At 38.1% G+C, this 144,179-nt stretch overlaps 1 protein-coding gene across 2 annotated transcripts; it reads right to left on the reverse strand.

The window, feature by feature from the left end:
- Positions 1 to 4,591: 4,591 nt before the first annotated feature.
- LOC127417049 (protein phosphatase 1 regulatory subunit 37-like) lies at positions 4,592 to 86,365 on the reverse strand. Of its 2 annotated transcripts, XM_051656740.1 has the most exons (14): positions 85,613 to 86,365; positions 84,583 to 85,395; positions 44,956 to 45,053; positions 24,941 to 24,986; positions 24,271 to 24,371; positions 15,111 to 15,230; positions 14,829 to 14,979; positions 12,822 to 12,977; positions 12,532 to 12,644; positions 11,705 to 11,846; positions 11,257 to 11,423; positions 8,731 to 10,399; positions 5,749 to 5,850; positions 4,592 to 5,598 (listed from the first exon to the last, which is right to left on the reverse strand). In XM_051656740.1, the coding sequence occupies exons 2-13, from the start codon at positions 85,298 to 85,300 to the stop codon at positions 5,762 to 5,764; spliced, it is 3,570 nt and encodes a 1,189-aa protein (XP_051512700.1). In that variant the 5' UTR covers positions 85,301 to 85,395; positions 85,613 to 86,365; the 3' UTR covers positions 4,592 to 5,598; positions 5,749 to 5,761. The 2 variants fall into 2 exon arrangements, with proteins under 2 accessions (XP_051512700.1, XP_051512699.1); XM_051656739.1 differs by having other exon boundaries at positions 84,583 to 86,365.
- Positions 86,366 to 144,179: the final 57,814 nt, after the last annotated feature.

The following is a 144,179-nucleotide window of genomic DNA, read 5'->3' on the forward strand; positions in this document are numbered from 1 at the left end:
CTGAAACATTAAGGAGCCAAATGGCTGTTTTTAGTCGCCAAATCACAGAATTGCTTGATTTAGATTGCGGTTCAGAAACAAGAAAGCCGAAGGAAGACACCTGATAACCCATTAATCAGAGGCTTAATAAACTGAATATATAGTTGAGAATATAAGTTTGCATTCCCTTTTGTCTCAAATGTTCACACCTCTTTCATAAGTTATACAAATCTAAGAAATAAAGCATTTAATTTAATACTGCTCTTCAGAATCTATATTACAGATATTTACATAAAGTAGGCCTATAGTATGCATATAGTAGTGTGTTGCCTTCTTGAGCATCAATGAATGTTTGCACCTTGTGTAATAGTTGTGTACAAGTCCCTCAACTGTCCTAAGTGTCAAAAGCTGATCTCATATATATATATATATATATATATATATATATATATATATATATATATATACATACACAGTTTGCTCAAAAGTTTACATATCCTTGAAGAATTGGTAATATATGTACCATTTGTAAAGAAAATATGAGTGAGCAGGCAAAATACATTTATTTCTTATGGGATTCATATTCAACTGTAGGTTATAACAGAATGGCACAATCATAAAACAAAACATGGCAACAAAGAAAAAAAATGAAATGACCCCTGTTCAAAAGTCGGCATACCCTTAGTTCTTAATACTGTGTATTGCCCCCTTTAGCATCAATGACAGCGTGCAGTCTTTTGGAATAGTTGTCTATGAGGCCCCAAATTCTTGCAGGTGGTATAGCTGCCCATTCGTCTTGGCAAAATGCCTCCAGGTCATGCAAAGTCTTTGGTCGTCTTGCATGAACCGCACGTTTGAGATCTCCCCAGAGTAGCTTGATGATATTAAGGTCAGGAGACTGTGATGGCCACTCCAGAACCTGTAACCTGGGGGGTCAACTTGGCCTTGTGCTTAGGGTCATTGTCGTGCTGGAAAGTCCAAGAGCGTCCCATGCGCAGCTTTCGTGCAGAAGAATGCAAATTGTCTGCCAGTATTTTCTGATAACATGCTGCATTCTTCTTGCCATCAATTTTCACAAGATTCCCCGTGCCTTTAGAGCTCACACACCCCCAAAACAGCAGTGAGCCACCACCATGCTTCACAGTGGGGATGGTATTCTTTTCACTATAGGCCTTGTTTACCCCTCTCCAAACATAGTGCTTATGGTTGTGACCATAAAGCTCTATGTTGGTCTCGTCACTCCAAATTACAGTGTGCCAGAAGCTGTGAGGCATGTCAAGGTGTTGTCGGGCATATTGTAAGCAGGCTTTTTTGTGGCATTGGCACAGTAAAGGCTTCTTTCTGGCAACTTGACCGTGCAGCTAATTTAGTATCGTCGTATTGTGCTCCTTGAAACAACCACGTCTTTTTCCAGAGCAGCCTGCATTTTTCCTGAGGTTACCTGTGGGTTTTTCTTTGTATCCCGAACAATTCTTCTGGCAGTTGTGGCTGAAATCTTTCTTGGTCTACCTGACCTTGGCTTGGTATTAAGAGATCCCCGAATTTTCCACTTCTTAATAAGTGATTGTACAGTACTGACCGGCATTTTCAAGATTTGGATATCTTTTTATATCCTTTTCCATCTTTATAAAGTTCCATTACCTTGTTACGCAGGTCTTTTGACAGTTCTTTTCTGCTCCCCACGGCTCAGTATCTAGCCTGCTCAATGCATCCACGTGAGAGCTAACAAATTCATTGACTATTTATACACAGACACTAATTGCAATTTAAAAAGCCACAGGTGTGGGAAATTAACCTTTAATTGCCATTTAAACCTGTGCGTGTCACCTTGTGTGTCTGTAACAAGGCCAAACATTCAAGGGTATGTAAACTTTTGATAAAGGCCATTTGGGTGATTTCTGTTATCATTAGGATTTAAACAGGAGCCAAACAACTATGTGATAATAAATGGCTTCATATGATCACTATCCTTAAATAAAAGACCATTTTTTTTTGCATGATCAGTCATATTTTCAAAATCAATGCCAAAATTTTACAATTTCTGCCGGGGTTTGCAAACTTTTGAGCACAACTGTATATATATTGCATATATAATTTAAATTGTTTTAAAATATTGCCTTAGTCTTTCTTAACTGTTACTGGATGGACCAGACACAGAGACTACAAAAGTGCAAATTGAAAGAAGTTCCAGATGCAGTTTATTGTGCTACTCCAATCCCAATCAATAATTACCAGAAGTATAAAAGTGGTACACAATCCGGGACTTTTAATTATAAAGAAGCCTGAAATACACATAGGACTCTTATTTTGAAATGTCTGCACTCCCAGATGTGAACACACTGATGGCTGATTCACTGAGAAAGTGAATATGATTCAAACTGCTAACCTAAGCTCCAAAATTCAAACCCTCATTTGTTCACGACACTCACGCTGGGTTTGTTGTTGCATGCAGTGCAGCGAGCTCGTCAGAAACAGAATGAATGAAAAGTGGCACAAGACACACTGGTGGTGCGTTCTCTATACATGTATTCAATAACTTACAAGATTATATCTGATGAAACCTCATATGAACGCACACAACCCGACTGTTGCCAATGGCGACTAGATGTTAAATTATTGTCGCAATCAATTATTTTTGGGCGCATCTGCTACCATTTTAGTCGCAGTCTGGAGCCCTGTCCAGTCTTCAAAGACAAAGGACAACTGGCTCTAACAAGGACAGAAAGAGATGTGGAAGGCCCAGATACAACTAAACAACAGGATAAGTACATCAGAGTCTCTAGTTTGAGAAATAGATGCCTCACATGTCCTCAGCTGGTGTTCTATCTGCTCAACACCAGTTTCATATACAACAGTAAAGAGAAGACTCAGGGGTGCAGGCCTTATGGGAAGAATTGCAAAAAACCACTTTTGAAACAGAAAAACAAAAAGGTTAGAGTGGGCAAAGAAACACAGACATTGGACAACAAATAATTGGAAAAGAGTGTTATGGATCTTAACCCCATTGAGCTTTTGTGGGATCAGCTAGACCGTAAGGTGCATGAGAAGTGCCCGACAAGACAGCCACATCTATGGCAAGTGCTACAGGAAGCGTGGGGTGAAATGTCACCTGAGTATCTGGACAAACTGACAGCTAGAATGTCAAGGATCTGCAAAGCTGTCATTGCTGCACATGGAGGGTTTTTTGATGAGAACTCTTTGAAGTAGTTTAAGAAGTTCTGAATTTTTTTTTTCAAATTGTAATAGTAATTGTTCACGTTATTAATGTCCTGACTATACACTGTGATCAGTTGAATGCCACTTTGGTGAATAAAAGTACCAATTTCTTTCCATAAGAGCAAAATCTGTACATTATTCCAAACTTTTGGCCGCCAGTGTACATAAAGGCACGCAAGTACAAATACATGTATACTTCTACTATACATACATACATACACACACAAACACACACACGCGCATATATATATATATATATATATATTACAAAAGCATAAAACTAATTCATAAGTGATAATTTTTTTTTAATAATTTCTTCATCCTAAATTGTATAACAAATCAATGTGTAAATGCTACACACATTCTAAACAGGTACACTATTTATCTAGAAACATTTGCCAGACATGCTATTTTTGTCATTACATGCATTTATTTGAGAGGGAAAAAGCCATACACATCTCTTTGTATTTACCAGTACATTTTGATTAATTTAACAGGTAATTTTAAAAATGACTAAAAATAAAGCTTGGGTTGGGGGCAGCACGTAAGTGTTGATTTTAAGGTTAAAGACAATCTGGATGTAGAAACAAAGTTTCTCTGGAGCTTGATGAAGCCTGGCAGATAGAGGTCTCTTTTCAAAGTCAGAGTCAACATCCACCAGACATTTAAAAGACAGAAAGAGAAAGAGAGAAAAAGCACCAACCATAGACCCTGGAATGGTGGTAAGTACATTTATCAGGTCAAGCTTTCCTTTGATGTCACAACCTTTCCATTTGTCTTAAAAATCACATCTTAGGTTGGTGACTTGGTCTTTCTCTCGAGGTAAAGTTTAGTCTCTAGTGTCCCCAGCGGCAGTAGCTTCACAAGTGTAGTGTTTTCTTCATAAAGTCTTGTGGTCCAGCACTCCTACTGCCTTCAAACGCACTCTTGATTTACATAAGGTACTTTCCCCAGAGCTCCATCCCCATTAATATAAATTAACAGAGTCCCGCCCTTTCTCCCAACCCCCCACCAATCAAAATAGGAAAAACTTTAAACTTAATATTTGCTCTTTATAGAATCTGAAAATATACACCAAAGGGGGTAATCCCACAAAAACAGCTTAAAAAAGATGAAGAACATAAGGTGAAGAAAAAAAAAAAAAAAAAAAAAAAAAAAAAATCACACAATAGAGGTTGTTTTAAAATAAATACAAACTGATTCAGCAAAGCAGCCAGAATAAAGAGCTGAAAAAAAAAAAAAAAAAAAGTTTAAAGGCAAACGTGTCATGTCCTGTCTTCAGCTGAGTAAGTATGGTGAAAAAGAGGGTTATACCGATGGAGGACAGCATGAGTTTTTGTGTTTGTGTGCAAGAGAGAGAGTGAAGTTTAAATTTCACTCATTTTAAACTTTCATGTTGTGTTTCTTCAGCAAAGGATGAAGCAGTCTGTGACATCCGAAACATCTTGTTGATTCAGATGGCTCACTCAAGATCAACAATTTTCCAGCCAAGGCAGATGTCAATTGTTCCACTTCCAGATATTCACACAGGTTTCAAAATGCTTTCGAGTCTTCAGAAGTGCTGGTTCATGGAGGGAACTTGGTGAGATCAGAGAGTGGGAGTGGAAGCCAATATGTTTTGACAGATCAGAGTCTCACCCGGTGCTCAAAACACAAACAACAATTCCTGAGCAAGACACAAGCAGCAGGAACAAATGAAAAGTGGATGCGTGCCACTTTGGTAGAAGTCTTTTTTTGTTGTTAATGAGACACTAATAATCTGTGTTGAACACACATTCACATGCAACAGCACACACACACTCAAACTAAATAAGTCCTGTCTGATCAGCCAGGTCTGAGAGCCAATACCGATGAAATGTCCCACACAAGTTCAACTTGTTGCAGTAGTTTCAGCAGGTCAGTCTTTCTACTGCATTATGACTTCCAGTCCATTTGAGGGCAGCAGTGAGCGATGTGCCACAGTCAAAAGCATAATGGGATGGAACTGAAGAATGTCAGCAGTGAGCGAGTGTGTGTGTGTGTTTCTCTGCATGTGTGTCTTTGGTAATTGCGTGTTTCCAAAGAACACCATCACTGAATGAACGTAGTGACAGGGGAAATGACAGCTTTAATGTCTCATTATTACATAAACATTGAGAGTTTCAACTTGATTTTGTACCACAATGCACAAATGAGATATTCCTAATTTGAGGAGAATGGCAATCTTTTTTCAATCATGTTAGGGGTGTAGATATGAGGGAGGGTAAGTTGTCTGTACTGTAATTAGTCAGTACAAAGTCTTGGAAAATTTTGGGAAATGACACAATAAGGACAGACATAAAGAGAATGGGGCCCAAGGACTTTGAGCAAATTCCAGGTGGTGAGAACAAACTGGTCCTTCTATTTTCACTGTATGTGTGGACCCTGAGAAAAAAAACAGAGGGGTTAACTGAGCCTAATGGATTTACTTATTAAAAAAAAAAAAAAGTAATTTTATTGTTCTAAAAAAAATATCCTTCACAGCTTTAGAATTCTACATATTGTTTGCTCTACAAAGGCACAAAGAATCACTACCTTGGTTACAGCATTAGGGTGCATCTCTGCTGGTGTCCAGACTGGCATCAAGAAGTAGCTCCTCTAAATCCTGCCCACAGCTCAGCTCTGCTGTCACGTTCACTAACATGCACACATGACAATTAACACACCTTTTCATCACACTGTATCATAATCTGCATGTTAAAATGTTCACAGGCCTTTATGTGATTCCAATAAGTACAACTCTGAATTTTCAAACAAAACAAAATGTTCGCATCCGTACATCTCTGTGATGTGCGCTCATGAGAGGGATGACATAAACTCGTTGGTAAGGTCACGTGTCACGTGGAGGAGGAGTCAGGAAGCGCATCACATTGTTTTTTTTAATTATTATTTGGAAATGATTTTTTATTTTATTTTATATTGTTTTGGACTGTTTTGGTTTGTGAACGGCGCTTGGTCAATGGTCTGTGCAAGTTTCTCTTGTAAACAATGACGCGCTTCCTGCCTCCTCCACGTGACGCGTGACCTTACCAGCGAGCTCACGCCATCCCTCTCATGAGCGCACGTCACAGAGATATACGGAAGCGAACATTTGTAATTATTTTGTAGTACATTTATAGTTATATTTGTAGTAAGTATATAAATATTGTTTTGTTTCTCAAAATAATCAATCGTTTGCATTCAGAAGAACTTTATTTGTCGACTGGAGTCGTGTGGATTATTTTGATGCACCCTAAATATGCATTTTGGACCGTCAAAAAATGGAGTACATCCACTTGCATTGTTTAAAGGAGGAGGCCTGAAATGAAATCCTAAAAGTCTTAAATTCTGTTTTGATGAAGAAAGAAAATCAGATACATCTTGGATGGCCTGAGGGTGAGTAAATTATCAGCAAATTGTCATTTTTGGGTGAACTATTCCTTTAAGGCTCCTTTAGGCTTGAAATCGGTGTATGCATTTACATGCACTGTATAAGCGGCGTACTCTTTACTCTATGCATGAGGCCCCTTCAGTAAGCAGCTTTCTCCATAGCATCGTAACTTCCCTGCGACGCTTATGTAAATAACAAACTTGGCATCCGAAGAAGACTGCTATATTATTCTCTGTTGCTTCACTTCATTTACAGGTATTACAGAGTTGTTGCTGTTAGTTTCCTAAAACTTTATATCGTGACCTGCAGGGGAATTGCGCTGCAATAGTGGGGTTTCCCTATTACATAAAACTTTGGGATTCAAAAGTGCATATACAAACTTGAGCCAATATTTTACACTGGCGTATATAAATGGGTATGGTTTAGAGTCTATGTGCTATTCCCACTGTACTCCCAGAAAAACTGAATACTTTCCACTGTTTTCACTTGTTATTGGGCTCAATCCTATGATATTTGTTATCCGGACTGTTCACGCACATGCGCACTCCTCAAAAACCTGTAACAACACCGCTTATGCATTTACATGGCCACAATAAACCACGTTTTCTGGGAGGAACCCAGGTGTGTTAAACCACTTTCTCTTAATCCCTTAAATGGCGTAATGTAATATCTGCATTCTTGTTTACATGTTCATGTATCAGTACGCTGCTTTCTGCAAAAATTGGAATAAACAATTTTCTTAAGAGCATGTAAACGTGCTCATTAATAGTGGCCAATTACATTAAGAGCACTTTAAGCTCTTTGAATTGCTCACTTTCCCCTGCGGATCCAGCGAGAGCAGTAATATCCTGACCGCTTACAGTTTACACAGCCCAGTTTGCCTTCTTTGAGTGTCACGGACTGTTCATCACGCACCACTTGTGAGTCAAAGGGACACAGTTTTGATCCAAACTGATATGTGAGCGCTTCACACACTGATCTATAATATAGAACCAGATTGCTGATGACGTCATAACATTGAAGCCACTGCGCCGCCATATTTGTATGCCCAAACATTAGAGTGTGCCTACTGGCTTAATAGATAATCTTCTAATTTCAATGAGTAAACAGCCATTCAGTCACCGATTTTATATCTGGAATCTGCCTGTACAGCCTAACAGTGCAAACTTCCTTCACATGTAATTGTTTATTTATTATAAATCAGGAATTTTCCTGCTTCTTTGAAGCCTGAGCAAGTTATGCAGATCTATATTCGACAGTAGCTCTAACTAACTTCAGTAGTGAACAGATCAGCTGAATGTAAACAAGTTCACTGAAACTAAGGTATTGCATACGTATTGCAAACATCAAAGTATTCGTTCTAAGTTACTTTTGTGTAATTTTCTTCATTAAAAATTACCTTTTTCTCACAGTGACTTGCTTAAAAAAAGCGGTTTCTCGCTCACACTCTCTCTCTTTTTAACTCACAAATGGCAGGCATGCAGAGAGGGAGGGAGACAAACAAAATAAAGATGGTTAGAATGAAACTGATGCGCTAGGTTTAGATGTTTTTTAAATGGCAAATACACAAACAGAATGTATATGTATGTTTGACTATTGCCAACTTTCAGACATTTTAAAAGTCCTGGCCATACTTTTAGGTCCGAAAAAGAGGATGTCGGGCGAAAAGGAAGTGTTGTCATCCTATAAAAAGCAGACTTAGCAACTCTGAGGCACACCAATACGGCCGCTCAACACTTCCGGTGGCTTCACCTCCTGCTTGCAGTTTACCGTTGCGTTTGCTATCCAGTTCTATATTATAGATCAGTGACTGCGCAAGTTTTGTGAGGTTCGCAAATTAAATCTTTGAAAGATAATCAATAATTTAGTTTAAATGAGATATTTGCATATCTACCTTTTAACACAATGGCTAGTAACAACAAAACTGTGATTGATTGTTTACATTCTCAGACAGCTCCTTCACATGGCTTCCAAAAATCAGGAAAATCTTTCAGCCGAGTTCTATCATTTTAAAAGAGCAAATATTGGCCAGTTTACCAGCTTCAACAATACATTGGTCAATCAATACCCAATATGCATTTTATAAGTGAAATGGAATATGTAGTAACCATCTAACAGTGCAACTGTTGGAGCAGACGATAACTCACCATGCTCCATAACGTAGCTAGCTGGTTTGGGTCCCTCTGGTTCGAGCAGGTGAAAGGCAAATTCTGGCTTCAGCCCATTTGGCAGTGCTGCCACTGTGGTCACAGTGAGAAGCCCTTCTGCTTCTTCTGAATAGCTTTCCTCATGAAATCCCGTCGACGACTCCACTTTTTCTGGAGTAATACAGCCTTCTGCCTCTAGGGGGACATGACTATCAGTGACGTCTAGTGAAGCCTGAACATGAGCAGTCTGTTGCTGCTCTTTGGATTGCACTTGTTTGTCTTTGCTCCTGCCCTGCTGAACATCTGCTACAGATGTGGATTCAGCCTCTGGGTTTAGCGTCTCCTCCCAGGATTGTTCTGAAACCGATGGCTCTGTTTGAGAGGGACCAAATTCCTGCACATTGTGCTCACTACTTGTTTCCCATTCCTGCTCAGCACAAGAGGATGATGCATGGTCCTGCTCGTGCAGTCTTTGTGTGTTTGTATCTATAGTTATTTGTTGTCCTAAGTGAGACTGATTTTCAAGGACAGAGTCTGTTTGGCTTTCTAAAAGCTGCTGTTCCACTGAAGTTTTCATTGTAGCCTGTTTCTCTGAGCTCACAATCTGAGATTCCTGTGTGCTTTCTGATACTGAAGCTTGCTCCTCAGAGAGAACCTTATCAGAATGAGTGTGTTCTTGCACATTGTCCTGCTTATCCACAGGAAATGAAGGCATCAACGTCCCATCGTTGTGGCTGAGTGGCTCAGTGGGGGCCTGCCCTGGTGTTGTTGCTGCATCTAGTTCATGTGAGGTTAATGTAGTGAGCTTAGACTCTGCTGGTTGTGTCTGTGCTGGCTGTGGTGACTCAGGTTTGCCCATATCTGACTGCGTTGGTGACGGCTGTTTTTCAGAGCACTGCTGGACCGTTGTTGGTGTCTCTGTTTCATTAAGGCCAGTAGAAGAATTGGTTGATTTCTGCTCCGGCAGTTGTGAAGGTGCTTTTGAAGGTTCTTGAGGGGCCGTTTTATTAGTTTGGCTCTCTGCTGCCTTCTCATGGATGCATACAGACAATGCAGTCAGCTGTTGCTTCTCTGGAGGGCTCTCCACTCGTGTCACCATAAATATCTTGTGTCCTCTGCCAGGGCTGGACACGGAGAAGCACCGGCCAGGGGATGGTGGTGTTCCGGGTGCAATGATGGCATCGGTCACTGCAATCCCCGAAATAGCTGGAGATGCAGGGGGAGGGGGGATAGGGGGTGTGGTCTTACAGGCAATTGGAGATGCATTTACAGCAGAAGCTGAGGGAGGAATCGGCATCGGAGGCGTTGTCCTTGCAGAAGCATTTACCTCCTCGGTTACATCCTCATCCTCTGTGTCCGAGTCAGAGTCGTCTTGCACTGATGTTATTTGATCTTTGATCTCTTGGTTCTCAGATAACTCCTCACTGCCCTCCTCCAATACATCTTTCTGGCTAGAAGCAGTTTCATCCTCTCGCTTCTCAGCAGATGCAGAAGGGTCCTCATCTTCATCATCTTGAGCTAGATCCTCTGTGGCGATTTCTGCCATAGAGGCTGAATGCCTCATCTTCTGCTCTGTCTCTTCCTTCTCTTTGGCTGAAATGAAGTTCCTCTTGCAGCCATTCTGAATGTCTGCCAGCAGGGCGCGCTGTGTCTCAATAAAGATCTTCACCTGAGAGAAAGACAGCAATTATGTAATATGAAAGGCCTATAGCAAAGATGCTGGGCCAAAGCAATAAGAGTAAGTAACTTTATATTTAGGCTGGGCAATAAAGACAAAAAAAAAAAATTAATATATTTCACTCTTCTGACAATATTCAATATCTCAAAATGTATGTATTTGCTCTGAAACTGCTAAAAAAGGGTGATTTATTTATTTGTATTTTTTTTTCCAGAGGAACCATCCGTTCAACCAAATGTAGCCAATTGTAGGCATTTAGGTTTAAAATAGTTAATGTAATAAAACACAGTAAAAAATAATCAAGGCGTCTTTTCCACACAGTTTTTCACTAAATAAACACAAGAATGACATTTCATAAATTTCATTTATATGCACCATTGTACCAATATATAGTAATTACCAGCTATATTTACCTAAATATATTTTTACTAAAACAATGTAATTTGTGAAATATGCCTAATGGAGACTTACAGTACCTAAACATTTTTAAGTGATGACATACAAATCATTTAAAACAGACAGTTTGAACTGATTCACGGAAATTATTTAAACTTTCCAAATCTACTGTGGTTTAAATCTCAAATGAAAAACTAAACTTTAAATCTGAAATGCTATTAAAAAATCTGTCTTGACACTCTCATACTCGCAAAAAGAAAGCATTTAGGAAACTAGTCTAATAAAAACACAATCTTTAAGGAACTTAATGGCTAAACAAAAAGCAATACCCAGAAAAATCATTGTTGAAAATGTAAAATTCATCAAATATATTGTGAATACTCAATATATGGCCAAGCCCTACTTTACATTATGTGAAATCTCTTTTCTTCTCTCCTTTAACCAACTCTCACCGTCTCTTTTTTGGGTTCTCGGTCCAGGTCGAGTCGGAGCAGAGATGTGTTCACCTTAAAGGCAAGCGAGAGAGCCATGAGGCCCCCGGTCTTGATTTCATTCTCCCGCAAGTCTAGGCGGAGAAGCCTTGGACTGTCAGCGATGAACTCCGCTATAGCGACCGCACCTATCACACACACACACATCATGTACATGCTAATACACACTACAAAAGTCGGGCTCTAAAATTCAAGGTCACCCATGTTAGACTCTAGACCCAAATTCATAAGATTTTTTTCTGATCTACAATGGCTGCATCTGAAAGCTAAGGCCTTGCTGCCTCACTGCCCAGTCAGTCGATGACTTCACATGCAGCATTTTGTGGATGAAGGCACCTCCTAAAGACTCCGCTAACATCATGTCTAATTTCTCTGGTTTGCAGACACAAATGTGTCTTCTAGACCTCACCTTCACATGAAAGTTTGGTGGAAGCCAGACCCAGCCTGAGGATGGAGCGGTTTGCTATTAGTCCATCTTTTAGTTTGTGGACTCCCTCATTCCCCACTGCGTTATGTCCCAGGTTCAGTGTCTCCAGGCTCTGAGTGAATGGCTACATCAACAGAGAGACAAACAGATCAGTAAAAATTGAGGAAGGTGGATATGAAAAAAAAAAAAAAAACATATAGAGGGATTGGTAGTGGAACAGTGGGTAAGAAAAAGTGGATTCACACCTTCTTAAAGGAATAGTTCATCCAAATATGAAAATTCTCTCATCATTACCCTCTTGTTGTTACAAACACTTGCGACTTACTTTCTTCCATGGAACACAAAAGGAGCTGTTAGGCAGTATGTTATGTTATGTTTCAGACACCATTCACTTGCATTTTATTTTTATTCACACACAATAAAAGTGAATGGTGACTGAGGCTGTCATGCTTCCTAAGATCTACTCTTGTGTTTCACAGAATAAAGAAAGTCATATATGTTTGGAACAACACGAAGGGGTGAGAAAATTATGACAGAATTTTGCCTGTCAGTGTGTGAATGCATCTGATAATGAACGTGCAGTCTTTATATCACACATTATATCACTTCATTTTACTTCCACTTTATCATTCCAGGAGGTTGACAACACTTCAACGATGGTTTTATTGTCTATTAAACTTGAGAACACTGCATTGTCATCGGTTAAAAATAGGTTGAAACAAACTAATCTGTACTGTCAGATTGGTTGCATTTGAGTTCAAGTGAGTGAAACCTTGGATATGTGATCTATTGTAGGTCTGTGTATTTACCAAAGCTGCAGCTAGGTAACCCATGCCATTGTGTGTGAGCTGGTTGTTCCAAAGCACCAGAGTGACCAGGCCCTTCCTCTGTTCCTTGAGACCCTCACAAACATACGCCAACCCTGTGGAACACACACACACAACAAACACACAGACACATCACGTCATTCAGGGTAACAATAGTAAAGTAGACAGGAATTATTGAGGGAAAAATAAAACATGTGGAGGGAGAGACAGATAGAATTTACAAAAGAGAAAGATATAGCGGTACAACTGGTTGAAAGAAATAGAGTTGTGACCTGAGTCTAGTATGTGATTGTTTCTCAGGTCCAGAATCTGGATGTTGTAGTTGAACTTCAGCAGGTTCCCCAGCTGTGCTGAATCCTGCAGACCATTGAGCTTATTATCGGCCAAATACAGCTCTCTGAGGTTCATGTTCATCTTCAATGCCGTGGCTGCACACATAAGACAAGTTTATTTGATTAATTCACATTCAATTGTGGGAAAAGTTTGTGAACCACTGAGATTTGCTGAAGGAGTTTCAGTGTATTCCACTCCTCTTCTAAAAAGTGGCATTGCACGATTAATCACATCAGATCACAAGAACATCACAAGAAGTTACAAAACCTAAATCTGATTCCATATCAAACATCCATTTTTTTTGTATTTGAAATTTACTGTATCTAAAATATCTATCAATACTTTATCTTGGATGAAAATTTTCAAGCTAAGCTTGTCGCGTTGCATTTTGAGGTTTATACATGAAGGATACATGCAATTCCATCTTAAAGGAATAGTTCACCCAAAAATGAAAATTCTCTCATCATTTACTCACCCTAATGCCATTCCAGATGTGTATGACTTTTATTTTTTTTCATCTGCTGGACACAAACGACGATTTTTTTGAAGAATATCTCAGCTCTATTCGTATACTCAATGCAAGTGAATGGTGACCAGAACTTTAAAGTTTTAAAAAGCATTTTAAGGCAGCATAAAAGTCATGCATGAGACTCCAGTGGTTAAATCTATATTTTAAGAAGTGATATGACAGGTGTGGGTGTGAAACAGATCAATGTTTAAAGTCTATATTTTTTTACTATAAATCTACTTCCAAACAGCCCTCCTATGCATGTTTACGAAGGTTTTTATTCTTCTGTTTTTTCGTGCATATCTCTCCTTACTGGACTGTTGTGCAAATATGATTCATTTACTCTTTCCTTTGTTTTATCTCTCCTTTTTTTTTTTCTCCTCCCTGCCCAGTAGGTGGCGATATGCACGAAGAATGAGAATCGCTAAAAAATAAAAGAAGAACTAGGTCCTCTCATGAACACACACATCGGAGGGCTGGTGAAATTGTAGATTTATAATAAAAACTACTTAAATATTGATCTGTTTCTCAGCCACACCTATCATATCGCTTCTGAAGACATGGATTTAACAACTGAAGTCGTATGAATTACTTTTATGCTGCATTTATGTGCTTTTTGGAGCTTCAAAGTTCTGACCACCATTCACTTGCACTGAATGGACCAACACAGCGGAGATATTTTTCTAAAAATATCTGTTTGTGCTCTGCAGAAGAAAGTCGTATGCATCTAGGATGGCATTTTGAATGAAAATTTTTGGGTAAACTATCCCTTTAAATTTTGACCAAAATGAGAGCTCTTTGAAAACTGAGACTGCTGCTTGGTCTGCTGCCGCAAACTGCTTGGAACAGCCTATGCGGCAAGTGTGTGCCTTGGTTTTTTTGTCAAGTTAAAACTGAGGTTACTTGACATGGGTTCTTAAAAATATGACGCTCCACTGCATGATGCTGTCATCTGCTGAGAGATGCAGAGCAACAGTCAAAGATGTCCATCTAGCATATGTTTACATTTAAACAATGATAAACCAGCATTGATGGATGCTCAGGTTTTCAGGACAGTTTCCTCATTTTGTTTACATTGATACATATTTAATTTGTTTGATACATTTTTCAATAATTCAATATGTAATTTTTTTTTTTAAACATTTGAATATTTTATTTGGTCAGTTACAGTTTGACACATCTATGTCATTTTGTACATTATCCACTACAATATGTCTTATTTTGTTGACTAAAATTGTCATTTTAGTCAGAGTAAAATTGACTAAAATGAATGAACATGACATGATAAAATACTGATTACATTTAAAAGGCATTGTTGTCAAAAGATTACATTTATGCTTAAAATACAAAACTATGTAAAACTTAACACTGGTTCTGTGTGAACGGCCCCTAATTGGGCAACTCGGTAAGTTGAGTCACAACTGCACTCCAGTCTTACCCAGTAGCATGAGTGGTCGTCCTGAGAGGCCGGTGTTCTCCAGGTGCAGGATAGTTAGACTACCACTGATCCGCAGAGCTCTGGCCACAAATGGAGCCGAATGGTCCAACAGCGGGGTGTTACGGGCTTCCAGGTACTGCAGAGAACTTGTCTGCACATCCACATGCAGATGGATGGAGAGCAGTTAAGACAACAGAATGTTTTGCTTGTGACCACCCAACTAAAAAAAAAAAGTGTAAAACGATAGTACGGGTGACAGCTCAACAAAAGCCGAATCCTCACCTTCCTCATCATGTGGGCGGCAGCCTGCCAGCCCCGGGTGCCGATGTGCTTGTTGAAGGAGATATTGAGATGAGTGGCAGATTCATAGTACTCAATCATATCAAACAAAGCTGATGCTCCCTAAGAAGTGAGAGAGAGAGAAAGAGACATCCGTTATTATTTAAGCCTTTTCTGCATTGTTTATGGCATTTCACACAAAAGAGTGAATCAATAGCAGTCTCTGTTTCCTGTTTAGATCCCAAAGGCATGTCAGCAAAACATGACACACACACCGGCAACTTGAATTACCATGACAACAACCTGCTGCACCTGTTCAGAGACTGCTGAAGGGTAAAACTTCCCTCCTTTGAACACACACACACACACACACCTTTTCGGTTTCAAATTCTGTTGTCACTCTGCTGCTCTGTAGTAAAACAAATTTACATGAGCTTATTTCCCCTTAAAAAAAGTTGCGGTACCATGGGAATACCATGGCAATTTAACATACCATGATACTAAATGATCATGTTCATTGTCATGTTACTTCAAGGAGTACCATGACATTACCAAGGTACGTAACCAAAGACCATGGTATTCTCTTGGTACATGTTCAAAAATAAATAAATAAAAAATGGTATTGTCATGATTCAAAAGAATGGTACTGCCATGGCAATTTTACATGGGGAATCTTTCTTGGTTCAAACACCAAACGGTGTCCCATCTGATGTGCTATGGTGCTGATAATTAGCATGCATGTTTGTGCATGAGCATGTCTATGTATATATGTGTCTCAAGAGAAAATATGGTTTCGTTTCCAACAATTTACACTAGAGATTTACACTATCCTCAGATGCAGCATGAGTAATGCCCTATTCACACAGTGACCTCAGACAAGCCGAGACAAAACACCCTAAATATTCCTTTCATGACGCAATGAGTTGAGGGAGAGAAGACAGACAAGCTGTCAGAGTAGGGCTGTCACGATTATGAAACTTGGTTGATGATTAATTGTCAAACAAATACTTGTGATTATGATGATTAATTGGCTGTTTTAGGGCTGTGATTTTTAATTGTCTCATTAAGGGCTTTCACGGTTAATTGTCATATAAATTGTCATATTTTTTAAGGTGTACTTATTTTCTGAATGTGTGCTTCATACACCTTAAGAAGTCCTTTTTACATATTTAACTTCAAATATATAAATACAAAAATTAAATAGGAATAAACTATGATTTCCTTTTAAGGCTTTAAAAATTTATGAATGACATGAAAAATAATGTTTTAAATATCAAGATTTATAAATACTTAAAAATATGTCTCTTTTTGGTCAACTTTAGTTTTGGTCAATTTGACATTTTCACTTGTTTTTTGAACTCATATATTTTATAATTTTTTTTAATAAAAAATATAATGTAATTTGTTTAATATATTTTATTATATTTATATTATATTTTTATTATATAATGCAATAGTAAAATATTTATTTCCTAATTTCTTCAATTTCATACATTATTTTACTGCTCTGATTAAACTCACGAGCCCTTATTTGTCATGAAGCAAAACCTTTGAGATTTCGTTTTATCATTTTATCACTCCACAATAACAGAGTAAGCTTGCGTCTCCTCTTTGACACTGTGCGTCATAAACACAGTGTGTATGAACCAGGAACATCTTTCATTTCTTGACTAAAAGACACACAAATGCGCCGTTCATGGCATTTATACCATATCTTTGCTTAAAAATTCCCTTATTTGGGCATTAAAAAGTGATTGGAATTTGAATTCCCAATAATCGCGGTTGTCTCAAATAACCACAGATCAAATAACCACGATCAGACGGTTATTTAATAATCGCAACAGGCTTAAGTCATAGCAACTAAAAAAAAAAATAATTCAGAATTTGTTTTTATATGTACATTTAATGGCACTACATTTGGAAACATTATCATAATTTTTTCATAAATGTTAGACCTTAATGAACTTTTTCAAACAAGTTATAAATTATTCATGCTTTGTGATTAGTAATGGCTCAGACCGTTCTGTGGTGTTACTGTGACAGGTGATAACTTCACAGAGACCACAAAGCTATTTTAGCTAACTTTGTTATAGAATTATTTTTCCTGAAAAAAACTCTATTAAACTCTACTAAATGTAATTAGATTTTCAGAATATGTGAAATATTTTACAAAAATGATAAGACCTACCAGTTACTTTCAAGTCCCACGCCATATTCTATAACCTTTTTTAAATAAAAACATTTTTTTTTTTTTTTTTCCAAATGCTCTATTTGATTATGACATGATCAATTGTGTAACATAAGACACTTAATCTACACATGAAACTTAAAAGATTTGGGCTCTGTTTTAAGAGTGCTAGCACTAAGCGCAGAGATATGCCATAAGTCATGAGCGCAAAGTCAGTGGACATGACCATGAGGTCTTGGTATTTTTTGTGCAAGCATGAGCTAAGACTAGGCGCAAGTAGGTTCGGCAAAATTGTGGCATATTTCTATGACAGTGACGCTCCTTTTGTACACATGGAATATGTGGTTCTCACCAGAATTTGGATGTAAGATTCGTTAAATTATAGAGAAGGTAAGTATTATTAACCATTTTCTTCTACTGACACACAAATCATGGCTAGTATTAACAGTGATTATATCAGCAGGCACTTCACTTCTACTGGTCGATTTTGAAAATTTTTATATACAGTGCATCCGGAAAATATTCACAGCGCTTCACTTTTTCCACATTTTATGATACAGCCTTATTCCAAAATGGATTAAATTCATTATTTTCCTCAAAATTCTACAAACAATACCCCATAATGACAATGTGAAAGAAGTTTGTTTGAAATCTTTGCAAATTTATTAAAAAGAAAAAAAAGAAAAAAAAAAGAAAAAAATCAGAGCCCAGACTTGAACCTGATTGAACATCTCTGGAGAGATCTGAAAATGGCTGTGCACCGACGCTCCCCATCCAACCTGATGGAGCTTGAGAGGTCCTGCAAAGAAGAATGGGAGAAACTGCCCAAAAATAGGTGTGCCAAGCTTGTAGCATCATACTCAAAAAGAATTGAGGCTGTAATTGGTGCCAAATGTGCTTCAACAAAGTACTGAGCAAAGGCTGTTTTTTTATTTTTAATAAATTTGCCAACATGTCAAACAAACTTCTTTCACATTGTCATTATGGGGTATTGTTTGTAGAATTTTGAGGAAAATAATGAATTTAATCCATTTTGGAATAAGGCTGTAACATAACAAAATGTGGAAAAAGTGAAGCGCTGTGAATACTTTCCGGATGCACTGCATGTAAACTTCTGATTTCAACTGTAAATATACAGTACTGTGCAAAGGTCTTAGGCACATAAGATGTTTCACAAAAGCATTCCTCAAGATGGTTATTTATATCTTCAGCTTCAGTGTGTCAATAGGAAATATAAATGTTATACTCACAAATACTACTTTTGTAAATAGAAAAGATTAGAACAGAAGAACAGGGAGCCCTGCAATAGATGTCATGGCCCCCACAAAGCCCCCCCCCACTGAACATCGTGTCAGTCTGAGATTACATAAAGAGACAGAAGCAATTGAGACAGCCTAAACATATAGAAGAACTGTGGAGAATTCTCCAAGAAGCTTGGAACATCCTATCTGCCAACAACCAAGAAAAACTGTGTCCAGGTGTACCTAGGAGATTTGCTGTTTTAAAAGCAAAGGTGGTCACAACGAATATTGATTTAGCTTTTTTTTTTATGTTTACTGGACTTTGTGACATTAAATGATAAATGAAAACTATTTGTCATTATTTTTGAAGACATCCTCACTATGCAACATTTTTCACAAATGCCTAAAACTTTTGCACAGTACTGTACACTGTCAAATATATATCTATATATATATATATATATATATATATATATATATATATATATATATATATACAGTATAATGTATACATTTTATGTTGCAGCCTTATGCTAAAATGCTAAAAAAAAAAAAAAAATAATTAATATCAATCAACACTCCATACCCTGTAATGACAAAGCAAAACCCAGATTTTTGATAACTCTGCACATTTATATATTTAGTGAAATACCACACTGACATAAGTATTCAGACCCTTTGCTATAACACTTGAAATTTAGCTCAGGTGCGTCCCATTTTTCTGGATCATCTTTGAGATGTTTCTACACTTTGACTGGAATCCACCTGTGGCAAATTCAATTATTTGGACATGATTTGGAAAGGCACACACCTGTCTATATAAGGTTTCACAGCTGAAAATGCATATCGGAACAAAAACCAAGCCATGTGGTCAAAGGAACTGCCTGCAGAGCTCAGAGACAGGATTGTGTCGAGGCACGGATCTAGGGAAGGCTACAAAAAACATTTCAGCTGCATTGAAGGTTTCCAAGAGCACAGTGGCCTGCATAATTCTTAAATGGAAAAAGTCTGGAACAACCAAGAATCTTCCTAGAGATGGCCGCCCAGCCAAACTGAGCAATCGGGGGAGAAGGGCCTTGGTAAGAGGGCTGACCAAGAACCCGATGGTCACTCTGGATGAGCTCCAGAGATCATGTGTGGAGATGGGAGAAACTTGCAGAAGGACAACCATCACTGCAACACTCCACCGATCTGGGCTTTATGGCAAAGTGGCCAGACGGAAGCCTCTCCTCATTGCAAGACACACGAATGCCCGCTTGGAATTTGCAAAAAAAAGCACCTAAAGACTTAAAAAGACCTAAAGAATCAAGATTCTCTGGTCTGATGAAACGAAGATTGAACTGTTTGGCCACAATTCCAAATGTGATGTCTGGAGAAAACCAGGCATCGCTCATCACCTGCGCAATACCATCCTAACGGTGAAGCATGGTGGTGGTCGCATCATGCTGTGGGGGTGTTTTTCAGCAGCAGGGACTGGGGGTCATGGCTGAAGGAAAGCTGGATGCAGCAAAATATAGAGATATCCTTAATGAAAATCTGGTCTGGAGTGCTCAGGACCTCAGACTGGGATGAAGGTTCACCTTCCAACAGGACAATGACCCTAAGCACACAGCCAAGACAATGCATGAGTGGACTTGAACCTAACTGAACATCTCTGGAAAGACCTGAAAATGGATGTCCACCGATGGTCCCCATCCAAATCCAGGTGTGCAAAGCCTGTCGCATAATACCCAAAAAGACCTGAGGCTGTAATCGCTGCCAAAGGTGCTTCAACTAAGTACTGAGTTAAGGGTCTGAATACTTATGTCAATGTGATATTTCAGTTTTTATTTTTAATAAATTTGCAAAGTTATCAAAAGTCTGTTTTTTGCTTTGTCATTATGGGGTACGGAGTGTAGATTGATGTGAATTATTTTTTGGGGGTTTGGTAATTGTATTATTTTTGTTTAATTATAAATGTGGAGTTGCTCGGACATGGTTTACAACACTGGTTTACAAATCATGCACAGACCCACATACACTTCAGGAGCACTGCCACATTGAATGATGATGACAGCAGCTAAGCTCCACAGAGTTTAATTAGTCCAAGCTCAACTGAAGAAGCCCAACTTATGGATCCTCCCAAAACACACACCTTCACACACCCTGCAAACACAAAGTTTGCATACAATGATTCTCACAAGGGATACTGTAAATGGCTCAATGTTGTTAAGGACTAAATAAAAAAAGAACAAATACTTTCATACAGAGAGTTTATAGGATAAGAAGATTAGGAGTGCTACAGAAGTATGGCCGAGTGCTTACAAGGACAAGAAATCAACATGCTGATTAAAATGCTGAGTATTTAAAGAGGTGCAGCAGGGGAAACGAAAAACTAAAAAAAAAAAAAAAAATGTCAGAGCCAAACAGAGGTCCAACAACACCTAACATTAAAATACATCAACTAGTGTTGCAAATGTGGGCAGTCACATGTTAATGTGCTGACAGTACATATAATAACCATGCAGATTTCAAAATTAGTTATTTTCCATGAATGTGTGGTTGGACTGGAGATAAAGATTTGCATTTTGAAAAATAAGATTATGTCTATGAAGCACATTGAACTCTTATTTTACAGTATAAGAGCAAAGAAAATACAGTTTTCCATGACACATCCCCATTAAGTTGTTGTGTTAAGGCGTGTATGTGTGTGTGGGAGACGCTAAGAGATACGTCCTACTTATGACTTAAAAATTAGCCCCACTTGCTCCTACTGCAGAGATGCTGCTATATATATATATATATATATATATATATATATATATATATATATATATATATATATATATATATATATATATACACACACACAGTTGTGCTCAAAAGTTTGCATGCCCTGGCAGAAATTGTGAAATTTTGGAATTGATTTTGTAAACATGACTGATCATGCAAAAAAAAACTGTCTTTTATTTAAGGATAGTGATCATATGAAGCCATTTATTATCAAATAGATGTCTGGCTCCTTTTTAAATCATAATGGTAACAGAAATCACCCAAATTACCCTGATCAAAAGTTTACATACCCTTGAATGTTTGGTCTTGTTACAGACACACATGGTGACACACACAGGTTTAAATGGCAATTAAAGGTTAATTTCCCACACCTGTCGCTTTTTAAATTGCAATTAGTGTCTGTGTATAAATAGTCAATGAGTTTGTTAGCTCTCACGTGGATGCACTGAGCAGGCTAGATACTGAGTCATGGGGAGCAGAAAAGAACTGTCAAAAGACCTACATAACAAGGTAATGGAACTTTATAAAGATGGAAAAGGATATAAAAAGATATCCAAAGCCTTGAAAATGCCAGTCAGTACTGTTCAATCACTTATTAAGAAGTGGAAAATTCTCAGATCTCTTGACACCAAGCCAAGGTCAGGTAGACCAAGAAAGATTTCAGCCACAACTGCCAGAAGAATTGTTCAGGATACAAAGAAAAACCCACAGGTAACCTCAGGAGAAATACAGGCTGCTCTGGAAAAAGACGGTGTGGTTGTTTCAAGGAGCACAATCGTGTGGCAGCAGTGCAGTGCAAAAAATCATGCAGATACAGGTTAGGCGCTTCAGTTAATGTTCAAATCAACCATCAGTTGGGATTTGGACCGTGGGATGATTGTTGGTGCCAGATGGGCTAGTTTGAGTATTTCTGTAACTGCTGATCTCCTGGAATTTTCACACACAAGAGTCTCTGGAATTTACTCTGAATGGTGCCAAAAAAAATAAAAAACATCCAGTGAGCGGCAGTTCTGCGGATGGAAACACCTTGTTGATGAGAGAGGTCAACAGAGAATGGCCAGACTGGTTTGAACTGACAAAGTCTATGGTAACTCAGAGAACTGCTCTGTACAATTGTGGTGAGAAGAATAATATCTCTGAATGCTATTTTGAGATACGGGTTGGCTCTCTTATGGCAGCATGAGGGGGACCTACACAATATTAGGCAGGTGGTTTTAATGTTGTGGCTGATCGGTGTATATATATAAAGTAGTGCAGTTCTTTTAATTATAAAGAAGCCCGAAATACACATGGGACTCCTATTTTGAAATGTCTGCGCTCCCAGTTGTGAACACACTGACGGATGATTAGCTGAGATAGTGACTCTGATTCAAACTGCTAACCTGAGCTCCTGAGTTCACACCCTCAGTTCTTTTCGGGTTATTCATGAAAAAGACCCGGTTCAAAAGAGTCATTTGGTCATGACTCTCTTGCACTGGGTTTATTGTTGCATGCGGTGCAGCAAGCTCATCATCACAACAGAACAGGTGAAAAGTGGCACGAGACACACTGGTGTGCACTCTAAAGATGTATTCAATAACTCAAAAGATGATATCTGACGAAATCACATATGAATGCAGACTGTCACCTGACTGGAACCCTGGAATGTGACCTGCTCTCTGAAGGTGATTCATTTGGACACAAGCTGGTATAAGAAATGCATTAAGCGCACCTGAGTTCAGAAAACAGCGTTCACATCACCCAAACGAACCGAACTTTGATGTCATTTGAACTCGGGTGTGTACCAAAAGTGCTAGTGTGAAAGTGTTCTTAAACTAAGCCTGAATCAAGAAAAGTTAAGATTGAAAGCTTTTTATTATTATTATTATTATTATTACTTTAAAGACATATGCAAAACAGCTCCTTTCCTTTAAAATTTAGCTAAAAGTACTGTTCTTAAAAGTGCTAAATGATCAGCTAAAATGACTAAAAATCAACCCATCAAATGTAAATATTAATAATTCCTCTTGCTGAAAATATGGAATTATGTTAGATACATATGCTGCTTACACACTGTCACTTATTACATACATTTAAAATATTTTAAATACAAAATGGCATTTTTCTACAATAATACCGTCTCTGATTATATCTAAATATTTTAAAAAATACATATTTAATGGAAGTGCATGCTCATCCAGTTAAATACTAATAATTTAGTGATGAAATCAAATTAGACATGATATTTGACATTTTGATTATATTCCCCCATAGCATTATTATACATAATATTCAGCATTGTATACAGTATAGTAGATTAATATAGCACTGTCATTAAACCTCTTTAATTTTCTCTCATGCAGTCAGAACTGATCACTCTAGTGCTTCAAACAGACATTAGATTCCTCGCACTGTCGTTACGCACAGTAGGCTTAGGACGTTGCGCGTATTGGATAAAACAGACGCTAAAATCATAATAACGTTAAAAATCACATCATCACATTTTAGAACCACGATGTATTGTGCCATGAAAAACTTTTATACAGGCCTAGACTAAAAACAGCCTTTAGTAATCTATTAGAAACAGGCTCAATTTGTGTTTCCAGAGCTCCTATCTGTGTTTATATTGGGCAAACACAAACCATATCACAAGAGCACAAGCGCAATGCCTTCCAGTAACAAAGAACATCCTAAATGTACACACACAGGAATGCCTTAAGAAAACCCATAACCATCACTGCTCAGCCACCAATTAGATTCTAATTAGAGCACTGACAAGCATTTTGTAACAGCACTGATAAATAAAATCAGAACTCTGCACGCTACAAAACAGAAGCTCACACAGTTTGAAAGATTCCCCAAATAAAAGTCAGTGACCCTGTGGTCAGAAAGCTAATTCCAGTTCAGGACAAAGCAGGAATTAATTTGATAATGAACTTAAACGGGGTAAACAGGGTGTGACAAAAAACGGATCAGAACTTACGTCCTCGTCCAGGTTGGTCTGTTCCAGATCTACCACTTTAAACTGCACCCTCTTAAAGATCTCCTCCAAAGATTCACATGATTTATAGTCCAGCTTCTCTCCTACAGAAAGACAGAGAGATTGGATTTACATTGAAAAGGTAATCGATATAGTTCTTTACATAATTTTCAGTTACAGTATATTTTAACATTCAGTGAAGTCCAAAAGTCTGAGACCATATTGAAAATTTGGGGATTTGTTAAATTTAAACTTGACAATAAACTGTATTACATTGTTGTATTTGACAAAAATGTAAGATAGAAGACATTTAACTAGTGGTCTCAGATTTTGGACCACACTGTACATCTGTGTGATACATCTAAGCTTTTAAAAGTCAAACACATGGCTATTCTTACAGTGACAACTTTTCTGTTACTTTTTTATTTACAGTAAATGTAAGTCATCTGATGGTGAGATCAGTGGGGAGAACATCATTCACAACAAACAGTTTGTAGGCAAAACTTTGTCTACAGCCACACACCCATTAACTACACAAACTAAAAAAGGATACAAACCAGTCTCAGCAGGTTGAAATCACCAGATGGCCAGTGTATGGGTTTGGGTGTGTGTGTAAGAGAGGTGAATTACAAAAAAAGTTTGTGAGACCGAGATAAAGACAGTTTTAGCTCACCTTTAAGATCTAGGCACTCGTTTCGCTGCGTCAGGTCTTTTAAGTCCTGTAGAAAAGAGTGAAAAGGCAGCATTGTATTGATATTCTTCAAACATTCTAGTAAAGGTTTATTCTAAAACCAAGCTATTTAACACACAGATTTTATTCAGCCAACATAATGGGTCTGTTCCAAAACTTAGTGAGCTGCCTCGCTGTCTACTGCCTACATAGGCAGCTGTCTTCTATGGCAGCATCCTTACTGAAATGATGCCTCATAAGAGACTGATTTGGAACACTCTACATAGGCAGCAGCTCCATCATTCAAATAGCGCTCCTCACGCGCAGCGCACGGGTAACTCGACTCACAACTGATTTCAATACAGGTGACGTTAGGGAAATTACACGATTCTCTAATGAGCATACATACTCACAGCACATGCACATTTTGGGTAAAACAGTTGGTTTTGCATCATATTAATCTGTTATAAATTGATACTTTTCAGTATTGAACGGATAAGTATATTTATAATCAAAATTTCTCTCGCTTTGTCCGCCTTCTTGGATTTATTTTTCAGCCAAGCTCATTACGGTGCATTCTGGGATCACCTACCCGGGAAAGGATACATCCAATGCTACCTTAGAATTTGTACAAAACGAGACCTTATTAGGCAGCATAATTAAGATGACTAGCTTTTGGAACAGCCTTAGCATCAGGAGTGCGCCTATGATATCTTAAAATGCTGCCTCTGGAGGATGCTCACTAGGTTTTGGAACAGACCCAAAGATTCTATTCAAACTTTTTAAAGTACTTAGTCAGCCTTAGGTGTGCTATCTATAAAGATTTTTTTTTTTTACATTTTTTTAAGAAATTTAAGTTCAAAGTTAAAAAAATCTCCCATTGACTTATATTGATAGAAAATTCAGCATTAAAAATGTTAAAATGGAATTGCGATTGGTCTTCTTTCTTACATCTTTAAGCAAGGTATGAGAGGTCATGATAGATTGTGAATATAGTCACGGCTGAAGGGTGTTGTCAGGCACATCACTAAGTGGATACTGAATTGTGATTAGTCTAGTCTTCTTTGCAGATATTTATCAATTTACAGCCTTTACACTGCACAGTGACTATGTGTTGATTCTCGTCTGTAGCTGACAAAACAAGACGCATGCTAAGCGTCATGATAACGGCAAAGCAGCTCTGAGGAGGCATTTCTGCAGAACCAAAGCCTAAAAACTAAACTTACCTAGATTTAAGGAATATTCCAGGTTCAATGCAAGTTAAGCGCAACTGACAGCATTTGTGGCATAACATTGATAACCACCTAAATTTATTTTGACTTGTCCCTCCTTTTCTTTAAAAAAAAAAAGCAAAAATTGAAGTTACAGTGAGGCACTTATAATAAAGTGAATGGGGGCCAATTTTTAAACATTAAAATACTCTAAATTAATTTTTGTGGTAATCAACATTATGCCACAAATGCTGTTGATTGAGCTTCACTTGTATTGAATCCAGAACATTCCTTTAATGCTATTCTTTTGCAGCCTTGCAAGCACGGGTATTTTTAATTTTTATTTTAGGAAAAGCAAATCTAGTTGGATATTTTCCTGCAAAAAAAATCATTAAATTTATGTTTAAGAAGTAGGGATGCACCGATCAATCGGCCACCGAACTAGATAAAATCTGTGATCACAATTGGCTGATCGTGCGAAGATTCAGGGCAGGCTTTTTTATTTTTTATTTTTATTGCAGCACGCACAAAATGGCACACACACTGCTACTCTAATGAATAAGCACTAGCGGCCACTGGAAGGCGAGTTGTTGGCAATTCTAAGTGTTTATGAATTTACACTTTCAGACATGCTGTAATTCAGATGAATATGCCGGTTTGTTTTAAAAAATGTGTATGAATTGTAAGGTGCCAATTTTCAAAAGTCACTGACTTGCTGTACAGTTAGACAGGGATAGGACAAAGATACTGCAAACGAATGTAAAAACAACAATTAAAACATGCAAATACAAATATGAGTATACATGATGTAACGCGAGTCTGGACAATCAGACGGTGTGTGTAGCAATAGGGATAGTTTGAAGGATTATCCGCACTCTGTTTTACTCCCCCAACATGCGCTGTCTCTGTGTCAATCAAACATGCATGCTTTCAATCTCTCATCAGTCACTCATCCCAGCACTATTTTGTGAGAACCCCTGATTTAAATCAGATATATATGTTTGACAATCGTGGAATAAGTTTCCACGCTTATGCCGACGATACCCAACTTTATATTTCTTCAAAACCTGATGAGATTTCACAATTCTCCAAATTAGCAGAGTGTATCAATGAAATAAAAGATTGGATGGCCAGAAATCTCCTTCTACTCAATTCCAACAAAACAAGAGGTACTACTTGTTGGACCAAAAACCTCTAAAAATAAGCCGCTGAAATATAATTTGACTCTCAATGGATGTACTGTTACATCACCTTCAACAGCGAAGAACTTATAATTTGTTATAATTGATACCAATCTGTAGTTTCAAAATCAAATTTCCAATGTTTGTAGAATAGTATTCTTCCACTTAAGAAATATTGCTAAATTACGACACATGCTCTCTGTTGTTGATGCCAAAAAACTAATTCATGCATTCATAACCTCAAGACTAGGTTATTGTAATGCAATACTGGGAGGATGTCCAGCAAGATCAATAAATAAACTTCAATTGGTTCAAAATGCAGCAGCCAGAGTGCTGACGAGAACAAAGAAATATAATCATATTAGCCCCATTTTATCACCGTTACATTAGCTACCTGTTAAATGTAGTATTAATTTTAAAATTCTGTTAACTACGTACAAAGCTTTGAATGGTCTAGCTCCACAGTACTTAAGTGACCTTCTACCACGCTATATGCCATCACGTTCATTACGATCGCAAAATTATGGCCTGTTAATAGTTCCTAGAATATCAAAATCCACAAAAGGAGGTAGATCCTTTTCATATCTGGCTCCTAAACTATGGAATTGTCTCCCTAACACTGTTCGAGATGCAGACACATTCAGTTTAAGTCTAGACTAAAGACTCATCTATTTAGCCAGGCATCCACCTAATTTATCCATCAACTCACAATTAGGCTGCTTTAGTTAGGTCTGCCGGAACCAGAAACAATGATCATGATCTATAACGCTGCAATAAATTGAATGGCATCTATGCTAATATTATTTTATTTGTTTCCCTGTCTCAACCTCGGGACTCCTAACCTGAGGTCACCAGAACCGGCTGGATCCAGCTCCATTCCTGCTTTGTGTTGGACTCCACTGGACTTCGTGTCGCTGTGTGATGATGACTAATAGCAGCCGGTGCCAGCCAAACATCACTTCGGTCTATTACGATGGACTTCAGAGGATGAACTGATGACAACTCCAAACCTAAGACATGGGGTACTTCATATGCCATAGCCTGAACCTTGGACTTAGGATAGACCTCACCGATATTACTGGCCAGGTTGAACTGCGATGAACCTAACTGAACTCTGCCTGCATCACCTCAGTCTAATGATGGACTACACTCTTGAAATGGAATACATAGACTATCAATTAATTGCCAACAAAACCCTTCATCAGACAACTAACAAGGACAACTGCATCTATGTGAACTTCTGCAGTTAATCGAGGATGGACTTCAAAGACATTAGTCATTAATCTTACAGTTCATACAAAATCTTTGTTCTAAACACTGATCCTTAACACTTACTTAGTTTAATAAATTTAAACCATGACTTGCACTATACATAATAATATTGGCATTATATTCGTGATGTTAGCCAGAGGGGAACTGGCCCCCACAGTGAGTCTGGTTTCTCCCAAGGTTATTTTTCTTCATTAACCAACATCTTATGGAGTTTTGTGTTCCTTGCCACAGTCACCTTCGGCTTGATCACTGGGGTTATACATACAATTATTATTTAATGACTTATTTTTAAACACAATTTACAACCGTATTTTATCAAACTACACAATGATGACTAAGACATTACAGATATTACATAGTTTATCTATTAAGTTTTATCTTCTGTTAAAGGAGACCTATTATGCCCCTTTTTACAAGATGTAATATAAGTCTCAGGTGTCCCCAGAATGTGTCTGTGAAGTTTCAGCTCAAAATACCCCACAGATCATTTATTATACCATGTTGTAAATGCCTCTTTTTGGGTGGAATCAAAAACACACTGTTTTCGTGTGTGTCTCTTTAAATGCAAATGAGCTGCTGCTCCCCGCCCCCTTTCCGGAACGGGGCTGTGCCTTTACAGCTCGTGCTTCAGATACTATAGCAACAACAAATCAGAACCAATATGACTGACACTGTAAATACCGGAGTGTTTTTCAGCCATTTAGCAATGATGGATGAGCAACACAAAAATATACTGTAATGACATTAGCTATGCGCTATAACAAGACATGACATTTTAGGGGATACTTACATCTTCAGGATATAAAGCTGGAACATGAACAGTTGGTACTGATCCATGCTTGATAATCAAATATTTAGAAAAGCCTGCTTTATATTGACCCTCATTCACAAAGCAGTTCGGTGTAAAATGATTTGCTCAAACATACACGAATTTTGGTATGTTTTGGGGAACATTTTCTTTAAAAACAAAACTTGTCCACTGCGTCTTCAGTGGCTCTGAGGCCGGGAGTACATGAAGACTCTTATGTTCACTTTTACAGCCTACAACAGAACACGTATGATGCTTATGAAGCTGAGACATTCTTCTTCTCAATGTAGCTGCTCCAGGGCGGAAAAAAATGGCAGACTGTGTGTCGATCACTCAAGGGAGGATCTATGATAATAGGGTGGAGTCCGTCACCAGTCGTGGGAGAGGCCTGCTCTAAAGTGAAGTCACTTTAGAGCGGATACCAAAACCAGTCATTTTAAGACACTGTTTTTGATTAATAGAAATATAAGAATGAGGAGTGGGTGGACTTTTAACATTGTAGGATGGTTGTGTACACACACTGCCGACTCACATTTATGTTCAAACACCATGTAAAAGTGAATTTTGCATAACAGGTCCCCTTTAATGCATGATTTTCTGTAAAGCTGCTTTGAAATGATGTGTGTTGTGAAAGGCGCTATACAAATAAAAATGACTTGACTTGTCACAATACCACTAATAACAGCAATAACAGTTTAACCTTCAATAACGGCAGCACGTCTTCATGCAGTTGCTTAATAATTAGTGATTTGCGTTACAACAAAATGCCAAAGACTGTAAATAAATCGTAGATCCTAATGATTTCTGACAGAAGCGTTTTTGGAGTTTTTAGTGGATATATATCTCTCTTATTTTTTAATGTATCTGCTGTGTGTGATGCTCTCATGGTATTTACTTGTTGCCAGTATGTCACAAAGAAACTATACATCACTGTTTTCAATTCAATTAATGCTAGTATTTCAAAATTAATGTACATTTAATTACATTTTATAGTGTGGGGCATTAAAATATAACTTCAGCATATAACTTGCAAAAGTGTGGCAAAGGGCACTTTTAAAAGAAATATCTGTGATCGGATTGGCCTGCCGATTACGGTGTTGAAAGATTGGTTATCATATCAGCCTCAAATTTCCTGATTGGTGCAGCCACTATTAAGAAGTGTCTACGTGTGTGCTTCTGATGGCAAGTGGATTAAAGGAGACTCAGCCCTACGCTCAGACATGCTGCACACACAAAACTGTAACCAGACAGATAGACACAAGAGTCAATAAATACACAGTTTGTGTGTGTGTTTGTGCCAACAGGCAGAATAACATGGTGTGTGTATTAGCATTATATCATTTCCATGTCTGAGAGAAGAACGAAACAACATTAGGGGCAGCAATATATCTCAGGAACACACTACATACTAACCTGCTGAACACTAGGAACTATGCTAGCGTACAACTTTACTTCATATGTTTGTAAGGCTTGGTAAACACTGTGATGTCTTAGCTATTCAACAGCAGGGGTCATGCTGTCTCAACACTGATCTCTGATCAGCAACGATAACGAGTCAGAATGACTTCGATGCATTCAGAGCCACCACATGACATTTAGCGCTGCCATGCAAAAAGCATCTGACCCTGAGCTTTCTATTGACTTCACTGAGCCTTGCATTTCTGCTGTTGCAGAAGCCACCTGTGGTCATCTTTTACTCAGGAATTGGAGAATCCTCAGTTGGGGTGAGACTTGTATCAGTGTGAAAGGAAATTACTTTTATTTTTATTTTTTATAAATAACAATAAGACCAATTTATTTTAGTCAATCTTTATTTTACAATGTTATTGCTGTGTATATTCTGTTATGAAAGTATATGAAGAATACTCCGTAACAGCAGTAATACTAAACAAACTTATTGTGTACTTATTTTGTAGAACATGTAGTACTTATATTGTCATTATTACTTTAGTAACTAATTATAGTTACTTAAAATAAACCTTTTAGAAATATTGTGAATTAAAAAATGTAATCATTAAAAAAATAATTCATATTCAATAACACTATATCTCGCAATAATATAAAATATTTATTTTATATATATAAAAGACAAGGTGGGACAGTATGAAAAATGCTAATAAAATCAAAAAGGAGTTACTTCTAATAACTAAACATTATATGTTTTACCTTATGAATTTCATTGTTTTTTATGTACAGTAATTTAATATCAGATGATTGCAACACACTCCAAAAAAGTTGGGACAGTCGAGTGTTTACCACTATGAAACATCACCATTTGTTCTGATAACACTTAGGCACTGAAGACACAAGTTTGTTAAGTTTAAAAGTGGAATTTTCCCCCATTCATCCATTATGCATGTCTTCAGCTGCACAACTGTACGGGGTCTTCATTGCCGTATTGTGCGCTTCATAATGCACCATACATTCTCAATTGGAGATGGTCAGGACTGCAGGCAGGCCAATCTAGCACCCACACTCTCTGCTTATTTGGCCAGTATGTGGTTTGATGTTGTCCTTCTGAAAATGCAGGAATGTCCCTGGAAAAGACGGTGCTAGATGGCAGTATATGCTGCTTCAAAATTTTTACATATCTGTCTGCATTAATGGTGCCCTCACAGATGTGCGAGTTACCCATGCCATGGGCACTGACACACCCCTGGCCCATACAGACACTGGCTTTTGGACCTGACGCTGATAAAAGCTTGGATGGTCCTTTTCCTCTTTGGCCAGGAGAACACGATGGCTGTACTTTTCAAAAACTATTTGAAATGTGGACTCTTCAGACCAAAAAACACAGTTCCACTGTTCTACTTTCCATCTAAGATGAGACCGGGCCCAGAGAAGTCGGTAGCACTTCTGGACAGTGTTGATGTAGGACTTCTGCTTTGCATAGTAAAGTCTTAACTTGCATCTGTGGATGCAGCGGCGAGTGGTGTTGACTAACAAAGGTTTACTAAAGTTATCCCAAGCCCATGTTCATGATATCCATTACAGATGAATGATGATTTTTAAGAGGGATCGGAGATCACGTGAATTCAGAAGTGGTTTTCGTCTTGCCCTTTACGCATCGAGATTTGACCAGATTCCTTGAATCTTTTAACTATATTGTGCACTGTAGAAGGTGAAATGCCCAAAAGCCTTCCAATTTGTCTTTGAGGAACATTGTTCTCAAAGTGCTGGATTATTTGATTAAACATCTGTTGGCAAATTGTCAAGTCTCGAATGATCCTTGCTCTTGAAGAACTAGGCTTTTTTTAGAGGCTCATTATACAGTACTATGATATAATTGCCTCACCTGTTCAACGTCTCCTGTTTCACATCGCCTTATTTTAACACGTCAAATTGTTATTAGTCTTAAATTGCCCGTCTCAACTTTTTTGGAGTGTGTTGCAATCATCTGATTTGAAATTATATTAAATAAAAACAATGAAATTCACAAGGTAAAACATGTGTAGTTGTAGTGTTTTCAATTTAGCAAAGGGTGAATATAATTTACAAATCACTACTTTGTTTTTATTATCATTTTTCATAATGTCCCAACTTTTTTGGCATTAGGGTTGTATATAAATATAGTTATTTATCATTATTAGTATAGTAACTGATAATAGTATCTTAATACTATTTTATAAATGTAATAAATGTAACACTGACACACTTTAAAATAAAATATTACCTTAAAATAATATAAAAGTATCTCATAACATAATATCTTAAAAGAATGTAAGATATTTCTTACAATATTTTAGATCTGATTAAAATGTTTACTAAATATTTCATACATTTTATATACTGTATATATTTATAACAACACAATTTGCTTTAAATATTTTAAAGATGATTCGGTTGTGTTGTGGATAAGTAGAAAAAGGTAACAAATGGCATTCGAGAACATACAGACCAGCACTTTTTTCACCTTTTTGGCAATATCATTGACAGGAAGTGGAGGAGAGAGGAAACAATAAGGAGAAGACTAGGGGTTGGCATCGAGAAATGTCATGAACTAGATTCAAACTCGAGTCGCTGGCACACAAGAGCCACCACATCAGAGCATGTGTACTACCCACCACGCCAAGTCATGTAAACACAAGGCTTACTAAAGCACACACAAAATGAAAACTGAATTCTTTAGGGGCTTCAATGAATAGTTAGCCCATAAATTACAAATCTCTCATCAGTTACTCAACCTCATGCTGTCTCAAACTTGTTTTACTTTCTTCTGCAGGACACAAATTAATAATTTTTGAAGGATTTATGAGGAGCTTTTGTCCATCCAATGCAAGTCGATAGGACCTTTCCCACGGCAGGAACTAAACCCCTTTTTACATACTTTTCCCCTTTTCGCACATGAGGAACTACAGTACTTTTTAGCAATTAAGAGGGACTTTAGACTGACTTTTTAGCTCCTACTCCGGGTATGGTACTTCTCCCCACAGCAGAGAGACTGCGTTTTATCACATCTGTACTCTTCACTCTGACTATACAGAAAATAACTGTGAAAATAATAAAAGTGATTTCTGTATTACTACATTGTTTTGTTTTTTTGTGAGATAACAGGCATAAATAAGATGTTTATTGAGAGCGGGTTAATGAAATCTATTAAAAACATAACTGTCATGAAGTCTAATTTACACGAGGAAAGTGTTGTGTGCCTGTTACTACGTGGTTAACTTGCATCAAGGCGTCTTTTTTAAATCAATGAGTGAGAAGTTCTGTACAGTATTTTATGTTAAGTCATAAAAGACTTTATTGTAAAAGATATATGTTGATAAATAGGTCTATAGTGCATTTTGCAATGTTTTCCACTGAGTTCAGCGTGTCCTGCGTGTTTAAAACAGGCTGCGCTTAATCACTCCTCTCACTCCGGCTTCAGGGACACCGTTTGCACGGCTCGCTCACTCAGTTTGAACTGTAACCTGAAGATGCAGGCTGCACCCGAAAACTGGAAAATGCTGAATAAGGAGATAGAATGAAAATAAGTGCTTTTCGAACTGTTCTGAGACCAGTTTCCTTAAGAGTTCCATTCATTCAAAAATGCTGTCAATTAAAGCCATTAGGGTTGCTCAGATACCAAAAATACCAGCCCTGGTACCTCGGTATTGATACTAAATCGATACTATAATAAAAAAATAAAAAGCCTCCAATTTTTTATGAAATTACACAGAAAATTATTAAAACAACTGCATAAAGTCTTACAGATTCAAATTATGCATTTTCCGGTTGTAATTTTTCTGGATTCCATGTTAAATGTTTTAATTAAATGTTATGATAAAATGGTGTTTCATCAAATTGATACATACAGCTTTAATCAAATACAAATATAATAAATTATTATTATTTTTTTTTTTTACAAAAAATTGCAGTTTTATTTTTGGTAAAATAAAATGCTGCACAACAGAGCTTCACAGTAGTAATGAAAAAATTTATGAAAAAAATCTGATTAACTGTGGCACAAGGCTGCTTGCGTTTGTGTATTGCTTACAGATAATAATAATAAAAACATTTAATATTACATAATTGTTATTATGAGTATTATTGCTACTTTTTGAATATTACATTTTTTATACAGTAGTTATATTTTTCTGTCTTCAATTTCATGCATCCATTTGAATAGAGCTTTTATGTTAGCAGGACTTTTATTTTGACAGACCTTTGAGTTCTCCTGTTTTTACGGGTTAGTTATATCAAGCTTCCCATTAATGCTGGGATACTCCCGTCGCATGGAGGACCACAAGTGTCTCGGAAATAGTAATAAAGCATTTCATTAATTAATTAATAATTTTACAATAAAAATGAATTATTAATTATTCTAGGGTCCTAGAAATGTGGTCCTAGGACTGCGGTCCTGAAACTGCAGCCTCTGGTACTGCAGGATCATTCTAATCCTAGATGTCGTTAGCCATAGCTAGCTAGACAGCTAGGTTACTTACCTTAATCCCCACCATGCAATCCTGCGATGGAGAGTTTTCAAAGACACACCAAAACATTTTGCTATCTCCCTGCGCGGGATTCCAAGGGAGATTTGCAGCTGTAACTTGTCTCTTTGTATGTCAAGACAGGGCTGAAACTCTGAGATGTTACCCATTTGGTGAATAAAATGCTCCACCTCATCAAACTTGGCCCAAACAGTGTCCTACAAATGTTTTCCCTAAGCTGAAGCAACGTCATCAGAGCACAGTCATACTCAACTGGATTATTACTGTCGACATAGTCAGCCAAAGAAATTATGGCATTTATTGTGTTATTCCATGTGTTTAAAGTTGTTTCTTCCATTTTAGTTCTCCTATCACCTTCTCCTTTCCACATCTATGACATTCGGCTTGTTACATCCATCCCACCATAGCTAATTTGCATTGTTTTACCTCATTTTACCAGCGCAAGGCCCAAAGTGTCACGGAAAGGTTAAATGGAGAGGCTAAAAGGAGAAGCTAAATGACTAAACAAATCGAATAGCTAATAGGAAAAGGAAAAGCAGCGGGGAAATGGAAATGCAAATCAAAAATGGAATTGCCCTTTTAAATACCTGATTAAAACCTGTTTTTGTAATTCAATTTGTAAATCCAGTTATTTATTTCTCTTTTTAAATTGCATTTTCAAATACATTTTGAAATTCCACTATTTATTTATTAATTCATTCATGTATTTTTAAATGATGTACTTATTGAGTGTTTTATGATGTTTTTGTAAATCTCTATTTAATTTGAACTATTTATTGATGGATTAATATTTTATTTCTAAATACTTTTTATAATTACTCTTTTTATTGCCCATTAAAATATCAAATAATGAATTACTTTTTAATTTAGTCTATTTATTTATAGATTCATACATTAATTTGTAAACAAATTTATTAATGCCTATTTTTATTGTACAATTAGTTATTAATGAAATGCTTTATTACTATTTCCGAGACACTTGTGGTCCTCCATACCATCACAGCTCTCAAGCTGAAATCTCTGAGCTGCACCCGAGGAGTTCATTTAAGTGTTAACAGCCATTTATAATCTAAACACACTGTATGAAAATTAAGCACCAGCAGTGTGTGTTGCGTTTGTGTGAGTGTGTGAGCATTAGGGCTGTCAACTGAGCAGACAAACTAAATTAGAATTTGTTACCTTAAATACTTTCAAAATGTGAATAATATTCAAATGTTAAAGTCAGCTGATTCTTAAACCGATGTTGTTTCCTTAGTCCACAAGAGGGCGCATTGAATACATAAACCATACAGCACTGTTAAATTATTGCAAAGAACCTTCCTGGCTGTTAATAAAGAGCATTTCATTTTCAACTAATGTACATAAAATAAATAAACAAAAAGTCAGTCCATATTCTCAAATGTTAAGTCAAAAGGCGGGGCACGCTTCAATATGCAGTCCACTTGATCTTACACTTGCACTGATGCCACAGTACACTACTCCAGACTCAAGCTTCATAATAACAGAGAAATACCACATTGTTTTTTATTCAGTACAGTTGTATGTAGGTTAGCAATATTTGCAGATAGCAGTGGTATTCGGCTGAACTTGGTGGTGAATCGGCTCATACTATGAGCACAGGCCAGGGGCTGTTCAATCAGACGGAACACAACAGAATAGAACAGAACGTGAGGATCTCAAGACACACATTTCCAAGTTGAACATCTTTCCTGACAAAGCTTTTAAAAAAATAATTGCTTAATTGGAGAAATGCTTATAAGAGAGCAAGACGCAACAGCCAAGTACCTCCACCAACTGTAAGGGGCTGTTCACACTGAATGCTTCTGTAACCATCCATTTGTTTTTCTTTGTAAACGCACGGTAGACGAACATCTTTGTTTCGCTTTGTTTTTATTTATTCAGCGTCTTGTGCTGGAGCGCTGCTTTTAAAAACTTTAAAAAGCATCTTGAGACACCTGCTTTCTGTTGTGCTGTGTCTAGCCTTTTTTAGCGCAAGAATGCAATCGATCTGAAGTCATCGTCAGTGCTTGGCACACATCCAAAATTCGAATGCACAGTTTTAGCATTCGAATGTGCAGTTTTTTCTTAAATTCAATTAATATTTGAATTTCGAATTTTAACTTGACAGCCCTAGTGCGTATGCCTGCGCCTGTGTGTGTGTGTGTGTGTGTGTGGTGTGAATCATCTGACAGAGCAGAGCGGCACCTCTTGTTCAATCTGTAGCGTGCAATGCATGTGACTGTATATTATTTAATTAAATTACATCTTTCTGCTGTTTAAAGATCACACTTGGCCATATCCTTTTATTTTCAAATTGTCACTGATTTCATCTCAAATTTGTCACATCTCATATCATTTTGCTAATGACAGCATACTGTAATATGGTACCGAAATTAGCAACAAGATGATATCGTACCGTTTAATTTTTTTGGGCATCATGGTACTTCGTTTGTACCGGTAAACCGCGCAACCCTATAAGCCATTAACCGAATCGGCAGCTGTCTACCTTTTCGGATGTAGCCACAGCTTGTGTAAAACAGCCCTAACAAAAGTGCAGCTCCGATACCGTCGTCCTCCATCAGTGTTGTTGTTGTTGTTGTTGGTTCTGCTGCTGCTGCTGAATCACGCGTGCAAATAACATCAGAAGAAAAATGGTTGACACTAGATGACGTAACTAAGGTAGTTCTTTTTGTGCGTGTGAATGCATGTGGGAAAAGTTTTGTTGGGTTTCCCGCTCCTCTTAAGAGTCCTCATCTAGAACGTTACTAAGGGAAAAGTACAGGAACTGTGTGTGGGAAAGGGCTAATAGAGTACAAAACTTTTAAACTCCTAAAAGCTGGTCGGAAGTGAAGATTTTTGCTAAATAAGGACTGAAATTTTGATCTGTTTTTCACCCAAAGTGATTGTTTCGCTTCAGAAGACAAATTAAACCACTAGAGTCGTACGGATTACTTTCATGCTGCCTATTTGAAGCTTGAAAGTGTTGTACTTTATGGACCTGCATTCTATGGACAACACACCTTACACATCTTTCAAAATATCATTGTTCGTGTTCTGCAGAAAGGTGGGTGCACACTGTATGATTCTGGCCACGATTCTGCTATCTGAGACAAATTACGGGAATCCTAAAGGATTTCTGTCGTTGCAGGGCAAAATCGGGAATCTTACAACACTCAGTGTGACATGTTCACAGATGGCCGATTAATAGCCTTTGCGATGATCTTCAACCTCCGACGAAGTACTGGCAGTGTCAGAAATTTAGCATCGCAGCTGTATATTGTGACAGCTATTACGACGGCCAGATGAGATAGTCCGCTCCTCTCTCGCACCCCAATTCACTTGGAAAGAAACCTGCTCCGCATCTGCACCATAGCAACATTTGTGCCCAGTTATCACTCTACTCAAGCTCTTTCAATATTTTTTCTTCTTTTTATTATAAAATGTTTTAATAAATAAATAAGCAGAAAATACCTGGAGAAAAGTGTAACACGTCATCAATATGAAAGCATTATTCTCTGAATTAAATAAATACAGAGTCAAGGCTACAAAACGAAAAATAAATAAACGATTGCATTTTCTTAACACGTTTTTTCTTTACATTTATCATGCATTTTCTTTACAACGTTATTTTAATTACTATTTTACTTTTAATACATTTAAATGTCTGTAAACTTCTTTAGTTAAGATTCACATCACTCCAATTTAAATAAATAAATAAATAAATAAAATTAAATAAAATAGTAAGATTGAACAATTTATAGCCTACTGTTAAGTATTTATGGGATGTTTTAACCCAAGTCAGCAAATACAGTTGGATAGAGTTATAGAAATCTATGTCATGTTTGTGCATCACCCATAGGGAGTTTGCAACGTGATATATTATCAGCCTTTATGAATTTTCAAAAATTTGCGTGGCCTATAGGTTACTAATCTAAAAGTGGAGAAAGACGTACTATAACCCACCTTTTTTGTTTTCTCCCATGTGAACGGAGAAGTTTGAATTTATATTATTTTTTTCACTTTTTATTTCCACAATGAATATTTGCTTGCAGTAACTCATTATTACTGTAGGCTTCCTCCCACACTCACGTTCATTCTCAACATCTGTAATTTTCTTTATTTGTGATCAAGCTGTCTTATTACAGGCCTATTTGACAAAATCCATCTTTCTTGTAAATGTGAGCCTATGCTCATGACGAAGTGATATTGGAGCAATGGAAATGCTGATGTCCTGACTTTCAGAGAGAGAAAAAAAATGCTCCTCCATGGTGGGCAAATTTCACGTTCACTGATCGGGACGATTGGGACCACAGTCGGCTACGGTGTATATCGTGCAGTCTGACATAATGTCGCACAGTGTGCCATGGCGATATCAATGCGTTCATATCGTACAGTCTGACAAGCAACAATCGTAAAGGACTATTATAAATCGTACAGTGTGCACCTGCCTGAAGACAGAAATTCATACGAATTTGAGATGGCATAAAGGTGAGTCAATGATGAGAATTATAATTGTTGGGCAAACTATTCTTTTAATTCTGTAGGCATACACTGCAGCTACAGGGCCAGTCTGCTGGTCCAACAGCATAGTTTCTATGATATACAAGAGCACTACCGGTATGTGTTTATGAAATGAAGTGAGGTATACATGACACACTGTTAAGGGATACATATCACACACTGTTGAAAGTATAAATTCCTAAGATGGTCTGTGTGTTTATGTTGGGAAAGTTTTGTGGCACACAGCTGTGAGTGTGCAAAAGACGTGTGTATTTCTGCTGCTGACGGCAATAGATTCAACACAAAACTGTCAAAAGAGCCACTGTGAAGCCACTTCACACCCGCTGTATTTCCTACAGATGCATTTTAAAAATCGCGTGGTGAGTGACTTGTCAACTTCAGGCTGATGGTGTCGACTACGTTAGTTGTAGTCGACTAGTCTGTGCAACCCCTATTAGATGTCCAAGAAAGATTCAACACAATCTCTGAGCAGTCAGACCAGTTTATACTTAATGTGGTAAAATGATCTTAGCTGAAAACCAAGACGTTATAGGTTCGACTCCCACAAGGGCGATCTATGAACTAAATGGCTACATACAAATACCACAAATCTGTGTATATTTTGCTTTGTTTTCCGAGTTATGCCTGAGAAATAATTTTTTACAATTGGACAGGCAGATACAAAAGTCTACCCATATTTTCTGCTGATTTCTTTGGTGCTTTCTATCTGACTCTTCAAAGAGTTTTTCATGTGCTGGTCTATCATTGATTTCAGATTTACACTCCCTTAAAATCATGTTAGGAAACATAAAGAGTCTTTGCTTGCTAAACATGTCAGTCAGATGGTCTCCTTCTGTCTAAGTAAGCAGTTCTTGGCCAGATTAAGGAGGGGGGAAAAGGGGGACCACCTTTTGATATAAAAGTCAGCTTATGCAAGACTAGTTCTTCAGTAAAATTCTTCCCATAAGATTCAGCCGCAAAATATTGAGCTGTTGTTGGTCTTTGCCTTGCCAGAGAGAACTAACTTTAGAAATAGGAGAAAAACCAAACATCTACAAAACCATCCACTGTTCTGTGAACAGATCAGATGCAGTACAGTAGCTTGTCTCGATTATGCTGTGTATCTGTTTAAGGTGTGAACAACACTGGGATTATATACACACCCTCAACATACAAAATCTATAAAGAAAACTGTCTGCTTGCCATCTGTGCAGAGTAAACAGACATAATGTGAGTGTTATTCTTTTTTGCTGCTCTCTTTTCAGTGCATTTCTTTTACAGGCCTGTTTGTGAAGTCATTTTTCCAAGGGTGACTAAGCAGTTAAGAGAGAGAGAAACACAAGAGCAGACTGAGGTGGTGGAAAAACACATCCATACACGCGCACACAGTAATGACTGGCTATTTTCTGCCCTGAGGACTCCCAGTGGAAATTTACTATGATGCACTGCAGATTTAACAGACTTGTGCCTTTCTAAACAACTGCATGTTATTAGGGCAGGGCTATGTATTGAATATTCACAATATATTTGTGATGATTTTACTGGGGATATAAAATTAGACATCATCATGAATATTGGTTTTAATGTGCTTTTTATTTGGCCGTTAGGTTTCCTTCCTTTAGTCACATCATTAATTTTACCATCCTTCCTTTTTTTTTTTTTTTTTATAAATCACAAGTTTGAGAGTGTTAAGACAAAGATGTTTTAATAGCAACTCTGAGTTTGACTTTGTTGCAAAAATGGCATTGGATTTGGAAGTTGGATTCAACTCCGTGAGTCAGTTCAAAATACCTGTCTCAATGAATCTATTCAAAACTCTGATTCAATGATTCATTTTCATCATCACTCAAATATGGCATTTTTATCTATTAAAATGTTTTATTAAAACAATTTATGCAGGTAAATAGTGCTGTTTTTTTTTTTTTTTTACCATGTATTGTCATATTGGTGCATATACTCACAATGGCTTACAGTACTTTGGTTACAATTATGGTTCCTATGACTGAAAAAAATGTAAAAAAAAAAAAAAAAATGAAAACATAAAACACCCTTTGAAGCTATTTCAGAGAAAATGCAAACATATTTAGAGATGTATATATCAAATATTGTCCAAAAGCTGAAAACTATCAAGGTACAGTATGTTATACATACATATAAACAGCAATGGCAATAAATTCTCTGTAATTATTTAATTGTGGCACACTAAAAACTAAACCTGCAGTGAAAGGTAAAGGAATGGAAAAGTAAGGGATGGGAAACAGAAAAGAATAGGACTAGTGAACAGAGGGACAGCAAGAAAGGGGGAGAGAGAGGAGGAGAATGGGAGCAAGTGCTGGTTGGTGAGTGATGGTGGGTGTTAGCTGGCATCTCTGTGCAAACATCAGGCCATGATAACTTGATCGCTCTCTTTCTGTCCTTCTGTTTTCTATGACTCAACTAGGCTGTCCTCTCTCTCTCTCTCTCTCTCTCTCTCTCTCTCTCTCGATCCATCAAGTTCTCGCTAGCATGCGTGAGTGTATCCACCTGTTTTAACACGTTGCCAAGTCTCACACCAACTCTTCAGTGCATTTTTTAAGAGGGACATAACATACGTTTATTGTCATTACTTATAATGTTAATCGGATGCAGTCACATTAAAGAACAAAACAAAACAAAACAAAAACATTCTGCCCCTAAGGATAAAACAGGCTGATGTAAATGTTTTTTCCCACATGAAATGAGTAACATCGCATTGCTGCGTGCACACATGAGAAGTGGGTTTGCTGTTGGGTCCAATTGTTGTTGTTTTTTTATTTTAACTAAGGATTTCATTTTCCATTTAAAAACTGTAATGTTGATGATTACAAAATATAATTGCAATATATGTAGTGGTGCACCGATCAGGAAATTTGAGGCCGATAACAATCTCTGATTTTTTAACCAAGATCGGCCAATACTGATTTTTAAAAAAGTGCCCTTTGCCACACTTTAGCAAGTTATATTGTGCAGTTATATGTTTATGCCCCACACAGTTAAATTACAGTAACACTTTACAAAAAGATTCCATTTGTTAACATTATTTAACAACATTACTGTAGTTAACATGATCTAATGAACTTAATGTTAGTTAAAACATATACTATTACATTTTTTAAATCAAAAGTTGTATTAGTTAACATTAGTCTATGCACTATGAACTAACATGAACTAACATTGAACAATTGTAATTTTATTAACTAACAATTAATAAAGTCTGTAAAAATATATTGTTCATTGTTTGTTCATGATACCTAATGCATTAACTAATGTTAACAAATGGAACCTTTTTATAAACATACCAAAATTACATTAATTGTGAATTGCTAAAATGTATTTGCTTTGAAACAGTTTTGAATAGTTCTGTTGTCAATTTCAAAAGGTCATTTTGACATACAGGTAAGCAGTAAAAACCACGTGTGAGAGCATCACACACAGCAGAGGTACATTCAAAAATAAGAAAAATATATCCATTACAAGCTCTAAAACTGCTCCAGTGAGAAATCATTAATATCTATGATTTGATTACTGTCTTTGGCGTTTTGCTGTAACACAAATCACTAATTATTAAGCAAATGCACGAAGACGCGGTGCCATTTTGGTTAAAATGTAATTGCTGTGATTAGTGGAAATGTGACCTACATTAATCTGATTTAGATTGGGATCCTCACAGAATAGCGCTGAGCTGAGTGACTGATGAGATATTGAGAGCACCTGGAGAGTGTGCATGTTTGATTGACACTGCGAGTGAGCATACTGAAGGGAGTGAAGCTGAAAATGCTCATGATCGCTCAAACAGTCTCCATCGCTCAACACAACATCTGACTATCATGACTCACGTTGCATCACGTATACTCAGATTTGTATATGCATGTTTATTTGTTTAATTCGTTTTTATTCGCTTGCAGTCTCTTCATCCTCTCCGCGCTCACAGTGCAGCGAGTCAGAATTACTACCGTAATGACTCTAGAAAATGGGCAACTTAATATTCATACGTGCAATTCTTACACATTTTAAAAAACAAATCTGCATATTCCTCTGAATAACAGCATGTCTGAAAGTTTACATTTGTGAATACTTAGAATTGCCAACAATTCACCCTCCAGAGGCCACACTGTCATGCATCAAGGGCTGAGAAAGCGCTCATTCTTTAGAGTAGCGGTGTATGTGTGATTCCCTGTGTGCTGTAAAAAAGATCGGCCTTGATTCTAGGCACGATCGGCCGATCACAGACTTAAGACAAGATCGGCTGATTTAGATCGGTGGCCAATCGATCAGTGTGCCCCAAAATATGTGCTATATGAAGCCTTGTTGGTAACTACCAACTAATAGGAAAAAGGCATGTTCAAGTGAGATCCAATTTGTCACTATGTAAATAACTGGTGTCTGGGAATTTTACTTGCAGGGTGTGTGTGTGTGTGTGTATGTGCGTGTGTGTGTAACCCATGATCTATCATGATCTTTTTTGCTGACTCAGTATACATGCAGTTAATCCTATCTCTGAATATACTTCTCTATGTATTCCTCCACAAAACACACAAACCTAAATTTAATGAATAGCTTTTTCAACCATGGGCACAATCCTGCACTGATAACAAGTTTTCATTTAGTGTGATGTAGCCAGAGGGAGCTGAAGCTTAGAGTCAGAATGCACATGACTGGTCAGGTGCCAGAGGTTGTCAATGTTATTGGTTTGATTGACGGTAGACTGGGGATGCTTTCTGATCAGAGTCCAAATACAATCCAGTGTACCAGAACGCAAGAGGCCACATAATGATACAATGGAGACATCCAACTAAAATGCGGCATCAAGCTTTGCCTTGTTCAGTATGTGAACATGTAGAGCATAATGATTCTTGAGGAGGATTTGTCGGTCTTGAACGAATGTTCAAATAATTTTGGGTATGCTTTTGCAGATGTTGTAACTGAATCTAAAGCCAAAAACATACTGTATGCAAGTATGCATATTTTGTGCCAGCTGCACAAATCATCATAATGTCCCTTTCACCAATGCCGAGAACTCAACGAGTATTTGCACTGCATTATGTGCTTTGACACATTTCAGACTGCAATGAGGCTGCAACAAGGTGTGTCCTACCTGTAGCTGTTTGAGCACTTTGGGGATTGGTTTGCAGTTGAGTTTCTGGCATGCTTGTCTGTAGACATTCAGAATTTCCTCCACTGTCACATTCTGGGCTGCAGAGACAAAACAAGGACAAGGTCAAAGGTCATGGAGAGACATATTGCATATGCCACTTTTCTGGTGTCTAATTAGCACATTTCATTACTATCATAGTAATATAATATAATATAATATATATTACTACCATATTTACACTGAAGTCACTTGATGCATCTTCAACCGATTGGAATGCTATCTGATTAGGTATGCACCTCCCATTTACATTTGCCCAAATAAATGTGTCTGAGCAAAAGTGATAAAACTCCAATCTACTATTCCACACTCTATGCAAATATAAATTTTGAAATTTTGCTGCATTTGATGTGGTTCACACACTAAAAAGAAGAGGTGCTTGATTTGCCTGATGAAAAGAGACACTCATCCCTTGTGGGCCACATATACATATATTTACTCTTGGCCAAGTCAGGTTATGTATCTGTCCCAAACCACTTCCTAAGGCCATTTTGAGCGGTCGGATTGAAATCAGATCTCTAAGCCCAAGTGTAAATACTCCCATAATCATAAACTGGATGGATTTGATTCAATCCAAACTGAGGATTCAGTGTGTGTCTATAGTCTCGCACAAGAGATTGTACGAACAATGAAAGGAGTTAAAGAGAGAGAAACTAATCTGTTCTCATGGAGTCTGGCAGGAGATCAGTGCCCAGAGAGAAGTGTGTTTACACCACAATCCTTAAGCTCTCTCAGTAGAGCCTTTGTGAAACATATGAACACACACACACACACACACACACACACACACAGGACTAACCAGTCTAGATCTTCTAAGCACTGTCCTCAGTCAGATGATTCTTCACATATTAAGACTTATTGTTCTAGCAGGGAGCTCAGGATACACACACACACACACACATCACACTTATATGTACAATTCAGGGTGGTCCAAGGCTAGGCTAAAATGCTCTGTGCTTCATATGTATTTAAAGGAATAGTTCACCCAAAAATGAAAAGTCTCTTATTATTCACTTACCCTGATGCCATCCTAGATGTGTATGACTGTCTTTCTTCAGTAGAACTCAAATAAAGATTTTTAGAAGAAGATAGAGCTCTGTCAGGTCCTTATAATGCAAGTAAATGGGTGCCAGCACTTTGACGGACCAAAAGTCACATTTATGCAGCATAAACGTAATCCACACGACCCCAGTCAATCAATAAATGTCTTCTAAAGCAAATCGAAACATTAGTGTTAAAAATAAACCGATCATTAAAACTTAATTAATTTGAAAAAATCACTTCCTGTCAACAGTTGACTGTATCACATAGCTGTTGCGTGACGTAATCAGCGAGGTCACACGAGAATTCAGAAGCGGCGGTTAATTATAACAGAACAACGAAGCGAGTGTTGGGCCATTTCAAACAGCATCAGAGCCCTGGATGGAAGCGCAAATTTAAAGTTAAAAACATTTTAATTATCGACTTGTTTCTTACATAAAACTATCGATTTGCTTCAGAAGACATTCATTGATCTACTGGAGTTGTGTGGATTACTTTTATGCTGCTTAAATGTGACTTTTGGAACGTCAAAGTGCTGGCACCCGTTTACTTCCTTTATAAGGATCTGACAGAGCTCTATATTCTTCTAAAAATCTTCAATTGTGTTCAGCTGAAGAAAGACCATCATATACATCTAGGATGGCATCAGGGTAAGTGAATAATGAGAGAACTATTCCTTTAACTGTGAAATCTGTACTTTTGCAATTCAGTACAATACCACATTTAAAGGAATAGTTCAAGCAAAAATTTAAATGATTAATATGACTTTCTTTGTTCTGCAGAACACACAAAAAAAGATTTTTAGAAGAATATTTCAGCTCTGTAGGTCCATACAATGCTGACTAAAACGTGGAAGCTCCAAAAAGCACATAAAGGAGCATAAAGGTAATCAATATGACTCCAGTGGTTTAATTAATGTTTTCTGAAGAGATCCAATCGGTTTTGGATGAGAACAGGAAAGTGTAATCGAGCTTGAAATCATGATCACCGAGGAGACTGCTGATGTCAAGAGTTTTGTAAAATAGTTACATTTTAGTCTGTTCTCACCCAAAAGAGATTTGATCGCTTCAGAAGAAATGGATTAAACCACTGGAGTCAAATGGATTACTTTCATTCTGCCTTTATGTGCTTTTTGGAGCTTAAACATTTTGGTAACCATTCACTTGCATTGTAAGGACCAATGGATATTCTTCTAAAATCTTAGTTTGTGCTCTGCTGAAGAAAGGAATCATACGCATCTGGGATGGCATGAGTTCAGCTTTAAATATTCGACTAGTAAAAACTACACAAATATTACAATTTAATTTTAATGAAACTGCTTCTCTCACCTAAATCTTGCCATTACAACTTAATGCATTGCTTGGTGCTGTGGACGTTGTTAAAGGAATAGTTCACCCAAAAAAACAAATATTTAAATGATTTAAATTCATTATATTGCATATAATTTTTTTCCTTTTTGTTATTTCAAGTCATTTTTTAATCTACGTTTTTATTAATTCATAGTACATTTTTTTTTCATTAGATAAAAAGTGTTCAAAGGTTAAACTTAAATTCTGAATATCAAGTAATCAATTACTTTTTGTGTGTGTGTGTGTGTTTGAGTACTTGACAACAAAATTACTCAATGCCCATCCCTAATTTAAAGGTGCACTCAGTAAGTTTTTACCCATAGGGGGTATTTACACTTGGTCACTTCATGCGCTTTTTACTGATCGGATTGCTATGCGACTGAATATCACATTTCATTTAGACTTGGCTACATCAATATGTCTTCGCCAATTAGATTTCGTCAGCAATCTGCATCAAATAAATGAAGAAAAAAGCTATGTCTCTCTTACAACATACATCCGTTTAAAAATGTGTAATTATTTATTGCGCAAGGCAAGCCCTATAGAAATACTGCAGCTGTTCCTGTATATTTAGCATTTCCCCAATGCTGACGTAGCACTGTTTGGGCAAAGTAAAGTTAACACGTGTAGCTTGGAGAGCCAGATGCATTTACACTTGGCTGAGTTTCATCTGGAATGCATCTCAAACCACCTCCGGATGGCATGAAGCCTTCACACACGCTATGTCTCCACAGTAACGTGCTCAACAAGCCACGTGATAAGATGCGTGGATTTACGGTCTCAGACGTGGAGGCAACTGAGATTCGTCCTCCGCCACCCGGATTGAGGCGAGTCACTACGCCACCACAAGGACTTAGGGTGCATTGGGAATTGGGCATTCCAAATTGCATTCCAATTTGGGGAGAAAATAAATAAATAAAAATGATGTGCAATCTGTACATATCTGTTAACATCTAAAAAAAATGTGTTTGGAGTTTTAGGACCCTTTAAACTGATAAACTGAGAGACGCAACTTCTCAGAACGTTTACGCGTTTTGACAGTGCGCTGTGATTTTGCATGTGAAAAAGCCACAGATATAACCTTATATTGGTTAACAGATAATTACCTGCACCTATACAGTAACAAATTCTAATATATTTAACAAGACAATAAATGCAATTTTACAGTAAAATATTGTAATACATTTTTTATTTTTTTTAAAGTATGATTTTACAGTAAACTATTATTGTGAAAAACAATAATGGGGCATTCTCAGAATTCCCTGCGTGACCCATCAAATTGAATTACATTTTATGGGAATAACTGTTTCTTCTTATTTTAATATCAGTTTGGAGTGTTCTGTGTTATATTTGCTGTAGTTTAGTTAATGTTTATGGCATTATTTTATTGTTACATGTGTTACCCTGATGTAGTAACACTGTGCACTGTATACATATGTATTGATCGTTGCTCCTGGAAGGGCCTCTCTTGATTAATTTCATGTCATCATGTGCCCTTCTGTTGTCATTATATGGTGATTAACAGTTCCAGAAAGTAATCAGCTTCATTTAATTTAATAAAATGACAGTGGTTACCGTTTTATTTACGATACATTTCTGAAAACCACAGCTGTCAAATTTTTACTATAGTTACTAAAGTTAACAGTTTTCTTTTAAGTGTACTGTAAACCACTTAAAATGTGTACCTTATTTTTTTTTTTACAGTGAATTTCTGGCAACTCCAGCTGCCAGTTTTTTTATTTTATTTTTTTATTTAACAGGATTTTACATACATATCTACATACATAGATATATATATATATATATATATATAAAACAAACTCACCTCATTCAACAAATTTAAATTTTACTTGTCAGAGTTTAAATCGCCTGCTGTAAGCAATTTCCACAGATTTATTTGAGTTGTTGTGAACAGATTATTTGTATGTATTCTTTATGGTGGGGTGTCTGACACAAGAAAAAAAAATTGGATGCCTTGAAATACTTTTGAATTCAGAGTGAGGCTCGCCCTGCGACTCCAAGGACACATTTTACAATGAAGCGCATCATTTTGTGACCGTAATCCGAATAAGCTATGTTGTGCCTATTTGGATCATCTCTTATTATATAACACCTATTTGTTGTGTATTTAACAGTTTTCCTATTGTATGGCTACACTTAGCGTCCATAAGCATCTCTAAGAAATGCACCCACTAACACATTCAGTTGTGATATGATATAACTTTTTTCTTCAGAGTTGTTGCACAATAAGAAAATTAGCAAATAATCTTTTCTTAGATGGTAATGTAACCATCAAAAACTCACAACATGGCATCCCTAGCATTCACATTAATACAAATGTACAGAGAAAAAGTTACGAAAGTTATTAGTTGCCCATTACAGGTGACAAGAATGATAGAGATAGTTGCTGATGCCAAAAAAAAGTTGAGCAGAGTTGAACTTTATGCAAATGAGCAATGATGCAATGAAGCAACTACCAATAGGAATACATCAGATAGTGATTTGGTATTTGATAGTTAAATATTGGAGCAATTAAGAATGCATTCTACACTTTTAACCCTTACTGTAGTTTATAGGATAAATAACTGTAAAATGACCAGTAAATTACTATAATACAATAATACAGTATTTAACTGTAATATGCATTGCATTATGGGTAATTTCGGTGACATTACTCATTAATAGCAGTAAATAACTTTATAAAATTAATACAGTACCAAACTGTAACTAAATACAGCAAATTACTGTAGATGTATATAGGCGCGAAGAATATATAAATCCTGGTAAATACACTATATTGCCAAAAGTATTCGCTCACCCATCCAAATAATTGAATTCAGGTGTTCCAATCACTTCCATGGCCACATGTGTATAAAATGAAGCACCTAGGCATGCAGACTGCTTCTACAAACATTTGTGAAAGAATGGGCTGCTCTCAGGAGCTCAGTGAATTCCAGCGTGGTACTGTGATAGGATGCCACCTGTGCAACAAGTCCAGTCGTGAAATTTCCTCGCTACTAAATATTCCACAGTCAACTGTCAGTGGTATTATAACAAAGTGGAAGCGATTGGGAATGACAGCAACTCAGCCACGAAGTGGTAGGCCACGTAAAATGACAGAGCGGGGTCAGCGGATGCTGAGGCACAAAGTGCACAGAGGTCGCCAACTTTCTGCAGAGTCAATCGCTACAGACCTCCAAAGTTCATGTGGCCTTCAGATTAGCTCAAGAACAGTGCGTAGAGAGCTTCATGGAATGGGTTTCCACGGCCGAGCAGCTGCATCCAAGCCATACATCACCAAGTGCAATGCAAAGCGTCGGATGCAGTGGTGTAAAGCACGCCACCACTGGACTCTAGAGCATTGGAGACGCGTTCTCTGGAGTGACGAATCACGCTTCTCCATCTGGCAATCTGATGGACGAGTCTGGGTTTGGCGGTTGCCAGGAGAACGGTACTTGTCTGACTGCATTGTGCCAACTGTGAAGTTTGGTGGAGGGGGGATTATGGTGTGGGGTTGTTTTTCAGGAGCTGGGCTTGGCCCCTTAGTTCCAGTGAAAGGAACTCTGAATGCTTCAGCATACCAAGAGATTTTGGACAATTCCATGCTCCCAACTTTGTGGGAACAGTTTGGGGATGGCCCCTTCCTGTTCCAACATGACTGCGCACCAGTGCACAAAGCAAGGTCCATAAAGACATGGATGAGCGAGTTTGGTGTGGAAGAACTTGACTGGCCTGCACAGAGTCCTGACCTCAACCCGATAGAGCACCTTTGGGATGAATTAGAGCGAAGACTGCGAGCCAGGCCTTCTCGTCCAACATCAGTGTCTGACCTCACAAATGCGCTTCTGCAAGAATGGTCAAAAATTCCCATAAACACACTCCTAAACCTTGTGGAAAGCCTTCCCAGAAGAGCTGAAGCTGTTATAGCTGCAAAGGGTGGGCCGACGTCATATTAAACCCTATGGATTAAGAATGGGATGTCACTTAAATTCATATGCGTCTAAAGGCAGATGAGCGAATACTTTTGGCAATATAGTGTATTTGCATTAACACGCACATAGGCAGACTCCGTTTGATCTTGGAGCATTTCTAGAGGAAAAATGCACCTTCAGCGTCTGGTGATACGCTCAGTTTATAATGGATGACACACAGAGACAACTGCAGGTAAGTTAAACGATGAAACTTGCCTCTATAATATTCGAAATTCTAATGTTTGGTATTGGTAATAAGATAAACTGTATATTTGTAATGATAATTGTAATCTTCTTGGCTTTGTCTCTTTCTTAGCCTCCCTCCACCCCAGATGGTGGAAGACGAACTTTACTTCAGGTACAACCCCTGACGCCCGGAAAAGCTGTCTGAGGGAAAGATGCAGCTTTGAGCAGAGCAGAGCCCCACTGAATTTGAGTGGAAAACATAAAAGTAAGCAGTAATTAGATGGTAATTCAAGTAAAATGTTTAGAGAGAAAGAAAAGAACTCGAATGTTATTGAAATCTTTGGGGCTGTTCACAGAGGACGCGTACTTGCTTTCCATCTGCGTTATTTTTAAGTAACGGTACGTCTTTAGTCACTGCGTTGCGTCTAGCTGTTTTTGTCTCGCATTGTGAGCTTTTATAAGACGGTGCATCAGCTGAAAGCAGTTCAACGTTTTAAAATGTGTCTCGAGACCCACGTTTTGCTGCTTTTTATTTTTATTGAGAGTTGCATTTTTAAGACGGTGCGTAACGTTGAAAGCGGTTCAACATTTGAGACCCAAGCATTCACTATTGCGTTGCGCTCCATCTTGCTGTTTTGGGCACAAGATCATGTCTTGTGTGAATGGCCACACAGTTAAAGGAGATTTTGGGAAGTATTGGATGTGATGACTTCATGATTTTAACATTAACACTGATCATATATTATTTTCTTTCAGTGTTCACTTGATCCTTGTGGCCCTGCTCTGACTGACGATGACTTCTCCTTCAATCTGTATACATTTTTATCCTTGTTACCTTTTTAATTGCTGTATTTGTTGTGTAATCTTTTACTTAAAGGGATAGTTCACCCAAAAATGAAAATTATCTCATCATTTACTCACCCTTGTGTCATCCTAGATGTTATGACATTCTTTCTTCTGCAGAACACAAATTAAGATTTTTAGAAAAGATATCTCAGCTCTATAGGTCCATACAATGCAAGTGAATGGTGGCCAGAACTTTGAAGGTCCAAAAAGCAGATAAAGGCAGCATATACGTAATCCAGACAGATCTATATTTAAGTAAATTTTACTATAAATCTCCACTTTCACTTCCACATTATTCTTAAGTTTTTTTTGGTGATTGCATTCTTTGTGCGTATCATCACCTATTAAATATTGATCTGTTTCTCACCCACACCTATGATAACGCTTCTGAAGACATGGATTAAACCCCTGGAAATGTCTGGATTACTTTTATGCTGCCTTTATGTGCTTTTTGGAGATTCAAACTTCTGGTCACCATTCACTTGCATTGTGTGGACCTACAGAGCTGAGATATTTTTCTAAAAATCTTTGTATTTGTGTTCTGCAGAAGAAAGTATGTCATACACATGTGGGATGTCACGATGAGGGTGAGTAAAAGATGACAGAATTAAAATTTTTGGGCAACCTATCCCTTTAATGTTTTACTATATAGAATTACTGTATGTCATGATCCAGATCCCCTATACTTATCATGCTCCAATAATAAAAAACAAAAACAAAAAAACAAAAACTAATGGGGGTCTGTGCCTCTCCGGGTGGCTGCCCATGTCGACCATCCCTAAATCCGCCACTGGCAGTGAGGACTCTGAGGAGACGCATGCTTAATCTATTTCTGTGGGGTGATAAAATGACGGAACAAAATCTCAAAGGTTTTTCTTCATGAGAAATAAGGGCTCCAGGGTTTAATCAAAGAGCATTAAAGTAACGTGTGAAAGTGAAGAAATTAGGACATATTTTACTACTGCATAATAAAATATATTAGATTTTATTATATTTATTTCCCTCCCCCAAAAAAAGTTCCAAAAGCAACAGTGTAAATGTACAATTGACCAAACCTAAAGTTGACCAAAAAGAGAGACATATTTAATGTATTTAGAAATATTTTGATATTTAAAACATTATTTTTCATGTCATTCAGAAGTTTTTTATACCCTTAACAGGAAATCATATTTCCCTATTTTATTATTTGATTTATATGTTAGAAGTTAAAGGAATATTACGGGTTCAATACAAGTTAAGCTCAGTTGACAGCATTTGTGGCAAAATATTGATTACCACAAAGATTTATTTTGACTCGTCCCTCATTTAAAAAAAAAAAAAAAAGCAAAAATCGAGGTGACAGTGACGCACTTACAATGGAAGTGAATGGGGGCCAATATTTGAACGTTAAAAGACACACTGTTTCAAAAGTATAGCCACAAGACATAAACAATATGTGCATAAACATGATTTTGAATAGTGATAAAATCGCTTACCACCCTTTCCTGTGTAAAATTATTCATCGTTGCCATGACGAAATAATGTCAACAAACCCTAAAATTACTGTAAAAATTACAATTTACACAATTTAACAGCTTAATTCATTTTTGTGGTAATCAATGTTTTTTTTTTTAATTGAGTTTAACTTGTATTGAACCTGGAACATTCCATTAAATATGTAAAAAATTACATCTTAAAGGTACAGTTCACTCAAAAAGTAAAATTTGCTGATAATTTACTCACCCTCAGGCCATCCAAGATGTATCTGAGTTTCTTTCTTCATCAAAACAGAATTTAAGATTTTTAGGATTTCATTCAGGTCTCCTCCTTTAAACAATGCAAGTGAATGTTTTTTTGACGGTCCAAAATGCATATTTAGGGTGCATCAAAATAATTCACATGACTCCAGTCGACAAATACATTTCTTCTGAACCCAAACGATTGATTAATTTTTAGAAACAAAACAATACTTATACTTTTTAACTACAGATGTTTGCTTCCGTACATCTGTGACGTGCGCTCATGAGAGGGATGACGTAAGCTCGTCGGTAAGGTCACACATAGGAGGAGGCAGGAAGCACATCATTGTTTACAAGAGAAACTTGCACAGACCACAGACCAAGCCCCGTTCACAAACCAAAACAGTCCAAAACAATTTCAAAACAATAACAAAGTACATTCACTTGCATTGTTTAAAGGAGGAGGCCTGAAATGAAATCCTAAAAATCTTAAATTCTGTTTTGATGAAGAAAGAAACACAGATATATCTTGGATGGCCTGAGGGTGAGTAAATTATCAGCAAATTTTCATTTTTGGGTGAATGAAAGCACACATACACCTTAAGAAATATGACAATTTATATGACAATTTATCGTGAAAGCCCTAAGAGAGACAATTAATCATCACAGCCTTAAAATGGACAACTATTCGTCATAATCACAATTATTTGTTTGACAATTATTCGTCGTTCCATAATTGTGACAGGCCTATTTGGAATGTCACATTAACACTATTCTTACTATTTCTGCAGTATACCATAGTGTACAAATTCTGTATATATATAACCCCCAACTTATGCCATTAATTTGCAGTATACAACAGATCAAACTGGAAGCAATAATGTGTACAGTACAATGCAATGTGCTTGACTTGACCTTCCATTTCCTGTGTGATGAATGAACCAAAAGTAATTAAGGGCAGTGTTTTTAACATTTCTTTCTCAACTCATTATTTAATCAGAAGATTTTTTTTTTTTACATAAAACTGGATTTAAAAGTTTTATTTCCAAGATGATAAATAATAATTGTATGATAACACTGTACTGTTTAAAAAGTTTATTGTACAATAATGTAAACAGTTTCACATTCTGTTTTCCAGCAGCCATTTCACCCAGTAGCTCTCGATTGGTTGCCCACTGAAGCTAAGCAGAGTTGAGCCTGGTCAGTACCTGGATGGGAGACCTCGTGGGGAACACTTGCACCCTGTCTACACCGGGCGCGTCCGTTGTCGTGGTGTGACGCAATGGCTTGAGGCTGTCTACACTTGACGTGTTGACACAAATGTTCTAAACCGTTTAATTTGTGTAGTAGCGCCAGTGAGTGCAGCGCAAAATGGGACGGGACACCCGTTTATTGTCGGTGCGACGGACACGCCGCAACGGACACTTCCAGTGTAGACAGCATCATTGATTACAATGTGGTTCGAATGCTTTTGACGCAACGTGACGCGACGCTCGCGTCTGCTGTAGATAGGATGTAAGGTTGCTGTTGGAAGAGGTGTTAGTGAGGCCAGCAGGGAGTGCTCACCCTGCAGTCTGTGTAGGTCCTAATGCCCCAGTACAGTGACACGGACACTAAACTGTAAAAAGCCACCGTCTTTTGGATGATACATTAAACCAAGGACTCTCTGTGGTCATTATACATCCCTCGTAAATCTCGTAAAAAGTGTAGGGGTGTAACCCAAGTGTCCTGGCCAAATTCCACCATTAGCCCTTATCAATCAAGGCCTCCTAATTATCTACATTTATGAATTGCCTCAATCAATCTACTCTCTCCTCTGCATCAATAGCTGGTGTGTGGTGGGCATATTGGCGCACTATGGCTGCCGTCGCATCTTTCAGGTGGATGCTGCACACTGGTAGTGGTTGAGGAGAACACCCTGTTCTCTATGTAAAAGCGCTTTGAGTGTAGTATCAGAAAAGCACTATTTAAAGTGTAACATTCATTCATTCATTCATTCATTCAAGTAGTAATCTAGTATTCAATTCTGAACATAACTACACCATGTGCCAAGAACATAAATAGTAACATAAATGTAACAAGTCCAATTTCCACTGTTCAAAGACAAGCACAAACGAGACATCTCAGAGGTTTGTTTGAGATTAAAAAAAATAAATAAATAAATAAATATATATATATATTTTTTTTTTCACCTAATGCAGTTTCTTAGATGTCTCTGTTATCAGGTAATGATTTCTCTATGTGGGAGATAGAAGACCATGTATTACAGCTACAGAATGAGTCTAGTGCTTCTTGAACAAGCCCCCTGATTGTTCACTCACTATCAGATCTGTGAAGGGTGCCCAGACCTGGCAATGTTAAGTCACAGAAGCTGGGTAACACAGATAAAACATCTCTCGCAAACTCAAGATGAAAATTTAAGTTCTGACCTTTCCAGTACACATAGTACAACTATATTCATAGATTGTCCCAGGAAATAGTCATTAATTAAACTTTGCCTGGTGTTAAAGTGGTTAATATTTAACAGTTAGATTATGCTGTTTTATTAGAAATGTAATGAGCATATGTAATTACAGGGTTAATCAACTCCAGAAGCCAAAGAAGCCACAGTCAAACTAGGGATCTGCACAAATAATCGAATAATTGAGTACTCAGTCCGCACCAAATAGTCGACTATTAAAAAAAAAAAAAAACACTACTTGAATATCGTAAATTGATTCTCCTTTGCACATTTGCCTGCCGTGAGCAGCACTGAATATTTTACTTTCCCTTTGAATGTCTCACCAAAATCTGCAGAATCCAACGAGTCCATCGGGGACAGTGTGGATGTTTTTGCTTGTGCTGGTTGAGAGATGATAGAGTGTGCTTTCAAAGCCACATGTGGCAATACTTATGGCAATATTTTGATTGATATTGAATTCTACTCTATTAGTATCCAGTTCTTGTTAGAGTTATGAAAACAAATGGATGAGGATCAACATTTGTGGCGGAAAGAATATGTAAAGCGGTATGAGAAACCCAAACCTTATTACTCCACTGTGTATGTTCATTAAATCTCTTTACACAGAGCGCATTTTCTAAAAAGCCAACTTTTACCACTTATTTTTCTGAATAAAAACACGTAAAACAATAAAAAATGTAAGCCTTATCGTATACTCAGAGTTCCTTTTAGGGATGTGCAAAAGTAATCGAGTAACCAGTAACTAAAAACTTTACGCAATTTCTTGCCATGAGCAGCGCTGAATTACCGAGATTAATTTCCTATGACTCTCTCACCAAATTTCGCAGTTACAATTGAGTCCACTGGTGGGCGCTGTGAATGTGTGTCATCAAGGTGTTGGATGACAGAAGAAAATATAATGGCGTCTGTGCTTTTTTTTAAGCAAGTGTTTGTCAGTATTGTGATTCTTATTGAATTATACTCTATTAGTATTCGGTTTTGTTGGAGTTAGGGCTGCACAATAATGGTGAAAATGATAATCATGATTATTTTGCTCAATTTTAATCACGATTATTCTGTTATTTGAAAACTTTTTTTTTTTAATTACAGGGCTGCACAATTTGAACAAATAAATAAATTCTGTTGATAATGCTTAGATCGTGATTCTAAAAGAACAAAAAACATAAAATTATATTAAACAGTAGCTCTCATTTTAAACTAGTTAGAACTGCAAACTAGTAAATGATTCCCTTTGACCAAAATTAAGGCATGTTTTGCCCATTCTTTACTGCTAATAGAAACAGTTACTCGGGTGTTTACACTTGCATTCTCTTTTTTGCATCCATTCTTTAAATTTATTATTATTATTATTAAAATTATTATTATATCCCCATACCCTACAGTAATAGATAGGCTAATAGTAATATATTTCTGTAATAATTGAGCTCCACACAACCCCAGTGCCATGGGGTTACTTTATATTTCTTACACACTTGTTATGGCCAAATATATTTGGAATTAGGCAAATGTGCAACTGAGGTAACTGCGTAGCGCTTTAAAATAACCCAGTCAGTGCACGTTAGCGACATTTTTTTTCACCACATCAATCTACACTCTATAATCCTCTATAATAAGATTTTTGAAAACTTGGCAAATTTATTCAAAAGAAAAAACTGAAATATCACATTGACATAAGTATTCAGACTCAGTACTTATTTGAAGCACCTTAGGCAGTGACTACAGCCTCAAATCTTTTGGGTATTATGCAACAAGCTTTGCACACCTGGATTTGGGGATTTTCTGCCATTCTTCTCAGCAGATCCTCTCAAGCTCTGTCAGGTTGGGGACCGTCGGTGGACAGCCATTTTCAGGTCTCTCCAGAGATGTTCGATTGGGTTCAAATCCGGGCTCTGGCTGGGCCACTCAAGGACATTCACAGAGTTGTCCCTAAGCCACTCTTGCATTGTCATGGCTGTGTGCTTAGGGTCATTGTCCTGTTGGAAGGTGATCCTTCGCCCCAGTCTGAGGTCCTGAACGCTCCGGACCAGGTTTTCATTAAGGATATCTCTGTATTTTGCTGCATTCAGCTTTTCTTTAACCCTGACCAGTGCACCTGTCCCTGTAGCTGAAGAACACCCCCATTGCATGATGCTACCACCACCATGCTTCACCGTTGGGATGGTATTGCGCAGGTGATGAGCGTTGCCTGGTTTCCTCCAGACATGACGCTTGGAGTTGAGGCCAAACAGTTCAATCTTTGTTTCATCAGACCTGAGAATCTTGTTTCTCACAGTCTGAGAGTCCATTAGGTGCTTTTTTTGTGTCTTGCACTGAGGAGAGGCTTCCATCTGGCCACTCTGCCATAAAGCCCAGATCGGTGGAGTGTTGCAGTGATGGTCGTCCTTCTGCAACTCAGTTTGGCCAGGCGGCCAGCTCTAGGAAGAGTCCTGGTTGCCACAGGTGGACTCCATTCAAAGTGTAGAAACATCTCAAAGATGATCCAGAAAAATGGGATGCACCTGAGCTAAATTTCAAGTGTCATAGCAAAGGGTCTGAATACTTATGTCAATGTGATTTTTCAGTTTTTCTTTTTAATAATTTTGCAAAGTTATAGAAAATCTGGTTTTTGTTTTGTCATTATGGGATATGGAGTGTAGATTGATGTGAAAAAGATTTTTTTTAAATCATTTTAGCATAAGGCTGCAACAAAATGTGAAGAAAAATAATTATCTGAATACATTCTGAATGCACTGTATTTTTCAGGACAGGTTCTGTTTAGTTCTATTGCTTGTTCTGCACCTGACCAGCCTGAATGTAGCCCACTACGGCTTATTTGTTTGTGAAATTTTCTTATAGTGAAGGTTCTTCTTATTTTAACTTAGAGCATTTATTGTGTATTAAAGAACTTTATTTTGATAAGAAATTATAATGACTCAAAAACTAGTTTATTTATATACATTACTCTAATGCTGTCAGTATTGGTTACTACGTAAGCTCTGGGTGGCTGCAAATGTTTCTTTTATTTTTTATTTTTATTTTTTTTTTTTATTAATGCACATTTCATTTTTTTCCCCCAAAAGACAAGCATATTTAGTTGAAGTTAGCTTATTTTGAATGCTACTTGTCCAATCAAATTAGACCAGATGGTGAAAACTGGACCAGAACTAAGGCCCTGTTTCCAAAGAGTTTTTAGTGATCCGATCGTGTAGTCAGCCAAGACACATTCTGGTTTCAACCTGGTATTACCATGCTTCTCAAATGTCAACTGTGACCACTTTTGCTTGGATTACAAGGGTAGGTTCTTATGACAACACACAGGTACATCAATCATTATATCAGTCTGTTACTGCATTATAATAAACCACAAAAAAGTCATAAAAGACAAAGAGTGCATGAAAAAGTGTCACACTGTTTCTCCCAGATGCAGCAATATTTTTATCTAAGAACAAATGCAACATTTCAAGCAGAATTCTCCACCATTTTAACATTAACCTGAGCTTCAGATGTGTGTCCGGGACACTTTCAGGATGGATTGCGTTTCACACCTCAAATGCGATGTGGTCACATGGGTTTTTGACTACCTCCGTATGTGGTTTCAGTGATCTGATCACAAAACGTTTTGGACCCCTTGTCCACCTGTATTTAGCACTGACCATATGTAATCAGATCACCAAAAACGCATCTTAATACCAGGTGGAAACGAGGCCTAACTGTTGTATAAATGTCAAATATTAAGTCAATGTCACATATTAAACTTTTTTTTATACTGTATACTTTAATAAAAAAACAGCAGACAAAGGTGAGTCTGCTCATGATTAAAACTGTTAAGAACTAAAAACATTTCAAAAAGATAAAAGAAGCTGATAAAACATTTCCTATCTTTGTGTGGATTTTATGGACATGGGGTCTGGTCAGACTGGGCAGAACTAAGCAGGGCACTGAATGTGCTCCATGTACAGCATGTCCTTGAAAAAACATTAGCTTGGAGAGTGCTTACTAATTCTCAGCGTGGGACGACAATCTCACTAAGAGAGAGAGAGAGAGAGAGAGAGAGAGAGAGACTTTCCAAAATGGGCAAACAATACCATTTTTTTCCTTCTATTTAAACATGTTTACTACTTGGTAGCTGACACTTATAGTTTCACAAATCATATCAGTGCTGGTATGTTGTACAAGATGACATTTGTTTTCCCTAAAAACATTTTAAGTTCCACAACCCTAAAAAAAAAGTGATTGTTTTACCAGCACACCATCACCAGGTAAAGGTTCCTGATCTACATATATGGGCCTGCACGCTAGTATGACTACAACCTGTTTTTTGATACATTTGAAAAGGCACAGGTTAGTGATATGGACCACAATTCTCAGTACCTCCTTCTCTTTACAGTAGGTAGTAGACTTGCCACAATATCATAATTTTCACACAAGTGCTGTGTTCACGTTCAAACCGACTTACCGTATTAACGATGGTTGGACGCTAAGTGATACAATGGAATAATTTTCATTAAGCCATAGCCTACACAATAATGCAAGGCAGCTTGATTTCAAACTTTGAACTTTACTTTTGTATTTATTTTAACTAAAAATTAAAAATGAAACTGAAAAAATTAAGTGCAATTAAAATGTGTGTTGCTCAACTTTTTGAAAGATGACTTTTCAACAGTTGTGAAGGGCAGCACAACATCTCTTTGGCAACGAACCTTCTTCATCCATGCATTCTCTCCATCATGGGCTACCGGTCGGGAATTTCATTGTCCGGGCAAATACATCACTTATTGTGGGTTTAATGTTGCTGTTTTATTACCTTTCATCCTAGGATCCAGTTTAGCTGTTTCAAAAGGGTCATGACTTTGAATGTGTGTGAATAATTTCATTTTGATCCCTCCTATGGCTGGGCGATATGCAAGAAATATGTTCACGATATTTTTTATAAAAACAAAAAAACATTTTTTTAATCACAATATCCAATTACATCGTCAACCCCCTGGCTGAGGGATCGGTAAATATTCTTGCTTTAGTGATTTTGCATTGAAAATTAAATTAATTTATTTAAAAAACGAAAAACTTAAACCAAAAGACATTTCTAAATTCAAATTGCACTTCAAACAAAACAAAAAAGCAATTAAAATAACTAAGTAATAAAAAAAAAATATATATATAACTACCTATCCATTTTACCTTTACACAAGTATCCGTCTATGACAACAGGCAGAAAATTACTAATACATATTAAGATCTAAAAACAATTATAAATGTAAACATAATAATTATAATGATGATAATAATCACTTAAATATAAATCATGGTTTGAGGTGAACGTGTTTTTGTATTATTTTATGATTTAATCACAGATGTATAGGCTATATATAAAGTGACCCTGCAGAGCTGCGCTCACAACGAACTGCTCTGTGGAAATAAAGTAAAGTGAACTGAGCTCAAAGCACCTCCTGAGCTGAGATGGTCTGAGGTCATTTGAAGCATTCTCATAGACAATACTATTCTGGCAAAAAAGTTTCAGAAGACTGAAACAAAGAAAGAGTGAGAACCCTTTACACACGCATGTTCCACGAGACTGCACGCCTCTGAACAAACAGCGCGTCATGCGCATTGATGGATTTTCTGTCATCTGTTCTTAAAAATATAATAGTGTGTTTCTTCAAGCATGTGTCTGTGTGTCTAACAGCATTTCTTGTGTCATTCTGAATTAGAGATGTCTTCCAGTTACCCACCATGCACATTATATTCGCTACCTGCAATTACACGTTTTCTGTCAGTGCGTGTACTTTGCTGCCTGTGTAATTTGATACGTTGGTAAAGAACATCTGGCTTTCAATGCATTATTTATCATGGGTCACAAACTCTTCATTAGGCAACTATTCTTTAGGCTATTGTATTGATATTGGAAGTTCCATACATAATGTTTCCCCCTTTTACCCGGTATAACATTTCACACCGGTGTTGTCTCTTGTACCGAGTAAAACCGGTAACACCACACACCGTGGCAACCCTAGTAGGTAGGTATGTCAGTGAATAGTCTAAATTACGGTATCACAAGAGTGGGGACAATCAATGAAAAACTGTCTATCAGCAAGCAGGCTTTGAGGAAACCAGTGGTTTGCATTCCTGTAATTAGTGATGTTCCAAGAGGACCGCTGGAGAACACTTACTTAAAGTGTCCTGCTGAGCTGTCTGGATTTCTAAATTAAAGACTGCTACGTCAACAGACTGAAACTCAAACATCAATACATGATTGATCAATACGTGAATGGTGCTGCTCTGTTGACACACACACATAAGTATGCGCAGACTGGTGATACGCTCGCTGCTATTTGAGCACACCACACTAACAACAAATCAGATGTAGATACTCTATAGTTCGGTTTGCTTCTAATATGCATTTAGAATGGCACCGGGGGAGCATTTCACCAGATTTTAAATAAGAAGCTAATTAAACTACTGTGAACTAGCCTTTATACAGACAAGTTACAGGTTACAGGTCTTCCTGTAGTGTTCTGACTGTCAAAATAAAAGCCAGAGGGTTTTAAAGTTAAAGGTGCACGACAGAAAAATCGTGAATTATAAAATTCTAAAAGTGAATAATTATAATAATAACAATAATAATAATACTCTTAGCATTATTATTTGTTTAAATACAACATTTAAGTTAACAGGGTTTCAAAAAAATTAACTGTGAGAAAAGTGGACTACTGTCTTACAACTATAGTGAACAAAAAAGAGATATGAATCCATGAGTTGAAAAATGTGTGCAAAGAAATCTGGTATCTTTTCTACTGACTTCAATTGGAATTATTGTTCATTTTCCTGCTACATTATCCATTAGACTAGTTAGCAATAATGTTTTTCTTAATAGGCTATACATTTAAAATGAAATAAAGTGCAGTTAGAGGTTTGTTTCTTTACATAAATAAAATGAGTACCCCAATTAGTATCACACATAGATATTCTAAAATGATTAAGAAAAAAACAACACTGGTATCGGATCAGTATCAGCTGATACTGAGATTTCAGGTATCTGTATCGGATTGGGAGAGAAAGTGGTATCGGTGCATCCCTAGGCTATAAAATGCATATAAACAATGCATCATCCAGTGATGGCTAAAGTAAATAATCAATGTCCTTTCATCATGATGTGGGTAAAATTTTATGGAAAAGAATGAGAGTTGCGCTCAATGTTGCTGCAGAAATTTCAGCAGCCTCTAGTCGTAGCAGGGCACCGTCGACAGATGACGAGCGACGGTATGCATACCTTCACAGAAATATTTTTAACTTTAGAATGCACCATGTTGTCCACCAAATGCATCCGGTGTACAACCCCCTGTATACCTGCTGCTCAGACTACCAAATTTGTGTTCAAAAATCTGTATAGAGAGACAAGAAAATATTGTGCAACGTGTAGCCCAATTTATATCGTAAAAAAATGCAGATATAGATAGTTAATCATCTATAATTTTTATTTTTATTATCGATGCGTGAAAAAGGCATCGATCCCAAGCCTTCTGGATAATAATATGATCCCAGCTGTTAATGTTAGTTACCAAATTTTAAATCAAATATTCAAACATTTAGAAAAATATATAAATGTATTAGTTTAAACGTATCAAACTTTGGGGTGGGTGAAATCACCAAAATCTTATTTCACTATATGAATATATTTTGTTTTTATCACAATAACGATATATAATCACAATATACAGTAGTTATAATAAAATAAAAAACATTAAAAACCATTTTGTAATGCTTATTTTTTAATAAACCAGTCAGTTAATTAAATACTTTAGAAGTTAAAGTTACTTCCGCTTTTATACATTTTCTCTTCATTTGGAACTTGACTAACATCGTTTCAGTAAAAAACAAACAAAAAAACCCAACTTGGTTTTAAACCAACCGTACCATAATTCTAAAGTTAAGTTTAAAAAAAAAAAACGCATGTCACAGTATTGTGTGAAGCGGGTTGAACAGCGCGAGTGATCCCACTCTGCGTTCTCCTGTCTCTGTGGAGCACAAATGGGAAGCCTGCTGGACTCACGTGCACTTGCACGCTCCAGAGATCACGTGAAACGCAAGCTGTACGTGTCAGATGAGAAGCCTATTTAGAACGCAAGATGAATGTCATTGAATTTGCTTCGCCGGCCTGAAATTTTGCTTGGGTGGCCGCTGAAAGATTGTCAATGCCTGAAAAACCCTATCCATGTTTCTTCTATTGCCGTTTGCAAGTCTCACGTGAAGCCACTCTGCCTTACTCCTCCGTTTCTTCAACAGAATGTGTACCACGTAAGTGTAACATGAATAGAATGAGGTGCACATTTCTTGCCACGCGGTGGCAATTTTGCTTATTCAAACTTACATTTTGTTATCTTCTCTGCAAAATATAACTGGCATATCACAATAGCACTATTTAAAATGTGCTGTAAGCATTTCTTCATGGAATGACAAACAGAAAATGCCCCTCATTATTGCCTGACAAATATCACTAAATTAGGTGAATTGAAATATCACACTAGTCTCAGTGACAGCCCTAGACTGTGTTAATAGCAAACAAAAAATTGACAACGGGCAGCAGTCAGATTCTTTGTTTAGCCATTTACTTTGAGTTGCTTTCAATCATCATGCCCATTCACAGGAGTTGATATGCTGAATTTTTTAGTCTGGCCATGTCAAATCAATTGTCAAAAACAGCATTTCAATAAGGTATCACTTTATCCGGGTAAACTAGCACACACTACAAAAAGTCCATCAAACTTACTTTGCATACCCCTTTATCTTATCACACACACTATCCAATTTATTCAAATGCATTCTTGCACATATTTGCAAGCACACAGTTGATGACTACAGTTAACAGACCAGAAAACATCAGTAAACTGGAAGACCTTGTTATTGATAAGGCACTGTGAATACAATGTGCCCTTTTTGGGCAGGTTTGTTAATCTTGTAGAAACTTGAATGGCCAGACGACATTGTTCAACAAAAAGCAAGCCTGTTTACACCCAACTGAATGGCTTTGAAGTTATTAATTAGTTCAAATGTGTTATAGGTCTGAGATTTAATGTTAAAAACATTTTGATGACAGCAGTTTAGAGCACAAAAAGCATGTCCCAGAGCTACTGGTTAAAACCTAAACACAGAATATCAATTGCCAGTGTAAAATAACTATGCCATCTCACTTTCCTGTTAAGTGCAGGTCTGAAATTCTTGTGAAGAGTCTACTTGCCTGCCCTGCAGACTCTATGTTAACTGTGTTATACAAATTGTAAAAGAGGCTCAATAAGTGAGGCAAATAAAGCCAGAGGCCAATTAAAACTTGCTGAAACCTCTTTGAAAAATGAAAGGTCTGTTCACACCATATTGATCCAACTAAACAACACAAAAGTAAAATATTCACAAGTTTTGTCATTGTCTTATCAATTTTTCTATTCAACCTATGTCATTGTAATAACTTGTTGTCACAATACCAAAATTTCAGTAATAGGTACCAATACCAGTGAAATTTCATGGTTTTCGTTACCAATTTCGATACCACAGCAAATATATGCTAATATGGTAATGTGCTACTGAACATACTGCATTAGCCTATTTAAAGTTAAATTGCAATGTAAATAATAAATTAGAAGAAATGCATGTTTCCTTCAAGTGTTTCATAATGAAGTATGTGTTGAAACTGAAATCTGTTTTATTTTTCCCCAAATCCTTTTTTCCTTTTCTTTTTTAAATTATTTTTCAGGTATAATTTAATTTCGTAATCAAAATGGTGTCTAATCAAATGAATTCGTATTAATTGATAAGATGCGTGGGGTTGACAGTCTCAGAAGCGGAGGCAACTGAGATTCGTCCTCCGCCACCCGGACGGAGGCGAATCACTACGCGACCACAAGGACTTGAAAGCACTTTGGGAACTGGGCATTCCAAATTGGGAGGAAAAAGGGGAGAAAATAAAAAATAAAAATAAAAATAAAAATAAAAAAATAAGAGCAAATGCTTTGATTTATTTATATAAATACAGTACAGTGGATGAGTGCTCTGTCAACTCTTACAACAAGAATGATTGTCAATATCTAGGAGTTTCCGGTGTATGAGGGGTCTGCTTCACACATTCAAAGCACGCAACTCAAATACAGACTAAGACTGCAGCTTTCGCGGTTTAATAACCACACTAGGACATTTCACAATTTAATTTGATTAACTGTCCATTTCAGTGTAAAAGGAGTAGGCCTAACAGAGCATATTTGGAAGCAGTCGTATGTCAGTATGTCAGTCAGACAGCGTGCGGGTATTGAATTAAGTTGGTGTTCGGTACTTCGGGTACTGCAGAAACACTGGTCCTGTGACATCTTTTTTATTTTAGTACCGACTTGGTACCAAAGTACTGGTACTTCAACACTAACTGTGAATTTTATTGGGCAAATGCAGTTACAATTGCACCTACAGTTGTGCTCAAAAGTTTGCATACCCTTGGAGAATTGGTAATATATGTACCATTTAAAAAAAAAAACATGAGTGTGCAGGCAAAACAAATTTATTTAATTTCTTATGAGATTCATATTCAACTGTAGGTTATAACAGAATGGCACAATCATAAAACAAAACATGGCAACAAAGAAAAAAATTAAATGACCCCTGTTCAAAAGTCTGCATACCCTTAGTTCTTAATACTGTGTATTGCCCCTTTAGCATCAATGACAGCGTACAGTCTTTTGTAATATTTGTCTATGAGGCCCCAAATTCTTGCAGGTGGTATAGCTGCCCATTTGTCTTGGCAAAATACCTCCAGGTCATGCAAAGTCTTTGGTCGTCTTGCATGAACTGCACGTTTGAGATCTCCCCAGAGTGGCTCGATGATATTAAGGTCAGGAGACTGTGATGGCCACTCCAGAACCTTCACCTTTTTCTGCTGTAACCACTGGAGGGTCAACTTGGTCTTGTGCTTAGGATCATTGTCATGCTGGAAAGTCCAAGAGCGTCCCATGCGCAGCTTTTGTGCAGAAGAATGCAAATTGTCTGCCAGTATTTTCTGATAACATGCTGCATTCATCTTGCCATCAATTTTCACAAGATTCCCCATGCCTTTAGAGCTCACACACCCCCAAAACATCAGTGAGCCACCAACATGCTTCACAGTGGGGATGGTATTTTTTTCACTATAGGCCTTGTTGACCCCTCTCCAAACATAGCGCTTATGGTTGTGACCATAAAGCTCTATTTTGGTCTCGTCACTCCAAATTACAGTGTGCCAGAAGCTGTGAGGCGTGTCAAGGTGTTGTCGGGCATATTGTAACCGGGCTTTTTTGTGGCACTGGCACAGTAAAGGCTTCTTTCTGGCAACTCGACCATGCAGCTAATTTTTGTTCAAGTATCATCGTATTGTGCTCCTTGAAACAACCACACTGTCTTTTTCCAGAGCAGCCTGCATTTCTCCTCAGGTTACCTGTGGGTTTTTCTTTGTATCCTGAACAATTCTTCTGGCAGTTGTGGCTGAAATCTTTCTTGGTCTACCTGACCGTGGCTTGATATCAAGAGATCCCCGAATTTTCTACTTCTTAATAAGTGATTGAACAGCACTGACTCGCATTTTCAAGGCTTTGGATATCTTTTTATATCCTTTTCCATCTTTATAAAGTTCCATTACCTTGTTATGCAGGTCTTTTGACAGTTCTATTCTGCTCCCCATGGCTCAGTATCTAGCCTGCTCAGTGCATCCATGTGAGAGCTAACAAACTCATTGACTATTTATACACAGACACTAATTGCAATTTAAAAAGCCACAGGTGTGGGAAATTAACCTTTAATTGTCATTTAAACCTGTGTGTGTCACCTTGTGTGGCTGTAACAAGGCCAAACATTCAAGGGTATGTAAACTTTTGATCAGGGCCATTTGGGTGATTTCTGTTATCATTATGATTTAAAAAGGAGCCAAACAACTATGTGATAATAAATGGCTTCATATGATCACTATCCTTAAATAAAAGACAGTTTTTTTGCATGATCAGTTATATTTCAAAATCAATGCCAAAATTTCACAATTTCTGCCAGGGTATGCAAACTTGAGCACAACCCGGGTGCAATTTCAAACTCTCCCCCTTAGATTGGGACGCTTCGTGCAACTCATAGAAGAGGCATTGACTGCACAGAAAAATGTCAGTTTCGGAGTTTGTAGTTCTTTACATGACCTGCTTCCTTTTTATTTGAACTTTTATGAAGCTATAATACATTAAATATAACTGCATTAAAGATGTAACGACGGGGTTTTCCTTTAAAGACGCTCGACACGCAAGTTTTTCTTAAGCGGAGCGGCAGCTCCGGCTCTGCTTATTACACAACAAGAGTGCTTCTGTATTTACTAATTTGGTATTTTTGTATAATTCCCTCATACTTTGCGATCTTCATCACCTGAAGCTGTTTGGAAAGTTTAGACTGTGACCTGTGAACTTTCTTCCTCTCCTCAGTCAGGTGCGAGCTGCAATGCTGCTCTCGAGCGCCATCATTAGAGTTTCATATGATCTCATGTTACGTTAAATGAGATCAAACAACTATTCGACAACGAATATTTGTCGACAATTTTTTATTAGCGATGTTGTCGATAATGTCGACTAATCGTTTCAGCCCTAAGCAACAATAGCATACACATTAGAGTCTCACTTTATTCATTTTTTTGTTTTTTGATGAGGTTTTAGCTAGTTTGAATTGGCTCTGTAGCCTCACTTTTTGACAATCTAAAAGTATAAGCTTGTTATTCACAGTTTTGCAGGTAAAAGCAGGTATTTCTCTCATGTGTTTAAGACATTAATACTGCAAATTACACAAGTTTATACAACCAAGTGTATCTGAGGCAGAATGGTAATTAGGTTTTTCTTGAAGTGTGATTCCTCAAACTTCCTATTGTAAAATACAGAAAGTCCTACACTTTCTCTGTGTAATGATAGTGAAAAACTGTGCATATGTAAACATGTTATATGTAAACAAAAGCATAATGTTGACAATTAAAGTGAGGTGCTGTCGACAGACAGAATCAAGCCCCTCAGGGTATTCACCTTATGCGCCAGAGAAAATAGCGTGCAGCCATCTTGAACATTTTGTCTCGGAACTTCAGTTCTTGCGGTTCTATGTAGATATCTATGGTGCTGATGTCAAAGTGTAATTAGCGAAGTGAATTTACAGGTTATAGAGTTGTCAAAAGCTATCATGAGTACATTAAAGTGTTCAGGGGATGTCATAACAACTGGTTTTTAAAACAAGAGTACTTCATTTATAAATACATAAGACCCTACCTTCACGCTGTGGATGTCCTGATATGCCTCTGTGCTCATGAAAGTCCAAAAGACAACACAAAGTCATTAAAAATATTTCTGTATGACACCTCTGACCATCTTCTCATGCCATTCACCCATTGCATTATAGTTAATGTGAGCAGATTTTCAGTAGTCTTCTCAATAGCTTCAATACAAACAGGAAGATAGATGACAAAATTCGGAAGATTGGAGCGCGGAAAAGGGGCGGGGCTGAATAAAGTGAATAGACAGACACACTCGCACACTTAGGCAAGACTGTCCTCCTTTTCCATCAAACAAGCCCAGACAGCACTAAAATAGTTTCCTCTAAGCTGAAGGCAAAAGATAAAATACACACTGACTTGCAACTTTACTATATCAAATTTGCAAGCTAATTTTGAAAATAATTCTAGAATGGACGATAAAGTTGCTGGAACTGTAGTACATTTTCCAATGTTTCAGAGTTAGCAAAAACTGACTCAAACCGAAGTATCATAGACCAAATGTCCTAATCTCCTCTGCTGGCTACTTATTGGACAGTCACTGCGGGCTCATAACTCACAGAGTTTTTACACAGTGTGTAAAAAAATGACAGCTTGTCGGTCTGAAATCATTGATATTGTTATAAGGTTTCAGTCACACAAGTCTGACTTTTACAATGTGGAAGATCAGATACAAGAATTAGATGTGTTCATGGCCCTTTAATATCTATGTTGAGGTAAAGACAATTATGTGGCCTGATCAGTCACCCTTTCTTTGTTTGAACAGTGCACACAAACCTGTCTGATTAGCCTTTTAGGCATCATGAAATTATAAAGTAATTATAAAGTATCGTAGGTTTTCAACTATTTGTCTTTAACACATCCATCCAAAGCCAAAGCCTGAAACTGAAATAGTTATAACTGTTATAAGCAATTCTTGGTGATACCAGGCATAATATGTCCCTATACCTGCAAGATATCACTGAAGTAGGCGACACAAGACATTCAGACAAGCAAACTATAACTGAACTTCAACCCACGTTTTAGTCAATCATAAAACTACGAACTGGCTCTCTGACAATAGCGAGGCTGGACAACCTGTTTGTCCAAACAATTAAAGACAGGGGGAGTGTTTGGGACAACTGATGGTCACACAGGAAATTGACATGTTGCTACCAAATGTTCTGGTACCCTGAACTTGACCCCATTGTGTCAAGTTACTGACTCTGCATCTCCCATCTCATATCAAACATTTTGCATTGATTCAAAGGTGTTTACCTTCTCTTGTGGCACTACTCATTGTCCCATGGAAACCATGGCCGTATTCACAAAGATTCTTATCTTACCAATAGGATTTCTCCTAACAGTTCATAGCTAAGAGTTTTGGCTTAAAACCTATTCACAAAACTGCTAAGAGGGAAAACTTAATGTAAGAGTAAATAAGTTGTGGAGCTGACCTCGTTGCTATAAATTCTAAGTTGCTGTGGGTTTAGGAGCTACTTTAAGCGTTAAAATGCTCCTTGAATTAGATGAGGAGTTTATGAGTCCGAAATTAGGAGTGACACAGACCTAAAGAGTTGCTCCTAAATTTGCACCTTTTTTTGTGAATACGGGTACGTAGATCTAGTTGACTGAATTACATAATTTATAACTAAAAACAACCTGCTTATGGCACTGTTCTCTGGACATTTCACCAGGACACTGGAGCTCACATTCCCATAAGTTCAACAACACTTTCAGCTGCGGACACTGGGGGGGCAGTGGTTTAAATTCGGTAAGCACAGACCAATTTCAGCTAAATAACTTTTGTCCTACTGACATCAAATTTACAGTGAGGTCAGTATTTTTGAGAAATCTGTTTGGAATTAAACGTTTTTCACAGAAAACAGCAACTTTAAAACCAACCTGGACTCACAGAATGAATGTTACTCTATATACACTTTTGCAAACTGACTTTTACGTGCCGCTTTCTATGTTTCACTGCAGATTACACACTAGTGGCTCTACAACAACTGTGCGTTTTATTAATTGTCACACAAATCACGAGTACAATTACTGATTATGACTTTATAAAAATTTATTTTTCACTGTTACTCACCCCCCGCTATATTACGATATCAAAACACTTACTTTAACGCACGATTTGAAAAACGATACATTTTATCACTTGTATTATACAGAACCATCTACATATACACACTTATTCCTGTGTCATTAGCTTGCTTGGTAGCTCACCTGACAGAGCGTTGGACTTTGGACTCGATGACTGCAGTTTAAAAAAATAAATTGGTGGTAATCAAAAAGTGGTAATCAACCTTACCACAATGCTAAATTTTACATTTCAGTCTGATTTTGTTGACTAGTATTATTATTATAAAACTTTCCTCAAGAAACTTGCCATCATCTGAAAGCAATGCAACAAAGGAATTAATTCACGAGTAAAAAAATATCCTTCCTATCCTTCATAAAAACCCTTCATTAGGCTTTTAATGATTTAAGTCATCTCTGTAGACAATACGTGAATATCTGAAAGCAAAGTCGGTTTGTTTTCTAATATCTAACATCATTTGAACTGAATTTTTTTAAGGGTGATGAGGTGTAGTTGAAAAAATCTGCATGACAGATGACACATAATTGTTGGCGCATGAAACACAGTTTTAGCCAGAGTTCGTGTCGTTCAGAATGTCAGGCTCTCTCGCCATTTGAGATGTTTGACTTCCTCCATAGCGCTTTACGGTAAAAAACTCAAAACTCAGTCATTCGAATGGGTCAAGTTTGCAAGTTTTGAAGTTTGTGCCACGATAGTGAGAAGCCGGACTGAGTAGCGCCAGTGATCACATGCTCTGCGTTCTCCTGTCTGTGGAGCCCAATCTGGAAGCCTGCTGGACTCATGCGCACTTTCATGCTTCAGAGATAGCGCGTGTGACAATCACGTGAAACACAGCTGCGCGTGTGAGATGAGAAGCACATTTAGAATGCGAGAAGAATGTCACTGAATTTGCTTTGGCATCCGCTGAAAAATTTTAAGTACCTGAAAAACCCTATCCATGTTCCTTCAATTCTCTCAGTCTCACATGAAGCCGCCCCACCTTCCTGCTCCATTTATCCGACAGAATGTGTACGTGTTACGTGAATAGAAAGAGGTACACATTTCTTGCCACGCGCTGGCGATTTTGTGTTACCGCGATACAGACGATAATCCAAAATGTATATCGGTTGCCATATTTCTACCAGTTTATCATGTCCACCGGTATATCACCCACCCCTAATTGTTGGTTAAGGGTAAGGATGTCTGTTTTGTTAAACTCTCATCTATCTTTTCGGACACTATTGATTAGGTTTAGGATAAAGTTTTCGGTTAGAGAGGAACGTTTTACTTATTAAAACCTCAGTCTAAAATTCACCCTAAAAACCTTGTCTGATTACAACCTCATTTTACTCTGATTTGTTGCCTCCCACTGGGCATTTCACTTGGAAACTGCAACCAAGCGTTTAAAACACTACTGTAAAACGACTGTGTCTTTAATGGGATACCCAATGTTAAACAAGCGTAATGGCGAAAAAACAAGTCAATTAAAAAGAAAGTCCACTGTAGGAATTTAAGGCCTTGGGGGTCGATATCAAACAAGTGGGGAGCTTTGCTATATCCTCAGGGACAACATGGGGCAGTAACATCTGAGCGATATGTTCAAAAATAGATCTTCACAAAACCTCATGCTAGCTAACCTCAAAGTCATTCACACAGCAGTGTCATGGGGGCAGTGTGTGTGTGCAACCATGCCCTTTTGAAGTGTTTTAGCTACACAGAAAAAGACATGAATGAAATCCTCAGCATTCAAAGGATTCATTGTTCCATGTGGTTAGAAAACAATTATGAGATTATAATGTTTTTTACACTGGCAGACCAGTTTTTAAGTAAAATAAAACAGCCCTTTTTTACTGTTAGCCTATTCAGTCATTTTATCCTTTTGCTTTATGTCCAAAACTGTAATCTCCGTGGAATCTTAAAATATTCAGAGTGGCTGTCACGATCGTGGGGAGTATGTTTCGGTTACATGGTTGTTATTTTCTTACTGATTTAGACAGGGGTCCTGGTTAATGATCAATCCGTCTGCTAGACATGAACCATGAGTGATATCTGCTCTATAGAACCGCCGGGTAACATCTAGATACATCCAAAACCAGGATTTTGATTGGTCACAACAGCAGATGTTTAATGTATTTCAATAAATATTATCTGCTTTAAAAACTCTACTCTAATTCGAGTTGCATAATTAGGTGGGCACACTTTGCTCAACTGTTCAATAAATGGAAATCTTAAGTTTCTTGCTAAGGCAAAAATACTGTGTAATATATATCTATATACATATAATTTATATATACACACTGTCAGAAAAAAAGGGTACGGTCGAGTCCATTTGTGATCACATAGGGTACAGCTTATGTGGTTGTACCCTCACTGGGTCAAAGTTACACCTTAAGGTACTAATTAACATTTCTGTCCATCATCGGGTCCATGTATGTACAATTTCCCCTAAAAGAGGTACAAAATGTGATCAAATGATTTGCCTGGTGGGGAATGGGTTGGTTCAAGGCTGTCAAAGCTAAACCCTTCAAGTGCATGAAATTCACTTAATTGTCCCAAATGTAATCTCAACAATTCAATAAACACGCAATTGAACACCAACATAAACAAACAATAAATGCTAAAAATAAAATGTTATACAGTAAAATAGTTAATGTTCTCTGGTCACATACAACAGGTGAAAAAAAAAAATCCATATCTGACTTGGATTTTAGTGTTTATATTAAGAGCGTCAAGATTATTATTATTATTTTTTATTTTTTTTACATATAAAACAAATTCATTAAATTACCAACAGGTTTAGAAACAAATCCCATATAAATTTTATCCCATATAAAATAAACAAGCTGTTTCTTTAAATAAAATCATTAAACTTTGGATCGTTTGGACGTTTAATTTATTTAACTCTTATGCACAATACAAACTTTTTTAAACAAGAAAAACTGAAGAGCTGCAAGTGCAACAGGTCATTTCAAAGTGTACGGCTTTATTCAAATTCGTCCAAAGGGATTGATTCACCGCACGTGCTGTGTGCAGGAAGTTTGGGATGTGCATGGACCAACGCCCGCAACATGATGATGGATCGCTGACTGTCGACGCAGGATATTTTCCTGAAGTTAAAAGAACCTGGAAGTCACTGAAGAATCACATAAATTCAGAGGTACGTTTAAATTTAAGTGTTATAATTGGTATTTCGTGTATTTGTCTGCTTATGTGTTTGTAGCTAGTAATTTTCATTGACAGGGCCGTTGATGTGTTTATGTGCAAACCATATTTGCTCTCCCGCCATCCTATACTTATTTAATTATACAGGCTTGAGAAAGCCAACATTTTGTTTTCCTACTTCAGTTTAGTACGTAATAATTGACGAGGGACCATCAAATTCCTGACAATTATTGCACGCCCCGTATTGGTAATCGCGTTGTGGCCATTACGCCTCATTTTCATTTTCAATAATTCGACGTTCGAGACAATCATTCCGCTTATACCAAAGCTACTACACCTCAAGAAATTTTTTTGTCATATTTTCTTAATTTAAACACAGTCTGTCAAACTGCTTTCTTGCACCACATATTGAGCATGTAACAGTACATGTCCACTGGTGCGGAAGAGAGCTGGTGCTTTGGGCAAGTGCAGCAAGTGTGTATCGGCTATGATGGTTTTCCATCCACGAGCAATATTATTATTTTTAATATACACAATTACAGTTGGAAAGATGCCAGCGTTAATTCCGAATGCCTAAATTATTAAAAAAAACTTTGTTGATTTATTACACTTTTGCTTCCCCATCCACAGTATTGTCACAATAAAGTATTATGACATTTATTGCCTGTAATCCTTGATCGTGCTTATATATGCTTCTGTTTTTGTTAGCTTACTTGGCACTAATCTCTTGGAGCGTGTACCTCTGATTCTCGAGGAGGAGAGGAGCAAGGAGAAATTTGGGCACAGTCATACAGTCTGAAGAAACTGCAAAGAGCCCATCACAGGTCTGTGTCAGGGGTGAGTGGACTGCTGTAGTAGAACACATTAGCTTGCCAAGTGCACAATAATGTTTTACAGGACATACATTTTAAGTCTTCATTTTTATTTCTATAGTGCTTTTCACAATACATAAAGCTTCTAATCATTGATAGCATTGATACTCTTTATACCTGAAGAGTAACGGAGTTTCTTTGAGTGGTTGTAAAATTGAAGTTCAGATGGGAAAAACTGTTTGTACATTTGAGATTGAACAAACATTTTCCTCTGCACTTTTTATTTGGCTCCAACAGGAGTTTGCTGTCATTGATGAGGATGCAAATTTGAGGGACATGTAAATATTTTGCATGTACTGTATGGAAAAGATGCTACCAGATACCTTTGTTGTTAAAGACCAGATGCAGCAAACTTTTTAATGGTGGAGAAGGGAGCTCAGAGATAGAAGATGGAATGACTGATGGATAAAAACTCTCCAGTGTAATATCACAGATAATTTTATGTCAATTATCAGCTTAAAATACATGTTTGATTTCAGTGTTGCACGTGGAACACAATTTAAAACTACATTGTAAAGACCATGGGGACAAGAAAATGAGAGGGGCACAGGATTTTTCTGTCACTTGGGCATTTTAATATTTTTATATTGCTGAAAAGTTGTTGAATAGTTTATCCAAAAAGGAAAACTCTGTCTTTTAATCACTCTAATGTAATTTCAAAACAACATGACTGTTTTCTTCTTTGTAACACAAAAGGTGAATTTCTGGTGGCGGGCCATAAACCACAGTAAAAGTATTTGAAATAAAAGGTGTGATGTATTCCAAGTTTTCTGTAGTGATATGATCACTTTGATGGCCAGAACATAATTTAAGTTGCTATTTACTATCAAATTAAAGCAATACATCACTGAAAACCTCACTGGTTCTCATTGCATCCTGTGAAAAAACTTGGAATATAGTTTAAGTAGCATTGATTACTTTTACTGTGGTTTTATAGTATTCTTCCCTCTTTTTGTGATTTTCTTTAAGTCACCATCCAGTTACATTATGGCCAATAAAAACTATGAAGATTTCAAACATTCACCTTTTGTGTTCCACAGAAGATATACAGGTTTGGAGTGACATAAGGGTGAGTTAGGACATAATTTCCATTTTTGAATGAATTATTTCTATAAGACTGGTGTGACCATTCCATCAAGTTAATGTGAATGATTAACTTTCCATTACTATAATATATATATATAGCATGGTTTTAATACTGTTCTAACATTATATTTTCCTCTTACAGTGTAATGCAGATATACCATATGAAAATGGCTTTCACCAGGATGGTTCAAGTCCTGTTCAAATGGATGGTGTGCAGGGGAATAAGAATCAGTGCATACTTTATTTTTTAACATGACTTTTTTCGCCCTATATGAAAAATGTGCTAACTTCCTGCAATGTGCTATTGCAAAGATATGCATAAAGAATCATTCAAAGGCGTCCTGTGTTCCAGATGAGACTATTAACACCGAAAAATACAAATTTGTCATATTTTACTCACCCATGATTGAACCATGTTTCAAACCTGTATGACTTTCTTTTCTTATGTGGGGACAAATAAGGAGATATTTTTAATGAATATCACAGCCCGCCTTTTCAATGCAATGGCAGGTACAAAGTGCTTGTCACTGGGGCAGTACCCTTAAAAGGCCAAATTTGCATCTTTACCAAGGGTACATTATAGTACCATATCACTGAGGTCCAAGTTAGTCACCAAGGGTACATTTTTGCCTCTTAAAAGGTACAAGCTGTAAGGGTACGAAAATGTACCCATGTTTAAGGGTACATGGATAAAAATGTTTAACTTTTTTCTGACAGTGTATATGTAGAAGTTACAGGTGAACAAAGGTTCATGATAAGGATTTCAGAACTGAGAGTTCATAGAGACAATGGCTGAGTTTCTATCGAAATGTTTTGCATTTTTAAGCACATTTCTAAAAATCTGACTTAAGAATATACTAATTGTTGTGTGTTTCCATCCACTACGTAATGCACATTATCATGATGGAGCAGCTGAATGACCTCCCTGTTTCGGGGAGAGTTTTATTTGCAAGATTAGAGCAAGTATCTCATTTTATTAAATGTATCCATGAGACACAGCAGAATAAGTATAGCCTAATATTTGATATAATGGGGCTGAAATAGCTGCGATGCCCACACGCTGCCAGTCTCCGCATACCTGGGAACACCCGCTCTCAAAACTGTTCTGGCAGACTGTGAGGACCCACTTTGACGAGCAGCTTTGGGTTAAACACTTCCGAATGACAAGGGCAATGTTTAAAGAATTGTGTGCCAAGGTCGGACCTTTCGTTGGGCCAGTCACATCAAGCTATCGCACACTCATAACACATGCATGAATGGTCTTAAGGATTTCTTATGCGCAATTTCAAAATGTGCATAAAAATTGTTGGATGGAAACCCAGCTAGTGGCTAGCTACTGTGTACAGCAAAGAGATAGCACAGAGAATTCAGGAGGCATTTTCTATTAATAACTGTGCAGAAGATTTGGTGATGAAAACAGAGAGTTTCCCACAGATAACCAGGCTGTCTGTTTAATACACTGTTTTAGATACCACTGTCTAAAACCCAATATACAGTGCCATTCAAAAGTCCACATTGAAAATCTGGGATTCAATCCTGGCCTGGGGGAAAAAAAGGATTTTGAAAAGAAAAATAATAATAATAATAATAATAATAATGATAATATTACATATTAAACCCTACATATTAAACAATACCTTAATCCTTTGTATGAAAAAAGTAAGCAATCACCCCAAAAAACATTGAAATAACATAGCTACTTAGAAACTGCATACTGTAGCAGCATGATATTTGACAGAGACTCCACACAGGCAAGATGCACTCACGTTTTCTTCAGAAATAAATGATGATTTTTGTTCTTTATGTCTTATATGCTTTCATTCTTAATATTATTATATAGCCTATATTATTTATATCACAAGCATTGATAGAGTTATGAATACATGTAAAATAAAATAAAACAGGCAGGGCTCGACATTAAGCATTGTCATTCACTTGTCCGAGTAAAAAAGTTACTTGTCCAGAGAGAAAAAAAAGGACATTTAAGATACATGCTCAAGTAACATGTAAAAACATGTTGTATATTTGTCTAAAATTATGAACGATGCCCAACCTAATAGTGTACCTATGCAATAAACTCAATTCTCTGTGACAGAAATGTAAACTGCACTGGTAGGGGAGGAGGCTATTGTCATATGATAATTATTTTATGTTACATATGGTAGTCAAATAAAGAAAAGCCTCCATCGCCACCATTAACAGCAGGGATGCTCATAGTTCAATGGAATGAGATATACTTTTTCATCATGTTATTGCAGCAAGATCTACCATGCACAATGTAGACTTAACATTATCACAATACTAAAATTTCAGTAGTCGGTTGTGAAATTTGACGATTCTTAATACCAGCTTCAAAACCACAAAAAATAATAAAACTAACATGTTAAATATGGAAGAATGGTTTCAAGTTCTTAAGTAATTATTCAAGAATAAAGAATCAATAATAAAATAATAAAAAACAGCAATGAATAGAAATGGATTAAAAATAGAACGAAAAATACATATTAAGAAAATTCAATGCTTTTTTTAACAGCTTTAAAAGTTTTTAACAGCAGTTTCAAGTATTCAAGTAAATTGCAACATAAAACTACTACTGGTTTTACTGTATGATAATACATTAATACTTTTGAAAGCTACTAAAGTTACACAGTCAAGAGCAGTGAGTGTTTTCTCATTTTCTTGTTATGGTTGTTTGATTATTAATACACACTACACTAGACGGCAGCGGGTCTATTAGCTTAAATTTATACTTACAAGTCCAACAATTTAATACAAATCTGCTTTTTTCTTTGCTGTTTACGTTCACTTTAGACATCACTCTCTGTGTTTACATGAATGAATACCTCACCAAGACGGGCATTTTGGCTGAATTTTTGAATGTATTTGACCGTTCGGGCGCGTATTAGTGCGAGCATTTTCAGAACATGCGTGCATGTTCAGCACAAACACATACGCTGCCTGTCAATCAAACAGGGCGCAGCTGTTATTAGATCGCTTGCGAATGATAAAATGACATGCTCTTGATTACTTTCAACAGCAGAATAAGAATATGAACTTTCTAATAAGTGACACAGGCCTAGGGTATCACAAATATAGCTGGTTGTTTTTCTGTTATTGATGTTTAATCAGTCTGCTTGTCCGGTCGGGCAAGTAAAATTCTCTTTCACTTGCCCCTCCAAAAATCCACTTGTCCCGGACAAGTGGACAAGCGTTAATGTCGAGCCATGACAGGCTTAAAACTAGGAGCTAAGTGAATTAGTAGATAAACACACAAAACTTAAGTGTTTCCATAATAAAAAAAACCCTGGATGAGAGGAAATGGTGTAGGAAACCAAGCAACAAAAGTGGGAAGTTCAGCTTCAGAATATAAGGAAATTATAGAACATACAGTACAGACAGGTGATTTAACCTACTTCCTCTTACCTAAATAACAACAGAATAATGTTTGAATGTGAAATAAGACTCTTCAACGCCTGTGATATAAAAATAAAAAAAACAACCTACCAACCCCAAGAAAGCATGACAACTACAATTATACGTCAAGAGGCTATTGGAAAAGATGCAAGTGGACAATGATTTTGCCTTAATTCTGTTCAAGTTAACGACAGGACATGAGAAAAAAGGCACAGGCAACTAGAAAATCAAGATAATATTAATTTAATCTATTCCAGCCCAGTGCAGAATAATCTTACAGTCTCAATAATAATCAGATTAAGGTTGACTCTGTATACAAAATATCACATGAGTGATTTAAATAGCTAGTTACTCAGTTACTGCATTGCAATTCACACCCAGCAACTTCAAGCAAGCTACATTTATTCCAAGGACAGCCCCCGCTAAAGGGACCAGGTGTACGATGCTCTACTCAAAGACACAATGATGGCAGAGCAGAATTGGGATCACTGGAACTCTCCGGGGACAGTATTACTTGGAAAAATACCAGCAACCTTTGTGCTCATCAGATCTTTAAACATTAGGCTAATAGCCTACCACAAATAGTCTGTGATAGCAGGACCTGGATCCCTTAAAAACTTACATAAACTGTATAACCCGTGCAAATCCAAACACACTTTCCCAAGAAAAGGATTATGTAATAAATACTAAGTAGATTGGTTATACCAAAATAGGCAATACATTACAATAACTTTTATTAATAATTTTAATGAACATTATGTACAGTAACACACATTGCTACACGTGTACATTACCTACTGATCTGTTAAGCTTTATTATTTGATTATTGATAGTTATATAAAATGTTACACCCAAAAGTAAGTCCAATAGACTGCCAGACAAAAGACAAAAAAGGGGTCTAAATAGTACTGACAAATATCTCTCAGTGTATTCTACAAGCCCAAAGCAAGTTAATTAAAATAAATTTTCTTGGTTGAATGCAATTTAAGATCAATCGACAGCATTTGTGGCATAATTAATAAAAAAAAATATTTCTATTCTTCCCTCATTTCTTTTAAAAAAGCAAACATTGCGGTTACAGTAAAGTACTTATGGAATGGGGCCAGTCCATAAACATTAAAATACACACTATTTCAAAAGTATGGCCGCAAGACGTAAACATTGCGTTTTAACATAATTTTAGCTTTATAAAATAGTTTATTTGTTACTAATGTGTACAGTTATATCCAATATTACAACTTTGTTGTCATGACAATGATAAACCCTGATTTTACCCCACTAAAATCATGTTGATATGTATAATGTTTACACCTTATGGCAATACTTTTAAAGATGTATTTAACGATTTATAAGTAGCTTACTGTTTTTTTATAAACAACCAACGAGTCTAAATTAGTTTTGGGGTATCAACATTGTTGATTGAGCTTAAAGTGATAGTTCATCGAGAAATTAAAATCCTCTCATCATTTACTCACCCTCATGCCATCCCCGATGTAAATGACCAACACACTCTCACAGTGAAATTGTCAGGATTCGTACGACTTTTCTAAATTTGGCTAATTCGTATGATATCGTGTGACTGCACTCGTTTGAATTCCTACGACTTTCACTACAGCCAATGACGTCGCTGGACATCGTTTCCATCCAATACTCACAATTTTTTTTTTTTTTTTTTTTATTATTTATCACACATTATACATTTTGCACATATACAGTGAAATTCTTTGTTTCACATATCCCAGCTAAGCTGGGGTCAGAGTGCAGGGTCAGCCATGATACGGCACCCCTGGAGCAGGTCAAGGGCCTTGCTCAAGGGCCCAACAGTGGCATCTTGGCAGTGCTGTGCCTTGAACCCCCAACCTTCTGATCAGTAACCCAGAGCCTTAACCGCTGAGCCACCACTGCCCCTAAACTTGCTTCTGTCACACACAACAGCTTCCTATCATGTTTACACACTCAACTGATTGGTTAAGTTTAGATAAGGGGTTTGGGTAAGGGCATAATAAGTATGTCCTTAACACCTCGTGCGCGGAACTCGCGCTTCCGCATTACACATCCCGGAATTTCACGTGATGAAGTCGTACGAGTTTATGCGAACAACATCGTGCGAGACCATACGAAACAGCCAACTTGTAAATGATGTAAAAATTTTCATGAGATCGGGTTGGAATGACTTCTGCTGAACACAAATGAACATTTTCAGAAGAATATCTCAGCTCTGTCGGTCCTCACAATGCATGTTAATGGGTACCAACATTTTATAGCTTACAAATAGGGATTGGTCGATATGGTTGTCACGATTCGGTTCGACATACGATATGAGGTTCACGATTCGATATAAAACACTTAACTTACAAATTTTTGTATTTTATTTTTTCTGAAAAAATGAAGAATAAACATTAGAATTTCTCATCAAAATAAAGTTCTTTAATACACAATATAAATGCTCAAAGTTTAAATAATAAGAATTTCTCATATACTTTTCTCTATAAGAAAAGATCACAAACAAATAAGCTTTCAAAAATAGTGGCCTACATTCAGGCTGATCAGGTTCAGAACAAGCAATAGAACTGAACAAAACCTGTCCACAAAAAAAAAAGTATGTGAAAGTGACTATTTTAATTTTTAATCATTTGTTTGTCATCATTATTATAATCACATTTTAACTTTGTCAAAATACAAAAATATACATTCTATTCATTAATATTATATCATGAAATGGTATATATAATAATGACATGAGCTATCACTGTTTGAATTAATGTGTACAACTTACAAGTAAAAACACTGAGTTTACATTCATTTGTATAAGAAATGCTAAAAAAAACATTAAGAGTTTCAACGTGCATTTCAGTGTTCCGGTTCAGTGAACATCAACAAGAATCGCTTGGTATTGCCAAAAACAAAAGAAGAAGAATGTGAAAGTGAAAGTGGAGATTGATGGTAAAAAAGGACATAAATATTGATCTGTTTCTCACCCACACCTATCATATTGCTTCTGAAGACATAGCTTAAACCACATATATCGTATGGATAAATTTTATGCTGCTTTTATGTGATTTTGGAGCTTCAAAATTTGGATAACCATTCAACTGCATTGGAAGCACCTACAGAACTGGGTTGGCATAAGGGTGAGTAAATCATGAGATCATTTTCATTTTGGGGTAAACTATTCCTTTAACGTGTTAAACCTGGAACATTTCTGAAAAACTAACAAAGTCAAAAGTGGTGGTCTGACAAACTTTCCTTCTTAAGGTTACTTAGTGTTACAGCCAGTTGTGCTTGCGGTCACGGGCGAAAAAGCATAAAATAAGCAAATGTTTGTATGTTGAATCTACTTCTATGTGTGACACCAAAAGGTAAACAAAACAAAGCTGTCAGACAAAACGTTGTTTTTATTGTGTCTTGTTGGCTTAGTTGTTAAGCTGTTTGAAACATCTTGACCTGTGCGCAACACACAAAGGACATTCCCTGCAGGCTATATAGAGACACACCTCAAAACCTTAGGCCTAGATGAAAGCAAAGAACGTGCTGTTATATTTCTGCTGGCTCACAAACAACTGATCAAAGACACACTGCAGCCGAACAAGCGGAATAACGTAGCCTACTGGGTTGCTGGGTCATTGTGTTTTACACGAGATGAATAGTCAACAAGATGCTGATATCTAAGAATTGGTGTTTACGCAACACTGTCTGGAAGGGTTATAGAGGTCTCTCTTTATCTTTCAGGCTGTTGCCAGAGGCTCAGATTGATAGTAAGGGATCTCTGTAGAGTTGCAGTTGTTATGGAAGCATTGAATGACCCTGGAAGACTTGAGGATCAAATGTCATTTGGATCATGGGAGTCTTTCAGTAAAACTACTGCTGCTCATGCTCTCTCTCTTTCTCTCTGCTCTCCAAGTGTAACAGGTAACAGAAGCCATGTTCAAAGCCTTGGCTTCAGCTCAGCCAGGACTGAATAGTCTGACCACAGAGTATAATTACGCAAACCTTTTAGACTGAAGACACAAAGCAAGCCACAGGAGATGAGCTCTGCATTTGGGATGCAACTCAATTTTTGTTGGTTATTCTCAAGTTCAAGGTGCTGACAAAATGACCAAACAGCCCTGAGATACTGAAAAGGTCCACTTACCGTGTCTCCAAGGGTCCTTTGGCTCAACCGCACCTGAGACGATGTCCTTGTCCGACGGAAAGGTCACCCTCTTTGACCTGTGCTTAATCCCAGCTCCCTCCCCTGGAGTGGAGGCAGGAGAAACAGCCTCCACGCCCAAAGTACTCGTGGGCACGTCCTCGCTACTTTCTTCTGAAGGTTTCTGTGAATGCAGTTCTATGACAGTTTCTGAGATTAGGGAGTTATCGCACCTAGAGGCACTGTCCTCCCTTAAAGTGGCCGTCTGGGCCGCTGACTCAAACTCCAAAACGCCATTTTCATCCAGACTTAAATCCACACCGATATCCATTTCACCATCATCGTCACCCCCTTCTCGAACAGAGCATTTGGAAACTGGTGGTTCCTCAACCTCTACAATCCTTTTACTTTGTTGCTGGTCAGCACCAGAACCATTAACAGGGTCAGCCGGCTCGGCAGCTGATGCAATGGATCCATTGGGTGCTTTGATGTCTGTGGAAACCTGAATGTCCTCATCTTTAGCACTGAAATCTTTTAACCTCGCTAGGACAGCAGCGTCTGCAGCCTCTGTGGCAGCATCCCTTTCCCCGTGGTCTCCATCCAACAGCTTGAGACCGTCCCGAGAGAGGATTTCATCCACGGGGTGTGATGTAGTGTTGTCATCGACGTTGGGTTTTGTCATAGCATTGCACAAATCTACAGCTTGCTCCTCGCAATTCATTTTCTCATTTCCAGAGAGCTGGAGCACACCACTGCCTGTCACGCTCTAAAAGCTGAAGCAAGTTCCTTCAACCACCTAGACTGCAGTTTAATCCTCTGAAACCCAGGGAGAAACAGTTCAATATCTCCTTGACAAGCGCATCCCGGACAAAAAGTTCACATGTCAGCAGAAATCACTGCTTTGAGCGGAGCATCAACATATATTTCCTAAATGCTTGGTGACTGCCCTAACACTTCACTTACTATTAATTTCATTCATACCATTCCTGTAGTATTTTTATATTAAAAACTTCATCAGGCAAATCCACCTTACCTATGTTTGAAATCTTTCCCTGTAGTGTCTATGTCTAATCCTGTGCAGCAGTTTAGGGTGTAGGTACCTACAACATCTGTCACAGAGTTAGTCAAACTGAATCAGTGTCAGCCATATTAAATGAGAATATCTGACCTGGGCATCATGTTGACATCATCACAAGCCTCCTATCAGCAAACAATGTGTCTTTATGGTCCCTGTCCACCGTTAATAGAACTGTTACTACCCTCTAATCAAGACCAAGAACGAGCAAGGGATTGGCAGATATATTTAAAGCAAACAAAATAAAGACATCAGACTATAAATCAGACTGGCCTGTTGAAATGATGATGGTAATGATAAGCAGTCTTTCACCACTGGCCTGCTCTCGCGCGCCAACACCTTTGCGTTTACAAATAAAGTACTACAAATTCTGACTATTTTAGGCTAAAGATATAAAGTGCAATAGCATGTTTAAAGGTCCACTCGTGTCTTTAAACTGTCAAGACAAAGAATCCTTCGATTTCACTTGCGGTGTGTCATACACGCATCGCAGCGCTTAACACAAATAAAAACAGGCGTCACACTCCGGAGCGCGTTCTTATGCTCAAAACACGCAACAAACGGCCTCGTTCGCACCCTGTGAAGAGTCTATTATGCCGCCTTGTATGAATGATGTTGAACAGACCGCAAAAACGCGCAGACAGCAGAAAAATATGGAAATATTGGCCCGGGTGCAGCTCCAGTCCGCACCGACGGTGTGTGTCTGTTGACTGTTCGGAGATACGTCATCAACCCGGATAGGAATCACACAGGAGATTCAGCGGCAGCACTTTCAACGCAATGTTGGAACTGAATGATACTTACAACAAATGTGTTACAAAGTCGTTTGTGTCCTGTTTTCGTCTTTAGATATTTTTGTTGTGCAACGTAAATGTCAGCAATTTTTCGCAGTTTTTTATCTATCTATCTATCTATCTATCTATCTATCTATCTATCTATCTATCTATCTATCTATCTATCTATCTATATATATACATACAACAACACATCCGGATATGAACCAACATAAGAATAAAAAAAATAAAAAATAAAAAAAACGGGGTTTACATAAAAAAAGAAAAAAGACAGCATTTTAAAGTTTTACTTTTCAATTATCTTTAACTCTTTAGCAACTAAAATCGTATATCTAGATTTTTTGTTATCTATACAGTAAAGAGAGTCCATAAACATAAACAATTCTGTCACAAAAACATTAAAACACGGTTTAGAGTTGGTCCTTTTGCTTTTGTGAATATGAAATGTTCCAAAGTAAATTAGTATTAATAATTTGACGAATCAGATCGGTGATGACGTATTGTGCTGTCACGTTGAATGGTTTATGACGCGTTTCATACAGAAGAAAATAAACGAATGAAAAAAATATTACCCCCTATTTTGTCAAATTTGCACATATTTGACTTTTATAGAGTCTTTTGTTTTATATAAATGAGTGAAATGTGACCCGTTTCCTGAAAAAGGTTTTTCAGGTTTTGTTTTACAACAGATCTCCCAAGTAGGCATCTTTTATCTCCCATAAGTATTTTTTTTATTTTATTTTTTTATGGTTTTCCCGAATATATATGCCCCACTAAATTGATTTTCAGATGCATTAGAAAATCATTTATGACGGCATTTGTTTTCCTTGTCAAACAAACAATGTTGAACTGTAATTCAAGGGCGTAGATCCCAATAATCAAAACAATATTTATACCATGATCAATGGAAAAATGTAAATGCTTCGCGCTGCAATTTGATGGAATAAAAAAAAACCCTGAAACAAATAAATAAAATCTTAAAAATATGCTTTTGTGTGTGTGTGTGTGTGTAGAGAGAGAGAGAGAGAGAGAGAGAGAGAGAGAGAGAGAGAGAGAAAGAGTGAGAGAGAGTGTGTGTGTGTGTTTAAGAGTGTATAAGAAAGAAGTCCATCAAACGTTTCTCCATTCTCTTGTGTTTCTCCAATTATTTATACCCTTTAATCAGTAGAGGGCATTGTTTTGTCACAATTTGTGAAGTTAAACATCAGAGAGTTAATAGAACACTTAAGACTATTTCCAAAAGAAATTATTTTAAAGCATTCTCTCATCTCTTATCCGTTTTGGCCAATGAGTTACTGTATACAATTTTATGATGGTCTACACACAAAAAGATGGATTGTATTCTTTTTAAAATTCCACCATGGGAGAAAAAAAACAACAAACGTTTCAGCCTTCCTTTTGTGTCCAGTGTGTTAAAGTTCAATATGTCCATCCTTCTTACAGAGATGGCATCTCCCGGTAGTATCCCAATTCTAGCTATAAGTAAACAGCAATAAAACATTATTTTATTTTATTTTTCCAGTCAATGAATCAAAAATCACTGACATAAATAAGGATGACCTGATATTGAGACATCAGACATACTCTATGTCATTATAAACCAACGCTGATCTCTGATTCACCTTGTTTTTGAAGTTTTTTTCCCACAAAAAAGATATATCAAAGAAATTCTTAAAGAAATATTGGCAGGTCAAGTTGAGAAGCTAATGATTTCAATTCATAAATCCAAAACGCTGCATATACCATCATCCTGTGTAAATGTTTCAGAAATTCAGCATTAATTACATCCCCTGCATGACACACACATGTCCTCTATGCCTAAGCATTCTAATTTACTAATACTATAATCAATCTCATCAAAAAGCCCCGCTGTAATTTACAACACGTTCTTACTCCCAAGGCATCAATTTCAATTTAAAGTACTTTATTAGCATGATTGGTTTTTACATACAATATTGCCAAAGCATTAATACACAAAACAGATAATAAAACAGTAACAAATAACAATAAAAATAGAATTAAAATAAGGTACCAGGTAATGAATAAAATAAATGAAAAAACTATAATAACAATATACATGTCACGGATCCACCTGACCATCCTGCCACATTCACACAACCATCCCTCTCTCCTGAATACTGATCACCTGCACCTGCCTCTCATCACCATGTCAATCAGCTCCTCTACTTAAACCCCATTCTCCCTTCACTCGTTGTCTGGTCTCAGCTCAGAATACAGACTCACTTACCTGCGACTTACCTGACTCTTCAAACGTCATTCCTGCAATCTCTCCTTGATCTCCAAGCCTCCACTCCTACGTCTACTTCCCATTGTGTGTTCGTCACCCCAAGGATTATCACTACCTGCATCAACACGAACCATCCTCAGGTTTCAGTTCTTCACATCTGCACAGATCTGCTTATTACTACTCACCTGTTTTTCACTGTGTTTTGTGTCAAATACCTGCCTTTGGGTGTATTTTGTGTATTTTGCCCTTCACTACACCAGCATAAGTGAGCTGCTGTGAATGCGGGAATGCTGTTCTGCCATTTGCCTCCTGCTGTTGTTTGTGAAAATCAATGTTTGCAGTTTCACTGGAGCTGGGCTGAGAGGTGTTTGGTTGGGCTTCAGTGTGTTGTGGTCTGGTTGTATTCTCTCTTCTTACTGGAGTGTGTCTGCTTCGTGGGCCCCTTTGTGTAGTTGAATGCTGGTTACTGCGATGACTGTTGGAACTTGGACGGCGATGTTGTGAGGGTGCAGATTGGGAATTTCTGCTGAGTGATGAATCTTAGGTTTTTAGCGAAGACTCTTACACTTTCCTGGCTTAGGTGCACATGGTCAATCTACAGATGCCAAAGGCACCCTCTGGCATCAGTTTTACGATGCATCCAGCTATTGCGTTCTTTTCAACGAGAAACCTTTGACGTCAACTGACACGCAATGGGCATCAGAATTTTAGCATCTTTTATTTATACGTTGGGGTACAATTTTGTCATTGTGATATATGTTGGGGGTATGATTTTGATTTCGTTTGAAATCAGCAACATTTATTAACAACTGTGAATAAATATTTAATCTGTTTATCTTTCTATTTAACTGTCTGTACACATCCTGCACTGCTGAAGTGACCCGTTTCATTCTGGGTGTATTCCGAGTCTTACAATCATTTTATGTGAAAAACAAACCTAGAAGTATGTTTTTAGTCACCAAATACAGTCACCCGGTGTCCACCGTAAGACATCCTGCACAACTTTCATTCTAAAACAATGGGCTCGTTTGAGATGCCAAACGCCTTGCCTTGAAAGTAGACGAAAGCAGACTGGTGCAGTCAGGGGAGGAGTGAAATACGTGTTGTCAAGTCGGACAATTCCCACATCTCGTAGTGGATCAGACACCTATGAGAGTGTAACGGGGTTCAGGAAAGGAGGAGGCGGGAACCGGATCAACACTCAACAAGACTTTAATTATAACATAATAACAGACGTCGACCACGAACACACACACAGCTCCGTGTGTGTCTCTTTCTCTCTCTGGCATCCCCGGCTCCTTATCTCTCTTCCGCTGATTGGGCTACTCAGCGCCAGGCGTGCACCCTCACAGCCCAGTCATGCCCTCCTACTCGTCACATCCCCACCGCCCGATTCAGGCTGGGGAAAGCTCCGGACTGACACTCTGTGTGTGTGGGCATGTTTATGTGGTTTACGAGGACAATTTTTTTTTTTAGGTTACAAACTGGTAATTACTAGGGTGTTATGCTATAAATGTGGTTTATGAGGACATTTCTAGTGTCCCCATAATTTAAATCGCTTAAACATACTAAACAATGTTTTTTTTTGAAAATATAAAAATGCAAAAAGGTTTTTGTGAGGTTTAGGGTTAGGGGACAGAATCTATTATATACTATTCGTACAGTATAAAAATCATTATGTCTATGGAAAGTCCTCAATGATAGGTATACCAGCGTGTGTGTGTGTGTGTGTGTGTGTGTGTGTGTGTGTGTGTGTGTGTGTGTGTATCTGTTTCTCTCTCTCTCTCTCTCTCTCTGGCATCCCCGGCTCCTCTTATCTCTCTCCCGCTGATTGGGCTACTCAGCGTCAGGTGTGTACCCTCACGGCCTGGCCACGCCTCCTCATCACAGATCAAAGGCAGATACTGCTGGATTCACATTCATGCGCTCTTGCTGAAAGTGGATATAATTAAAATTTTCTTGCTTTAAAATGAAAATAAATTATGAAAGACTTTCAATGTACCTGTTATTTAATTTCACCAATTAGACGTGTCTTTCCATCCATTTTTTCTTTTAATAAAGACACGTATTTTAGATATTTCAGAAATATGATAATCGCATATCCCATACAGAGATCAAACTGTCAGTGTGTTAGGAATATTCACATATAATTTATACACAACATATTAAAGATAAAAAAAAAAAAATTTCGAGAACGAAACATCATGGTGGTTTAATCCATTAAGCTGTGTCATCAGTAAGTCGTTTCCCACCATGCTTGCAGTTTGCGCGGCTGGAAAAATCCTACTGTGCCACCTGGCTCATACAACTGCGCGCACCTCGCTCTCACTAGTCAATTTTTGGGCATACGTCACCATGACATCACAACAAGTCGGACAGATTTCTAACTGGCATGAACCTGCTGCTGATCACCGGTGAACGGTTCTGCGCAGAACTTGCTCATCTCAAACGAGCCTATTAAAAAATTGCCACCTCAAGCGGCAATAGGTGTGTTCGAATTCATGCAGCACTGCACAGACCGATCGGCGTTTGACTTGATGCATGTTGGTTAGAAAATTTTGTTGACTTGAACTGGCGCCACCACTGCGTCACTGTTACGTATGTCATCAAGGTATACCGCCAGAGCATTTCGAGAGCAGCTGGCTGGTGCAGCCTCTGCAGTTGCTCCAGTAGAGCTGCACAAGCTCTAAATGACGACACAGCTCATTCACGTTTGGCCAGACTCACAACGTGACAACGGTTACACGTGTTTCATGGGCTGCGTTTGCAATTGCATATTTCACATTACTACTTCTGCTATGTCAGTCTATGGCAGAAATAAGAGTAGTGTGGTAGTATGCCATTACAATGGTGTTTATTCTGACACCTTTATTCTGACACCTCCAGTGTTTTTATAACAGTACATCATGTTTATATCATGTTATATTTTTGTCATAGTAATATTGTTTATTCATTAAAAACATTCGAAATTATTACAAATACTGACTGTAAAATAATACAGGCTTTTATTGTACTTTTGTCTTGCGCACACACAACAGGCACTGTATTAAGCAGCACAAACCTTTCAAATGAATAATATTTCTGATTATTTTGTGTAGACAGATGCATGAATTTTTATCTAAATCACATTTCGTCTGCAAACATTGCATGATATTCTGTGGCTGGTGTTGGTTCAGCAGACGACAGGAAGAGCAAAGTGTCTGGCTTGGCTGCTCTCTTTTCAATTCCTCCACCGACTGCAAACGACAAATCTCGCTGATCGTAACTCGAGATGCAGTTCAAGTCGAACACATCTAATGACACGGGTATGACGTCAGAGACTCACCGATTATGCCATTGGTCGCAAGACATGCGAGAGCCAATTACAACGACCTTTGTTGTAATTTTTTTATGAGACGTGCCGGTAGAATCAGGATGACACAGGATCAGGATGCCTTCACGGAGGGGGAATATTTTTACCGATTAAAACCTTCAGTTTCACTCTGGTACTCAAACAATGCCATTGTATGGTTTGGAATATTATTATTATTATTATTATTATTATAGTGCATTTTTAAAAATAAATGATTGTGACTGTACTTTATCTGATTGTTACTTCTATTGTTGAGAACTGGTTAGGTTTAGGCATAAATGTGCGGTTGGGTGCTTAAAAATGATGTATATCAAAGTGTCATGTTTTATATTGTTGATTATTGGTTAGGTTTAGATATGGGGTTGGGTTAGGGGATCTAAAATAGTAGATATGATTTTATAATGTAATATCATACTAATATATTTATAAGTATAATAAAACATTCAGGTTAAACACATAAAATTATATTCAAAGATTGATAACTGCCGACAAAGTTTTCACATAGAATACAATGGGGTTTCTCACTGTGTCAGTAAGAAGATGCCAGGGGGCACCTTTGGTGTCATCATGCAGATGCGGACGGCTTCTGCACTAGAGGCAAAATTGGACGCTTAGGGAATGAGAACGGGTTGAAATTTAAGTCAAGACTATTACATTAGTATTTGCAAATCGAGTTTAGACCATTATACATTCACAACACTTCACACTCTTGGCCCATTATATCATCCCATTACAATTCTGACATTCCTTACAAAACCATTTTTACATTCAGTTATTAATGAAATGGCTCTCATTGTTCTGGCCTGTGTAATGTGTGACTTGACCTTTCATCTGTGCAGAAGATGGAAACAATTTCTAGAACACTTGCATTTTGGGATTCCAGCTCTAATGCAATTAACAGCGATTTTAATTTACTGCACTGGTTGCGAGAGTAAGCAAAGACGGGAAACAGAGACCTCCCACAGGTGGCTGAAAATAAATATTTAAACATCAAATTGGAGGCACTCACTTAGCTTGTTTTTTGAAGTAATTTCTGGGCTCTCTCAATTTCCTCTGCAGTTATTATTGGCTGGTTGTGTTGCTGCCAATCTCCTCATTGCCACAGATTTGAGGAAAACCAACTGTATACTCTCCACCTTTTCATCACCTTTTCATCACTCCACCTTTTCATGGACAAAACTGAGACCGAACATGGGAAAAACTAAAGTATGCTTCCGCTGTCCATTTGCCTTTAAATCTTCAACATGCATTTTTGCAATCGTGTGCACCAGTTCGCGTACAGGTGCGTAGTCTGTGCACGTGCCTGCAATCGACTACACTAAAGAGTATGACAAAGCAGTCCTGTTCATGTGTCAAACATGTCAATGGACTAAAACCTTTGAATGGCTAGAGCAGATTGTGCGCGAGACGCAATGACAGGCAAAAAACGAAGAGTACACTAGGCCTTGGACTCATGCCAATGTGGCACAATTGCACTTCGGTTCATTGGCAGCCGACACTACTGTGCTGACATCAAGGGGGCTCTTCCACTGGCAGGTGTAGACATGCCTTATTTGGCGCCACTGGAAACCGCAGATCTGTTTGAACTTCCTGTAAGGTTGCCATGGCTGCTCTCTTTAAAGGCCACATTAGGGTCTCCCTTAGCATCTGATTTATTTTGCACATTGCGCAAATTGAACAATGATCCTTGTCATATAGGAGGTTGCCTTTTTGTCAGGACATTACTCATGCTTACTTCTCGAGAGATTCATTTAACTGACATGAGTTTTAGGTTTGCTGGGATTTATCAGCTTCAGGGTCTAAGAAAGTCATAGGTCTTGTAGAGGTTTTAGACCGAAAGTTGCAAAACGTCCTTAGTTCAAATATCAAAGGCATTGATATATGCCGGGAGTATTGGGACAGTTCTGAGGTGTGTTTATCCCATTCATCGTTTTGTTAACTGAAAACAGGACATCATAGGAGATGATTAAATCTTAATGTTTGTGTTGCTTTCTTTGAAGAGCTTGGTGGGTTTTGGTGTGTGCAGCCTCAAATTATATTAGTCAGAACTACTCATTCCACCTGTTACTACACATCAACTATCAGGTGTGTATGTGCGTGTGTGGGAGGCAGGTGCATGGTCACAGGAGCGGATTTACTGCACACGTTGTTCGCCTTACACTGCTATCGGGGGCCCACATCTCCCCCAGCCAGCTGTAAATCCACAAATGTGACGAGTTGGAGGATTTTACTGTTACTCTATCTTGGGTCGTTTTTCTTCCCCTGTGATTTGCTTTATGGAGATGTCTGGCAGAAGCTGGGGGAGAAGCCATTGGGTCTCAGGGAAAGAATTCATCTTCTAAATAAACCAAATCCAAGAGTTAATCGCTAATGTTTTTCACACATTTTTGGGAGTGAAAATGGAGCATCGGTCAATGAAGTGCTAAGTATCAACGTCTTTTTCAAATTAAAGAACTCTGGCTGTCCATTAGCTCTCTGGAAACTGACCTACAGTATGACTGTTTTAACTTTTGAAGGAATTACATGAAACCGCTTGATAGTTTTCTTGCCTGTGTTAACATTTCCTGATGAAATTACGTTTTTTTTTTTTTTTTTATCTGCAGGGAAATATCGATCTTAATAGCTGATGGACTTTTAGCTATGTCACAGCAATAAACCATAATTTGCTATTTATTTTTACATTCACATATCAGCAGACTAAACTTGCTTGGTTACAAGTGGTATTAGGGGGAGGGATATTCTCATTCTTGAGAGCATTTGATTGAACACATTTGTTTAGTTCAAGATGAGTCATCAGTATTTTTGGTCTGTTCTACCAGAGAAGAAAGACTATAAATTTAAAATGCGTATATCTTATGAATGATAGTTTTGTTAATTTTAAAAGTATACTAGCATATAGATTGCTTCAAGGCTAAAGCTCCATACACATGCAGCATCTTCCAGCAACAAAGCGACTAGATCCTTCATTTTCAATGAGAGCTGGTGACTTCCGCCATCACTAGCGATAGAAACCTGGGCGTGTCCAGTGACTTTATTTAAATGTATGCAAATGAGAAGCGACTTTCAGGAGCAACAACCAATAGGAGTGAAGAGGGTGTCAGTGAAGGTCACTCCTTTGAGATAATGTACAGTAGTTGAGTGCAGGCAAGAGAAAGAGGTTTCTGTTAGCGATTTGATTTATCTCTAACCACGTACACGGATTGGAAATAATAATAATAAAAAATATGCATGGAAAAGAAATTGTATGCAGTCTGAGTCAGACATGTTCATAAGTCCCTGAGGTCCAAGTTAAGTCTCAAGTCTTTCAAGGCCAAGTCTAAGTCAAGTCTTTGGTCACAAGTCCAAGTATTAGTTGTTGTTGTTGTTATTTTTTTTTGGCAATAGTTCTTTATCTGCAGCTGGTTAGTTTAATAAACCTGTATACGGCTAATTCAGTTTTGAAATATTAAAACTGACTACTTTAAGGGATTGTCTTGTTGATTTCAACTTGTCTAATAAAGTACACAAGGTTTTACTTTAATCATGGATTTATTATTTATTGTATGTGGGTTAATAATTTAAACAGTAAAGATGCATATTGCATGTTTGATGGTAGTTTTAATTTTTATATGCCACATTTCTGAGGCTTTAGATGTGCGTTAAACGTGTGAGGATGTGTAATCATCAGCCTGTTACATGTCCGACATAATCATACAGGCCTATTGAACCATGTTAAAACTGATTTAGCTGATAGTTTAGAAAGAACCTATAGTATACCACTTTACTGTAAACCGTAGATATCCATTTATAATAACTTTTTATTAACATTAACACACATTATTACATTAAATAATGCTTAAAGTATCATTAAAGCTGCAGCATATCCACCACTGAAAGCTGCTGCTCAGTCAACTTGGTGATTATAGCTGTCAGCTGTGAATGCACCTTAAGTCATTTTGCAAGTTTCTGCTAAATGTCAACCAAAATATTTATTAATTTTTTAGAGACTATATATATATATATATATATATATTTTTTTTTTTTTTAATTTATTTTTTTTACTAACAGATAAGAATTTGAATTTGCAAAAAACAAAAATGCAAAGCAGGAAGAGTCTGCAACTGCAGTTGCAGATTTTCAATATGATTAATTGCCTCCAGCGATTGGCAGCTGATATGATATTCTGAAATCACCCCGATAAATGAGGAAAAACGGCTGTAGAGGAAGCTTGAATGGCTCATCTCCTCTCATTTCTGCTGCGTTCAAGGAGATGAATGACCACGTTTATTTCTGTTATTGCACAATTGAGTATTTTGCATACTGGAACACACACTCAGTGAGAGTAGGAGAGGGAGAGAGAATAATATACAATTTGAGTTTTATGTTTTCCCCTTAAGGATACTACTTATAAACAGGCAAAGATTTCCAGACTTATGTGCAAATGAATGTACATATACACTTGCTTACATACTCAATTTTAAAAAGAATATCCCAACCCACAGGGATGAAAAATCACAAATGAGAGCTCTTTTATATCACAAGTGTTCCTCCTGCTATCCATGTTAATTTTACAGTTCTATACTCAAAGAAATTTTAGGAGACAATGTTAATACTTAATGGAATCAGTTAGCGTTCATTCAAGTCCCCTGTCATAGCTCAGAGTAACCTTTGAGCAATAATGGTTTCCTCTGGGTACATATATAAACATGCAAGGATGTCAAACATTTCCCATGCTGTATGTTCAAGATGTGTTTATATGTGAATGTAAATTCTGCATAATTACAAAGGTCAGTCAACACAGAAATTAATCAAATCAATCTTTCGAAACGCACACACGGAAATACAAACACCAGCCCTACAAGCTTCCTGTCACTTATACCATCAGTTGCACCTTCTGGCCCACCACCTGCTGCCATTTATTAATGAGCTAATGGACTCAGATGGCTAACAGGCGTTAAACCACAGTCTGCCCTCACCTTTCTCTCCCTATTTCTCTTCCTCTTTTTCTCTTTCCCTCCAGCATTTCTTGGGCCACAGGACAGAATGGGGGTGAATGAAGAAAGGACAGGACAGTCCTCCAGCCGAGCTCTGATAACTTCCACATGTTTGTAAGGTTTTTGAATCAAAAGAGCACCTCTCTTTCTTAAACCCTGAAGAAAGCAGCAGAGGAGATATAAAAGCCATACACCTATCTGATCTGCAACCGAGCACCTGCGAGTGGGGACTGATGACTAGCCAGTGAAATTTCTCTTCCTTTGCCACGTCATTAGAGACCAGATGGCCTGATTTTTCTCCTTTTCCTTTCATTTGACCATCTGTGTGTCCATTTATTGAACTCTACCTGTGCTGCATGACCCTATTTCCTCTCCAACATTTGATTAAATGGTCTTTATCTCTTCCTCTGTCCAAACCTTCTGGCCAGCAACATATTCTATACAAGTATGTGAAAGTCTTTAGCATTTGTTTGTTGTTAAATCATATCTTAAAATTTGCGTTCTAAGCAAGTTGCATTCTCAAAAAGGGGTGTTATACTGCCATGCAAGAGCAAAACTCAGTAGCTACCCATTTTGTGTGTCAAAACTGAGTTATGACCAAAATCCGGTCACTACTATGATCTGACTTGTGACAGACGGGTTTAACTAAACTATGCTCATATTCAACAGAGTATAAAAGTAAGATAAAACAGAGTTAAATTGCAGTAACTACAAAATCTACACTTAAACCAAGGAACGTTTATGTATTTGTTTCTTAGTTTCAGTGTTGGCATAGTTACTGCATTTTTTCCACTGTGGGGCAAAATAGTGAGCATTACATTTTTATATATATATATATATATTTATATATACACTGGTGGCCAATAGTTTGGAATAATGTACAAATTTAGCTGTTTCGGAAGGAAATTGGTACTTTAATTCACCAAAGTGGCATTCAACTGATCACAAAGTATAGTCAGGACATTACTGATGTAAAAAACAGCACCATCACTATTTGAAAGTAATTTTTGATCAAATCTAGACAGGCCCCATTTCCAGCAACCATCACTCCAACACCTTACCCTAGAGTAATCTTGCTAAATTGCTAATTTGGTGCTAGAAAATCACTTGCCATTATATCAAACACTGCTGAAAGCTATTTGGTTCATTAAATGAAGCTTAACATTGTCTCTGTGTTTGTTTTTGAGTTGCCACAGTATGCAATAGACTGGCATGTCTTAAGGTCAATATTAGGTCAAAAATGACAAAAAAGAAACAGCTTTCTCTAGAAACTCGTTAGTCAATCATTGTTTTAAGGAATGAAGGCTATACAATTCTTGAAATTCCTAAAAAACTGAAGATTTCATACAAAGGTGTACACTACAGTCTTCAAAGACCAAGGACAACTGGCTTTAACAAGGACAGAAAGAGATATGGAAGGCCAGATGTACAACTAAACAAGAGGATAAGTACATCAGAGTCTCTAGTGTGAGAAATAGATGCCTCACATGTCCTCAGCTGACAGCTTCATTGAATTCTACCCGCTCAACACCAGTTTCATGTACAGCAGTAAAGAGAAGACTCAGGAGTGCAGGCCTTAATGGAAGAATTGCAGCTAGACTGTAAGGTGCGTGAAGTGCCCAACACATCTATGGCAAGTGCTACAGGAAGCGTGGGGTGAAATGTCACCTGAGTATCTGGACAAAATGACAGCTAGAATGCCAAGGATCTGCATAGCTGTCATTGCTGCAAATGGAGGATTTTTTGATGAGAACTCTTTGAAGTAGTTTAAGAAGTTCTAAAAAAAAAAAAATAATAAAATAATAGTAATTTTTCACGTTATCAGTTGAATGCCACTTTGGTGAATAAAAGTACCAATTTCTTTCCATAAGAGCAAAATTATTCCAAACTTTTGTCCTCCAGTGTGTGTGTGTGTGTGTGTGTGTGTGTGTGTGTGTGTGTGTGTGTGTGTATGTATGTATGTGTGTGTGTATATATATATATATATATATATATATATACACACACATTTTTTTTTTTTTTTTTTTACTATAACTTAAAGCAGATGCTCCCGATTAAAACAAGCCCAAATACAATGTGATACACTGCATAGATTTTGAAGTAATCTTGGCATGCTGAGCGTCTGATGGAAAGTAGGTGACTCATGGGTCTTATTGCCTGCTGCATGCAACCTCTTTCAGGCTATCAGTGCAACTTTTATATGGATGCAACTTAAATGTATTTTGACGCTCAACAACGCAATTTTGACCTTGTGTGACTTTATTTCCGGGAATTTATTGTACTTTATGTTCAACGAGACAAGACACTTGGAAAGCACTAGCCAAGCATTCCTGTCTGCATTTGTGTACTTGTGTAAAGTATGCTTATGGCCTCTTTCCATCATCCTCCCTTTTGCTAACTTTCTCTCTTTCATCTAGACACCCGGGTTTCACAAAGTTTCACTCTTTACTGCTGTCTTACCCCGCCACGCCCTTTGTCTCCACTCCCCATTTCTTTTAAATATTCGTTTCCATCCTGGAAATGTTTGGAAGCACTTCCTGCAGCAGTTTCTCTGGTTTCCTTGGGAAAGGTCTGTAGGAAGCAAGTGGATGGAGTTGCTGTGTGTCCTGGCGCTCGAATGCATCCAGAGAGTCGTTTAAACATCGAGAGTTGGGCGGGTGTCTGCATCACTCAGTTAGTTTGAACACATCAGAATGCTCTCATTACCGACATGAATTTTCTCTTGACTGTAGTAGTTGTGCTTGTTCAGGACTCCGTCCATGGCATCTGTTCTTTGCTTTGACAATAACAGGAGAATAGGGAGTCCTGGAGGGAGGTTCAGTTTGCTGTTTAAGCCTCTTTTTCTCACTGGTAATATGTCAGATGTGTCATCTAAAAACACCTGTAATAAGTCTAAATAACTGCTTGCATATTTCTCTCTAGTAAAAGGCTGACACATTAAAACAGAAAGAGTTTATAAACCTTTAGTCTGACTGCCCTCTGCCTTTTTTTCTGCCTTTAGTATTGTATAAAGGTATTACAGTATTATGTATATATATTAGAACTGCAATACCTTTCATTATTGGAATGCACACAGACGCTTTGTGAATTTTTTTTTTTATATTAGGGCTGTGAATCAATAAACATTTTTTAACGAACTAATTGCACAATTTTCTGTGAGTAATTGTGAATAATAGTGATTAAATCATGGTACATGACACATTACAAACCTTAAAAAATCATCATAAATATATTTACTTTATACTTGTCTCAAAGAACTTGCAAAGTTCTAGGTTAGTCATCATTTCTTTTAATTATTTAAAAATGTACGTTAATTTTTTTTTTTTGCTGAGAGTTAATTAGACAAATTTTTACAGGTATTTATCTTTGATACAAGGATATGTACAAGATATACATGCTATAAAATCAGTGGATGTGCTGTAATTAAAAGTTGGGCAAAATCTTCTGCCGTTTTACAGTGGATTATTTATTTATTTTTAAAAAATAATAGGATCAAATGGGCAGATTCAATTCATATCAAACTTTATTGGCAAGTGAAACTTAAGTGTACATTGCCAATGTATTATTAGTCACTATACACATATATAAAACATTTTGAATGCTGAAGTTTAATTTGCTGAAGTTTAAAATCTCGAAACTGTTATTTTCCCTGGCTGCCGTTCAATCCCTACAAATATACCTGGCTGCAGCTTGCTGAACGGGCGGGTCCTTCTCAGTCTATATCACGCGGTTCTCTCTCACGCAGTTTCGCTTTTGAGAGTGGTTCAAATGAAAGAGCGTTGCAAGAGATGCGGCAGCTTGCCTGTCTTTCAGATGCCTGGTTCATCACTTGAGGGTGGTCTTCATTCTCCATGCAGTAAATCTGCTCCCGTGTTTATAAAACCAGAGACAAGTCGCGCATAATGAATAAACGTGCAAAATCTAAAAATGTCTTATTTCTTTTTCTCAATTTTGGGCAAAATATCACTTGGACCATGTTCTTAACAGGTTTAATGAGATTCACCTGGCCATCGTATCACGGACGTCATCAGACTGTTTTTGCAACCACAGCAAAAACAACTATGGTGATTCAAGTTGATGGCATATTTTTTCTGTGGCAGTTTCTGAGGCTTGAACACAGAGCAGCTTTTTCCCATTTCATTCCAGATCTAAACATGTGCTGGTTAACGAAAGTCAGACTTACTGGACATCTTGACTGCAATTATAATGCTACAGTTTGTGAATCTGCGGGCATCCCAGTCCAAATAAAACACAAACTGGACCCTGCAATACATGGCTATACTAACATGATAGTCTGCATATAATTGTGACAGTCAAGTAAAATCTGTCATCTGTCAAACATTTTTATTTGTATAGCGCTTTTCACAACACACACTGTTTCGTAGCAGCTTTACAGAAAATGAAGCTGTAATATCTATAAAGTCTTAAGAGTTATCATTGTGCAGTCTGATAAAAATATGATTGTAAATTGTGTCTAGAAATAAATAATTAAATAATTAAATAATAATTATATTTAGAACCCCAGTGAGCAAGCCGAAGGTGACTGCAGCAAGGAACACAAAACTCCATAAGATGTAGGTTAATGGAAAAAAATAACCTTGGGGGAAAACCAGGCTCACTGTGGGTGCCAGTTCCCCTCTGCCTAAACAAGCATGAATATAATGCCAATATCAGTTGTTTTATGTGAAGTGCAAATCGTTGTTTAAAATTAATAAACGAAGTAAGTGTTAAGGGCCAGTGTTTGAACAACAATATTTTGTACAAACTATAAGATTACTGACTAGTGTCTTTGAAGTCCTTCTTGGATTAACTGCAGAAGTTGGCTGATGTAGGCTTTTGTTGTAAGTTAATTGATAGTCTATGTATTCCATTTTAAGAGTGTAGTCCATCATTAGACGAAGGTGATGCAGGCAGAGATCAGTGAGGTGCATCGCAGTTCAACCGGCAGGCCATTTCAGTGAGGTTCAGTGAGGTCCATCCTATGTCCAAGGTACCTAGTAGACTGAAGTGATATCTTACTGGCACAGGCTGCAGTTAGTCATCATCACACAGTGACACGTAGCAGTGGTAGTCGTACACCATGCAGGAATGGAGCTGGATCTGGTAGACTCTGGTAACCTTGATATGTATACTGAGGTTGAGACAGTTCTGTCCATGAGAGGGGACCAAACCAATGGTTCTGTTTATTTTCACAGCTCACTGCTGGGGAAGCTTATGAGTGATTATTGACTTAAATTTCAGGCTGTTCCTTACACAATGCTATCTTATGAATTAAGAAGATTTCGACTCAGTTTACATCCGGTTTTAAGATGCATCTCGGGTGATCCGATCACATGTGGTCAAGCGAGACTGCGCTGTTTATACCTGGTTGCTTAAATCGGTCTCCTGTGACCACTCTCCTGTGAGGATCTCTGCTTTATGACAGCATACATCAATCACTATGTGACATTAAAGTGCAACAAAGTCATAAAAGACATAGAAAGCTACAGTCTTTATTGACAGGTGAGGGGTGGTGCTTCACTGCTGTCCAGGACGCATACAGGACGGATTAGCATTTCCACCTCAAATGCAAAGTAGTCATTTGCGTTTTTGACCACAATCATATGTGTTTTTTGTGATCCGATCACGAAACGTTTTAGACCCCGTTTAGACCTGTATTGAGTACTGACCACATGAGATCGGATCACCCGAAACACATCTTAATACCGACTGTTAAATGGGGTCTTTGAATATTCGGTACGAGTCACAAGTTTACATGTTTAATTATGTTTTTGCAGACTTTTTGAAGCTTGAAAGCTCCAGTACCCATTCATTATAATTGCACGGAAAAAACTAACCAGTACAAAATTTCTCCTTTTTACGTTTCACAGAAGAAAGAATGTCACAGGTTTAAAACAAGATGAACTTTTACGTAGTTCGTATGTTAATGTAATCTTGTGTTGAAGTGGTAAGCGTCTTTGGCTTGCTGTCCGTATACTGGAGGGCTCGGAGCTCGAGGCTCGACTCAAGTCCTGATTACCCCCCCGGACTTTACTTATTTAGATAAATAATGAATCTAGAGAATATGTGGAGATGGGGTGGAGGTGGAATGTCAGGAGAGTTGTCACGGGAAGCAGGTATGCAGCGGCTTAGATACTCCTATTTGTGGGCTGTGATTTGTCAGATTAAAATTAATATGCTCCTCCCAAACCTCTGTTAATTAACTCCATTTCAGTAGTTCATATGTTAATGTAATCTTGTGTTGAAGTGGTAAGCGTCTTTGGCCTGCTGTTCATATACTGGAGGGCTTAGAGCTCGAGACACAACTTGAGTCCTGATTACCCCCCAAAAAGGCATTAAGGTGAAAGATCGGTTCCCTGACTATGGCAGGAAGTATTTAGGAGAACGAGTCAGCAACGATTCTATTTGGTAAATTGGCTTGGCGGATATTTCTGAATTGTTCTTGCCCCCCAAAAGCTGTATAGAGGGAGCACTTTACGTGTTTGTTTGTTTGTACGATGGTTGGTCGAGAGGGGCTACACTGTGATTCAATGGGAGACCTCCACTCATCATAGAAGTGGATGGGGTCATGGCATTCGCCCGGGGAAGGTAAGAACGAGAGTTGGCTCACGCTGAATTTGAAAGGGAAGGCTCACGCTGCGATTTGAATGGGAGACAGCTCTAACAACAGAGTGGTATAGCTCACGGCATTCGTACAGGTAAGCCCAGCATGCATTCGAACGAGGTCCACTCTGCATCCGAAACAGAAAGCCCATCCATTGCCTCGGAGGGGAGAGAGCTTAATATGAGGATGTGGATGAGCTTGTGTGGCATTTTATCGAGGGGGCCATGCTGCGATTAGAACGGGAGACCTCCACTAAGCATAGAAGTGGATGGGCTCACAGCATTCGGGGAATGTGAGAACGAGAGTTGGCTCACACGGTGATTCGAACGGGAGACTGCTCTACTTTGGCTTGCGGCATTCGAACGTGGGTCCACTCTGCATCTGAATGAAAAAGCCCACTCAGAGCTTCGAAATGGAGAGCCTACTATACGTGTGAACATGGGTGGGCTCACGCAGCATTCGAACGGGAGGGCTCTTATTGCGATTTGAATGGGAGGACTCTGGTTTAAATATATATATATATATATATATATATATATATATATATATATATATATATATATATACACAAATACGCACACACGTACATATATGTACGCACACCCGTGCACATCCAAACCTACACGTAGGTACGTGCACACATGTGTGTGTGCATGTAGGATGTATCGAGATGACGGCGGGTGGTGACATGAGTGATAGAGACAGGTGATACTGATAGGGGGATTAGCTGATTGATGAGCTTTCCTGATGTGGAAATGATTGAATCTGGTGTAGCCATGATATGTGTCTGAGGACCAGCGACCGAGAGATTGAATTTGTTGTTTGGCCGGGATGCCAGATTGGAGGAGGACTGATTTGTGGTGCTTTTGGAACCAGAATCTTGAAGCTGCATGGTTATTATCATCACCAAATAGCAGATTAAGAGGGGACTTAGATTGGATTAGATTAAGGTTGGATGGGGTGGACAAGTTAAAAAATGTAAATTGAATACCCCTTTTAACTTGATCTGTTTGCTTTGTTTAATGAAGTGTCTGATTGTTTTGTTAATCTATAATTTGCAGGTCTGAGAAGGTGGGATGAATGTTGGGATCGAACTGTGTATTGACAGTGATTTCTGAGCAATGCAGAAAGCCGAAAAGGCTAGAATAAACATAGAGCTGAATGTTCAAGCTGTGTTTACTGAATGGGAACCAAGACGGAGGGTGGTTACGCATTTGTAAAGATATCAATGGTTAGAGGCATTCTGGTGCCCGAGTGTTTAATGAGCAGAAAAATTTTGGGGGTTACTGATTGCTGGGGCGGACTTGCCGAATATAATTTATGGAAAAGGACGCCGCTCCACCTTTGGTGGTATTTGGTAAAATGCCTTTTAGGAATGGAATGAAATGGTGAAATGGATAATATGCTGTAGTAGAACCATTATTAAGCGCAATATATATATAATCCTCCAAATTTGGTTAAGGAAACGCCAAATCGAGGGCTGACAGAAGTGCAAGATCGTGGTAAACTGCATTGAAACAGCTGGCTTTTGGAGGCAGCCTCGCGCAAGAGCCTGCTCTGGGTGGAAGGTTTGGACGAAGGACCTTTATGTAGCTATAGGGGGCTGTGCCATTGATATTTGCATCTAATCAGCCAGCTTACAGGGGCAGCCTCACATAAGGGCCCGATCCGGATGGAAGGATTAGATTTAAAGGACCTGTGTACAGCCGTAGGGAGTTGTACCATAGGTAAACGGTTAAATTGGCTGGCTTGCGGAGGTAGCCTCACTCAATAGTCTAACCAGAGATGGGGAAATATGGTGCTTTGAAAAGAACAATAGGAGGTGGTGACGCATGGTAAAACGCTGCGGCTGTAGAGTAAGTTGGCCTCCTGCAGGAGCGGAGTTTAGAGTACTGTTGCTGCAGTGGATTGAGTAATTAGGGACATGGTAAAGGGGCTCCTCTGGGAGCGCTGTGGTGTTTCCATTGCTGTAGATGCACATCTATAAATTTATGGAACTTAAGAACTGAAAGTGCCTGTGGAGAAAATAGTAACAACTCTGTTTACACTCATTTGGCATGGGCGGGGCACTGTTGCAGCAGTGTCAGGTGGGGCACAGTTGCTGCGGTATCAAGTAGGGCACAAAGGACTTTATTAGATTTATCAACACCTGTAGGGGGAGCAAATGGTTAGTTAGAATACATAAATGTATTACTTTTATATACGCCTGTAAGGGAAGCCAAAGTTTAGTTATGGAAAGTACATGTCAATTACATTTATATGCAGCTTTGAGGACAGCAAAAGGTTAGTTAAAAATACAACTTTATTACATTTGTCATGGCGGGGCACTGTTGTGGCAGTGTCAGGTGGGGCACTGTTGCTGTGGTATCAAGTAGGGCACAAATGACTTTACTTATCAACACCTATAAGGGAAGCAAAGGTTAGTTTGTACTTACCTATAGGGAAAGCAAAATGTTAGTTATGGATACAACTTTATTACGTTTGTCATGATGCGAAAGTTAATGGGAAATGCTAAAAGGCTCTTAAGATTACTGCACCACTACTGAGCTTGAATGGGAGAGCTCTTACTGCATTAGAGCGGGAGAAACTGTGGCCCAAATTGCATAGGTTCACACTGCTTCCAAACGGAAGAGCCCTCACTGCATTCGAATGGTGGGTGGCGCCGAGTAGAGAACCTTGCCGAATTGTGGTTTGCAATGTGTATATATATTTATGAGCTACACCTCTAGACTTTTAATAACAGGAAAACAGGCCAATGAATGCGGTGTTTGGACAGTGCATTTGTGCCGTTTGCAGGAATGCTGCCACAGTTGTGGCACCTGTACTGCACGCTTGCGCTACTTTGCGGTATCGGGGTAGTTTGTCATTTGACAGCCCATTTGTGATGCTTAGGGATGTTTTGAGCCAATGGTAGGAACACCGCAGTTGTGCTTTCTAGAAACGTAAATGTTTGCCATCTTTGGCTCCTTGTAAGGTAATGGTGATGTCTTGGAGTTATACCTAGATAGCGAAAGCAAGAGGAAAACCTGAGAACAATCCCATGGAAGGGATTTTAGATGGGCTCTCGTTGAGACCTGCTGGAAGTAATATTGGTGAAACCCTTGCGGATGGTGCAATTGCATGCATTTCTTTAGAAATGACAAAATATTCATATTTAGGTGAAACTTATATACATTTCACAACCCTAAGAAATCTGTGAAAAGTTAGATCCATGGCCACTAAAGTGTGGGCTGCACTTGCACTGGTAGAGGGGTAACCTCAGGCTGCTAATGCTTATTAGAGGGAAAATCATACAGTCAACGTTTCACACAAGTCTAGAGAGAAGAAAAAATAAATATTAGAAACATTTAGAAACAATGTGACGAGCAGCATACATTATCTAGGAATAAAGAGTTGCTGCTCTGCAATGCATACGGAAATGCAGGAGTGCTGGGAAATACATCTCAAATGATGTGAACAAACAGCATAAAATGATCTAAGAAATAAAAGAGCTGTGGCTCTGGACTGCATACTGATATGCAGGAGAATTGGACCTGCAATCATTATTGAAGGATTCATTTGTGGTCATTCGCTCCTTAGGAGTATGACTGCCACCTGCTGTACAATATACATCTTGCATAGGAAATGCATCGCATAGCAATAGGTGTGAACAGCATGAAATTATCTAGGAATAGAGAGAGTTGCAGCTCTGCACTGCATACGGAAATGCAGGAGAAGTGCATTGATTTTACTTGTGTGAAGTGTTTGTCCTGATGGGGAGGAGGGAAGTCATGTTATAGTGTAGGGATGAGTGGAAGTTTGTAGCAGCGCTTGCTTCGTGTTATCGGGGCTGTGCGGCGGGGCGAGCTCGAATGCTGAGAGGAGGCGAGACACGTTGCAGGATAATTATGAATGAGCTGGGACGCGGCGCATGATCCGCCTCTTGCGGAGCCTAATTCGGCTCGTGTCTGTTTGGACAGAGGCTGTGTATAACTGCAGTGTGCTCTGGAATGGTCAGATCGAGTGCTGCATGGCAGCGAGCTTGAGCTAAACTGTCTTCGTTGGTTTGGAAAGAAGTTGCAATTAGAGTATTGATCGATTAGAAGGAGTTTGCTGTTGCATGATTGCACCTGTGTTCAGAATGGAATAAATCATGTTTCGAAGGGCACTTTGGAGGGAGAAACTCAACAATGAACAATCGCTGGATAGAGCACGCCCTAAATGAGCTGCGCGGTGAGGTAATGAGGCTGACAGGTATCACCTGTGTGGAAGAGCCAGATTAAAAATGCTGGGGGCAGGGCTGGATTGGTAATCTGGCATACCGGGCATTTTCCCGGTGGGCCGACGCACTTTGGGGCCGATCAGGGGCGGACTGGCCATCGGGAGAACTGGGACTAAGCTGTAACGAGCTGCCGTGTTATGCAGAACGGGCCACAAAACTGTGGCGCGATATGCCGAAGGGGGCAGCGATATGCAGAAAAGGACAGCGACCCCCCCCCCAACAACTTTTGGGCCAGTTTCTATGTAAAATCCTGGGCCGATTTCTCTTCCCAGTCCACAACCGGCTGGGGGGTTGAAATGGTGGTTGGATTGAATAGTTAATCTTTGTTTCTCTCGCTTTAGAATAAAAAAGGCACTGTAATGGAACTCGAATGGCACGAAGCCAGAATGGCACCCGTTTGCAGAGGCAGCTCGCGCGATGGACCGTTCTGGGTGGAAAGTTTAGATAGGAAATCATATGAGCAGTCATGGAGAGCTGTTTCACATGTATACAGAGCCAGAACAGCCATTTTGTGGAAGCAACGTCACACTAGAAACTGCTTCGGTAAATGGAGCATAGAAAGAAAGACAGAGTGAAAATAATATAACACTTAACGTGGTTGCCATCAATACTGCAAAAACCAAATGAGCTGCTGTGGCAGCTTTTGTTGAATAACGAGACTGATTGGATGGAAGAGCTGTTCTGATGAAGGGGAATGCTTTGCAGCGAAGTTGCATCCGATGATCTGACTGCCTGGGTCTGTTCATGGGTAATGGGTGGGGCCGAATGCCGGAAAAACTGTCATGTTACGAGAGTTGTCACGGGAAGCAGGCAAGCAGCGGCTTATATACTCCTACTCACAGGTTGTGATTTGTCAGATTAAAATTAGCATGCTCCTCCCAAACCTCTGTTAATTAACTCCATTAGGAAAAGTGTAGTGGAACGCCACTTCAAGTCAGACTTCCAAACTCATGCGTAGACTTCCAACCTAGATGCCTAGATGCTGGTGTGTGACATCACACAAACATGTCTTCACCCAAGAAGATTAACAGAGTCCATGATAAACATTCACTTTACGGTTGCACTTTTTATCTTACAGTAGGGGTACTTTTAGTATACTTACAGTGTACTAACCCAAGAAAGTACTGAGTAATATTAGGTAACTACATGTACTTAATACGGGTTAAGGTTAGGGTTGGGGTTAGGTTTAGGGTTAGTAGTAATAACTATAGTTGTTGTAATTACAATATATAGTATGTAAATGTAGAGCAGTACTGTAAATAAAGTGCTACACTTTACAGTCAAAGTGAATATAACTTGTTTAGCAAATATTTGCAGAAACAGGTGTTCAAAACGTGGTCAGTTATGTTTTGATAATCGTACACCTGTTCAACAAACACTAATATTGTAGCATAATTTATTGGTTTGGTTGCTAGACGTCTCTGTTGACAACCATACACCTGCAAAACTAACTGGAGCATTGTAGTTTTGTTTTCTTATACGTCATCTTCCGAGCATCTGGCAATGCAGTGCCTTTATGGTCGGAAATTGGAGTTATCAAGTAGCAATATCCAACATCCAACTTAGAATGGAACTCAGCATCAGTCAATATCTAGAAATTCTAGGTGATGTCACTTCCTTTCTGATTGAATATGGTATGGGATATATGTTTTCCTTTTATGTTTTTGTTTTTATGCAGCTATTAAACCTAATATGTTGGCACCAGATCCCTCTCCTGTGACAAAACAAATCCACTTAGAAAAATTAAAACTGTGTAATAACATTTTATGATGGACACCGCTGACCCAATGGCAGCACAGTTAAAGCATGTGATACTTATTGCTTTTATTTTGAACCAATGCCACATCACGACCAGGGGAGGCTCATTATAAGGTTAATTCGACACATGGCTGACCCATTATTGTCCTAGAGTTCCACTGAGTGCCTTTTTTACAGCTTTGATTTGAGATATATCCAGAGAACGCTCACTATACCCATTTAAACTCATATCCTGCAGTCTTGAAGTGTATTCTTGCACTTACAAAGTGACCTACTGTGGTGACAGATTAGCTTGGTGTGCACCTTGATCAACCTGCAAACCAATCTGTGGATTAACAGAAGAAAAACATGAATATAATGTAACTCTTTGATTGCATCAATCCCTTATTAAGGCAAGCAATTCTATTACTTATAATGAGGCAGAGACCTAGGAATGCTCTAGCAACCACCCTCAATACCTCAACATCATCTTGGCAGTCAGTTTTACACAGCCAAGCACCACTCACTTTTTGAGAAAAAAAAAAAATCTACTTTAACTTACTCAGAATTACCCAGAATTACTATCCCATGATCTTAATAGAGAATATATAATAATAATAATAATAATAATAATAATAATAATAATAATAATATATATATATATATATATATATATATATATATATAGATAGATAGATAGATGGATGCATGGCTCTCATTGTGAGTGAGATATTTTGAGAAAGGTCGGACCACACATGGTTGTTGACGTTTGTGTGTATGCAGCCTGTGTTTGTGGCTGTTTTGTTTCTTTTCTCTCTCCTGTCAGTTCACATGCAAAGTTCAGTGCTAAGTACAAAACTTTCCATGTTCAAGCTTGCAAAAATGGAGTAGAATAAAAGATGAATCCCACATTTGTTTTCCGCTGACAACATGATTTATTTTTTTTTTAAGTAGAAAACATCCCAGGCAATGCATATGTTCGACGGCCCAAAGAATTCTGACTTATAGTTTCCCATCACAGTAATTTGTGATGGGAAATCATTTAAAATGATTTTAAATGTCAAATATTTTGAACAAGCCACATCGTTGGAAATAGCTTAGCTGTTAGCTTAGCTATTAGCGTAGCTTAGCTCTTAGCTCATCTTTAAAATGCTGTGGTAACTAGAATGGGCTGTGAGTTAGAATATATATTGATGTTGAGCATCAGGAATTGAAATAGTTGTGGAAGCCCGTAATTGAAGCTGATTTCCCTATTTGTGAAATACATTCGAATATTTTCTATTTTACCACAGTTTGTTCAGGTCCTCTAATCTGATTGAACAAGTGGCATTCCAAATTTTAGGAATGCTTTTATTTAGTATATCAGCTCTAGGACGCTTCACTGTTTGTATCTCTGCTAGTCTGAGCTTGTGGTGTTCTAGTCAAGCTGTCAGTCTGATCCTGCTTTGACTTTGTTTGGTAGTATATTTATTAGCTGAGCAAAATAAATAAATAAATAAATAATAACAATAAAAAATATTATATTATATTGTGTCCAAAATTAAGGCGCTATTTTGCTTTTTTGGGATTTTACCTTTCCTTCAGTGTGTAATATAGCTGTTTGTGCATGTAAAATGTCTGCAAAGTTACAAAGCACAAAGTCCACGCCAAAGGGAGTTATTCTCTCCCACAGAAGACATTGCTCCTGAACTGCCTGAAATGCCTGGTTTGCTGTCCAGCCATTACTTCCGTGACTTAGCTATGTCACTATGTTATACATTTGCATAATGCCAGCCTAAGGGCTACTTTAAGCTGATACTTGGTTATGGTAAGGGGAGTTACATTTCCAACACACACTCTAAGCAGTTGACCAATCACAACAGACGGGGCCAGCTGACCAGTCAAAGCAGACTGGGCTTTTCGGAAATGGGGGCTTTAAAGAGACAGGAGCTAAAACAGAGCGTTTTGGACAGAGGGTGAAAAGAGGTGCTGTAGCAATGTACAGTATGAGAAAAAGAATATGTTTTTTGAACATTAAAGCATGTAAACCTATTCTAGTAGAACCTGTAAATATTATGGGCTCTTTAAATTAAGTGTCTTGCATTTTAAATCAAGTTACTCAATATTAATGTATTTGTAGAACTGCAACATTACAACACAATTGTGCTATTGGTCTGATGCTGTGTTCAAGTCAACCTGGGAAGTTTGTAAAAACTGACCATTTTGTGTGGCCACAGTATAATGATGGGAAATGTAGACTGTTTCAGTCGGCTTACCTAATTTTTAAGGAATGATATTCAATGACATTCTTCAATGAAACTGCTCAACATGGACTTTAAGACATTACAGGCATTACAGCATAATTTTCTGTAATGCTGCTTTAAAACTATATGCATTGTGAAAAGCTCTATTCAAATACAAAATAACTTGATTTATTTCACATGCCTGTCGCCTCATTAACCAGCTAAATGAGTCTTATTTTCTGGCAAGCTTTATCGTTATTCTTCATTAACATTACAACAAATCCATAAGTAGAACTGAATTATGACCAATATCAATTTGCTTCCACCATGACTCTTTAATCGACACACCCCTAACTCGGAAAGTTGGGCCCCAAAGAAAACCCTGGGTTTCCATTGGTAATTACGACTATGACTCTTTAACTAGCACCTCAATTTTCACATTTAATTCACAATTGTTTAATTTTTTTAATTGTTTCAAATTTCATTTTATGTTTACAGTAACTACCTGTGTAGTCCAAACTTGCCATGCATAACATTTGATCCAATTACCACACTCTGAATCCCCCTTTGAATATGGGTGTCCAGCCTACTTTTTACACAATTATTCTTAGTAAATCACTCAAAATAAGCCCACAAAGAACACACACAATTTGTTAGATTGCACTAGCAAATTAGTATCTTTTATTTTGGATCTTAATAAATCAGGGCTTTAATTTCCCTAATCACTGGATTTCCAAATAGTTGGTTTCTGAAGACAAAACAAGGAAACTACTAAAATATCCAGTGGGCAAAGAGGCTCTGAAATGAAATACTGAGAAGAATTGTTCAGTGTCAGATTCTATAAACAGAGAGGCTGATTTGGGTTGGTGTAGGCTTCACAGATCAGCACCTCTCTGTGGGAAAGAATAATGAAGCCCACTGGGCTAGCAGGAGTCTAGTGGGGATGCATATCATCCTCACACTGCTATTTTTTTAAACTTGCATCTAAGATACTGATCTATTTCACATAGAAAAAGTAGGCCCAATAGTTATATGACAAAAACTCACTAACCCTTGTCCAAGCTGACATATCCCTCTGGACTTTGTGTGTGTGTGTGTGTGTGTGTGTGTGTGTGTTTCTGTATATCTGAGTGTTTATGTGTGACAGGGCATGGGATAATGTTGTCTTTCACACTCCAGGAAGCATTCTGAGCTGTGTGTGGGAGGAAAAGGCATTTAAATTCTAACACACATTTTCAAATCCCTTTGCCGATTTTCCTGGATGTTCATCACAGAATTGCACATTATCACTTCTTTAAGATCCCTCTCCTGATTTTCCATTGACTCTTGGGATGGGGATGGAAATGTCGACAATAACAGCTGACAGGACCGAGAGTTTTAAGGCAGCAGAATTTCTGGTTGAAAAGCCTAATCCATCTGTAATCTACACACAAAATTTGCTTGCTTACGGGAGTGACAACTGCTGTCTACAACCAAATTCCCTCACGAAAACATTACATTAAATCTTCATTATTTGTACAGAACCTGACTAAACAATTAGTTAATGAGATCTGAGATGTCAGCCCTCTACACTGTGAGTAAATCACTCGCATATGCGAGTACATTTCACACTATGCGACTAAAATATGGGCGTTTTCCAAAAGGCATTTTTGCGGCCTTGAAGGGCACTTCAGGAAGGGGACTCCACTCGAAGGGTCGTTCCAAACAAAATTAAGAAAATTATTTTTTTCACAAAGGGCCCTTTCACAAGATTTTAGTGAAGGGTACATTTAAACTGTAATGCCATGCTCCTGTCAAAGTACCCATATCAAGAGCTCTGTCCCTCGTAGTGAGTAGGGCATAGGGATGATCACTTTCGATTGGAATCCGCCCTATGTCTGTTATTAACAACTGGTGAGTAAATATTAACATTTCACTCACCAGTGATTAATCTGTGTAGTGTCGAAGCACAGAGACCCTTTTACTGAATAAAAAGGAGGTGATTAGGAAGCTGGATTCAGCCTCGTCTTTCCCATCATGTCTCCTGAGTGCAGAGGAAAACGTGTTTGTTTCTTTCAGTTGAATTCTGAGCCTCTCATTGGAACTGCATTGCGGACATCACCCGAGCAGCTCTCTCACCCGAGCACGTGAAGATTAACTGCTTCTCAAGCGCTCTGATGTGCGCGCAGTCTACAGAGACACCTGCAAAAATAGAAATGAGGTATAAACTTAATGGTGAAGGCAAAGCCCTCCAGTTTCACTTTATTATAACGACCGTGTAATGGCAAATGTCCGTTGTCATTGCGGGTTCATTCAAGTAGTGTTAATGACACTCAGTGACAGAGGATGAGATGTGCACCTACTCTATTTCTGTGGAGATGATAAAATTCAAGAAACAGAATCTCAAAGTCTTCCTTCATGAAAAATAAGGGCTTGTGAGTTAATCGGAGAGCCTTAAAATAATGTGTGAAAGTTAAAAATTTAAGGCAGAAATATTTTACTTTTGCATAATACAGTATAATATAGTATTGCGTAATACAGTAAATAATATTATATAATAGCTACAGTATACAGGTTAGCTGGGTTACAAAAAAAAATAAAGAAAAAATAAATAAACAAATGGACCAAGACTAAATCTGAAAAATAAGAGATATATTTTAGTTTTTTAGAAATATTTTGATAATTAAAATATCATTTTGATTATTTTAAAAATGTATACTTTTATATTTTATATTTGATTGTCATTCATATGTTTTTGAAGCCTGAAAAGGAAATCATATACCTTTATTTTATTATTTGACCCTAGCTAAATTTGTATAAATGACTATGTTGTGCGCATGAAGCACACATAGTGACAGTTTGTATGACAATGAAAGACCTAAAACAGACAATTAATCCTCATAGCCCTAAAACAGGCAATTAATCATCATAATCACAGTTATTTGTTTGACAGTTAATCGTCAGCCAAATTTCATAATCGTGACAGCCCTAATTTTCATTATTAGGTTCCAACCTTGTGAATTTTCTGTTAAAAATGTGTATGGAATTTCAAACAGTGACAACAGCTTGTATCATTATTAAAAATACAATTTCATGACATCATATAAATTACTAGAATTGATAATTGAAAAATTATTATTGAACAAAACTGAGAAATTAGTAAATGAGATCTGAGATGCGTGTCTTTTTTAATGGGGTGTAACAGTAAGCGATTTTCATCACAAAATATATATCTGATATAATAAAATATGAATAGTAATATTTGATCTTTAATATTAATACAATTATGAGTATATATATATATATATATATATATATATATATATATATATATATACACATACATACATATATACACACACACAACAGTTAGTTCCGGTCCTCGAATCTGATTGGACGAGAGACGTTCCATGAGCACTGATGGTCTCACACCATCAGCACTCGAACACTTCAATGTGTGTATCACTCCGCTTGTGTTCATGCTAAACTAAAGTGTAAGAGCAGTACATATGTGTTTAGAGCTACAGTATGTCTGTCTCTTTACAAGTAGTTTTTTGTTTTTTGACATTACATATATTAGCCAGCAGGTGGAGGCAAAAGATCGTTTTTGTATGTAATATGAGCCAGTTAGGTGATGTGAAGTAATTTTGCCTCAGTCAGTGTTTACATATGACAGTGCTCATATTACTACTACACTACTACAGCTAGAAAATAGCTTTAAACTGCTTTAAATGAACAACTTCAGCATTAAGGCTCATCACAGCTGAGAGACACAACAGACTGTTTAATTACAGAACTCAAGGCGCTTACCTCTTACCGGAGTTTCCACATTGGAGAGGAACTAGTGTTTAAAATGGCGGAGAAGATTGCGGTTTCTATAGTGAAAGACTCTTGCGCACCAGCTACCGCAAAATAGGGAGAAATACCCCCGCTTGGACGGCTATTTTTCCACTGAGAAAGCTGATCTTCCGAAAGCTGACAGCATCTCTGCTTGGGTGTGGCAACAGGTGATCGCACACACTCCGTCTCTCTCTCTCTCTCTCTCTCTCTCTCTCTCTCTCTCTCTCTACACACACACACACACACACACACACACACACACACACACACACACACACACATCCATCCTTGTTTATCCAATAACTTGTTAGAAACAGCACAAGCTATGATACTATTTCTGAAGTGACATTTTTGAATTACTAACTTAGACTTGGACTCATCATTTGGTTTGAACCAGCAAAGGCAGATTCTGATCCGTTGCGTAAGTAGTTCCATGCACAAATGCGTTATGACCGTACTCATTTTTTTCTAATTTTTAAAAATGTACTTGTTCATTGAACTGTTGTATATAAGCAACATACAACTGTTAGTTCCGGTCCTCGAATCTGATTGGACGAGAGACGTTCCATGAGCACTGATTGTCTCACACCATCAGCACTCGAACACTTCACTGTGTGTATCACTCCGCTTGTGTTCATGCTAAACTAAAGTGTAAGAGCAGTGCATATGTGTTTAGAGCTACAGTACAGGTGCATCTCAATAAATTAGAATGTCGTGGAAAAGTTCATTTATTTCAGTAATTCAACTCAAATTGTGAAACTCGTGTATTAAATAAATTCAATGCACACAGACTGAAGTAGTTTAAGTCTTTGGTTCTTTTAATTGTGATGATTTTGGCTCACATTTAACAAAAACCCACCAATTCACTATCTCAACAAATTAGAATATGGTGACATGCCAATCAGCTAATCAACTCAAAACACATGCAAAGGTTTCCTGAGCCTTCAAAATGGTCTCTCAGTTTGGTTCACTAGGCTACACAATCATGGGGAAGACTGCTGATCTGACAGTTGTCCAGAAGACAATCACTGACACCCTTCACAAGGAGGGTAAGCCACAAACATTCATTGCCAAAGAAGCTGGCTGTTCACAGAGTGCTGTATCCAAGCATGTTAACAGAAAGTTGAGTGGAAGGAAAAAGTGTGGAAGAAAAAGATGCACAACCAACCAAGAGAACCACAGCCTTATGAGGATTGTCAAGCAAAATCGATTCAAGTGGGTGAACTTCACAAGGAATGGACTGAGGCTGGGGTCAAGGCATCAAGAGCCACCACACACAGACGTGTCAAGGAATTTGGCTACAGTTGTCGTATTCCTCTTGTTAAGCCACTCCTGAACCACAGACAACGTCAGAGACGTCTTACCTGGGCTAAGGAGAAGAAGAACTGGACTGTTGCCCAGTGGTCCAAAGTCCTCTTTTCAGATGAGAGCAAGTTTTGTATTTCATTTGGAAACCAAGGTCCTAGAGTCTGGAGGAAGGGTGGAGAAGCTCATAGCCCAAGTTGCTTGAAGTCCAGTGTTAAGTTTCCACAGTCTGTGATGATTTGAGGTGCAATGTCATCTGCTGGTGTTGGTCCATTGTGTTTTTTGAAAACCAAAGTCACTGCACCCGTTTACCAAGAAATTTTGGAGCACTTCATGCTTCCTTCTGCTGACCAGCTTTTTAAAGATGCTGATTTCATTTTCCAGCAGGATTTGGCACCTGCCCACACTGCCAAAAGCACCAAAAGTTGGTTAAATGACCATGGTGTTGGTGTGCTTGACTGGCCAGCAAACTCACCAGACCTGAACCCCATAGAGAATCTATGGGGTATTGTCAAGAGGAAAATGAGAAACAACAGACCAAAAAATGCAGATGAGCTGAAGGCCACTGTCAAAGAAACCTGGGCTTCCATACCACCTCGGCAGTGCCACAAACTGATCACCTCCATGCCACGCTGAATTGAGGCAGTAATTAAAGCAAAAGGAGCCCCTACCAAGTATTGAGTACATATACAGTAAATGAACATACTTTCCAGAAGGCCAACAATTCACTAAAAATGTTTTTTTTATTGGTCTTCTGATGTATTCTAATTTTTTGAGATAGTGAATTGGTGGGTTTTTGTTAAATGTGAGCCAAAATCATCACAATTAAAAGAACCAAAGACTTAAACTACTTCAGTCTGTGTGCATTGAATTTATTTAATACACGAGTTTCACAATTTGAGTTGAATTACTGAAATAAATGAACTTTTCCACGACATTCTAATTTATTGAGATGCACCTGTATGTCTGTCTCTTTACAAGTATATTTTTTTTTTTGACATTACATATATTAGCCAGCAGGTGGAGGCAAAAGATCGTTTTTGTGTGTAATATAAGCCAGTTAGGTGATGTGAAGTAATTTTGCCTCAGTCAGTGTTTACATATGACAGTGCTCATATTACTACTACACTACTACAGCTAGAAAATAGCTTTAAACTGCTTTAAATGAACAACTTCAGCATTAAGGCTCATCACAGCTGAGAGACACAACAGACTGATTAATTACAGAACTCAAGGCGCTTACCTCTTACCAGATTTTCCACATTGGAGAGGAATCATTGGAGAAGATTGCGGTTTCTATAGTGAAAGACTCTTGCGCACCGGCTACCGCAAAATAGGGAGAAATACCCCCGCTTGGACGGCTATTTTTCCACTGAGAAAGCTGATCTTCAGAAAGCTGACAGCATCTCTGCTTGGGTGTGGCAACAGGTGATCGCACACACTCCGTCTCTCTCTCTCTCTCATACACACACACACACACACATACACACACACACACACACACACAAACAAACAAACAAACAAACAAATCCATCCTTGTTTATCCAATAACTTGTTAGAAACAGCACAAGCTGTGATACTATTTCTGAAGTGACATTTTTGAATTACTAAAGAAGGCTTGGACTCATCATTTGGTTTGAACCAGCAAGGCAGATTCTGACGCGTCGCGTAAGCAGGTAGTTCCATGCCCAAATGCGTTTTTATGACTGTAGTTTTTTTCTAATTTTTTAAAATTTACTTGTTCATTGAACTGTTGTATATAAGCAATATCACACTCGCAATTGTGCTATATGGCCCTAAATCAGCAATGCTGTGATTTGGCCGCAGGCATGAGGCCCTGCTGATGTAGGGCCATATCGCACTCTTACTCCTGTGATATTGCTTAAATATATGTGTGTGTGTTTGTGTGTGTGTGTGTGTTTGTGTGTATTAAAATAAAAAATATAAATTTTAATGATTATTATCTATTTTCTGTGAATTTCCTGTAGCCTATGACTAAAGGACTTTTTAAACTAATTTTTTAAAAGCACTTTGCAAAAAAGTATTATTATTCTTCGTAAATGCATTGTAGACCCAATGTTTTGCAGCAAATATATTCAAGAACAAACAATTGGCCTGCATTAGTAACAAATTAGTAACAGTACAAACATTGTATAAGCGCTTAAATATGTTTGCTGCAAGAGTGACAGAAAGCACAAACATAATGTTAGTCTACCAATAAACCTAATGATTTATACTCAAAAAAAAAAAAAAAACATTTAAATCCTGACTTTATATTCATGCAATAACAACGAAAATTTTAACGGTAAGATGAAAGTGTGTGATGAATGTGTCGACTCATTCTTTAATTTATACACCAGTCTTAGGGCCTATTTACACTTGGTCACTTCATGCTTTTTTACTGATTGGATTGCTATCCGATTGAATAAGCACATTCCATTTACACTTGGCCGCATCAATGTGTCTCCGCCAAACGGATATAAATCCAAACTTCAATTCACTTCGTGATTATGTTAATGGCAGGCAGAAAATGTAAATATGTGATTTATTATTTGATTCCAACTGACGATGAACAGTGTGCGTCTGTGTGCACAATGTGTGTCTGTGTGCACGCACTGTGTATTTTCCCCCTTCTGGGCTTCTCATAGGTAAGATGCGTCATGCGCCTCTGCTGTGCTCATTGCCAGTGTTTAGCTTCAGTTTCGTCAGCGATCTGCATTGAATAAATGAAGAAAAATGTTCTGTCTCTCCTACAACGTGCATCCGTGTCTTAATTTGTTATGATGTATTGCATGACGCCAGCCCTATGCAAATACTCAGTTATTTCTGTTATATTTAACGTTTTCCCTATGCTGACGTAGCACTGTTTGGGCGGAATAGCGCTGTTTACATATGCATCTTGAACAACCAGATGCATTTAAACTTGACCAAAAATACGAATGGAATGTGTCTCAAACCACCTCCTGAAGAGGTTTGAGCGATCGGATTGCAATCCGTCTTGAATGCGTTTCGGAGGGCATTTACACCTGGTCTATTCATGATCGGATAGCTATCCACAGAAAATGCATGAAGTGGCCAAGTGTAAATAGGCCCTTAGTCCCTCCACTGTATTTTCTCGTAACTGTAGCCCTGTTGTCTAGAGGTAACTCATACATTACGGTCTAGAGCAGACCTGGGCAACTAGCGGCACGTGGGCCGGATCCAGCCTTCCACATGGCTTAATGTGTCCACACGGCTCATTTATCCTAAAGTTTTTTTTCATTGGATATTTGATTTATCTTGCATTGGGACCTAACGTGCCTCCACAAGCATTTAACATGCTCAGGGTTGCCAGATAAGAGACGCAACACCCCCAATTTGAGAATTATACTTGCACAAATTGAAAATATTCCCCTTAATGCTATACTTATTTTGTGCAATCTGGCAACCATGCCACGCGCGTGCACTCTTTCTAGCTCTCACTTTCCCCTTTGAACAAACTTAGCGATCTCTAGTGCAAAATTCTGCTTAAGGAAAAGTGTTATACGGCCACTCTGTGTCCATTCTTGAGGCTGCTTGTGATGTTTGGTGCTACTAAGTTTGCAGGCAAACCTTCTCAGTGATGAAATTAAATTTAAAAGTAGATCTCGGCATCACTGACACAAGGCGGGGTAATCATTGACATATTCAGTGAGAGATGAATATGTATATGTATTTTTTATTTGTGCAATTTAGAAATATTGAAGTCCCCTCGCACCTGTATTTTAAACTAACTCTTGCAGTAATCATTTATCATAGTCATGCAGCCTGTTTTATTCAGTTGTGTGCTGAATGGAAAGTCAAACCATTGATGAGATACCCACATCATGACCCTTTAAGCGTGTAAACGGGTTATGTTTTGAGAATAAAAAAAGTAATACAAACATTAAAATTTCTATAATTTTCACAAAAAAGAAAAGTTTTTTTTATTTTTTTTTTAATATTAAAACATACCCCTGATGTAGAGAGTGTTAAATTGAATAATAAATTAACAGGGAAGTAGAGATGGTAAAATAAATAATTTATAATAAGCTCAGCCTTTATTCAGTTTTTTAAATGCCTGATAGAAAAGTATCTACCTTTGCAGAGCAACACGTTACTTTAGACAATTGCAGAATAGTCCCATTAGTAACATATACACTTCAGAAAATTTAGTACACAACTATTTCTGGGCTTAAAATATACAAAAACCAAATCAATGCGGAACACTTGTATCTCAAAAGGAATACAATGTGGCCCTACTTAAAGCCCAATGTGGCCCCTTTACCAAAATAGTTGCCCACCCCTGGTCTAGAGAGAGCATGCTGAGAGCTGCTGTCGATGATGAATTTAAAAAAATTGCTGAATAACACATTTCCGGTCACTAATATTTATTTGCACTGTGTTCCAACTAGACGCAACATGTTAAGATTCCATCAACAAGCAATTTGCCTGTCCACACTGTGCGTGATAATGTTGCATGACTCAGAACATACTTGATGTTTAATGTACAGTTAGGACACAGAGTCAAAAATAGCAAACACCAGACAGGTTAATCTATAGACCATTTCAAGGACCATTTCAAGGAATATTTGTTGGTTTAATGACTTTGGAAGTGATGTCTTTGTTCCTTTAACTCAGGGGTCCCCAAACTTTTTGCTGCCAGGGCCTGGTCACTGCTATGTTTTCATGGAGGGGCCAGACTGAGCCTACAGTATTTTTGTCACAGAGATTATTCTTCTGCTTTTATAACATGTATAATGGCAATCTGAGCAATTTTCCGTTCTTCGTCATTTCCACAAGGGTGTTGCACAAAGGATTTGACGCGTGAATCCATAACTTGTCTTGTAAAGGTTTACTTTTTCTTTGTCTTGTTACATTACAAGAGAAATCAAACTCAGAAACTTCTTTACATTTATTCACGTTCCAAAAACATGAATTCTAACCTTTTTTCCACGGTCAAAAGACTGTCTAGCCACAACCCTTCCTTGTTTCTTATTCTTCAAAATTGTTACGCATACGTAACACGAATAAAACTAGTCAGTCACGTGATACAATGCAAATAACAAAAAATATTACCAATTTCTTAATGTTGTTTATGGCTCTAACACTCCGGCCCCTAATTGTCTTTGCCGGAAGCATAACAGTTATCTTGTTCAAATATTTGAATAGAGTCATAACAATAATTTATTTTCTTTTAAACAGTTCTTTTGGAAAATTCAAATTTTCTATGAAATTTCTATTCACAGTCTTTATGTAAAGTTCTTAACCTTCTTCTGCTTCTTGCAATAAGCAGAGTTTTGTTATCAGTCTGTCCAACAGACAAGTTTTTGTCTGAACACAAGCATGTCAAACAATACCAGAAGCATCTGGTGTGGTCTTGAGGATTCTTCCCATAATCCAAGAATTTTTTGGGGCAGAATTATCCACAATGAGAACAATGTCTCCCGGTACCAGGTTTCTTTTCAATTTCAGCCACTTCTGTCGTTCCTGCAGTAGCGGCAGATATTCCTTAGTCTATCTAAACCAAAGGAGGTCTGCTATGTATTGAATTTGCCTCAATCTTCTACGTGAATAGCAGTCCTCCTTCACAAAAACTCCTAGTGGCATGACTGGTTGTTTTTTCAACAGCAGAAGATTATTCGGAGTCAGAGGTTCCAAGTCGTTTGGGTCACCTGATGCTTTAGTAATTGGTCTGTCGTTTATAATGTTTACAAAACTGTGTGAAGCCCCTCATCATCTAATATTTGTTGATTCAATACAGAATTCAAAATCTTTCTAACTGTGTGGATTTGTCTTTCCCACACTCCTCGATGTGTTGCTGCTAGAGTATTGAAGATCCATTTGATTCCTTTTTGGACAAGAACTTCAGCTATTTTGGACTGATTTAATTCTTGAATAGCTTCTTTAAGCTCTCTTTCAGCACCAATAAAGTTCGTACAATTGTCCGATCTAATTGTAGACACCTGCCCTCTTCTGCAGATGAAACGTCGTATGGCATTTATGCATGATTAGGTATCGAGACTGTTGGCCACCTCAATATGAACTGCTCTTATAGTCAGACATGCAAACAACATCCCATACCTCTTCACAATGCTGCGTCCTCGTTTTATTAAGAAGGGACCAAAATAATCCACACCTGTATGTGTAAAGGGAGGATTACCTGGCAACAGACGATCTCTTGGTAGATCTGCCATTTTCTGTTTGTTGACTTTGGCATATAATCTTCTACACACTGTGCATTTAGAAATCAGCTTCCGCATGTCTGTAACCCAAAATTTGTTTAGTAGTTTTGCAAGGATTTGATTTCTGCCACTATGGCCTGTGTTTTTATGTATATCCTTCAGAATCAAGGAAGTTACATGCTGCTTTTTATCAAGAATTGCTGGATGCTTAGCAGATTCTGGCATTGCGGACTGATTTAAACGACCACCTACTCGCAGTATGCCATCCTGCACCAGTGGGTCCAGTTTGTACAGAGGACTACTTCTTTTGACATGGTTACTGCTTTGCAAAGACTTGAATTCATCAGGGAATGTCTGTCTTTGACTGTAATGAATCAGACTCAGTTCTGCATTTTCCACATCTTCTACTGAAAGAGGTTTTTTGGTCAGTGTTTGTTTCAGCTTGGACATTTGAGTTTGCAAATGAGCTTATTGTTTGTTTAGATTATTTCCAGTTTGACTTATGGTAGCTTGTATTTCGCGTCTCTTGTTTGATAGGTGCTGGAGTATTTCCTTCAGCCGTAACATCCAAGCAATTGCTCTCTTCAATCTGTTCCATTCTGAATAATACTCAATTATTTTGTCCAGAAGTTTCGCTTTTCCTGTAGCACTGACACAATGTACTACAGCTGTACCACAATGTACCACTTCACCTGTCTGATCTGGTCGCACAGGCCATTCGCTCTCATGTTTGCAAAGGAATTCTGGTCCTTTGATCCAATTTTCCTTCTTCATGAAGTTTTCCACTTTGATGCCTCTAGAGGCCATGTCTGCTGGGTTTAGTGAGGTGCCGACATATCTCCAGTATGAGGGATCAGAAGCTTCTCTGATGAAGGAAACCCTATTGGCAACAAATGTTTTAAACCGTGAGGCTTCATTCTCAATGCATTGCAGTACTGAGAGACTATCAGTCCAGAACACAGAGTTTTCAAGTTGTAACTGAAGCTCTTGCTTAAACATTCTGTCCATCTTCGCTGCACCAACTGCTGCAGTCAACTCCATTCTAGGGATTGTTATCTGTTTCAGAGGTGCAACTCTGGATTTACCCATTATGAATGAACAGTGTTTTTCTCCAGCCTCATTTGTGAGTACTAGACAGGAAACGGTTCCATAGCCATTTTCACTTGCACCTGCGAATTGGTGTAATTGAGCAAACTTAGTAGGTCCAAAATTGTCTGGCTTGAAGCATCTGCTTACACTGAAGTTTGAAAATTGTTGTATGTCTTTTTGCCACATGAAACATTTTTCTGCTTGCTTTTCCGGCATGTTTTGATCCCAGCCCAACTTGTCTTTGCACAGTTGTCTTACAGTGAGTTTCGCTGGAAGGATACAGAGTGCTACAAGACCAAGAGGATCGTATATGGAGCTCACCACTGAAAGCATTCCTCTTCTCGTAGTAGGTCTCTCTTGTACATTTATGGAGAATCTGAATGTATCTGATTCTGTGCACCGCCTTACTCCAAGAGCTCTTTCAATTGGTAGATTGCTTTTGTTGGATCTTTCCTTTTCTGGAAATGATAACAGGACTTCTTTGCTATTGCTCATCCACTTAGACAAATGGAATCCACCTTTAGAGCATATAGATATCAGACGTTGCGATAATTTGAATGCTGCATCCTCAGAGGCGACAGATTTTAAGTAGTCATCCATGTAAAAGTTTTGGAGAATAGTGTTGGCCGCTTCAGTTGTTTCCTCTGTTTTTCCATTCATTGCAGCCTTTCGCAAAGTGAAGCATGCGCAACTGGGAGACGAGGTTGCCCCGATCAGGTGCACCTTCATCCCTTATTCCTCTGTAAGCTTACTTGGATCTCCATCCGGCCACCACAAAAATCGTAAAAGATCTGAATCATCGTCTGGGACTCTCATTTGGTAGAACATTGATTCAATATCTGCCATGATAGCAATTGGTTCTTGTCTGAAACGATTCAGTACACCAGTGAGAGTGTTGGTTAGGTCAGGTCCCTGCAACAGTTGATTATTCAGGGAGAAACTCTGGTAGGTCGCAGTGCAGTCAGAAACAACTCTAATTTTGTTCTCTTTCGGGTGATATATCCCATGGTGTGGAATATATCACACTCTCTCTGTTTGTTTTAGTTGTTCTGAAGGCACTTTTTTAGCATAGCCTTTGTCAAGTATGTCTGATATGAAAGCCTTGTAGTCTTTGTGAAACTCTGGGTTCTTGCTGAGCTTTCTTTTAAGACTGATGGCTCTTTGCTCTGCTATGCATCTGTTGTTGGGCAGCTTGATAGTATCATTTTTAAAGGGCAATCCAATACAATAATGTCCATCTTTATACTGTACTGACTGTTCAACGGACTGCATGAATTTCAAGTCTTCTTGTGACATTTCATCTTTATCACTGTAATTGCGTTCAGGGAAGTCTGCATTGAATTGCTCTACCAACAGTGTTTCAATGTTCGCAACTGCTATCCTGTTCACAGTGAAACTTGGAGTTCTGACCTGGTCCGATACGGTGCTCACATCTGTTCGCAAAGGCCCATTAACTATCCATCCAAATGCCGTCCTGATAGCGTAAGGTCCATTTCCTTCACTGTTTATTATTTGCCATGGTTCTATTGCCTTGTGTGCATTAGCGCCAATCAGCAGGCCTACCTCTGCATTGAGATGAGGAAGGCTAACTTGTCTTAGATTAGGCCAATTTTCCAGGTCCTGCTGTTGAGGGATATTTTCCTGTTTTACAGGAATCTCTTTCTGCGTAAACACTTTTGGAAGTTCTATGTAGTTTTTGCTTTCTAAACCACTTATTTCACAGAATGTGACTATGTACAGATTTTTTTTGTCCCATAGTACGAAGAAGAATCTCCATCTTTCTGCCTCTCAATTTCAAATCTCTCATTAAAGACTCAGTGCAAACTGTTGCCGAACTTCCTTGATCAATGAAAGCATGTCTTTACTATTTTGTTGCTTTTCTTTGACTTGATCTTCACTGGAACTATAGCAAGAATGCATTCACTGTTTCCGGCCCCAGTGTATCCACAAGTTTCATGGTCTATGGAAGTTGTTGTTTTGTTCTCATCACAACTGCTGGATGTGGGACTGTTCTCCTTTGTAATGTGCAAAATGCTTGGGTGCATTTTCGAACATTCTTGACAAGTAAGTCTTTTCCTACAGTCTTTGCTTAAGTGTCCTTGCATGAGATACCCAAAGCACAGTCCTTTTTTTTTTTTCAAAAATTCTATTTTATCTTTGTGTGCTTGCTCCTTAAACTTGAAACAGGAATTCAAGGCATGATTCTTTTGACAGAACACGCATGTGACACGAACTGTTTTGTCAAGTTGAGTTTTTGTTTGTTTCTTAGTCTCACTTTCTTTTTTCTGTTCAGTACAGACACTTGTAACGAAACTTCTTCCCTTAGTAGTAATCTTTTTGTACTTAAAGTCAGAAGCTTTGCTTTTCTTCCCAACATCAGCGCTTGCTAGCTCCTTTATGTCCCAAACAAGGGGTCATTTTTTACTTTGGCTTGACGGTCAATATATTCCACTAAGTCTGAAAACCTAGCTCTTCTGCCCTTCCATTCATGAATAGCATACGCCACATTTCTCCAGTTCTCTCCCATTTTATACGTAAGTTTGGAGATGATAACCCTCATGTTGGTAGGGTTGTCCATTTCAGCCATGTAATCTGCATCCTGCATAGTGTTGTGGCACCCAATCAAGAAAAGAGCATATGCATTTAGCATCTTCCCGTCCTCCGATTTGATCTGAGGCCATTTTTGTGCCTTCTCAATGTAGGCTGAAGCAATTTTGAGTTTGTCACCGTAATGATGTTGCAATAATCTCCTTGCCTCTTTATATCCATTTTCTGCACTCATGTGTCCACAACTCCTTACCAGGTCTTGTGGTTCACCACTGGTATATTGCTCCAAATAGAACAGCTTGTCCTTAGAGTTCTCAGTTTTACTGTCTATGCTATTGTCAAAGGCTCGCATAAACGATTTGAAGTTAAGAGGATCACCAAGAAAGATTGGGACATTTCTTTGAGGTAGATGGGACAGATTTTGTTGCTTTACTAACATTTGTGTGATCTCATTTTGTCTTTTCATTATTTGAAATAAATTGTCTTCTGAATTTTCAGATTTTGGAAGATTTTGACCCACACTATATAATCGAGTTTGGTCAACAGCAGGCTTTTGTTTTCTTCTGGTTGCAGCTTGAACATCAGAATCTTCATGATCAGGATCTTTAAGTCCCAACCTCCTTTCATCTACTGCATGCTTTGATTGAACATATTCTTGCATTGATTCACCAGAATTTTCATGTTCATCATAAACTTTCAGTTTTGCATTAGAAAAAGCAATTGCCGTCTGCAGTTCTAATTGCTCCAATTTAGCTTTCAGGTTTACCTTTTCTACCTGTAGGGCTTATTTCTTTTTTAAAGAAGCAGCTTTAGCCAACAGAGCAGCTTTCTCAGCCTCTACTTTCATTCGTAAGATAGAGCTTGAACTGGTGGCTGATGATGCAACAGAACTAGGTCCAACTGATGAACCTGCTCTACTCTATTTTTTATTTCTTTATTTTTTTTACTACTGAAGCAACTTTAGAGACACTGTCCCCTGGTTCAATGTCCTAATTTTTTTTGCTGCACTTGCATCCTTTACATGTTCAATCCACTGTTCAGTAGCTAGAACAAAATCCCTGATATTTGATGATTTGGGCTCAAACCAGATACGCTGATCATCCTCTTTTTCATCATCCAGCAAAAGCTCTTGAATGTTTATTTAAATTAATGAACTCCTGTTACAATTTGGTGAGTGTTGTAAGAACTTCTTGTTCTATCCTTCCAACATTTCCATCATTTTCTTTTAATTAGTAAATTTCTTTCATTTGAAAGGTAATTTGAGCCATTTTTGACTTTCTCAAATTAATGAGTCTGTTCAAACGCGCTTCCTGTGCTTTATTTGTGTACTTGACCACCCTCTTGTGGCCATTTTTATCCGAGTCAACAGTTACTTCTGCGTCAATAATAAGGCAAATCAAAAACATAATAGCAAAATTACCTTTTAAATTGTAGGAAGAGTCCCATTTCAAACTGAAGAAACAAGTTTAAATGTCTTTAAATATCCAAAATGATCGCAGATAATCCGCTCATGTCTCCTAGTTTACTTTCAATTTCGTCCATCACAATCTCAAACTCGCAGTTTGTTCCACTCACACATCATGGAATGTTCATAATCCTTGAAAATCCTTTTTGGTAAACATTGCAGCATCAATCCTGGTAAACCGATTTCCACTTCACGCAATTCCAATGTGAAGAAGTCTTTTGACTATATTGTAATGGCGATCTGAGCAATTTTCCGTTCTTTGTCATTTCCACAATGGTGTTGCACAAAGGATTTGACGCGTGAATCCATAACTTGTAAAGGTTTACTTTTTCTTTGTCTTATTACATTACAAGTGAAATCAAACTCAAAAACATCTTTACACTTATTCACGTTCCAAAAACATGAATTCTAACCTTTTTTCCACGGTCAAAAGACTGTCTAGCCACAACCCTTCCTTGTTCCTTAATTTTCTTCAAAATTGTTAGGCATAGGTAACACCTATAAAACTAGTCAAAGTCACGTGATACAATGCAAATAACACAAAATATACATTTATCAAAAAACATAATCATTCTTAATGTAAAGGTAAAAATATGACCAATTTCTTAATGTTGTTTATGGCTCTAACAACATGGGTTAATTTTACAATTAAAATCCATTCACAGAACGTCTCCGGCTACACATGTAACATCTGTTCCCTGAGATGAAGGGAACGAGACATTGTGAGAATCGCTATGGGGAATTCCTTCCAATGACTTAGCTGAAGCCCATGTACAATAACGTCAATCCTGATATTGGCAATGGTGTTTGAGCCCCACCCCTTTAGGCGTGCAGTCGGTCTATATTAGCAGGTGCACGAACACAATTTCTTCCGAATTTTCTGACTGAGGGACAAGAGCACATCGCTCAAACCTCGAAACTCCGAAGTAGTAGTGTGGCTAGATTTCGCAATGTCTTGTTCCCTTCATCTCAGGGAACTGAGGTTACATGTGTAACCGGAGACGTTCCCTTTCAATTCAATTCACTGGACATTGCGAGAATCTCTATGGGGAACCAAGTCCCATCACGTCACACTACGTGACATCATACCCCCTGAGGTATAAACAACTGAAAAAGAATAGGTAGTCACAGGCCTACAGGATGGTGACTTATTAAACACATATCTTCAAGTGAATGAATTAATGAATAACCCCACAGGGTGAAAACCAGATGGAAGTTAATCTTAGCATGGGAATGTATATGAACCATATAAATACACACGATCTAAATTTAACCCCTTCACAACCAAATGTTGGGAAAGGAAATTTATTCCTTATTGGAAGTGCTTGTGACTTCTAAGGGGAGTAATTTCAACAACAGCATATATACAGGTGGCTGTATTAAAATATACATATATCAGGTAGCCCGCCCATAATAAAAGGGCCTAGGCTCACCTGCAGAGTGTTGGAACAATAAGCGCTCTAGACAGAGAGGACTTTGGAAGAGATGGATGCCACGGAGTGTTTATGACGACCAACTTGCTGCAAAGCAAATGTCCTGCATTGACACACCATTTGTCCATGCCCATGAAGAGGCCATGCCTCTAGTTGAATGTGCTTTCATAACAATAGGGTATCTCACGCCCTGTGATTAATAAGCGAGGGCACTCACATAAACGATCCAGTGAGAGAACCTTTGCTTGGAGATGGACATGCCTTTTGTGCGTCCTTCATAACAAACAAAGAGCTGATCCGACAGCCTAAACCCGCACAGGGCATATCAAACTCCTCATCCAAATTAAACGGTGGGGGAAAGAAGGCTTGTAGGCAGATCACCTGAGCCCCAAAGGGCGTGGATAGAACCTTAGGCATATAGTCTTTCTTGGTTGACAGTGGCTTTTGAAAGACCCAGCCCAAATACCAGGCATGAGCCGTCAACTGACAGCACCTGCATATCACCCCCCGTTTAACTGAGGCCAGAGCCAATATGAGTGCAGTCTTAGAGAAAGCACACACAACTCAACAAATTCCAATGGTTCGAAAGGGGGACTTGTGAGCGCCTTCGGCACCAGGTTTAAATCCCAAATTTCTGGGACTGTAGTAGGGCGAGGGGGTTTAGGTGCCTCGATCCCTCGAGCAACTGAAAAATAGAAAAAAATGTCTGCCCATGGAGGAGCCAGCCTCCAGGACGTTGTATGCTGACATACTTGCTACCTAAGCGCTGATGTGGTGAGATCTGCGTCAAGCCAGATACATTTACCAAACAGTGCGATGGTGGATGCTTTTCGCCCAGATTGACATTGCATTTGTACAGCCTGGGCCTCAGAGTAGTAAATTCATGTGATCACACAACAGAGCCTCTGATCGGGCTAATAATAGCTCATCATAGAGGTAGTTCAAAATGTGCATGCCGCTCAGCTTCAACAGAGCAAGCACTGCATCGATAAACTTCAAGAGTGTGGAGAGCCAAGGAAAGGACTTCCCTCTAATGCGAATCTCATAACAGCCTAAAATTAGGTGCAACTCATACATGAACTTATGCATGCATCCTTTAGATTTATTGATGCAAATCAGCCTGAGGGCAGATGTGCGGTAAGATCTGTTTTTGAGGTATTGTTTTGAATGGCTGCTTTGCGAGCGTGCGATTCAAGCATCTCTGATCTAAAATGGGCCGAAACCCGCCGTCTTACTCTGGAACGGAAGACATCGGCTGTAGAACCTTTGTGTATGCCACATTTCAGAACAATTTCTATCGCACTGCGAGGAGATTGTGAGTTCCTGCGCGCAACAAAGGCGCATCCCGAGCTGGGACCACAGATGACCGAACACCGTAAGCATGATAACGGGTGCATCGGTAAAAGAAGTGTGAAGGGCTTTGAGTGTGTGCGTCTCGTGCAGTGCAACAAGCACTTTTCTCTTTATGATAACATCCTTTATTTAAACACAACACACAGAGGCAACATTCTGTGTAAAATCCCAGTCCCAACAAACTCCGGCGGGGAGGGGGAAATTAGAATGTTTGTGTGTCTCGTGAAGGCATCACAAGCACTTTTCTCTTTTTTGTAAGAATCATTCTTTATTTAACACATCACTCAGAAACAACATTTTGTGTAACATCCCGGCAAACTCTGGCGGGAAGTGAACAGCGTGTGATGTGTGTGCGTCTCATACAGCGAATGCTTTCTTTTTTTATGTGAGAACATTCTTATGTGAACACCACACACAAACATATTTGTGTATCATCCTGGTGAACTCTGGTGGGGAATGAGCAGTGTGTGAATGTGTGCGTCTCAATATTTGTGACTAGCACATTTCTGATTTGTATGAAAACATAGTTTATGTGAACACAATACACAGAAACAGCCTGCGTGAAGCCTCCCGGCGAACACCAGCAGGGAGTGGAAGCGAACAGCATGTAAATTTGCATGTGTGTCGAGCATGTGCAGCACGAGCAGACACAACAAGCACTTTCTCTGTTGTGTGAGAAGATTGTTTATGTGAAAATCATCACAAGAAACAACATTTAATCTACCAACAAACTCTGGTGAGGAGGGGAAGTAAACGGTGTGTAAATGTGCATGCATCTCAAGCCGGTATAGCATGAGCAGACGCAACTATCACCTTCTCTATTGTGTGAGAAGATTGTTTATGTGAAAATCATCACACAGAAATAACGTACATGCAATCTCCCAGCAAACTCCGGCGAGGAGGGGAAGTGAACAGCATGTAAATGTGCATGTGTCGAGCATGTGCAGTACGAGCATACACAACCAGCGCTTTCTCTATTGTGTGAGAAAATCACCACACAGGAACAACACACATGTAATCTCCCAGCGAACTCCAGCAAGGAGGGGAAGTGAACAGCATGTAAATGCAAGTGTGTCGAGCATGGGCAGCGCGAGCAGATGCAACCAGTGCTTTGTTTATTGTGAGAAAATCACCACACAGAAACAACACACAAGCAATCTCCCAGCGAACTCCGGCGAGGAGGGGAAGTGAATAGCGTGTACATTTGCGTGCGTGTTGAGCATGTGCTGCGCGCACAGACGCAACCAGCGCTTTATTGTGTGATAACATTGTTTATGTGAACACAACACAAAGGAACACACTTGTCTACCATCACGGCTTACCCGGCGGGAATGAGTAATGTGTGAATGTGCGAGTGCATTTCTGTTTTTTTTTTTTTTTTTTTTTTTTAAGAATAAAACACACAAACACATTTGTCTATCATCCCAGCATACCCAGCAAGGATGAGCAGCATATGAATGTGGCATCTCGCAGCGAGTGCATTCCTGTTTCTTGTGAGAACATTCTCTATTTGAACACAACACAGAAGCTATTAGATGGCTCAGCTGACTTTGGCGGAGCCGGAGCAGCAGGGGCGGGGTTCTCTGCCGGGCACTGATCTGAAATAGAGCGGTGAGTCATCAGACTGAGTCATCGGTGACTTTTTGTGACCTGTAGCGGCATCTTGAGGCAACCACGAAATTTCGTGTCACATGGCACGCATCAGCTTGAGTCGACGGCTGGTTTTGAACCGCAGTCCACTGACTCTAAGGCCAACACTTAATGAGGCGAGTTAAAACGCAAGCCAGATCTCCAAGAAGAATGGCGCTGCCCTTTGAGATGCAGTCTTTTGACGGTGGCCGCACTGCAGGACCACTCATCCAGGCAAGATATATCTGGCTCAACTGGAGGAGACCACTGTAAACCGAGCTCCTCAACCACCCACGAGGGGATGCGAATCAGCTCTTATCAGTGACATGTGCATGCTTCTCACCCTCACTGGGGGAAGAGACGGTGACATCCTCTGTGGACCACTCGATCATATTTGATGCTGCGAGAGACATGACGTCATCCCCATTATCAGAACCGCCAACGTGATAAGGCCGTGTGCTCCGATAGAGGGCCGGAGCTCATCATACATATACTGTACTGGCGCAGATGCTACGGGGCTTAGGCCGGTGTGGGATCTTCCTCTACTTCATCCAACTCAACCTCATGGCCCTGCTGTGTCTCTCTGTGTGAACACTCAGGATCTAACACAGAGGAGGGTGGGAGGTTGCAGGAGGCGGGAGGCGGGAGGCGGGATCATTCCTTAAAACGAGGGCTATCTTTAAGCGGAGCGTCCGGAGACACATGCCCTCACAGTGAGGGCAGTCTGTCTCTATGAGAGTCACTTTGGTGTGGGCACGGCCCAAGCAGCGTAGCTCTCATGTTCATCTGACAGCAGGATGTGCCGCTCGCATGCGGAACACTTCAGAAGGACATCTTGAAAAAGACGCGTTGCACGCAAGCGGCTTTTTATTAGATGCATCAACATATTAGTACGTATACATGAAAAGGATACAATATCTCCTGCTGGAACGCGGTGGTGTCAATGGCGTACGTCTGAAGAGAAGAACCCGTTCACCGATAAGCGTTTTCGACGGCGAGTCGGAGAGAATTTCTGCAGTGGAGAGTCTTCTCACTGCATGCGCTGAGTGGTACAGGCGTGGTACAGTTGTCCTGTCTGCGTCTGCAGAGAAGATCCTGTCCGCTGAAGAAGTGTATCTCGACAGCAAAGCAAGAAGGGCTTTCTAGACTAGAGATGATGTCGCTGTCTTGAAGAAAATTCTAAAGAAATGGTGTTTGCGCACCCACTTATATAGGCCAACTGCTCAAACACATCATTGCCAATCTCAGGTTTGGCGATATTGTACAAGGGCTTCAACTAAGTCGTTGGAAGGTATTCCGCATAGCGATTCTCGCAATGTTGAGTTTCTGAATTGAAAGTGAACACGATTTTTACATTGGTATCTTTATCGTAGGTATACATTTCTTAGCAATTTGCTTTAAGCCTAGAAATGTCAAGAAATGAAGAGGTTTTTATTGTTTTTATTACGCTAATAAAAACAAAAAGGAGTGATTTGTAAATTATATTCACCCTTTGCTATATTGAAAGCACTACAACTACACATTATATGTTTTTTCTTGTGAATTGTATTGTTTTTTGAAAATTTCAAATCAGATGATTGCAACACGCTCCAAAAAAGTTGAGACAATTTAAGACTAATAACAATTAGATGAGTTGATATAACAAGGCAATGTGAAACAGGAGATGTTAAACAGGTGAGGCAATCGTGTCAAAGGTATATAGGGAGCCTCCAAAACATCCTAGTCCTTCAAGAGCAAGGATCGTTCGAGACTTGTCAATTTGCCAACAGATGCTTCAGCAAATAATCCAGCGCTTTGAGAACAATGTTCCCCAAACGTGTGACAGCCATCAGGCCCTAGCGGGCCGTAGTTTGGGGACCCTTGCTTTAACATTTCCTACCGGGGAGGCTGGATAGCTCTGCTAATAAAGACGCTGACTACCACACCTGGAGTCGTGAGTTTGAATCCAGGGTGTGCTGAGTGACTTCAGCCAGGCTTCCCAAGCAACCAGTTGGCCCAGTTGCTAGGGTGGGTAGAGTCATGTGGGTTACCTTCCTCGTGGTCGCTATGTCATGGTTCTTGCTCTCGGTGGGGCACGTGGTGAGTTGTGCATGGATGCCGCGTTGAATAGCATGAGCCTCCACACGTGCTAAGTCTCTGTGGTAACACAGCTCAGCAAGCCATGTGATAAGGTGCGCGGACTGACTGTTTCAGAAGCAGAGGCAAATGAGATTCTGCCAAATTGGGGAGAAAAGGGTATAAAATAAAAAAAATAAAAATGTCCTATTAGTTGTCGAACTCATTCAAAACAACAGCGGGAGGTGCTTCATTCGTAGGGACTTTAACACGATTAATGTTACTACGCTAACATGATTGTCATGAAATGTCATTATTAAAATGTGGACCATGTTATTCGGTGACTGGATGCTCCCTGGATGCCTGGAACTAACAGAAATTAAAGTGTTTAGATCCCCAAAAAAGCAACCACAAATGGACGCGTGAACCGCTGCAGCAAAGTGAAATGGCTGGATACATGCAGTATTAAAAACTGTAGCACACATCTCCGGTAGGTGAACAAGATTTATGCCAACTAATTGTATGTTTGAGAGGTAAAGCTCTAAAAGTGACTATAGTTCGCTCCCGTTATAATGAATGAAGCTGCTCAAGTAATTTACTGTTACATTTAGTCATTTAACAGGTTCTTTTATCCTAAACGACTTACAAATTAGGAACACACACAAAAAAAAGAATTCCTTACCTTGTCCACAGGTTACACAGACAAATTCATTGAATGGCTTCATTGGTTATAACAGGAGCGATCCAATATTCCCGATCTCTCCGCTGAGCAAACGGTTGTGAGCATAAAAACAACGATGCAGTTTTATCGCCGCTCTCGCATAGATGCTCAGAATCAACAAAACGTCTGGATAAGTAATTTCAGGTAAACGTTTGATGTTCTTTGAGAAAATATGTTAACTTTGAGCTTTATTTAAAGGATCTGGTAAAGATACCAGAAATCCTCCCAGGCCAGCAGCGTTCTAATTCCTTTTTTATTGTTTACATCCTTGAAATGGCCTATTGGCTTTTGTGTTTCTTGTTTGAAGCTGCAAGACCAAAACATTATTGCTTTGACCAACTATCACTGTCAAAGTCCAGCTTAGACCTTAGCATCAGATTCTATTCTTGGTGATTAGTGCTGGTCTAATGGGTGACTGGTTGACCAGCAAGGTCTGTCTGATGAAGCTGGTTGACCAAGGAAGTCTAGCTAGTTGAGCTAGTTTAAAAACTAGGTGGGGAGACCATTACACCACCATACAAACAACTTATGTTGGTGCCCAGCTTTTTTCAGCAGGGTAGTTATCACTGTGTCAGTCGTCGCAATTTCACTTCCTCATTAAAATGTAATTGTCACTCTTGAAACTTTGCAGTGCGCATGTGGCCTGAGAATCATCTTTAAGGTTGAAAAAGTCAAAAGACACTGTCGTCCCTCTTTTGGTTATACACTGTAGAATTTTGGTGTAAGTTCAGAAGTGTGAATACAAGTCTTGTTTTTTATAATCAAGTTTTAATACTTTGTCATATTTAAGATGTTTTTCCAAACCATCCTCTTCCCCTGAATGCAATGTGGTTACAGGGCTAGACATTTCTTAATGTGTTTTACGATTCAGAGTGGTTGACGATGGATGGAGAGACTTGGGAAATAAACAGGCTCAATGAGAGGAAAAGAGATCAGATGAAATTTTTTTTAACGAAATGCAGGGAGGAGAATGAGGCAGGAGCCGGGAAAGAGGTTGAAGAATTTTAACATGGAGGGGTAATCTGTTGTGAAGCGGTACACTGGGCTGGACAAATTCACAGATGTCTTAAGTGCTAATCTAATCTCTCTGCCAGGCCTTCTTCTTCTTAACTCCTTCCTCCTCCTGTCTTTTCGTCTTTCTCCTAGCTTATCTGGAAAGGATGAAATGCACTTTAATGCTTTACAGGAGCATCATATACTGAACAAGGTAATCGACTGCAGTCATTAATTTGCCTGTTTTTGAGGATGGGACATGTGCAAATATAATGAGGGCTTTTTCTCTTGGAAAGGATGGGAAAAGGGGAAAAAGCTTGTCAAAAACCCAGAGCTGACTAAAAACAAGTGGGGAACACAGAGGAGGTGAGAGAGAAGGGAAGGATTTTTTTGTTTTTGTTAATGTTACCCCTGGTGATCATTTATCATATTCGATGAACTCATTTTTTTTCTTAGCTAGACATTTTATTCATTGAACAGCATTAATTTAGTCATTCACTGTTTTGGGTGTCTTTCATGACCGTAATTCCATGTTATGGATGTGATAAAACACCAAAGAGGAACACAGTGCCTACCTGCCATAAAAAACAAATACATCCAAAACCATAGTCTGAATTTAGAGTTTACTGGAAAAACTGACTTCTGTCTTTCTCTGGCCTACTGCTCTTCCTTTTCCCATTCTCTCCCCCTCACTTTCACTGGCGGGGAATGAGAAGCCTGTGCAAAACAGTAGCCACATTGAAATATTGTGACAGCTCCCCACAGATAGAGAGGAAGTGCTTGTTCAGGGAACAATCTTTACTATACTGAAAGTTTTAGTGAAATCAGACACTGCCTGTTGTTGGAACCCTTACCTGAGACCACCCAACAAGATGGGGCTAAGATATTATTGGAGACTGTTGGCAATTGTAACACTAAAAATTTCTTCAAATCACTCTTACCCAACACTTCTGTTCGAGTCAAAAAAGACCCGATTGAGTACAGTAGATATACAGCGCATCTCCCTTTTGATTATAAACATGAACATTGACATACTGTAGGCTTGTTTTCACATTGATCACAATCTTTTATGGTAGAATTTCATTTGGCAAGAGCACCACCTCCGTATGACAGTAGTGTTACTATTCTTTCACGGTAGATATACAGTAAACCTTTCATTTTGAGGGAAAAAATCTGATTATTGGAATATTTGCACAATGTATCTGTTTGAAACAAATACAGAATTATGGTTTATATTCAAAATTTTAAAATGGATAGTTCCGGTCCTGGATGCTGATTGGTCAACAGCCATGCTTTATTCATGTTAAAGCACAGCTCTGAGCTCTTCACGAAACTTCTATTTGTACCACTCCGCAGCACCCATAGCTGACAGTTGTACTTGTTGCCTAACAAATTGCCTCAAATATTTTTTTAAGTCCAATATTTTACTTCTGCTGTATAAAGATTTGATGCCTTTGAATTCAAACTAATTCCTATTAACATCCATTTTATATCTTGTTGGTTAAAATTAATATTTTTATAAAGTCTATAAATAGTGCTGAATGTTATCGACGTAGCCGCCATATTTGATTTCAGAGTGGTTTATGGTTTATTTGTGAGTAAATTTGGACTTCTGTTTCAGTCTGTTTATCATACAAAGTGATCGTATGTCTTCAGAAGGCTTGGTATACAGGTGCATCTCAATAAATTAGAATGTCGTGGAAAAGTTCATTTATTTCAGTAATTCAACTCAAATTGTGAAACTCGTGTATTAAATAAATTCAATGCACACAGACTGAAGTAGTTTAAGTCTTTGGTTCTTTTAATTTTGATGATTTTGGCTCACATTTAACAAAAACCCACCAATTCACTATCTCAAAAAATTAGAATACATCATAAGACCAATAAAAAAAACATTTTTAGTGAATTGTTGGCCTTCTGGAAAGTATGTTCATTTACTGTATATGTACTCAATACTTAGTAGGGGCTCCTTTTGCTTTAATTACTGCCTCAATTTGGCGTGGCATGGAGGTGATCAGTTTGTGGCACTGCCGAGGTGGTATGGAAGCCCAGGTTTCTTTGACAGTGGCCTTCAGCTCATCTGCATTTTTTGGTCTCTTGTTTCTCATTTTCCTCTTGACAATACCCCATAGATTCTCTATGGGGTTCAGGTCTGGTGAGTTTGCTGGCCAGTCAAGAACATCAACACCATGGTCATTTAACCAACTTTTGGTGCTTTTGGCAGTGTGGGCAGGTGCCAAATCCTGCTGGAAAATGAAATCAGCATCTTTAAAAAGCTGGTCAGCAGAAGGAAGCATGAAGTGCTCCAAAATTTCTTGGTAAATGGATGCAGTGACTTTGGTTTTCAAAAAACACAATGGACCAACACCAGCAGATGACATTGCACCCCAAATCATCACAGACTGTGGAAACTTAACACTGGACTTCAAGCAACTTGGGTTATGAGCTTCTCCACCCTTCCTCCAGACTCTAGGACCTTGGTTTCCAAATGAAATACAAAACTTGCTCTCATCTGAAAAGAGGACTTTGGACCACTGGGCAACAGTCCAGTTCTTCTTCTCCTTAGCCCAGGTAAGACGCCTCTGACGTTGTCTGTGGTTCAGGAGTGGCTTAACAAGAGGAATACGACAACTGTAGCCAAATTCCTTGACATGTCTGTGTGTGGTGGCTCTTGTTGCCTTGACCCCAGCCTCAGTCCATTCCTTGTGAAGTTCACCCAAATTCTTGAATCGATTTTGCTTGACAATCCTCATAAGGCTGCTGTTCTCTCGGTTGGTTGTTCATCTTTTTCTTCCACACTTTTTCCTTCCACTCAACTTTCTGTTAACATACTTGGATACAGCACTCTGTGAACAGCCAGCTTCTTTGGCAATGAATGTTTGTGGCTTACCCTCCTTGTGAAGGGTGTCAATTATTGTCTTCTGGACAACTGTCAGATCAGCAGTCTCCCCCATGATTGTGTAGCCTAGTGAACCAAACTGAGAGACCATTTTGAAGGCTCAGGAAAACTTTGCAGGTGTTTTGAGTTGATTAGCTGATTGGCATGTCACCATATTCTAATTTTTTGAGATAGTGAATTGGTGGATTTTTGTTAAATGTGAGCCAAAATCATCAAAATTAAAAGAACCAAAGACTTAAACTACTTCAGTCTGTGTGCATTGAATTTATTTAATACACGAGTTTCACAATTTGAGTTGAATTACTGAAATAAATGAACTTTTCCACAACATTCTAATTTATTGAGATGCACCTGTATATGACACACAAGTCACATGGACTACTGTTTTGACATGTTTTGGTGCTTTATTAAGTGTCAGAGTGAGTCAGAAGAAAGCCATACGGTTTGGAACAACCAGACGGTAATTGATTTAGAGTCTGCTAATGGTATAGTTACTTCTGCCACATACTGTATACTGTAAACATACCTTATCCCAAAAATGGTAGGTTGATTTGTAGTAGTCCGTGAATTATGAATGAAAAAAATATATAATTTGCCCCGCCCTTCCTGACACAGTTATTATACAATATTTGATGGTTTATTTGCAGACATGAATTGAACCAAAAATTCAGCTGGTAGTTTAAACAGTTAATTTCATTAGTTTGTTACATTTACAGCTGCATAAACTCATTATTCACTTTTTATTTGGCATGTCATGAAAATATGCTCAAAATTGATATACTCTTATGCTGTCGACACATAGCTCTGCAATGAGAAGACCTGCTGTTCAGCTCTGAGAACTCTCTGTTTCTGTTTACTGGGCTTATGTACTGGGCACTGTTGCTAGTGACCCTCACTCCTGTGTAGTCTGTGTAGCACTTTGGATGTGAAAGCCATAAAACACATTCTGTGATGGGCTTCATCTGAGGAGTAAACAGCCAAACATCTGTCTTAACTTCTCTTTCTTCCGTTTTTTTCGTCTCCAAATCTCTCTTTCTGTTTCCCTCCTCTTCCCTTTTTCTCATTCCTTTCTTTTTTTTGTCCCCTCATGTTGGCCAATAGACCCTCTATCATGCTGTTTTTCTTGTATCTCTGCATGCTTTAAAAAAGGGGCCATAGCCTACTCTTTTGTAGCATTTGATTTATTTTCCCTGAAGTCCAATATAAATGTTAGTCAAGGTTTCTTGAAGTAAACATATTCATTATTTAAAGGTAATATGTGTATTTTTCTGTTAAAAATACTTTTGTCTTAATTCACTCACCCTTACGGTATGTTGTTCCAAACCCACGATCAAAATACATCAGCACTGCACTTTATTACTCTTATTCTTATATCTCACACCGGACTGTCATAAATTATATATTATTATATTAGGTTCTCTCTTAACAACTTACTATCAACCGACAGCCTGAATGTCAATACAGTACAATACAACCTACTGTACATTCTATATATACTATATATACTTTTTTATTGTATTGTGTGTATTGTATACTGTACTGTGTATGTTATTATTTGTATATTGTGTTGTGTGTAATTATGTGTATATTAGACTTTAATTGTGTTGTGTTAATCTGATATTTATTGTAAATTGGTATATGTCTCATCACTTTCACGACTGCTATATTGCTCGGAACTGCACCCAAGAATTTCACACACCATTGCACTTGTTTATATGGTTGTGTGACAATAAAAGTGATTTGATGTGATTTGATATGACTTTCTTTTTTATGCAGAACACTAAAAGATAATGTTTTAATGAATTTACAGGTCCTTATATTCAATACAATGGCAGTGGATAGCCATTTACTTTCAAGCTACAAAAGGTTGCATGATTGTGCAAAGAATGTCAAGATTTTTGGTAAAATAATGACTTAAATTTGGGGTTGTTTCACACCAAATCCTACTGGATCCCTTCAGATGACTTCATATGACACATGAGTTGCAAGGACTACTTTTATGAATTTTAGAGTGAAAGTTTGAAAGTGAATCATTATCCACTGTCACTGTATTGAAAAAATGGACTGAAATATTCATTAAAATATATCCTTTTGTGTATTGCACAAGAAAGAAAGCCATTCGAGTGTGGAACAAAATGAGTAAATTATGATGGATTTTTAATTTTTCAGTCAACTATTCCTTTAATGTGGAAAGACAACTATAAATAAGCCATTTGTTGATTGACTCCCCCCAAAAAGGTGTAAACACTGACACCATCAAAACATTGCTGACGTTATTTGAGAATCTCAATCAGCCTTTTGTAGCAATATTGGCTCAACCAGGGAAACCTCTGGGAATCCTGTTTGAAAACAGTCATTATTGCATAATTGTTTATTTGGGCTGTAAATTCATGTTAATTCAGTGCAATTAATTATTTAAAAATTAACACATAAAAACATTATCATAATATGGAATATTCCTACAATCAATGCAATTCAAGCTTGAAGTACCACCTGTTTTCAGCAGGGGGCAGTAAGTGAAACTTACAAGCCACATTTGGCTTGCTTGACACTAGAAACAGCACAAGTTACACAGCTGGATGGACCGCAGCTCGAAAGCAGGGATCTTGGGACGTGTTTTTCTAAGTCTCAAACTACATTTAATTTGACACGTGTTTATAACGTGATGCAACCAAAGTGAGATGCTCCAATTCATCTGTCTGATGCATGTGTACATTAACACATCCTTAGACAAGCCCTTATGTTCAATAATATGAAAATAAACTATATATTGCTTATCTTATCAATGCTTTACTATTTTAATTATCTTAATTTAATTTTTTTTATTTTTATCCCCTTTTCTCCCAATTTGGAATGCCCAATTCCCACTACTTCTCGTGCTGGCGCGGTAACTCACCTCAATCCGGGTGGTGGAGGACAAGTCTCTGTTGCTTCCGCTTCTGAGACCGCCAATCCACGCATCTTATCACGTGGCTCGCTCTGCATGACACCGCGGAGACTCCGCATGTGGAGGCTCATGCTGCTCTCCGCGATCCATGCACAACTTACCACGTGCCCCACTGAGAGCGAGAACCACTAATTGCGACCACGAGGAGGTTACACCATGTGACCAGAGGTGGACAGTAACGAAATACATTTACTTGAGTACTGTACTTAAGTACACTTTTTGAGTATCTGTACTTTACTTGAGTATTATTTTTTCTGGAAACTTGACTAACTTCACTACATTTGAAAGACAATTATCGTACTTTTCACTCCACTACATTTCTATCAAGGTCCTCGAGTAGAAAGTCGTTACTATGTAGCGGCTTTAAAAATCAGTGGATGATTTTTTTTTCTTCTCTAAAACGTGATTGGTTTTTTGCAGGTGACAGACAGCCAATCAATAATCACTCTTGTAGGGTCACGTGTCGTGAAGTTCAATGATTTCCCAGCATTTTATGAAAACTGATCAGTTGGCAAAATGGAAGACGGTGGTTCCTCGGCACAGTGCGTGCACCCATGGCCATACTTGTTCCAGTTTTCTGAAAATGTTAAAGATTCGTTTTGTTTTAAATGTTTGCTTTGTTTGCCTAGAACGAACCATATCACAGTCTTCAAAAACTCGCTGTCCAACCTGCGGAAGCATATTGTGTTATGTAAACTTTTAATTTCTTGTGAAAGCTTGAAAATATCTTTGCTTTAGAGCTGAAGTTTCAGTATGAAGTATGGTCGGTCAGATTATTTTTTTATGGATTTGCCCACCAAATTGCCATAGCCTTGTGGATACACTACTAACGCATAGGTAAGGTTCGACAATGACGTTAGTTAGCATGTAAAAGCGTGAATTCAAATGTAAATGAGCTTAAGAGTTAAATAAGATAATATCTTGTAACTTTTATATATATATATATATATATATATATATATATATATATATTTTTTTTTTTTTTTTTTTTTTTGTTACCTTGCATAATTACTATAGTTATGTGTAGAGCTGCACGATTAAATCATAAAAAGATTGCGATCTTGATTCAAACACCCACACGATCTCTTTCCTAAATGATAACGATTCACCTGTCTATTAAACCTGTTGGTGCTGCCGCTGAGCCAGAGAGAGATTAGTTATCATGTATAGGTATGAAACAGCTTCATAAACAGTCTTTTCTACCACACAGTATCATTATTTCTTTCTGTGATACAAATATTCAAATTATCACAGAAGTACTGGGATAAAAGTTTACAGTTCACATATAAACACTAATGTCTACGATCAAAATAGGGCAAACACCTTTTGAAAGTAACTTGACGCTTGAAATAATGATTGATAGTAAATTACATGTTATTTTCTTTAGTTGGCGTTCAGAATCGTGGGAGAATCAAGATCATTATTTGAAACAAAAACATTGTGATTATCAGTTTATCCAGAATCTAGTCAGTGTATTCAGTAGGTTGCTTCAGAGGCATAAGTTATTGTAAGTATTACATACAACAATGCAACAGACATAAAAAAAAAGGAAATTTACTTTTGATAATTAAGTACTTTTAAAACCAAGTACTTCTGTACTTTTACTTAAGTAAAGATCTGTCTTTACAACGTTCACTTGTAATGGAGTAATATTTGACCAGTAGTATCTGTACTTTCACTCAAGTAATGGAGTTGTGTACTTTGTCCAGCTCTGCATGTGACTCTACCCTCCCTAGCAACTGGGCCAATTTGGTTGCTTAGGAGACCTGGCTGGAGTCACTCAGCACGCCCTGGATTCGAACTTGCCACTCCAGGGGTGGTAGTCAGCATCAATACTCGCTGAGCCACCCAGGCCCCGAATTAATATTTTATAATATATTTTATATTTGTAATTATT

This window comes from Myxocyprinus asiaticus, chromosome 26 (assembly GCF_019703515.2).
Source record: "Myxocyprinus asiaticus isolate MX2 ecotype Aquarium Trade chromosome 26, UBuf_Myxa_2, whole genome shotgun sequence".
In the NCBI taxonomy this organism is placed as follows: Eukaryota; Metazoa; Chordata; class Actinopteri; order Cypriniformes; family Catostomidae; genus Myxocyprinus; species Myxocyprinus asiaticus.

Coding starts and splice junctions, on each gene's coding strand:
- LOC127417049 (XM_051656740.1), bottom strand. CDS start 85,300: ATGAATTGCGAGGAGCAAGCTGTAGATTTGTGCAATGCTATGACAAAA. Junction 14,980..15,110: donor CCGCCCACATGATGAGGAAG/GTGAGGATTCGG, acceptor GTGGATGTGCAG/ACAAGTTCTCTGCAGTACCT. Junction 5,851..8,730: donor TAGCTACGTTATGGAGCATG/GTGAGTTATCGT, acceptor TGTGCATGTTAG/TGAACGTGACAGCAGAGCTG.